The sequence below is a fragment of the Acomys minous genome, assembly GCF_964271855.1.
Source record: "Acomys minous genome assembly, chromosome: 14".
Taxonomy (NCBI): Eukaryota; Metazoa; Chordata; class Mammalia; order Rodentia; family Muridae; genus Acomys; species Acomys minous.
The window spans coordinates 81532680-81676858 of NC_140496.1; the positions used below are offsets into that span (position 1 = coordinate 81532680).

The window sequence follows — 144179 nt, forward strand, 5'->3', positions numbered from 1 at the left end:
GAGCCCTATTCCCATTTTTCTGAGAAAGCACCAGATAGATTTCCAAAGTAGCTGTACTAGTTTGCATCCCCACCAGCAACGAAGAAGTGTTCCTCTTTCTCCACATCCTTGCCAACATGTGGTGTCACTTGAGTTTTTGATTTTAGCCATTCTGATGGGTGTAAGATGGAATCTCAGTGTCGTTTTGAGTTGCATTTCTCTGATGACTAATGAGGCTGAGCATTTCTTTTCTTTCTCTTTTTCTTTCTTTCTTTCTTTCTTTCTTTCTTTTATATTAATTTTTATTTTTTTAATTAATTTATTCATATTACATCTCAGTTGTTAGCCCATCCCATATATCCTCCCATTCCTCCCTTCCTCCCACTTTCCCCCTATTCCCCTCCCCTCCCCTATGTCTGTGTCTGAGGGGGACCTCCTCCCCCTGTATATGCTCATAGGGTATCAAGTCTCTCCTTGGTGACCTATTATCTTTCCTCTGAGTGCCACCAGGCATCTCCATCCAAGGGACATGTTCAAATATGGGGCACCAGAGTTTGTGTGAAAGTTAGATCTCCTTCTCCACTCACCAGTGGAGAATGTCCTGTCCATCGGCTGGTCTGGGTAGGGGTTCGAGGTTTACTGCCTATTTTTTCCTTGGCTGTTGCCATAGTTTGCGGAGGACCCCAGGGCCCAGACTCGCCTGTAGTTTTCCAGGACCCGCTGGATCCTTCTATTTCCTCTTTCTCCCAGGCTTCTCACACCTAAAGTCTCAATAAGATGACCTCCCCTCTTACCCACTATCCTGGTTCTTTCTTTCTTTCTTTCTTTTTTTTAATTTAATTTTATTAATTTATTCTTATTACATCTCAATGGTTATCCCATCCCTTGTATCCTCCCATTCCTCCCTCCTTCCCATTTTCCCCTTACTCCCCTCCCCTATGACTGTGACTGAGGGGGACTTCCTCCCCCTTTATATGCTCATAGGGTATCAAGTCTCTTCTTGGTAGCCGGCTATTACTCCTCTGAGTGCTACCAGATCTCCCCATCCAGCATACTAGCCCAAGGGGCATGCCCCATGAAAATCTTCACTTATCAGGAAACTGGGACAGAGGCTGAGCATTTCTTTAAGTGTTTCTCGGCCATTTGATATTCCTCTGTTGAGAATTCTCTGTTTAGTTCTGAGCCCCATTTCTCAATTGGGTTATTTGGTTTGGTAGTGTTTAATTTCTTGAGCTATTTATATATTTTGGATATTAGACCTTTGTCAGATGAAGGGTTGATGAAGATCTTTTCCCAGTCTGTAGGTTGTTGCTTTGTTCTGTTGACAGAGTCTCCTGCCTTACAGAAGCTTCTCAGCCTCATGAGGTCCCATTTATTAATTATTGACCTTAAGGCCTGGGCTGTTGGCATTCTGTTCAGGAAGTTGTCTCCTGTGGCAATGTGTTCCAGGCTCTTCCCCACTTTTTCCTCTAACTGATTTAATGTCTTCTGGTTTTATGTTGAGGTCTTTAATCTACTTGGACTTGAGCTTTGTGCATGGTGACAAATATGGGTCTAATTGCATTTTTCTACATGTAGACATCCAGATAGACCAGCACCATTTGTTGAAGATGCTATCCTTTTTCCATTGAATAGATTTGGCTTCTTTGTCAAAATTCAAGTGACCAAATGTGTGTGGATTCATCTCTGGGTCTTCAATTCGATTCCATTGATCCCCCAGCCTATTGCTGTGCCAGTACTATGCTTTTAAAATTACTGTTGCTCTATAGTACAGCTTGAGATCAGGTATGGAGATTCCTCCGGAGGATATTTTATTGTATAGGATTATTTTTGCTATTCTGGGCTTTTTGTTTCTCCATATCATAATGAGTGAGTTCACCCAGAAGCAAAAAGAGTCAAATGGTATATACTCACTTACGTAGAGACACTAGCTCAAGAGGATTGTCCCATGAAAGTCTTCACTTACCAGGAATGTGGGTCAGAGGGGAGGACATCCTATTGGGACTTTAGGTGAGAGAAACATGGGAGAATAGGGAAATAGAAGGATCCAGAGGGTCCTGGAAACCCACAAGAAGAACATTATGACCGGTGGATCTGGGTCCTGGGGTCTTTCCTGCTCAAACTATGACACCAGCCAAGGAAAATGTAGGCAGTAAACTTTGAACCCCTACCAAGACCTAGCCAACGAACGGGACATTCTCCATCATTGAGTGGAGAGTGGGGTCTGACTTTCATATGAACTCTGGTGCCCCGTTTTTGACCATGTCCCCTTGATAGGGAGGCCTGGTGGCACTCAGAGGAAGGATAACAGGTCACCAAGAAGAGATTTGATACCCTATGAACATATACAAGGAGAGGAGGTCCCCCTCAGATATAGGGGAGGGGAGTAGGGGGAAAGCGGGAGGGAGGGAGGAATGGGAGGATACAAGGGATGGGCTAACAAGATGTAATATGAATAAATTAATAAAATATTAAAAAAGAAAAAACAGATGGATGATGTGGTAGTATTTTAATATATTGTCAGCTAATAACAACCAATCTATGTTTCTACATAGGGTGACATCACTTTCTCACGATGCTCATAGTTTCTCTCTTTGTATCAGCCCAATACAGTCCTATCCATTTGCACAGCAGCACATTCATGTGTGTATTGCTTTCTTGGTTTCTAACTAGAGACAGTAGAGACAGATATGATGTTCACCACACAGCACAAATGATGCTTCTGAGAAAAACCCTCCATTTTCATGACCTGAAGACTAAGAGAGTGCACAATTGGGGCAATCAGAGTTGTGAGAAAGCAGGGAGCCAGGGAAAAAGTTTGGTTCAATCCCAACTGCTCAGCTATATTGTCCAGAGTTTTGTCATCTAAGAAACACCTTGAAATACTTTAACATTCATTGAATGCTGCCAACTAACAAATCAAATATTAAAGTTATTCATCCAGGCCAAATCACATTTTCACAAGATTATATCCTAAACCTTACGTCTTTAAAATTAAAAATTCAATGTCAACTGTATGATTTAAAGTCCTTTGGCACAAATGATTAGAGAAAAAATATTTTTTTCTGAAGCCATGGGTTTATAACCCACCTTCCCACTTCTTCCCAGCTAGGTCTCCTGTTTTCATATTTTTATTGTGTAACTCAGTACCTTTTATTAGGGCTGCTTGTACTAACATGATTGGGTGATTAATTACTGGAAAATGATCAGCTTGTCACTGGCTACATCATTGAAAGAAACATCCCCCCTTCACTCAGCATCCATTAACTCCCAATTGAGTCTCAAAAGGAAATGAGACCTCTTGAGTCGCCTCCCATCCAAGATAGGATGTTAACTTCTGATCTAGGGGTTGGAGATTTAGCTCAGTGGTAGAGTGCTTGCCTAGCAAGAGCAAGGCCATGGGTTCAGTCCTCAGCTCTGAGAAAAAAAAGAGAGAACTTGTTATGAATGCGACTCTATAATGACACATATAACAACAGTGATAGAAGGATTTTAGAGGAAACTATGTTTTGTCTAGTGTCATAAGGGGAATGCAGGTTTAAGGTAAATTAAGAGATAGCAACCTGAATATAAACAGAGACCCATAGGCAAGAACCAAATAAAGACTTTACAAAGGAAAAATTATGAAAATGTTAAAAATGCCTTTAAAATAAACTGGAGTTGGCAGGGGGAATGTTCAACAAATTTGAAAATAGGCTAATTAAAGCCATTGTTTCAACAAAAAGATTTAAGTAGATTGAAAAAAAACAATTTTAAGAAAGCCTTGTGTTCAGGGGGAACAATATCAAAACATGAGGGAAGAAGAGAGCAAATAAATGGAGCAGAAAAAGCATAGAGAAATCAAAGTTAAAGCTCATAAACATATTGATCATTATTTTTTTACTGGAGTCCCAGAAGGTGATAGTGGCAAAAAAAAAATTATCTGAATGAAATAATAGCTGAAACAACCCATGGATCTTTGAAATACCAAATTTGCAAACTAAAGAGGTCAGTCAACTTCCAGCAGGATGACTATCCGAAAGAGAACAAAGAAACTGGCTTTAAATATATCTAACTACTGAATAAAATATAAAGAAAAAAAAAACCCTGCTATCAACTTGGAATAAAAACGTAGCATACCATGTAAGGAGAAATAATTACAATAATCATTGTAGTTTTCTGATTAGAAATTATAGCAGCAACAAATTGTTAGTGAAATACTGAAATGGGGTCAGGGATCTCAACACAGACTCTGATCTAACAAAAAAAATAATAATTAGATGTGTATTTGTTTGTGCGTGTGTGGTATGTGTGCACGTATGTTTTACTTCTGTGTGTATCCACGTATGTGAACTCCTATGGAGTGCTTCAAGGATTACTCCTTAGGAATACTGGCTACCTTATTTTTGGTGCAGGCTCTCTTATCAGGCTAGGTTGACTGATCAGCCGCAGGGATCTACCCATCTCACTTCCCAGTGCTGGGATTAGAAACACATGACCTGTGCCCAGCTTTTCTTGGGAGGGAACTCAAACCCTCATGCTTACAAGGCAAACACTTGACCCACTGAACTAATTCTTTAGCCCCAAATTACACACACACACACACACACACACACACACACACACACACACACACACACGAATTCACCGTCATACTCATAATACTAAAATAGTGGATTTAATATTTCAATCTGAAAAGACATGACCACTAACAGAAACATAACTTTGGAGAGAGAAAAAAAACCAGCACTATGAGTGGTAAATTCCTGGCAAAGTGTAAACATCATTCTCCTGTAATTTCCTTAGAATTTATAATATTTAAAAGTAAAATTCTTGGCATTTTCATATATTTATAAGATATGTAGGTGCTTACATATTGTGTATCAGGGACTACTTTTGCTTGGGACTAAAAATATCTGGAAGTTTCACTTTCATTTTAGGTATTGGGATAGTTATAAAACACATCTTGGGAATGAATCTCATGGTTCAACATGAAATTTATTTGCAACATATATGCCCCACACTTGGCTTTTAGGCACACCAGTGAATCAGTGTTCCCACTGAAACCATAGCACTAGGTCAAGTGTGGAATTTTCCACTGTGACTTGAAATCCATGCTCAATAAGTTTAGCATCTAGCGCATTTCTGATTTCAGGCTGATCAGTTTAGGAATGTTCACTGTGTATAAAACCTACAGCAAATAGATCACACAGAAAGGGCCAGAACACAGCCATACAGTTGCGTAGCTCATGTGACATGACATAGCTTTCAGGCAAGAGTGACTATTTCTAAAAAACAGCTTTGATAAATTATTTTTAAAAATGGTAAAGCATTAAATGAATGAATGAATAAATAAATAAATAAGCAGAGAAAGTAGAAAAACAAAAACAAATTCTAAAATGATAGCAACTAAATGCAACGAGGTTAATAGTCATATCAAATGTTATGGAAACATATATTCTAATGAAGCAAAAATTGATAGCTAGGTCTTTGTGTCTATAGATTTTGCATGGAAGGATTCAATCAACTGAGGATACCAAATGATGTTAATCTATAATGATTGTGTTTGTACTGAGGATGTACAATTTTTCCTATGATTACTTCCTAAATAATGCAACATGATCACCATTTGTAAGGCATTTATTGGTTATTATAAGTAATTCATAAGTGTCTTAAAAGATAAAGAACTATGTAGATTTCAAGCAAATACTTTGTATAAGGAACAAAGTATATGCTGGTTTCATGTCTAAAGCATACACCAGAACCAATCCCCTGCTAACTCAGGGGGAAATTTGATGACTAGAAGGAAAAAAGAAAGCTCACTTCTCTAAGATGTCCATAAAGATAGGCTGATTGAAGATTTATCTGCACCTATTCAAATTAAAGTCATAAGACTCCCAGAATAAAACATAGTATATACCTTTTCAACCTTGTGGTAGGCCCTTTTCTGGCTAGGACTCAGAGAACACTAAAAAGTAAAGGAAAAGCATAAATCAGACTTGAAAACTAGAGAATATTTTCAGTCAAAAGATACCGTTGAGGCGGGAGGTTTGAGTGTGGTGGTAAGATGCTTTTCTGGGTAAAGATACTCGATGCCAAACCTGAAGACATACGTTTGATTCCCAGGACCCATACAGTGGTAGGAGGGAGCTGACTTCCACAGGTTGTCTTCTGACCTCCACATGTGTCTAGCCTCACTCTCATAATTAAATTTTTTTTAGTTTCTTTTTCTTTTTTTGTGTGTATATAATCTAATGAGCTAGACATGTGGATATACATATATACAGATATATATATGTAACGCGATGAACTGGACATGCACATATATACCTATACAGATATACATATAATCCGATAAGCTGGATGCACAGATATACATATGCAGATGTACATATAATCTACACATCTGCATGTACTCATGATAAAAAAAATACTAGGGACCGATATTGGTTTTTGCTTTTTAAAGATGGTCTTCAGTTTTTTTTTTATTAATTTATTCTTGTTACATCTCAATGGTTATCCCATCCCTTGTATCCTCCCATTCTTCCCTCCCTCCCATTTTCCCCTTATTCCCCTCCCCTATGACTGTGCCTAAGGGTGATTAATTCCCCCTGTATATGCTCATAGGGTATCAAGTCTCTTCTTGGTAACCTGCTATCCTTCCTCTGAGTGCCACCAGGTCTCCCCCTCCAGGGGACATGGTCAAAGGCGAGGCACCAGAGTATGTGAGAAAGTAATATCCCACTCTCCACTCTACTGTGGAGAATGTTCTGTCCATTGGCTAGATCTGGGTAGGGGTTTAAGGTTTACCGCCTGTATTGTCCTTGGCTGGTGCCTTAGTTTGAGCGGGTCCCCTGGGCCCAAATCTGCCTATCATAATGTTCTACTTGTAGGTTTCTAGGACCCTCTGGATCCTTCTTCTTTGCCATTCTCCCATGCTTCTCTCATCTAGAGTCCCAATAGGATGTCCTCCCTTCTGTCCCAGTTTCCTGGTAAGTGAAGGCTTTCGTGGGACATGCCCCTTGGGCTAATATGCAGATATAAGTGAGTATATACCATTTGAGTCTTTTTGCTTCTGGGTTAACTCACTCATTATGATCATTTATTACAATGGTTAGGCATACGGTTTAAACTCTACAGTATAGATATACAATGAGAAAAAAGTGATATATATCTTTTTAGTTTAATGAGAGGCTAAATTACACAGTGTAATACAAGAGCTAAACTTTCTTAATGAACCTTGAGATTTAAAAAAAACATCAGAGAAATTTACAGTGGTTGTGCTCTTAGGGAGAAACCAGCTGCGGAGACAGTAAAACAAAACACAAAGAGAAACAGCAACATACCACAGAAGTGTTGGAATTAAAGGATAAAAGAGAAGATGCTAGGAGAATTACAAGCCAAGCCACATCAAGCAAAGTAGATTACAGAAAAATGCTAATTTTAAGGAAACCGTTTTAAAAAAAGGAGTTCAGTTTACTGGAAATATGTAACAATTTTAAAGTAGCAAACAGCTAGTGGGATGATTTCAATGTCTATGAAGCAAATCCGAACGGCTCAGTAATTGGCAAAATTATATTTTTATGGAGGCAACTTCACAGGTTTCTCTCAATTATTATCCTTTATTAAAGAATAGATAGGAAAAGCAGAACACAGCTGGGCATCAGATAGAGACTGCACAAGCTGTTCTCAGGCACACCCAGGGCATATAGAGGAAAAATAATACTTGAATAAACCTCAGATTTATTTGTGTTTGGTTGTTGTTGTTGTTGTTTGTTGTTGTTGTTGTTTGAATCAGGGTCTCATTTTGTAGCCCCAGCTAACCTAGAACTCACTATACAGACGAAGATGACCTTGAATTCACAGAGACTGTGGTTCCTCTGCATCTCTGGTGCTGGAATTAAAGGCGTGTATCATGCTGGTCCTTGTCTGAGACTTTAAAGACTACATTTCAAGAATACATTTTCTGGTCACAACAAAATTAAAGTTAGGGCTTAGTTAATAAATCAAACCTAATATATTTGTGCTTTAGTAAAACTCTTTAAATAACTCAGAGATTAAAAAAATTACAGGAGGGAGAAGGACACCCAGAGCCCTCTCTCCCTCCCTAGCCACACAGCACTGAGGAAGACACCCTGAGGTTCGTTAGGCACGTGGCCCACTGCTTGTAGGAGGAGACAATATAGTGTGCAAGTTTGTGGTGGACATATGAGAGAGAAGCTGAACAGTGTGAGAATTAGGAAGAGAGGTAGAAATGGAGACATGAGGGTAGAGGAAAATAGCCCGCACTTCTACCTGAAAGCGTGGTCAAGTCCCATTTCAAGCTGCAGCTAAGAGCTATGTCTGAATCCATGGCCACAGAGCGGTAGGGGTCTGCGTCAATGTCTGTGGATCACATTAGCACTGTAGACCATGTGGATGGCCCTGGCCTGGGCTGCAGCCTGGGACCACATTGACGACCAGGCACCACGCTGATGAGCTGACCCTGCCTCTAGTCAGCTGCAGTGCGCTGCAGAGCCTGCCCTGGAGTCATGAGAATGCGAGAGCTGCCCCTGTCCCCTCGTGAGCTGCAGCACTTAGGAAAAAAGAGTTCTCCACCTTGCCTGCGCAGCAGAGTAGAGCTGGCTCCGCTAACATGAGTGTGGGTGAGCTGGCCCTAATGGCATGAGAGGTGAGCTGACCCAGAGGGTCTTTCAGATCCAAAGCCGCTACTTCCATGGTGAGATATTTTCTGTGCTTCATTTTGTTTTTGTTTGTTGGTTGGTTTTTGTTTTTGTATTTTCTTTTGGTGGGGAGGTTGCAAGGGCCGAGAGTGGATATGAATGGACAGAAAAAAAAAAGAGTGGGATTGGATGCGTGATATGAAATTAAAGAAATCAATAAAAAATTTTTAACTGTTATTAACATTTATTTCATAGATTTCCATTCTTTTCACAAAAATTAAACTTAAGTTCACAACTGTAAAAAAAATTTCAGGAATTAAAAATACTAGAAATTAACAGTGTGCATCCTGACCAGCATAATCTGTGACATTCAGGTTGGATGCTCCTTACTCTCCATGAAAATTCTCCCATTTACATTATGGAGAAGGCCAGGCAGTTGCCACAGGACTGCCGTAGTCACCACTGCAGTTACCTGGCGTGCTCCAGCTTCTGCTGCTCCTCAGGGAGTCAGTACAGACAGCTGCCACACCATTCACAAGGCAGTGCTCATCTACAGGAGGAAGCTGTTGGCTGTTTCCAAAGCAGCCATACCATTAGTCCTAGTCAGGTTGGGCCTCTGTCCACCTGACTTGGTCTCAGAGCCCTGAGCTCCCACAGTCACTTGGCTCAACTCCAGACCCCGAGTCCCAGCTGTAACCTGAAGCAGCTGCTTAGTCTAAGAGACATACCCTGAAAACATCTTAACCCCTAAACAACTAAGCTTAATTGTAGAACTAAACTACCTGGTCTTCAACCCCATCAGACTTGAGAAGGAATAAAATTGATTACCTGAGTAAACAGGGAGTGCAGGTTAGTAGCTTACCAAATGAGAAGATGACAATGACAGTTTGCTACCTGAAGAGTCACGCACAAATCTCTATCCTGTTGGACCATCATCTTCAGCCTTCTAGCCCAATATATCTGACAGACACATTTGTGAGGCAGGAACCACTGAAGACTTGCTTACTCTGGCTTGGCAGAGTTTGGCTGTTGACTCTGCCTACATCCAAGCTTGCTTTTTTTTTTTTTTTTTTTTTTTTTTTTTGGGCAGAGTTCTGTCTGTGGTAGAAATGAGGACATTCTGCACAGTGGCTTGTTTGTTGCATTTGAAGCCATCTCCATAAGGAGGTTCTTTGATGCTCAGCATCCTTTTTGATGTAGGATGGGTATTGCCATGACTTAATCTGTCTCATTGTCAGTAAATCTTTAAAATAATAAAAAACATTTTTAAATGCCATGTTTTTTATGTCTTTGAAGTTTTTGAAGACCTTATCTAACTATCCTACCTTATCTTTCTATAGAATCATATCTATCTGTTGTACCTAAGATGTTTATTCTTCTTGTGATAAAAATAGACTAGTAATTGATATGATCATGATTTGATCAACAAACAAGTAAAGCTTAACATAGCTTAAAGGATCAGGTGTGGTCTCAGTCATACAAATACTGCAGTGTTACCCAATCTAAAGTACATGTGACATCTGCCCTAAGGATGGGTTCTATTGATTGAGAAAAAATGCTCAAGCTAAAGGTCTAGGGAGGAGGTGTGTAGGATAAGCATTCTGGAGGATGGAAAAGAGACCTAGCCCTACAGATAGCAAAGGTCACCAGGTTATTAGTTATTATCGCTCCCAGTCTTCTGAGTGCAAAACAGGTATAAATATTTCTTTCATTGCAGAGGCAAGAATGTGTTTATAACACTCCTGGATGACCTGGTGTTTTTCTGTGAGCACCAAGACCTTGTGCCTTCTGCATTCACTTTGGCCACATTCCAAAGTTATTGGGATTTAACCACAAATTGCTGTTATCCTAACTTCTGAGACTTGTGAATTACTGTTACTGTTATTCAAGAAATATGGTCCAGTTTCTGTTTTTACTGTGTTTCTTGTTTTACTGCTCTAAAAACTGGGTGTGTCTTATGGTCAGGTGCGTCTTATAATCTGATGAATACCATATGTGAAATTTAAAGAATGGACAAGCATTTTAGTATGAAGTTAGCCTCCAAAGCCTAAGTAAGTAAATGAATAAAGTAACTTTCCCATTATAAAACAAATAAAGAAACAAACAAAATCCCCAAACAAAAAAATACATTATGGAAAGATACAAATATGTTCCTCTATGTTTTGGAGGCTCCCATGCCATATTTATCTGCTGAGTACTCTTGACAGTACTAGATAATGTCATTATCTTAAAAACTAAAAAGAAAAAGATATTAAATAGTTTGACCATAAGATATAATTAAGGAGATAAATGTATTAACATGTTTGAAATTATATAGATCATGAATTCATTAGCATGTATGATTTTCTGTTTTTAGCTTACAAATAAAAATAAACAGGCTAAATTAAAAAATAGTAAATGACATTTACCATGAGAGAAGAGCACAAAAATTATAAGGAAATTAATCACTATTTACTATTTTTTTTTTTGACTCGTTAGGTCACTTAGAGTTGCTGGGTCATCAGTGATAGCTAAACCACATTTGGGACTTAAGAATTCTGTGATCTAAAGGTACCAGCCACTCTTAAATGCTGACTCCTCCAACAAATCTGTAATAGCAATTCACAGCTCTTTCTTCCTTATTATTTTCATTACATGGTGTGATAATCCAATCTTGTTTCCATCTGAATCATGGCCATCTGATCATAAAGCAATAAAATACTGTTAGTCCCCAGCCTAAAGGACAGTTAGCAGTATAGAGTGCAGACTCCAACCCTTGGATCACTATTTTTCATGTCATTTAGATTGAGTTCTAATGGCCAGATAAAAGGAGAGCACTTAATTACAAGGACACTTGCCATGACTGACACAGTGGAGTCCACACAGGGAAGTCTTGTCATATTCTTTTGGTTGTTTTTGTGTTCAGATTAAAAGTTAATGTAGTGAGAAATTACTTATAATTTCTACCACCTTATTATTGCCTAAAGCCATAATTTAAAGAAATTATTATTTTGCTGTTGAAGATGTGGTTCTATAAATGAATAGCAACTTATAGATAAGATTATTGAGTGTCCGGACAAAATGAGATAGAAAGCAACTCATTAAAATGCTACCATTTCACTGGGTCCCTTGCCACTCTACCACACTTCACTTTCTTTGAAAATAGAGATAAAAAACAAATGAGTCTTCTGAACATTTATAAATTAGAATTTTATTTTCAATACATTATGATCATTAAAAATGGTTCCAATTCTAGATAAAGTAGTAAACAAATAATGATGGAAAGTGTACCTCTCATGGTATCCTTCCCATTCATGGATGTTTTCATTACTTTTCTATAATCTGCAGCTACCTTAAAATTTTAAAAAAATTGTTACTAATGGCAAAAGTTAAAAATATTCTTAGGAGAGTGTCCTTTTAAGCAGAGGTCACTTAGTAGAGCACACAGGAGTCTAGGTTATACAATTCCAGTGCATTTCCCTCAAGGCCTGGGATCTATGCAGAGGAATGAAAAAGTTGTTGGAGCCAGAGGTAATAGAAATTTTAAGTAAACAGTCTTTACTTTTTTTTTTTGATGTTTTGTTGTTGTTTGTTTTGTTTTGTTTTGTTTTGCTTTTTTGGCCACAACAGGACAGATACACATATGAACTAACAGAGACTGTGACACCACTTAGAAGACTTGCACAAATTCAAACCAGACAAAATGCCAGCATGTCACAGAATACATGGGAACAAAATCCTACACCTAACCAAGGAGCTATCACTGACAGATAATAGCTGTCAAGAGAGGTCAAGTCAGTTTTCTTCAGTAGAATAATGCTGGGTGTACCAACCACACTTGTGCCTTGTGCTCTGGAGAAGTTGGTCAACACAAATTGGACTCCAAATTTTTTTTAATAGTTTCCCTCCCTTGATTTTTTTCTTTTTCTCTGCTTTTATTATTATTTTTTATTATAATCTATTCACATTATATCCCGATTGTAATCTCCTTGCTCTTATCTTCCCACTCTCCTTCCTTTTTCCTCCCTATTTCTCTCCCTTACACCCAAGAAGGAACATAAAGTTGAATATGTAAGAAGGGGCCGTGATCTGGATGGAGTTTTAGTTTATAAGAGTTGTAATGGTCACGTTATCTCTTCACAGCAATGAAAACCCTAACTAAGACAGCCACAATGGGTGAAGGTTTTGCTCTCTCCAGTGTTCCATTACTACCTGGTGTATATACTGTCCAGGTGCTACGGGGTTGAGTGATGTCAGCTAGCAGGTATCGTCTTCTTCAAAAAGATTTTCCTTAGATAAATGGAACGAGTTTAATGATCCCTTCCTAACATCCCGTTCCACTGTCTCAAGATATAAATTATAATCACAAAAGGTATTTCTGAGATCATCTCTGAGATCTGATTGAAAAATCTTCAACTGAGACCTAGTTCTTCCTGGGCTTTAACCGTGCCCATGACCCTCTCCCTGTGCTCTCCTGGAGGGTAGCTTTTTACTTACTTGAAAATAAATTATTGACTTAGACATTCTTGTTAGAAATGCTTCCAAATCACATGAGGTTATGTTTTAGCCTTCTAGGGTACGCTGAAACATGTCTGTTGTAGAACTTCAATTACCTCTTCTGCCTCATTTTATGAATCACACCTTCTTTCTTTATATTCAATTCATTCCACCAACAAGAATAAACAGACATGGGGAAGAGGCAATAATAAATATTTGAAACTCAAATGACTGATGTTTGAGTTGGACAGTGCTTATAAATGTCCACATGAGCTATCAGATTTAAGTTATTGAATGCTGTTTCCATTTGTGTAAAGAAAAAAAAATCCTCACTAGCACAAGAACTGGTTCACTGGCAAAGTGAAATGCTCTCAGAATCAGTTCCTTGGTCCCCTAGTGGGCAACGATGGATGTAAGCATCAGCGATTTTGAGTTTCACATGGATTCTTGTATTTAGATAAACTATGCCTCAGCATTTCTGGTGTATTTGTGCTATGGGGCTAAATTCTAAAGCACGAGGGTCAGTAGTGCACAATTTGTTTTTTTTTTTTTAAGATGACATTGATATTAAATTTGTATTTAGTTTACTTTCAATTACTGTAATAAAATACTGACCAAGAGCAACCTGGGAGGAAAGGTTTATGAAATCATCATACCCCTCCTAAGTAATTAGGGGGGAAGTCAGGACAGGAATTCAAGGCAGGAAGCTGTAGGTAAAAACTGAAGTAAAGACCATAGAAGAGTATTACGTAGTAGTGTGTTTCTCGTGCCTTACTCAGTCTTCTTTTTTATATAGTCTGGGGCCATCTGCTCACAGATAGCACTACTCATAGTGGGATGGGTAATCCTACATCAATCATTAATCAAAGAAATACCCAATCAGCTTGGCTACAGGCCAATCAAATAGGAGTATTTTCTCTACTGAGTTTCTCCTCTCCTAGATTATTCTAGCTTGTGTTGACACCCAACCAACCAGAGCACTGGACCACTTGTTTGTTTGACATACACATCACTATTAAGCCATAGCGTTTCCTTTCTTCTTTATCCCCATGGTCTCATTACTATCAAAATAAAACATAGTATGACTTTAAATTTTCCACGGTGTTTAAAAACCCAAACAACTTACAAGGTCAGTCTTGAGCTGGTGTTGCCAGGAGTTAACCTGTCTTGTTGTCAAAGAATCTTTAAAATATTAAAAGCATCTTTAAATGTCATATTCTGTAGGTATCTGAGGCTTTGAAGACCTTATGTAACTGTTTTACTTCATCTATAGGATTATATCCATCTTCCAAGCCTAGGATGTATATACCTGTGATAAAAACAGACCGGTAATTGACATTAAGTGAGATGTTTTCAAAACTCTCCAGAAATTTTTGATTTTGTAATTTTTTGCATGTTTTAAAATTTTTTTATTGTATATTTTTCTTTTTCTTTCTTTTTTTTTGAATGTGGTTTTTTTTAATCCAGATAATCTCCTGCAGCAAATCACAGTATAATTTTTTTCTTTTTAAAAAAAAATTTTTATTAATTTATTCTTGTTACATCTCAATGGTTATCCCATCCCTTGTATCCTCCCATTCCTCCCTCCCTCCCATTTTCCCCTTATTCCCCTCCCCTATGACTGTTCCTGAGGGGGATTTCCTCCCCCTGTATATGCTCATAGGGTATCAAGTCTCTTCTTGGTAGCCTGCTGTCCTTCCTCTGAGTGCCACCAGGTCTTCCCCTCCAGAGGACATGGTCAAATGTGAGGCACCAGAGTTCGTGTGAAAGTCATACCTCACTCTCCACTTAACTGTGGAGACTGTTCTGTCCATTGTACATGATTGAAGGTTATCATGTCCAGACTTCTACCTCACTTCAACAAATACTTCTCTTTTGTATTTTGGACAAACAAATGGCAAAAGGTTCAAAATGATTTGTACCCAGGTGCTTTCAACTGGCATGCCTTGATGTGGAAGCTGACTAATTTTACATATAATTTGTAGGGCTATCATTCAGGATAAAACTTTTGTTTTCTTCCAGAAGCAGTTTATCTACCTTTGATGTTCTAAAAGAATCCCAATCAAACAAATTAGACAGCCAAAGCAATTTGCACAGGTGACATCTGTTGTGAGTGGCACTGGAAGTAAAACCAAGCAGGTAAAATTCCAACACAGCATCATTTCAACTGTCTGTTTAGGGGATTAATTTCAAATATCATTCTCACAAAATGGCTTTAGGTGTGAAATCTTCACTGTATATGCTGTTTACATCTTGGAAGCAACTCAAACTGAAGTATATGAGCCAGGTACGGTGACACACCTCTGTAAGGTCAGCATTTGGGGAAGGAGAGACAGGTGGATCTCTGTGAGTTGGAAGCCAGCCTGGTCTACAAAGTGAGTCCAGGACAGCCAATACTACACAGAGAAATGCTTTCTCGTGTGTGTGTGCATGTGTGTGTGTGTGTGTGTGTGTGTGTGTGTGTGTGTGTGTGTGTGTGTATAAATGTTAAGGTACTTTTCATATAGGTACTTTTCTCTTCACAATTTAAGTTATATAAAAGAACATTATTTTTCTCAGAATTATGACTGTTTTGGCTTAAATATGTAGGGAACCATATTCAATAATATGGTTTGGGCAATATAATTTTCTTTCTGCCACTGTGAATTCTGACATTTTGTTTCTGTTGAGCAAAAAGGGGCATAAAAGTTGATAATTATATGAGCAAGTCAGCATGCAGAACAACTCTACAGACTGTCTAACACTGCACTTGTGTTTTATATCTGCAAGGAACAGAGTTACAAGTCATTAATGCCCATCTGAAATGCACATATAACATTGCAACATTAGTTTAAAATAAGATCATCCCTTATCATTTAAGATTATTATTGGGTAGAAAGAGCAGTGAGTTCTCTCTGCCCATGTATGTGCATGTGTGCATGCAAGCATGCATGTGTGTGTGCATGCCTGTGTGTGTATTAGAGAAAATTGGGTGGAAGTTCAAAAGACAAGTATGTGCTGTTAGGAAAAAGGATTGATGAAAAGGGCTTGTGAGTCTCTGCACTTTGGGTCTAAATTCAATAGATAAATTTTATAGCAGAGAAAATAATCGTCTTGAATATTTCCTACACACATTTAGTGCCAAGTAACTTTCCTACAGTGTTCAGCAGCAAATGGCAACCATTGTGCTCTGCTTTGCCTTGATGGGGGCTTTCTTACTACACTGGTGTTGCATGAAGAGTAATGGAAGTCCAGCCTTGGTCTGCTTCTGCAGAGCAGCCATTCTGTGTAAGTCTAAGAGTGGATGAGGCACTCCTGCTTATCTCATGCATTTCTCGTCTTTGGTTTACAGAAGATAGATCATTAAGAGAATAGCCAGACAGGCGAGGTTATAAAAAAAAGAAAGGCTATGCGTAAGAACAGAGTATGGATGTTATAGCATGACATACTCAACTCTAGTATCAGAATTCTTCGAATGAATTTAACAGAATAATTATGTTTCCCATTAATTTGTCATGAATTCATTTTTATCTTTTGACACCATTATCAAATCGACATATCACTTTGGGAATTATCTAGAATTGACTTAAGTAAGTAGAATAGAGAGGTGCATCCTTTAAACTGGAAGGAATCGAGAACAATAGGGAGTACTTGGCAGAGCCAAGTAGAGAGACCAAAAGATGCAGGCACATGCTGAGGCACCTCAGCACAATGTCAACAAGGGATGCAATTGTCATAAATGAAAGGAAAATGCTAAGTGGGAAGTGTATACAACTTAGGACAAGTAGCTCTTTTGGTCAGGCAAATCTTCTGAAGGCTTGTTTGCAGGGTCCATAAGAGTATATTAGAAAGAAAGAAAGGTGGGAGAGAGGGAGGGGAGGAGGGGAAGGAGGGAAAAAAAAGAAAGAAGAAAATTAAAAGATCTTTATTTGGGTTTATATTTATCTCCTATTTCTTTGTTGGGCATGCTAAAAACTAATGTCTCATGTTATTAGAAGTAAGATATTGAAGATTTGAGAATATCTTGCTTACCATTCTCTTGCCTATGTATAGAGTGATGTACAATACAAAAGCAGCATTTAATAGCTACTACTACAACTACAGCTTATATACTGCCATATTTAATGAAAAATAAATTAAAAGGAGAAGAAGGACATGACTGTTTCCAAGTTTTGGTACCAGATGAATGTAAACAAACAAAAAGGAAAGGAATATGGATATTTCTAGGTACAGTGGAGGAAAAAGCTTATTATTGAAATATTAGAGATCATAGGCAGAGGCAGGGACACCTGAGTGGACGTGACCCCGAGCCATCTGAGGAGAGGGTAGAGGGGAAGGAAGAAAGGAGAGAGGAGAATGAGATGCAGCAGTCAGGAGGCACAAAAGACAGTAGACTAAAAGGACCAGGTAATCAAAATGGTTGCATTACATAGAAAAGGGTAGCCCAGGCCCTGGGATGGAGGAGTTCTGGGTAGAGGGCAGGGTATGACAGCCAGGAGGACCTTATAACAGGTAGAACTGAGGGACACATGGAGAACCTAGTTACCAGGTCCCCTTTGATATGTTAAATCGGCACCTCATCCATTTCCACAGTACAGAAGTAAGGATACTGGGATGTACTGGGGATACGGGACCTGCATGAGGATCTAATCAGCAGAACAAAGGGCCTGCATCTATATGTCTTTTAAAAAAAAGCAGACAAAATGCTCTTTCACATTTTTGGAACTATGAAATACAAACACAAAATTCTGATGTTTTCCCTGATGCATTCCAATTTATACCCAACTTACTGTTCTTTAATAAGCCACATTTTCTTGTTGCTTATTTTGCTATGGATACATTTAAAATAAACATTTAAGGAGAAATGGGTAGCTCTTTTATACTAAATGAGACTCCCTAACCAATGATCTACAGGGTGAAAACCTCAGAAATGACTTTGGAAGTCCAGATTTGATCTGCGATAATTACTGATTGGCTGACAGGCTGTGGAAACCTCTGATGACTTTTTCTCCAGGCCACAGTGCTGAACATGAGCCTGGGGCTTTGTCTGTTTTAGACAGATGCTCCTTGACAGAAACACATCACCAGCTAGCTCTGATATTATCTTCTACTCACAGCTGGAACAAGTTACCTTTCTTTTAAAAATTCAAATTATGATATGGCTAAGTAAAACCTACTGCAATCTTTATATGAAAGTCATTGATTAGCAACACTAACTCCAATGGCCAAATTCCTTGTTACTTATAGTAATGTCATGATGGAAGTAGTTAATGCCAGAGAAAAAAGGTCAGAACCACTCTCTGCCTTCCACGGACCCTAAGTTGTCAGCTCTTCTGGCATTTACCAAGTTTCTGTCTCTCTTGGTAATCAGTTAATATCAATAGTTCTAAGATTCTTCATTTATGAAATGTCGTATAAGAAAAACGGACTGCCATGTCCTAGCTCTGTTGTCACCTGAGGTCAGTATTACTTGGCTGGTAACAAGGACATCAGAGAATTCTGTTCCCCTATCTTAATGAATTTTAAAACACATCGAGTTTCATTGTGACATCTCCCATATGTATCATTATAGTTTGTTCTTATCGTCCACACTGCCCTCTTCCATCCTACTCAAATATCTTCTTCCTCCTCTTCTTCCACTCCCTCCTTTCCTCCTTCTCTTTCTTCTTTGTTTTTTTTCTAGACAGGGTTTCTCTGTGTAGCCTTGGCTGTTCTGGACTCACTTTGTAGACAAAGGCTGGCCTCCAATTCACAGCAATCCACCTGCCCCTGCCTCCCTGAGTGTTGACATGACAGGCCTGTGCCACTGTGTCCAGCTTCAAATGATTTTCTTAATTCCCCAAAATATTCTATCATTTTCCTAAGCAATTTATTATGTGTGTGTGTTTACACATATGTATGTGCATGTATTATGGTGCATGTGTGGTATTCAGAGGAACGTTTACAGAGTTATCATTTCTTTCCACGACATGGGTCTCAGCAATCAAACTCAGGCTTTGACACTGTGGCACCCGCGCCACCACAGTACCGGGTCCAGGGCGAGGGACTGCGGATTTAATTCATACACACACACACACACACACACACACACACACACACACACTAACACAGCGGGTCCTTCGTGCTAAGAGAGCAGCGGTTTATTATTCTCCTTCCCAGAGTTCCAAAGAGCCTTCTTATAGGCAGCAAAACAGGAATCCTCCTCCCAGGTGAAATCCCTCAAGAGGTGATCGCACACAGGAGGACAAGTCTCGAGGAAGGGAGGAGTGCGTTCTCAGAGCAGTAAACACAACTAGCTAACCAAGATAAACAGAGACATGGAAGCTGCTAGAAACAGGACATGAAACAGCAAGACAGGCAGGCAGCCCAGTCGGGGCCTGGTTCCTACAGAGACAAGCGTCTTTATCTGTGGAGCTATCTTGACAGCTGGTCCCGCTTTTGTGTCGCAAACATTTCATTGCACTCTTTTGTGCGCCTCCCACCGCCACTTCTTTCTTTCTTTCTTTTTTTTTTTTAATACATTTTTATTAATTTATACATATTACATCTCAGTTGTTAGCCCATCCCATGTATCCTCCCATCCCTCCCTTCCTCCCACTTCCCCCCCCCTACTCCCCTCCCCTATGTCTGTGTCTGAGGGGGATCTCCTCCCCCTGAATATGCTCATACGGTATCAAGTCTCTCCTTGGTGACCTATTATCTTTCCTCTGAGTGCCACCAGGCATCTCCATCCAAGGGACATGATCAAATATGGGGCACCAGAGTTTGTGTGAGAGTTAGATCTTCTTCTCCACTCAACAGTGGAGAATGTCCATCTGCTAGTCCGGGTAGGGGTTCAAGGTTTTTACTGCCTATTTTTTCCTTGGCTGTTGCCACAGTTTGCGGAGGACCCCAGGTCCCAGACTCGCCTGTAGTTTTCCAGGACCCACTGGATCCTTCCATTTCCTCTTTCTCCCAGGCTTCTCACACCTAAAGTTTCAATAGGATGTCCTCCCCTCTTACCCATTATTCTGGTAGGTACAGTTTTTCATGGGGACGTACACCTTGGGCTAGTGTCTCGATATAAGTGAGTATATACCATTTAGCTCTTTTTGCTTCTGTGTGAACTCACTCATTATGACAATTTCTAGTTCAATCCATTTGTCCACAAATTTTGGAAATTCCTTGTTTTTAATAGCTGAGTAGTATTCCATAGTGTAAATGTACCACAGTTTCTTTAACCATTCTTCTGTTGAGGGACACGTAGGTTGTTTCCAAGTTCTGGCTATTATGAATAAGGCAGCTATGAACATGGTTGAGCATATGTCCCTGTTGTGTGGTAGTACATCCTCTGGGTATATTCCAAGGAGTGGAATAGCTGGGTCTTGAGGAAGCCCTATTCCCATTTTTCTGAGAAAGCACCAGATAGCTTTCCAAAGTGGTTGTACTAGTTTGCATTCCCACCAGCAATGCAGGAGTGTTCCTCTTTCTCCACACCCTCGCCAGCATGAGGTGTCAGTTGAGTTATTGATCTTAGCCATTCTGATGGGTGTAAGATGGAATCTCAGTGTCGTTTTGATTTGCATTTCTCTGATGACTAAGGAGGTCGAGCATTTCTTTAAGTGTTTCTCAGCCATTTGATATTCCTCTGTTGAGAATTCTCTGTTTAGCTCTGCGCCCCATTTCTCTATTGGGTTATTTGGTTTGGTGGTGTTTAATTTCTTAAGTTCTTTATATATTTTGGATATTAGACCTTTGTCAGATGAAGAGTCGGTGATGATCTTTTCCCAGTCTGTAGGCTGTCGCTTTGTTCTCTTGACAGTGTCACCAGCCTTACAGAAGCTTCTCAGCCTCATGAGGTCCCATTTATTAATTGTTGATGTTAAGGCCTGGGCTGTTGGTGTTCTGTTCAGGAAGTTGTCTCCTGTGCCTATGAGTTCCAGACTCTTCCCCACTTTTTCCTCTAACTGGGTTAATGTCTGTGGTTTTAAGTTGAGGTCTTTAATCCACTTGGACTTGAGTTTTGTGCATGGTGACAAATAGGGGTCTAATTGCATTTTTCTACATGTAGACATCCAGTTAGACCAGCACCATTTGTTGAAGATGCTGTCGTTTTTCCATTGAATGGATTTGGCTTCTTTGTCGAAAATCAGGTGAGCAAATGTGTGTGGATTCATCTCTGGGTCTTCAGTTCGATTCCATTGATCCACTAGCCTATTGCTGTGCCAGTACCATGCTGTTTTAATTACTGTTGCTCTATAGTACAACTTGAGATCAGGTATGGAGATTCCTCCAGCGGATCTTTTATTGTAAAGGATTGTTTTTGCTATTCTGGGCTTTTTGTTTCTCCATATGAAGTTGAGAATTGTTCTTTCAATGTCTTCAAAATATTTAGTAGGTATTCTGATAGGGATTGCATTGAATCTGTAAATTGCTTTTGGTAAGATGGCCATTTTTACTATGTTGATTCTTCCAATCCACGAACATGGTAGATCCCGCCATCTTCTGATGTCATTTTCAATCTCTTTCTTCAGAGGTTTAAAGTTTTTTTCAAATAAATCCTTCACTTGCTTGGTTAGGGTTATTCCTAGATATTTTATATTGCTTGTGGCTATCGTGAAGGGAGTAATTTTTCTAATTTCTTCCTCTGCCTGTTTGTCATTTGTATATAGGAAAGCTACTGACTTTTTTGAGTTTATTTTGTATCCTGCCAATTTGCTGAAGGTGTTTATCAGCTGTAGGAGTTCTCTGGTGGAATTTTGGGGGTCACTTATATACACTATCATATCATCTGCAAATAGGGATAATTTTACTTCTTCCTTTCCCATTTGGATCCCCTTGATCTCCTTTTGATGTCTTATTGCTCTGGCTAGAACTTCAAGAACTATATTAAAGAGGTATGGGGAAAGTGGGCAGCCTTGTCTGGTCCCTGATTTTAGAGGGATTTCCTTGAGTATCTCTCCATTTAATTTAATGTTGGCTATTGGTTTGCTATATATAGCCTTTATTGTGTTTAGAAAAGTGCCTTGTATTCCCGATCTCTCCAGAACTTTAAACATAAATGGGTGTTGGATTTTGTCAAATGCTTTTTCTGCATCTAAAGAGATGATCATATGGTTTTTCTCTTTCAGTTTGTTTATATGGTGGATTACATTGATGGATTTCCGTATGTTAAACCATCCCTGCATTCCTGGAATGAAGCCTACCTGGTCATGGTGAATGATGTCTTTGATATGCTGTTGTATTCGCTTTGCGAGTATTTTGTTGAGTATTTTTGCATCAATGTTCATAAGAGAAATTGGTCTGAAATTCTCTTTTTTTGTTGGGTCTTTGTGGGGTTTAGGTATCAATGTGACTGTGGCCTCATAAAAGGAGTTTGGTAATATTCCATCCATTTCTATCTTTCGGAATAGCTTGAATAGTATCGGTATTAGCTCCTCTTTGAAGGACTGGTAGAATTCTGCGCTGAAACCATCTGGCCCTGGGCTTTTTTTGGTTGGAAGACTATCAATGGTTGCTTCTATTTCTATAGGCGAAATAGGGCTATTTAATTTGTTTATCTGGTCTTGGTTCAATTTTGGTAAATGGAATCGGTCGAGAAATTTGTCCATTTCCCTTAAATTTTCAAATTTTGTGGCATAAATGTCTTTGAAGTAGGTCCTTACGATTCTTTGTATTTCTTCGGTATCTGTTGTTATGTCTCCCTTTTCATTTCTGATTTTGTTAATTTGGATAGCTTTTCTTTGTCTTTTAGTTAGATTGGCTAACGGTTTGTCTATCTTGTTAATTTTCTCAAAGAACCAGCTCTTGGTTTTGTTGATTCTTTGGATTGTTGTTTGTTTCTAATTTATTGATTTCAGCCCTGAGTTTGATTATTTCCAGGCGTCTACTCCTCTTGGGTGTTTCTGCTTCTTTTTTTTCTAGGGCTTCCAGATGTGTTGTTAGGTTGTTTATGTGGGATGACTCCATTTTCTTTTTAAAGGCACTTAGTGCTATGAATTTTCCTCTTAGCACTGCTTTCAATGTGTCCCACAAATTTGGGTATGTTGTTCCATCATTTTCATTGAATTTCAGGAAGTCTTTTATTTCTTCCCTTATTTCTTCCGTGACCCATGTGTCATTAAGTAGAAAGTTGTTTAGTTTCCACGTGTTGGTATGCTTTTTGTTATTTCTATTGTTGTTGAAGTCCAGCCTTAGACCATGGTGATCTGATAAGATACAAGGTATTATTTCAATCTTCTTGTATCTGTTGAGGTTTGCTTCGTGACCAACTATGTGATCAATTTTAGAGAACGTTCCATGGGGTGCTGAGAAAAAGGTATACTCCTTTGCGTTTGGGTGGAAAGTTCTGTAGATATCTGTTAGATCCATTTGATTCATGACATTGGTTAATGAAGTTATTTCCCGGCTTAGTTTTGAAATCAAAGTCCTATCCTTGAGTGAAAGTGGGGTGTTGAAGTCTCCCACTATTAATGTGTGGTTATCGATGAATGGGGCAAGCTTTGTTAATAACTCTTTTACAAATGTCGGAGCCCTTGTATTCGGAGCATAGATGTTCAAAATCGTGATGTTTTCCTGGTTGACTTTACCTTTGACAAGTATGAAGTGACCATCCTTGTCTCTTTTGACTAATTTTGGTTGAAAGTCTATTTTATTAGATATTAGAATAGCTACCCCAGCTTGTTTCTTGTGACCATTTGCTTGGAATATTTTTCCCCAACCTTTCACTCTGAGGCAATGTCTGTCCTTGTGGTTGAGATGTGTTTCTTGAATGCAGAAGAATGTTGGGTCGTGTTTATGCATCCACTCTGTTAGTCTGTGTCTTTTTATTGGAGAGTTGAGACCATTAATGTTGAGAGATATTAATGACCAGTGATTGGTAAGTCCCTTCATTTTTGGTATTTATAACAATCGAGTTTTTGTGAAGTTGTGATTTTGCAATGGTGTAGTTATTTATTTCTTATGTATTTTTGGTTGTAGTTTGACCGGTTGGGGTGGAGTTTTCCTTCTAGTAACTTCTGTAAAGCCGGATTTGTTGCTAGGTATTATGTGAATTTGTTTTTGTCATGGAATATCTTGTCTTCGCCTCCAATGGTTATTGATAATTTTGCTGGATATAGTAGTCTTGCCTGGTATCTGTGTTCTCTTAGCGTTTGCAGAACCTCTGTCCAGGCCCTTCTGGCTTTCATGGTCTCTGCTGAGAAGTCAGGAGTGATTCTGATAGGTTTGCCTTCATATGTTACTCGTCCTTTTTCTCTTGCCGCTTTTAATATTTTTTCCTTGTTCTGTATATTTTGTGTTGTTATTATTATGTGGCGGGAAGATTTTCTTTTTGGGTCTATTCTATTTGGTGTTCTGTAGGCCTCTTGTATGTTCGTATGCATCTCCTTCTTCAAATTGGGGAAATTTTCTTCTATTATTCGGTTAAAGATATTTTCTGGGCTGTGGAGTCGGTTACCTTCTCTTTCCTCTATCCCTATTATTCTCAAGTTTCGTCTTTTCATGTTGTCTTTTATTTCATGAACGCTTTGTGTCAGGAACTTTTCAGATTTAGCATTATCCTGGATGATTGTTTCCAATTGTGCAATTGTATCTTCAAGTCCTGATATTCGTTCTTCCATTTCTTGCAATCTGTTAGATAAGGCCACCTCTGAGATGTTTGCTTTCTTTTCTGATGCTTCTTGATCACGTTTTTCTTCCGTGCGTTCTTTTATGATTTCTTCCATTTTTATCTTCAGGTCTTGAACTGTTTTAATAATTTCCTTCATCTGGTTATTTGTGTTTTTCTGAAATTCTTCAAATGCCTCTTTATATGACTCTTTTAAGTCATCAGCCCTCTTGTTTGCTTCCTCCTGCATTTGTTTACAAAATTTATTTGATTCTTCCAATATCATCTTACTTACTAAGGATTTGAGGTGGTTTTCATGTATATTCATTGATGTTGGGTTCTCCAGGTTGTTTTCATTAGGATTGCTGGGATCTGGAGATGCCATCCTGTTTTGGTTTTTGTTAGCATTCTTTCGTTGTCCCCTTGTCATTTTGGTGAATCTAATGTTGGGAGGTGGTTTGTAGTGACCTTCCCTGTTTGGGAGTGGATAGTTGATGTCTGCTTATAGGTAGGGTGCCCTTACCTGTGGGGAACAGGGAGTACTTCCCTGGACCAGGCTGGTGATTCAGATTCTACTCCTGTAGATTTTTCTCAACACCTTAGGCTCCAGGCTGAGTCCCGCGAAGTAGGTTTCTGTTTGGGCCTTTTCCCCTTACTGCTGTATCTCAAGTCAGCAGTATTGGGATCTAGAGTAAGGTCAGCACACAAGCTCTCTGGTTGTGTAGGTTGATCCCAGCTGTCTGTCTTTCCTGTTGCTTTGTAGCCAAGACCCCAGGTGGATCAGATCTTCTGGGTTGTAGCTGTCTTAGGAGCGTTCAGCCTTTCCCATGAATTTGGGAGTTCTTGCTGGGTCTGCAGGAGCTGACACAGCTAGGATCTGCCTGTTGGAGATTACAGGATCTGTGCCTGTAACCATACGGTTTCAGGCCACTGGCAGTATCTGAGGAGGTAGCAGTTTCCACGCCCCTGTATGCCAGGCCACTCCCAGCTTGCTATAAATTAGCGGTTATACCCTGCACATATGAGCCTCAGCTCCCTATATTGTGGGATACAGCTAGGGAGAGCCCAGTCAGAGCCAGCAGTTCGTCCCCGTGGCTGGGGACAAAAGCAGGTTAGACCGCTCCCAGACGCTTTAAGGCAGCAGTTATTCCCTGCCAGCAAGGCCCACAGCTCCGGATAAAGTGGGCGGTCCTAACGAGGGCGCGCAAGAATGACCCCTGCTAGGTCTATTGTTCAGGTAGAGCCCAGTCAGAGCCAGCAGCTCGTCCCCTCGGCTGGCGACAAGTCTCCTGTATTTTCCCTTTCTGCTAGAGAAAGGTAGAGTGCGTCGCCTTAGGGCAGCAGTTATTCCCTGCCAGTAAGACCCACAGCTCCCGATAACCTGGGTGGATCTGTCGCGGGCCCACAAAGATGGGCCCAGTTAGTTCAGTTGTTTGGGGATTGCCGGCAGTCGGGCCACGCAGCTGGCGCCAAAGGCAGTTCAGACCGCTGGCGTGAATCTGCTGCCGGAGTACTGCCAGTTCCCTTTAGGGCAGTAGTTAGTCCCTGCAAGCGTGACCCTCGGCTCCCTATAACGTGGGCGGACCCACTGGGCTGTGGGAGCAGACCACGCCGGTTGCTAACTGCCCCAGTTTGCAGGGTCAAACCTTTGTGTCTGGCTTCAGCTTGAGCGCAGGACGCGGACGCGGTCCCCAGATCTAGTTGGTTTTGGTGAGACTCGCCACCTGTGTTTCCACCCGGGTTAGGCAGGTGCCGTCCGCAGTTCGGCGCGGTGTGGATGTAGAGGATCAATGGTAGTTTCACCCTATTCGCTGAGACTCCTCAGGCTTGGGGCTCCGGAAAATCTCCTCCCCAAATGGCGAATTTGGGTTTTTTGTGCTGGCTACAGCTTGATTGTGGATTCCTTTTCAGAGTTTGGGGAGTGCGTTTAGCCCTCGGGGCTGTCGCTTGTCCCGGGGTTGGACCCCCTGGTGGTCTGCGGAGTTTGGGGCCCCACTCACCTACAGTTCTCAAAATCCAGCAGTCTGTGGTTCCATTCAAGTCCCTGGTCTTCTCAGAGAAGATCAGCTATGGTGCCTACTGGTCGGCGCCATCTTGGAATCCCCCTCGTGATCCGCCACTTCTTTCATACCACTTTACAGCAGCACACTTGCTTCTGCCTTCTGGGTGCTGGGCTTAAAAATATTTGCCGTCATGCCCACTTAATATCCACATGCTATATTCTATTTTATTAATCTATATAGTATCAGTCTGCTCTTAAAAAGCTTTAAATGTTTTATGGTGGTGGTGGTGGTGTGTGGGTGTGTGTGTGTCTAGGGTAAAGGATTATTTATTTGTGGGAATCATTTGGATCCCATCTTGAAAAGGATGTTTTTTTAAACCAGAAACAGTATTTGCCCAGTTAAGATAGCAATTTTCATGTTCTTTTGCAGAGAGATGGCTTAGTAGTTAAGAGCGGTTAAGAGCACCTGCTGTTTCAGGGCAGTTCAAGTTCCCACATTCAGGTCAGAGTCACAACTGCCTATAACTCCAGCTCCAGAAGAGTATGATACCCTTTTCTGGTCACCATGGGAACCATCAGATGTGTGAGCACCTCCCACAAGCACATACACTTACAAGTAATTGTAAAGTGAAATAAATGTCTGAAATATTCATGTTTAAGTTGCGGTGGCTTCAGCGTCACTGAGTAGCCATCATGGCCGTTCTGCACTGCTCTTTCATATGCTATGACACAAGAGAGGCAGATAAGAAAGAAAGGCTAGTCTCAGAGGGGACAATGAAGAACCCAGTCTTGGTAGAAGCCAGCTGATTGTTCCAAGTTTGTTCATAACAACTCTAGAAGAAAAGCTCAAAGGTTTCTCTTAGGATCCTGTGAATTTTGACAATAAGTTACCCTTCTGTCTTAAACCTTCCGTTGTATTCAGACACAATGCTATTTGTATCATTAAACCATTCATTTTTGAGATTCTCTGTTTGGAAGAAAACTGAGCACTTTAGTTAGACTCACCTGATAAGTTTTAAGGGATTTCAGTATATAGTTCCTGGATGCTATAATTCATTATTCTGGAAAAACACTCCCTGCAGCAATGTTTTCCTTCTTATGATGGTCACCTAATGCCCTCTTCTGGTTATAGATCAAAGCAAAATCAGACTTAGTGCAATAGTGTTTCCCAAAATTTTGATTTTTTTTTAATCTTTTCAATGCATATATTTACTAGTATGTTTAATATATAATCTTCACATATTTTACAATGCATTTAATGTGCATTATTGATGCTATAGGAATTCAATTGTGTAACAAAAAACTTAATAAATGTAGCTTAAAATATTTTTGCAAGTTAGGAGGCTATTTATTGGGAATTATTATTTTTGACAAAATGAACTAGCTTATTGTTTTTTTCATTGTACATTTAAAAGGAATCTTGTATATAGAAGTTTAAAATATGATATTACTATAATTAATATCTGAGGATCTGTCCACACATATAAGTAATCAGACTGGACAATTAGTTGGACAAACACATGACATTTCAAATTTTTAAAATTTACTTAATGTGCATGGTGCTTATGGAGATCAGAAGAGGGTGTTGGATCTCATGAAACTGGAGTTACAAACAGCTGTGCATCATCATTTGGGTGCTGGGAGATCCTGGGAACTGAACCAGGGTTTCTAAAAGAGTAACAAGTTCTGAGCCATCTCTCTAGACCCTACAGAGTGATACGATTTTACCATTTCTGTTCTTAAATTTTTTTCATACAAGTGTTTCTATTCCTTATCACATCTATTATTGTAACAAGATTTAAAGACAGAGTATAAAGTTGTGACCCTCACAGTTCTATTCCCAACCCCAAGCAATTGTGACATAAGGCATGTGTTGATTTATGTAATGTCAATATTTACTGGAGTAATTATTAGTTACTATACCTATGTCAGAATCACTTGACAGAAGAATGCATTTCTGAAATTTTAAAAAGTGAAACTTTTCATTTTCATCCACATCTAGATGCTTTTGAAGAAGAAATGCCCACTGTTCACAGTTGTATCTAGTGCTAGCTTGACCATGGGGTCCTGTGGGGCAATCAAAAATGTAACACTGGGTTTGTTACAGAATGTAGCAGCAGAGTAGGGGAAAACAGAGGCAGCACTATAATTTATATTTTACTTCCATTTACAATGGACTTCAGTTCAAAATTATGATTTGTGATTTAACGACAAAGTGAATTATTTTGAGCCTTATCTTCTATTTCATGCCAAATGTCCTAGTTGTAAACCCTAACCATTGACTCCTTTGTTCCCATTTCCTTATCCTTTCTTTTCCCCCATTTCCTTATCTTTTAATATTTTCAGACTATAAAATTAATATTTGATGAGTATATATGTAGGTAGTATTTATATAATACCTTGATCATACTAAACTATATTGTTTATAATAAAATTATTATTTCTAAGTTTAAAAGATTTTAAGGTAAATTAATTTCAAGCTGTGGAATAACTCTAAGACAGTTCCAAAGAGCCCCCTTTTGGGGTGGGCCACACAAAGTTGCTCCTATCTATGGATGCAGAGATCAGGGAGAGTGATGCAATGTTCCTTTGGAAATTAAGTTACAAAATAACAGATTTACATCTTGTGCTTGCTCTTAGTCTTTCTCCCTCAGTCTGCTGAGTGTAAGCGCACCTCATCTGAGCAGCCACATGGAGACAGCCAGATGCCTGGGAATTGGTGCCTCTAGCCATAGGTCATTAAGGATCTGTAGCTAAGCAACACCACATCCGTTGACAAATGGAAACTTACAGATATTCAAAGAATCCAAATGTAAACAATAGGATTTCTTCCATTCTCACACACAAAAATCTGAAGTATCTGTTCATAAATGCAATGCTCAGAATTTCCATATAAAAGTAACTCAGGGAGGGCTCATAAATGAAGAAAAACTTGGTTACAATCTGAAATTTTATTTGACCTTGGGAAAAACTGTAGCATTAAAAAGTAAACAAGGAATTTGGGGACTAAAAAAATTTCCTTAGAGTTTCTTGTAGACTTTGCCACTTGATGGAGCTATAATGCCATTTAACATGGCTAGTTTCACCAATGAAGTCCTTTGGAGAATATGGAGAAAATACATTATCCTAGTCGCCAATTGGTTGTTCCAGTGACTACTGTCTTCCCCCACCGAGCACTGACTATAACACAACAAAGAGAACATTTGAGATTATCTTGAGCTAATAGTGGAGGAGATTTTGCATTATTTGGGATATGTGAATGTGCATGCAGTCACGTGTGTGTGGCCTTAGGTATGTACTGGTACACATGATTATGTATGTGCATGCCTATGGCTGCCTTAGGCGTTTTTATCAGCTGTTCCTCTTATTGAGAAAGTATTTCTCACTGAACCAGAAGCTAGCCACCACTGCTAGACTGGCTTTGCCAGCGAGGCCTGGGGAGTCACTTGCCTTTATGTATTACGACATATGCTGCCACAGTGAGCTTTTTTTGAGGGTCCTGGAACTATGAACTCAAGTCTTCACTTTGGATGGTAAATATATTTTGACAACTTATAATTGATAAAAACATGAAGGATGAATATCATATCTTTAATACGAGTGTGTAAAAAATATGAACAGAAGGGCAAACTTTCTTTTCTTTTCTTTCTTTCTTTCTTTCTTTTTTCAAACTTTCTTGAATAGTAAAGCCTGGGCAGGATTTCTGGGTCAATCATAGGTGAGAGAAAGGCTACCATTTTAAAGAAAGAGTGAATGCACACAGGTGTTGGTTATAGGCAACATTCATGTTCTTATCCTTATCAATTCTATTTACTTCATTTGATAAATGAAGGACCACAATCCTTTATCTAACAACTTTGGGTCTCAACACTCGTTGGAATCCAGAATTTCTCAGAATGTGCAAAGAAAATTCTATCTACTAGAATACAGCTTATTCCCAAGATAGCTGAAGTAGCATCCATTCAATAAGTACCTTGAAGGAGATATCCCACAAGTGTCAAACTTTCAGGTAGAGTATTAGGGAAGAATGCTAATTAGGATGTGCCAAGGAGCCAATGCCCAGAAAAGGGAGTTTCAGGAGACAGGACTAGGCAGAGGGTGTGGTCACATGCTTCAAGAGCTTCAGGCAGCTTCACTTGTCTACATTCACCACTATTATTGCCAAATTGGGTAAGGAAAAGTGAGCTTCTATATTTTTGTGTGATCAAATATAGGATATAAGCTACTGTTATAAAGAAGGATGGGCCTGAGTGTTGTGGTTTCCTGAGGCTTAGAGTGGTTGACAACAGGAAACCCTTCTAGTCATCTTTGCCAACCTGAAAGAATGAATTTTCTTCATTCCTAGTGTGCGACCTGTAACCCTTTCCCTGATGATTCCACTCTTCTAGGCTAGGTCATGAAGACCTTCCAAGAAAAAGGACAACACCCTTTTCCATTGAGCATCAGTATCAGCAATGGGTAAACTACGGTTCATAGAAGTTCTTTCTAGATATATGTTGAAATATTGTGGATGTTATTGAATTGGGGCTATGGGAAATTAGTTAGACCTTTTTTCTGTCTTCTGCCTTTGATTGGCTGCTACACAGCAAGAGTCACGACTGTGTAAGTAGTGACTGGGTCCCCACTAGATCTTGAAGCTCTGACACCTTGTTGTTGGGCTTCCCAGCTTCTGGAGAGTATAGGAAGAATTTCTAAGGTTTAGAAAATGCATAGTAGGTGATATTTTGTTACAGTACAACTGTGGAATAAGATAGGCTACCAGGAGGTGATCAAGTAGCTATGTTATATGTTCCTTCCTGCCCCCTTGCGTTATACTGTCCAGCAGAAAAGAGACACACCTGACAATATCCTAGCTTCACTTCTTGCCTTCTCTTCACATGTAGAGACAACATGGAGAACTTGAGAGATAATTGTTAGCTTTTAAAGTCAAAGGGGATTGTGATATGTATCCTAGTAACTCTCCTTTCAGAGGGAAGGGATCACGAAGTGGCAGAGATGAGAAAAAGAAACTCAATTAAGCCACTGGGAATGAAGGAAATTTGTGGAGAATCTTATTTTCACACATTGTTCCTAGAGGCATGCATGTCTGCTTACTTATTGGGATAAAGCATTGAATATAGACTTTCAAAGGATTTTGTGTCTTAGAAACTCTAGTGTAGAGATGTGAGCTAGAGCATGTAAAATCTCTCAAGCAATATGTGTTTATTCTTGTGAAAAAAACAAACAAACCAAAAACCAAATGAGTGTCCTAGTCAACGGAAGGCATTGACACAACACATTCATAAATCAGTAAATCAGTAAGTAACCAGTAAATTAATTCTTCCAAAATGGAAGGGATTGAGACAATGTATTCAGTAAATCAATAATGCTAACTTGTATATTTACTGGGTTGCCCAAGACAATTTTTCTTTGTCTGATGTGGCCCAGGGAAGTCCAGAGTGTAGATTGTAAAATGTGGAATGCTTTACAGAACACAAATTCCAGCTTCTTCTAGATGTCAAAGTTTCCACTGGGAAATCAGCTGTTATGGATTTTTTTCCTTTATATGTGACTTAGGCTTTTGGTTTGCGGAGCTTTCAATACTTCATTCTATATTCTTTAGTGTTTTAGTTATTATGTGCAATGGAGAACATGTTTTAATTTTTTCTACTATGCTCGTTTTGTTTCTTCTACCTGTATGGATATGTTTTTTTCTCAGTTCTGGGAAGTTTTCTTTTTGATCTTGTTTAAGATCTGATCTGTGCCACAGAGATAGACTTCTCCCTCATCAATTGTTGTGATTTGAAGGATGGGTCTTTCAGGCTGTCTCACACCACCTGCGTGTTCCTGTGTTCGGTCTAGTTACTCTACTTTATCTCTGAGTTCTCATTCTGCTTATCTGGCTTCTCCCTTCAGTTTCCTAGTCAGGTTGTTCTTTCCACTCTCAATTCAGTCCTCTTTAGTGTATTGTTGTGGAAGTTTTGGTTTATATGTAAACTTGTTTTTGTTTTAATCCCAGGTGTGGGATGTGGGGGCTGCGCCAGTTTGTCCACAGCTGATATTTGCCTCCTGAAAGGGCAGGTGATTTTTTTTTTCTGTGAACTACCTCACGTGGGGGCGTGGTCTTTGTCAGTGGGGATAAAAGCCAGACCCAAAGAGAGACTGGAAGCTCTCCTAGAGGGACGAAGGCTGCTGGAGTTTCACCGCGGCTGCTCCTGGCTGCTGTTGGGGCAGCTGGACAAGTTGGAGATATCCTAAAAGGAGGCTTGGATTTGACCCAAGGAGCCTGACACTCTGAACAGCAGGAGGCAGCTAAGGAAACATATGTCCCCTCTCCCCACTAACCTTCTTTCTCTCATACCTGGTGTTGGGGTGTTGGAAGGGATTCAGGTGGAGTAGGGAGAAAGAGATTTAAAGAACTCAAAATAAAAATGTCTGTTTAAAGGTATGCTAACAGTTTATACCTCTTTATTAAATTCAAATTTTCTGTTCTGGATTGCCTTCATCGTTTCAATCACCATATATGTTTGTGTTTTCATGTGTACTATTAGGATATTTGTTCTCTTTAGGTTCACTGAGATGCCTTTTGTCTTCTTTAAATTCCTCAAATTCTCTGATGAGGATTATAACTGTTCTTTTACAGTCTACATCCTGGTGTTCATCTAGCTAATTCTTATTGGAAAATATTTCTAAAGGACTGGTTGACCTGGTGCTGATGATGATTCTGCTTAGATCTTTCATGTTTAAATGTTTGCGAGGAGATCTGGGCATTTTGACTTCTTTTGTTTGTTCTCTATCTAATATGGACACAGAAGCTTCAATAGGGTTCAAGATATGAGGTCTGGGTTGCTGAAGACTTATTATGCCTTAGGTGCCATGAGGTCAGATGGACACAATTGGCTGGGCTGGTGCATAGCATGTGTATCCTGGTACCAGACTGAATTTGGCATAGATATGGGATTTGAGGATGGTGGTAGTGAGGAGGGCCAGGTAGACTCATATGGCTAGAGACAGGTTCAAGTTATGCAGGACCTGGCTGGCCGTCGTTGGCTGTGGTGCACCAAACTCCTATGGATTGTAATTCATTGGAGCAGAGCTGCCTAGACTAGGGTGGGGCACTGAGTATGGGTCCTAGGCTAGATCTGTGGGCTTAGGGAAGCTATGCAATGGGAAAAGTCAGGGAGATTCACCTGACTACATTCTGGTGCAATTGTAGAGTGTGTGGCTGGGCTTAGATATTAAATGTGGTATGCAAAGAGGCTAGCAGTGCCTTGAGGTATTTTTATCCCATTAAACAGCAACCCCATTTACCCAAGCTATCTGACATATCATCCCAAGCATATCTCTGATTCTTTATTTCCTTTAAGTATACCTACTAATCAAGAAATTCTAGCAATTATTTATCTAAAACTCCCCTACATCCCATCTATTTGTCTCCTCACTAATCGAGCAGTTGTCTTTACTCTGCCTTCTCCTACCTAAACCACAGTACGTCTCCTCGGCTTGCACATCAGACATTGGTAAAAGTAGCAAAATACAAGCTGCCTGTCACCTGCAAACCTTGTTACTGTGAGTAAAGCATGCCAATTACTTTCCCGTTGCCCATAAATAAAATCCAAAATCAATATGGAACTCACAGTACTTCTAGCTACTTAATGCTACCATTTCAGTCTGTCTCCCACAGCTTCTTCAGAAACCTGAGTTTCAAAAGCCACTGAAATATTAACTCCAGAAAGATAGTTTTGTCTCATTTTTTGGCTATATATGCAACATGAATGTGTGTATGTAATATATGCATACTATATACAACTGAGGACACATATATCTGTGTGGTTCCATAGTACATAGAACAAGAAAATTTGTCTTCTTCTTTCCCCTCTTTTAAAAATACAGTTCATACCAAACTCAGATTTTCCTCAAATGTAGTCTTCCTCAATATTTTAAAATAAGTCAAGCATTCAGTCATTTCACTCTTATTACTTCCCTAGTGTCAGTTTTATGGTAATATGTTTTCTATTTTCTCAATAGCACCTAGGCTATCTTACTTGCAATAGAAACTGTTGAAGTAGTTATTATATACAATAAAACTATTGGTAAATTTCAGCTCCTCATCCCTCAATACTTTTACTATTTCTTTATACATATACTCAGAGCAAACTGAATCAAGGAAAACACTTTCCAATGTAGGTTTGAAGTAATCCTTTTAGAGAACTACTAGGAATTCATGAAGATTAGGGCATCTTGATGGCAGCCTATATGCTACTGTAGTGTGTCTACCAGACGATAATTTCCAAGCTATCTGTCTATCAGGAGATTGAAGCCATATTCTACCTACTTCAATTATGAGACAAAAGTTGGAGTCAAAACAAATTATGAAGAACAGTCTTTGGATTAGGCAATAGCTCAAAACAACACTAAAATGCATTTGAGAATTTCAAATATTCTTTCAAATACACTTTCCCATTGAAAGTGAAATGAAAACAGAAAATTTTTCAGTTGAACAGACTGTGACCAGGAAAAGTCAGTAGCTTCCATGATGACTGGTCACTGGCAATATTCAGACACCGATGATCTGATTCCTAAAACACCAGAGAACTTCAGAGCTTAGGGTTTCTCTCTAGTTCAGGTAGGTCTACAGGCTTGAATGTGTGGATGCATGCAGTGTCTGGCTATAGTGTACATAAAGAGACTGAACTGTCTTCATAGGTTGTATAATTCTTATATAGCATGATGGTCTTCTTCTAGGTGACAGGTCACATATCAGATATCCTGCATTATTTACATGCAGTCATGACAACATTACAGTTAAAAGCAGCAACAAAATAATTTTATGGCTGGGAGTCATGACAACATGAGCAACTGTATTAAAGGGTCACACAGCATTAGGAAAGTTGAGAAACACTGCTCTAGGCTTTTCCATTTTGTAGCCGGAGTGGGACAGAGTACCTGAGCAAAGGGAGTTCATGTGACTCCTTTGATATAATAATGTATACACTTCTGAGTATGCTTCATTATAGCCAGGGCTCACAGAACATGCAAGGTGGTGGTATGGAAATCACCACTATCACCTGTCAACAGCTAGGGAGCAGCCGCCACCTCTATGTGGTTCACTTTTTAATGTTTCCTTTATTTTTGCTTGCTCTGCTGTTGTTCCATTTTAGCAAAACTGATTTTAAAACATTATACTCACTGCAGTCTGACAGTATTAATTTAAACTTTCATTTTTCTGGGGTAGATGAAGCACTGTAGAACATCTAAAATTCTGATTAACAAAGAATCCCTTTGGAAAAATAAATCTTAAAAGAAGAGGCAATGAGTTATTTTAGTTACAGTAGATTCACTTTATGACTAATGATTGTTTTATTAGTTGTACTTACAGCGTTTTTTGAGTTATGCAAAATTATTTCAGTTGTCTGAGTTTGATATAAAACTGCCATTTCTCCCCCCCCCCGACATACTCGTTTTAAGCACCAATATAGTTTAGAGTTTTGCAAGAACTAGAAAAAAATACAAAGAAAGAAAGAAAGAAAGAAAGAAAGAAAGAAAGAAAGAAAGAAAGAAAGAAAATCTGGGTGTCTCTGTAAAGTATCTGTTGCCTTTGAGCCATAGCTATTAACAACAGCAGCAGCAGCAGCAGGAACAACAACAACAACAACAACACACACACACACAATCACTCACACATACATAAATATGAAAAATCACACACAGGGACAGACAAATATAAATAAAGACATACATACATAACATAGGCACACATACAAAACTACACAGATGCAACCACACATACACACAAACACAGATGCATATAGGTTTCAAATACAAAGCCTCACATGTACAAACACAGACACACATAAAAGTATGACCATACACAGACACATACACAGACATATTCTAGAACTACAGCTGGGGTATAACTAGTAATTAGCTAAAATATATTGAAGGACTGTTTTGAAGTTACCCTAGTAGCATTTTGCTTGCTTCTGGAAATGAGAGAATACAGAGCTGGAAATTAGCACTAGTCTTCTCATATCTCTGAATATGAATCATTTTGAACTAAGGTTCTAGCCAGAGTGTTGCTTGCTAGGTTTTGTCTACAGCTGGGCCATGCACAAGGCAGTAGTTGTATGTGGTAATTTCAATATAAATGCAGTCAACTGTAATGCAATGAAATAAAACTGCTATCCCTGGGTGGCTGTATTTCAAGTGCTGACAGGCACGGGTGTCTTGTGGCCACTGCACTGGACAGGGTAGCTATGCCCATCACCTCGGGAAGTACATTTGACTTGTGCTATTGAATTACAAGGTTTTCTCATATGCTTGTTTTTTCTTCCCAACACAAGGGAAGTGTCCATTAAAATGTAAGCTATTCTTTTCATACCTGCGGACGTCATATGCCAACATCTGGCTGAATAAAATGAAAAGTCGCTTGTTGTGACAGGATCCAGTGCTGTTTCTCTTTAGCTACCATTTCTGGACCTAAGAAAACACTCCCATACACACCTAGTAGATATTTTACTGTAATTAATGTAAAAGTACTCTGCGGCACACATTCAGTGTGCACGTGACCAGGCATGACTCCGCTGCCAGGTCTCCATACAGAGTTTTGATTCTTTGGCTGCATTTAACTAGGGACTGGCCACGTTGTTGGTGGAAAGACTGAAGCTTTCTAAACTTCTTTGTTCCAGCTAGGACGGACTCATTCATGCTCACCTCATTCAGCTACTGGTGATCAGTGGAACAGCAGTTTCCTTATAATTCTTCATTAAAACAAACGGGATGAGAGTTTTCTCAGAGGCTCTCCTCACTGTACTCTTTTCTAAGGCTCTCTCCCCTTTCTCAGTGGTCTTTCATGCAAGAAAGTACCATACACAAGACCGTAAATGCTTGTATCTGGAGAGAGAATGCAATATGCACGTATAGTGCATTTGATGAGATGAAGTGTATGTTCTAGGGTCAGAGGCTTATGATAGGCCAGAGAAGAATAGGGGGCAAGGCAGAAGGGAAATAAATCATTGCACAATGCAGACAGAATAGTCAGCTTGGGTTTGCTCGTCTTCCCACAGATTCTAGAAACACGGGGAGTCCAGGCTCGCTCCCAGCACCAGACCTGGGCTGACATGAAGTCTCGCTCTTCTTCCTTGCTTTGCAGTTCTGCTCCATAGATCATTATCTGTACTAGGCTCCTGTGGTTATTTCTGAAGACCTTCTCCATACTGAAACTTACCAGAAGTATAAAGCCAAGGGTCAATAACCCAATCTTTATGACCTCATGGAACAATAGAGGGTCACACCTTCCACCTGATTGCTTGGCCACAATCTCCCCAGTCAACTGTAGCTAGGGAAGGCTGACACATCACAAAGCACAGCCTGTGATACATCTAGAAATGAAGGCTGGGGAAGGGATGCTGGAGAACCCAAAATGTGCCTTAGACATCAAGGTATCAGAAAGTACTACCATCCCACCGTGGAAATGGGGATATTCTGGGACTGAAAACAAAGCCTGGAAGATTTTATGAACATGGAAACATTTAGCTTTCTCATGCCTGATTAATTATGGCTGAACCAAGTACCACAAAATCATTGTCACAAGTAGAAAAACAGGGCTACTTCTGACAAAGGCCATATGGAACCGTGCAGGACCAGACAGATAATATAGGGTATTTGTTAAACGGTTCACATAGGTAAGCCACTTGATGTGGTACAGAACACACAAGGAGCCTCTCTGTACATCATGAGACTGAGTCCTGCCCATGGATTATGGGGTGACAAGGGGGAGCTCTAGGAAGCTGCCCGAGGTAAACTTGTAGCAGGAACCTGACTCTCCTGATATGTTGCTTCCATATCAATTGTGTCAACCAAGGCCAGAGATGTTCCTAAGCAGAATTTTGGGGCCAGAAAGCAAGTCAAATATTTATCAAGATTTTTTATAATAATACATCCACTCAGAATATAATATGATATAGTGATCTAAAGTTACTTCAAGTAGATGTTCACATTTGTTCACAGACACCTGTATTTCTTGTCATGTAATTTTGAATCCTTAAACTGTGGCTTGAACAAAGTTCTTGAACTAAGGCCTGCTTGACTGCACCATTAAACTGTGGCAACAATGGGACTATTGAGGGAGTGGAATTAGTTGAAACATAGTTCTTCCAATGGAGCATTTTATTTATTCTATTACAATGTAGGCACATTCCAGGGTAAAATGTGAAAGAGACCAGAAGCCCCTAGAGGAATGTTACCTGCATACCAGAATTAGCAGACCTGAACACATTGTAAGTTAACTAAGGGAGCAAGGACTAGCAGGGAATGTATTGTTTTCTTGAAAGCTAAATATTCTACATGTAAACAACTTAAAGCTGAACTTTTTTTAAAAGCAGGGTATTATTGGGAGAACATGGCCATCTTAGGCTTTCCAATATTCTGTGATTTAAATATGTGAAGTTATAAATTATAATAGCAAATTTGTAAATTAAATATTCTTTTGTAGACAAGCACATTTTAATTATTATGGAATGTAAAGTTTATGGGTCCACCTTGACCTAACTGTAAAAGCTTTTTATTTATTTATTTTCTCTGCACTGTGTTTCTTTCTTTTTTTAATTAATTTATTCAGATTACATCTCAATTGTTTTCCCCACACTTGTATCCATCCAAGCCTCCCTCCCTCCTGCTTTCACCCTATTCCCCTTCCCTAGGTCTATGACTGAGGGGGACCTCCTCCTACACTATATGGTCATAGTCTATCTATCAAGTCTCATCTTGGTAGCCTGCTTATCCTTTCTCTGAGTGCCACCAGGCCTCTCCACCATAGGGAAGTAGTCAAATATAGGGTACCAGAGTTCATGTCCAAGTGAGTCCCTACTTTCCACGTAACAGTGGAGAATGTCCTGTCCATTGGCTAGATCGGTGTAGGGGTTCAATGCTTAGTGCATGTAATTGTCCTTGGTTGATGCAGTAGTTTGAGCAGACCCACCTGTATGTTTCTAGGACCCTCTGGGTCCTTCTATTTTCCCATTCTCCCATACTTCTCTCACCTAGGGTCCCAATAGGATGTCCTCACATCTATCTGAATCTCCTGGTAAGTCAAGATTTTCACGGGACATCCCTTTTGGGCCAGAGTCCAATTATAAGTGAGTATATAACATGTGAGTCTTACTGCTTCTGGGTTAACTCAGTATGATCGTTTCTAGTTCCATTCTTTGTCCACAAATTTCAGGATTTCCTTGTTTTTAATAGCTGAGTAGTATTCCATAGTGTAAATGTACCAAAGTTTCTTTAACAATTCTTCAACTTAGGGACATTTAGGCTGTTTCCTGGTTCTGGCTATTATGAACAAGTCTTCTGTGAACATGGTTGAGCATATGTCCTTGTGTGGTGGCACATCTTCTTGATATATTCCAAGGAGTAGAATAGCTGAGTCTTGAGGAAGCCCTATTCCAAGTTTTCTGAGAAAGTACCAGATATACTTGTACAAAGTGGTAGTTCACGTTTGTGTTCTCACCAGCAATGAAGGACTGTTTCCCCTTTCTCCACATCCTCGCCAGCATGTGGTATCACTTGAGTTTTTCATTCTAGCCTTTCTGATGGGTGTGAGACAGAATCTCAGAGTTATTTTCATTTGTATTTCTCTGATGACTAAGGACGTTGAACATTTTTGTAAGTGTTGCTTAGCCATTTGATATTCCTCTGTTGAGAATTCTCTATTTAATTCTGAGCTTCATTTCTTAATTTGGTTGTTTGGTTTGGTGGTGCTTAATTTCATGAGTTCTTTATATATTTTGGATATTAGGTCTTTGTCAGATGTAGGGTTGGTGAAGGTATTTTCCCAGTCTGTAGGCTGTTGTTTTGTTCTATTGACAGTGTCTTCTGCCTTACAGAAGATTCTCAACCTCATGAGGTCCGATTTATTGATTTTTTTACCTTAAGGCCTGGGCTGCTGGAGTTCTGTTCAAGAAGTTGTCTCCTGTGCCAATGTATTCCAAGTCACCCCCTTTTTCTTCTACCCAATTTATTGTCTCTGGTTTTATGAATATACTTGGTCATGAGTTTTGTGCATGGTTATAAATATGGGTCTAATTGCATTTCTCTACATGTAAACATTCAGTTAGACCTGCACCATTTCTTGAAGATACTACCCTTTTTCTGTTGAGTAGATTTGGTTTCTTTGTCAAAAATCAAGTGACCATATATGTGTGGATTCATTTCTGGGTCTTCAATTCAATTCCATTGACCAACCTGCCTATTGCAGTGACAGTACCATGCTGTTTTAATTACTGTTGCTCTATGGTATAGCTTGAGATCAGGTATAGAGATTCATCCCGAGGATCTTTTATTGTACAGTATTGTTATAGATATTATGTTTTTTTCCATATGAAGTTGAGAATTAATCTTTTAATGTCTTTAAAAATTGTGTAGGCATTTTGATGGGAATTACATTGAATCTGTAAATTGCTTTTGGTAAGATGGCCATTTTTACTATGTTAATTCTCATGATCCATACACGATGGAGATCATTCCATCTTCTGGTATCATCTTTAATCTCCTAATTTAGAGATTTGAAGATTTTTTTTCAAACAAGTCCTTCACTTGCTTGGTTTGACTTACTCCTATATATTTTATGTTGTTTGTGGCTATTGTGAAGACTGTAGTTTCCCTAATTTCTTCCTCTGCATGATTTTCATTTGTATATAGGAAGGCTACTGACCTTTTTGAGCTAATTTTGTATCCAGCCATTTTGCTGAAGGTGTTTATCAGATGTACAAGTTCTCTGGTAGAATTTTGAAGGTCACTTATGTACACTATCATATCATCTGCAAATAGGGATAATTTGACTTCCTCCTTTCCCATTTGCTACCCCTGGATGTCCATTTGTTGTCCTATTTCTCTGGTTAGAATCTCAAGGGCTATATTGAATAGGTATGGAGAAAGTGGGCAGTCTTTCCTGGTCCCCGATTTTAAAGGAATTTCCTTGAATATTTCTCTATTTAATTTGATGTTGGCTATTGGTTTGCTGTATATAGCCTTTATTATGTTTAGATATGTGCCTTGTATCCCTGATATTTCCAAAACTTTATACATGAAAGGGTGTTGGATTTTGTCAAATGCTTTTTATGCATCTAACGAGATGATCATGTAGTTTTTTTCCCTTCAGTTTGCTTATATGGTAGATTACATTGATGGATTTCCATATATTAAACCATCCTTGCATGCCTAGAATGAGACCTACCTGGTCATGATGAATGGTATCTCTGATATGTTCTTGTATTTGGGTTGCAAGTATTTTATTGAGTATTTTTGCATCAATGTTCATCAGAGAAATTGGTCTGAAATTCTCTTTCTTTGTTGAGTCTTTGTGAGGTTTAGGTATCAATGTGACTGTGGCCTCATAGAATGAATTTGGTAATGTTCCATCCATTTCTATCTTTTGGAGTAGCTTGAAGAGTATCGGTTTTAGCTCACCCTTGAAGATCTGGTAGAATTCTGCACTGACTGAAACCATCTGGCCCTGGGCTTTTTCTGGTTGGGAGAATATCAATGATTGCTTCTATTTCTGTAGGGGAAATGGGACTATTTAGCTTGTTTATCTGTTCTTCACTCAACTTTGGGAAGTGAAATTGATCAAGAAAATCGTCCGTGATTGAGGGAGACCTCCTCCCCCTATATATGCTCTAAGAATGTCGATTCTCTTCTTGGTAACTTGTTATCCTTCCTCTAAGTGCCGCCAGGCCTCCCCATCCAGGGGAAGTGGTCAGAAAAGGGGCACCAGAGTTCGTGTGAGAGTCAGATCTCACTCTCCACTCAGTGGTGGAGAATATCATGTTCATCAGCCAGATCTTGGTAGGGGTTCAAAGTTTACTGCCTATATTCTCCTCAATCACAGACATAGGGGAGGGGAGAAGGGGGGAAGTGGGAGGGAGGGAAGAATGGGAGGAAACAGGGGAAGGACTAACAATCAAGATGTAATATGAACAAATTAATAAAAAAATATTAAAAGAAAGAAAGAAAGAAAAGAAAAAAAAGAAAAGCATCCATTTCCCTTAGATTTTCAAATTTTGTAGCATATATATGCCTTCAAAGTAGGATCTTATGATTCTTTGTATTTCTTCAGTGTCTGTTGTCATGTCTCCCTTTTCATTTCTGATTTTGTTGATTTCAATACTGTCTCTCTGTCTTTTAGTTAGTTTGGCTAATGGTCTGTCTATCTTGTTGGTTTTCTCAAAGAACCAGCTCTTGGTTTTGTTGATTCTTTGGACTGTTTTTTTAGTTTCTAATTTGTTAATTTCACCCCTGGGTTTGATTATTTCCAGACGTCTACTCCTTTTGGGTGTTTCTGCTTCTTTTTTTTCTAGGGCTTCCAGTTGTGTTGTTAAGATGCTTATGTGTGAAGTTTCCAATTTCTTTTTAAAGGCACTTAGTGCTATGAATTTTCTTCTAAACCCACTTTCAATGTGTGCAACAAACTTAGGTATGTTGTTCTTTCATTTTCATTGAATTTCAGGAAGTCCTTAAATTCTTTCTTTGTAGTTGTCATTAAGTAGAGAATTGTTTAGTTCTCATGCGTGTATAGGCTTTTTGTTATTTCTGTTGTTGTTAAAGTCCAGTTTTAGAACATGGTGATATGAAAGGATACAGGGCATTTCAATCTTCTTGAATCTGTTGAAGCTTTCTTTGTGACCTTCTATACGATCAATTTTGGAGAAGGTTCCATGGGGAGCTGAGAAGAAGATATAATCCTTTGTGTTTGGGTGAAAAGTTTCTGTAGATATCTGTTAGATGCATTTGATTCATGACATGGGTCAGTATTTTTATTTCTTAGTTTAGTTTCTGTTTCAATTACCTACCCTTCAGTGAAAGTGGGGTGTTGAAGTCTCCCACTATTAATGTGTGGGGATTGATGTGTTGTTTAAGCTTTGTTAACAGTTCTTTTACAAATGTGGGTGCCCTGGTACTGGGAGCATAAATGTTTATTTGAATTGGGATGTCATCTTGGTTGGCTTTACTGATGAATATGAAGTGACCATCTTCATCTCTTTTGATTAATTTTGGTTGGAAGTCTATTTTATTAGATATTAATATGGTTACACCAGCTTCCTTCTTGTGTTTATTTGCTTGGAATACCTTTTTCCAGCCTTTTACCCTGAGGTAATGTCTATCCTTATGGCTGAGATGTGTTTCTTGACTGTAGAGAAATGTTGGGTCTTATTTATGCATCCATTCAGTTATTCTGTGTCTTTTGATTGCAGAATTGAGACCATTGATGTTGAGAGATATTAATGACCAGTGACTGTTAAGTCACTTTTTTGATGTTTGATTTTGATGTTGATTGCACTAGAATGTTTGTGTGATTATGTTTTTGCGATGGTGTAGTTATTTACTTCCCATGTAATTTTGGTTGTAGCTTGCCATTTTGGGTTGGAGGTTTCTTTCTATTAACTTCTGTAAGGCTGGATTTGTGGAAAAGTACTGTTTGAATTTGTTTTTGTTGTGGAATACCTTGTTTTCTCCATCAATGGTTATTGATAGTTTCATTGGGTATAGTAGTCTGGCCTGGCATCTATGGCCTCTTCATTTTTGTAGGACCTCTGTCCAGGCTCTTCTGGCTTTTATGGCCTCTGCTGAAAAGTCAGGTGTAATTTTGATATATTTGCCATTATATGTTGCTTGGTATTTTTCTCTTTCTGCTTTTAATGTATATATTTTGTTTTGTATATTTTGTGTTTTGATTATTATGTACCGGAAGATTTTCTTTTCTGGTATATTGTATTTGGTGTTCTGTAGGCCTCTTGTATGTTTAAATTGGGGAAATTTTCTTCTATGATTTTGTTGAAGATATTTTCTGGGCCTTGGAGTCAGGATTCTTCTCTTTCCTCAATGCCTATTGTTCTCAGGTTTCTTCTTTTCATGATGTCCTTGATATTTGGATGATTTGTGTCAGGATTTTTCAGATTTAGCATTTTCTTTGATGGTTGTTTCAAGTTCTACGGTTGTATTTTCTAGTCCTGAGACCTGTTCCTCTATTTCTTTGATTCTATTTGAGAAGCTCACCTCTGTGTTGGCTTGCTTTCTTCTCTAGGGTCTCTCATTCCCGTCTTTCTTCTGTCTGTGCCTTTATCAGTGTTTCCATTTTCATCTTCAGATCTTTAACTATTTTGTTGACTTCCTTCATCTGATTGTTTGTATTTTCTTGAATTTCTTTCAGTTCCTCTCTATAGGCCTCTTTTATGTTTTCAACCTGTTTGGCTGTATCCTCCTGCATTTGATTACTGATTTTATACATTTCTTTCATTATCATCTTCATTAATAAGGATTTTCTTGTATTTCCACTGTGTCTGAGTTCTCAGGGTTGCTTTTTGGGGGGAATATCTGGGATCTGGAGATGAAGAATTGTTTTGGTTCTTGTTGTTTGTTTTCTTATGTTGTCCTTTAGTCATCTTGTTGTCTTTGATGTTGGGAGGTAGCTTCTGGTGTCCTTCCCTGGTCTAGGGCTCTCCAGTTCTTGCAGTCTGTGGCTCTTTGTCAGGTTACTGGTCTCTGGGCGGTAGATCAGATACAGTGCTTGATAGGCACCACCATCTTGGAATCCCCTTGCACTGTGTTTCTTTTGTGGTCTTCTGAGAGTCCACAGTGTGCCACCAGCTGGCTGTTGTATAAGCCTTTTAAAACCACAGGTGTTTTCTGATTAAGAGGGGGTCAGATTCAAATAACTCAAGGGATTAACTGCACAGTTTGAGGTGTCAAGATGGATGAGGCTACCGGACAAGCAATGGAGGTGTCTGTGGAGTGAAAGAATAACCCAGTAAAGAAATGGGACGTCAGTCCTGCAGCCATTACCAGTAGAATAAACTCAGTTCTCCAGATAAAAGTCCACCAACTTAGCAAACCAACTTGGTGCTCTGTGCTGAGAACTCAGCCAAATATTTCTATACAACTGTGCATTAACCTAGGAATATAGTTAAGTCATTGGTGTTTCCATGTTTGATGTGTAACAGAATAAATTAATATATCCATTTGAAATAATATAAAAAATACTGTTAGACAATGTGACCAATCACTCCTTTATAAATATGGATTAAACAGCATGTCATGGAGATACTAGAGCAATTGAGTTCAGAACATTCTGGCACTTGATTTTAATTACTGATAGCTGATAAAGATATCTTACAAAGACACATAAAACTTTACCCTATTAAATGAAGTTATTTCTCTTTTGCTCCTATCAATTTGCTGCTCAAATTCCAGATAATATGTTTTATACTTCCTCATGTCAATCAGTTATTTTGAACTTAATTAAGTCTTGTATCTTTGTACTAGCTATAAGTATGTTCAAAATTTACCAAACTTAACAATTTATAAATCCTTTAACACATTAGAGGGCCAGTTTGTTAGTTTGTTTAAATTTTATGATTTTTCAATAGCAAAATCATAAAAGCAATGTTCCACTTCCTAATATTCATATCCATTTATCATCTGTATGCCCTTGTTAGAACCATATTTATTTATTCATTCAGTTTTTATTTAAATTCAAATTGAAGGAAATGCACTGAGAAGACTTCTTGGCAAATGGTAAAGTTATTCTACTGATCTGGACCATTAGCTTTGCAGAATATCACCATCTTCTAGCATATCCTTTAAACATAAAAATTCTCTTTAGAGGGAATACCACTACTGACTTTCCTTGCTTCCTCCACCCTGAAATACTATATATATAAAGAAATAGTGACCAAGTGGCTAATACAGGTTCAGTGGAATATAGGTACTAAGCAGGCTGAATTCCTTCCTTGCTTTAACTCAAATACATATGCTAATTAATGGCATATGAATTTTGTCTTGTACCTGGGTATCATGCCTTATAATTACATGCCTGTAATTCTAGCATTCAGGAGGCTAAAATTACTGTGAGTCCCAGTCCAGCCTCTAAAAGCAAGAAGCTTTCAACAAAGAGATAAATAGAATTTCCCTTTTCCCATGAGTTGCAGCCTTGCTTGGATGTGCACACTCCACTGTAGAGATCTTTCACAAACAAGAAAGCAGTTGCGTGGAGAATGCTTTCCACATTATTGACCATGGCCTCTCCTCTTACCTCCTGGTTCATAAACAATGTTCCTCTGTGCTCCATCTCCACCATGACTACAGTGGAGGAAGCAGCTTTCAATATTCATGGAGTCAGCAGCTGTGGCAGCTACTGAGAAGAGCCTTATAACAAGAGCAGAGAATGCAGCATCTTGCTTTACATTGAATATCCTTGAAGGTTACTTTCATATACTATTATTGAGAATAGAGAAGCTCTACCTTATATCTGCCCTTAACTTTATTTGTCCTCCATGATTGCTTTGACTCTCTAATAATCTGCTCTGGTGACTTGGAACTCAAGCCAACAATGCAATACTGCAATTCAGTTTTCTGATGGGTTGCCAAGGCTTTAATAACTGGCTACAGAATTAAGATCATAAATGCATCCTTGTTTACAATGTTGAGAATGTTCCAAGCTCCCAACTGACTTACAGATAAACCTTCTGAACAGGACCAATTTGAAAGCCAGGCATTTCATACATAGTCACTTGGTAGAAAAGCAAAAGGTTGAACTATAACAGGAATGGCATGAGGAGTGGCCTTTGGAGAATAAGAGATAATAACACATTTATTTTATTTTATTTTATTATTTTTATTTTATTAATTTATTCTTATTACATCCCATCCCTTGTATCCTCCCATTCCGCCCTCCCTCCCATTTTCCTCTTACTCCCCTCCCCTAAGACTGTGACTGAGGGGGACTTCCTCCCCCTTTATATGCTCATAAGGTATCAAGTCTCTTCTTGGTAGTCTGCTATCCTTCCTCTGAGTGCCACCAGGTCTCCCCATCTAGGGGACATGGCCAAATATGTGGCACCAGACATTTTAATCTTAGATATAAAACTAAACAAATCCAGGAATATAAGGTGAATAAGTTTGACTATTTTTTCCCAAAAAAGCACAAAGTTAAATAAGAAATCATTCCTCATTATTATAATTGGAGAATCCTTTAATATTTAATGAAATAAAAAATAATGAAAATCATCCTTTTGTATAGTGTCATGGTACACATGAAATCTTCTCACATTTAGAAAGCAGAAGGAAGATCAAAAGTTTAAGGTTAGCATGGCCTCAAAATGTTTTGTAATATCTTGGGCTTTGTGAGACTCTGTCAAATAAGTAAATACATATATAATGTGGTAGTTTAAAATCAATGTCCGCTTTAGACTCATTTGAGTGCTTGGCTGTAGGGACTGGCAGTATTAGCAGGTGTGGGTTTGTTGAAAGAAGTGTTCTACTGTGGAAGCATTCTTGAAAGTCTTATATGCTCAACCTTTGCCCAGTGTGGCACACTGTCTGCTTCTGCTGCCTATGGATCAAGATGTAGAACTCTTAGCTCTTTCTCCAACACCATGTATGCCTGTACACCACCATGATTCCTGGCAAGCTGAAAATGGACTAAACTTTTGATGTAAGCCAGTCCCAATCAAACGTTTTTCTTTGTAAGATTTGTCATGGTCACGGTGGCTCTTCACATAAACAGAAAATTGAATTAAGACACACACATACACACACACACACACACACACACACACACACACACACACACTAAATATTCAACCCAGTTCAAAAGTATTATATCTTCTGAATGCTTTATTTTATCTAACTTAATAGGTTTCCTTAATAGCCAAAGATCTTTTCAGCTTTATTGAAAATTATTTGATACAGAGGTTGAACACAATGACTTTGAAATCTGATCTTTATTCAAATACAAGTCCTATTACTAGCCAAAGGTTGACTTTTAAGGATTCCCTTAAAAACAGGTTCTTTGCACATCTTTATATTTCTTTTTTTTTCTGTTGTAATTTGCTTTTGCTATAACAAGGAATATAAAAAATTAATGATAAATAATGTTATATTTATCCATATTTAAGTTATATTTGACTTTAAAGAAATAAGCACAAAATCATTTTATTCAAAGAACTGGGGCAAGCCAATGTTTTGTTGTATACTATAAAGATACTATAAAACTAAAATTAAGTTTTACTTTTCTTCCTACAGATAACATAGCTACAAACATGTACCCAGAGATATCACCTTGCTATTTTCCTGAAAGATATTATGCTGAGATTTATGGTGATGAATCTTTGGGAAGGCAATGAGTATACATAAAGGAGATAGAGGGGACCAAGAGAGAAATGGGCATTGGAAATTTCCCCCTAATTCTAAAAAACAGATGACATGTGGCTGAGCACAAGCCTAGAAAAATTTTAGCTCAGAAACACTGACTACTCTCTCAGAGATGCTAGTTATATTTCATACCTGAATACTTTCAGGCTTATTGCCATCAGGGCCAGGTCGTCCTCATGGCATGACATTAACCCATATTTCATCCTCTTCCAGGATTTTGCTTCTGTCCTTTGAGCAGCACAACACTGAACTGTTAGCTCTTCTGATGTTTCCTTAAGCTTCCCCTCAGCTAGCAGGGTGCTTGCTTGTCTCTTATGGGAACAGCAGCTACATAGGGGTTGTTTTGGTTTTTTAAATTTTTTATTTAAATAATTTATTCAGATTACATCTCAATTGTTGTCTCCTCACTTGTATCTTCCCTTTCACCCCTCCCTCCCTCTTTCATCCTTTTCCCTCACCTAGATCTATGACAGAAGGAGACCTCCTTCCCCTCTATATGATCACAGCGTACCAGCTGTCATCTGGCTAGTCTGCTTCCCCTTCTTCTGAGTGTCACCAGGCTTTTCCACCAAAGGAAATGGTCAAACAGGGGCACCAGAGTTCATGTCAGAGTCAGTCCCCACTCTCCATACAACTGTGGATAATGCACTGTCCATTGGCTAGATCTGAATAGAGGGTCTAGGTTTACTGCATTCATTGTCCTTGGTTGATACAGTAGGTTTTCTAAAAAATATTTTATTAATTTATTCATATTACATCTAAATTGTTAGCTACAGTAGTTCCTGTATGCCCTTTAGCCCAGATCTGCCAGCCTTGATGGTCTTCTTGTAGGGATCCAGGACCTGCTACATCCTTCTATATCCCAATTCTCCCATGCCACTCTCACATGGAGTCCTAATAGTAAGTCCCAGCATCTGTCCCAACACACTGCTGAGTGACTATTCTCAGAGACCATCCATGGTGGGCTAGTATCCACAATAGTATAAGTGAGAATATACCATGTGTATCTTTCTGAGTCTGGGTTACCTCATTCAGGATGGTCATTTCTAGTTCCATCCACTTGCCTGCAAATTTCAAGGTTTCCTTGTTTTTAATGGCTGAATAGTATTCCATAGTGTAAATGTACCACAGTTTCTTTATCCATTCTTTCACTGAGGGACAGCTAGATTGTTTCCAGATTCTGGCTATCATGAATAAAGCTGCTATGAACATACTTCCTTGTTTTGTGGTTGAGCACCTTTTGGGTATATTTTAAGTAGTAGACTATCTGGGTCTTGAAGTAGCCCTATTCCCAGTTTTCTGAGAATATGCCAGATTGATTTTCACAGTGGTTGTACAAGTTTGCACTCCCACGAGCAATGAATGAATGTTCCCCTTTCTCCACTTCCTCACGAGCAGGTGCTGTCACTTAAATTTTTTATCTTAGCCATTCTAATGGGTGTAAGATGGAATCTCAGTCAAAATCACTCTAAGATTCCATCTTACAGCCATGGGGGTTGTTTTATTTTCCATGTTAGAGACCTGCAGAGGCTACCAAGGTAAAGCAAGCAACAGAAAAGAACAAAATCTCAGGAAATCCTGTAATCTAGGGATGTCATGTACTCAGGGTGATTTCTTTACTTTCCCATGCTGTTGGTGAATTAAAGAGGAAGATTTCCCGCATGTGGCAAAATAAGACTCTCCTTTTCCACCTGCAATATGTTATTTAGAATAAAATCAGTATGCTTTTAAACCGAATAACCTAAACTTTTAAACCAAAAAATCCTCGGAGCTAAGTTAGTATTCCGTGATTCCTTGAAATAATTCTGAGCCATTTCAAACATCTGGATAAATGAACAGGCATTGGGGAATTTTGAATTCACAATTTTTGCTCACAATAGAAGTTTATTTAGAATGAAAGGGAGTAGAACATAGATATTTCCCTCTCTTTTGCTCCCTATCCATACTCCCTTTGAATTTTCACTGTCAAAATATCATGTGTTAAGGAAAAGCACCGTTTCATAATTAAAACTCTTTATGTATTTATTTTCATACAACGTATTTCATATATTCTTACCATGATTACCCCTCCCTGACTACTCCTGGACCCTGCCTACCTTCCAAGCCACCCAAATCTATGCCTTTTCTATCTCTCGTTTTAGAAAGCAAATGGAAAGGAAAAGATAGCCGAATTAAAATAAAGGAAAAGCACAAGAAATGCATACACACATAGATAAACAAACATTCAAAACCAAAGCTCATAAAAACATAAAATCAGAATCCATAATATACAACAAAAGGCCAGTTAGAAAACAAGAAGCCCAAACAAAGTCATATGAGAGTAACAGTCTACAAAAAAAAAAAATACCATTGCGTTCATTTCATGTTGACCATCTATTGCTGAGCATGAGGTTTGTCCGTAGTGTGCTTTCTATACCTAGTGAAACTTCATTGGATAAAACTAATTGTTCCTTTATAAGATGATGTCAATTGGAGATAGCTTCTTGGCGAGGGGTAGTGGCCTGTGTCCACTAAGCCTTTTCAGTGATGGAACTCCATGTGCCTCATACCTGTGGAGGCCCTGTGCATACTGCTACAGTTCTCTGAGTTCATATGTATGTCAGCCCTGTTGTGTCAGCCCATGTGCACATAATGTCCATCTGATTAGTAGGTCTATATGACAGAGTGGCACATGATGGCACTGATATAAGGTGAGTCCTAAGATGAGCCATGGAGGAACAGAGTTGGGATTTTTGCTTTTTTAAATGGAAGATGAGTTGCACATTTTGCTTCTATGTACAGATTTGTTTTTAGTTAGTGCTAACCTTCTCTCTGACTTTTTCTGGAGCTAAATTATGGCAGCTTGAAAATGAATTTTACATATGCAACTGTGAAAAGGAGGCATCCTAACAGGGATTATTCACGTTAGTATCTATAGCTACACAAGTGCTGCAAGTTGATTGGGCTACTTAGGGAGAAAATTCAGACCGAAGCTCAGAAATTATTCTTTTTTCTCTGTATTGATTTTAGTTGTTATGGGAACAAGGCTTACTTATAGCTTTACCAAGTAATTCATAATATTTGTTGTACTGGCCAAATAATTTTTTAAACTTTGTTCTTATTTTATTAAGTCTAGTTTATAACACTATCTCCAAATAACTCTCCATTAAAGGGAATTATATATAAGGCCTTTTCTGACTACTTGATTAGATGTATAAAGGTCCAGCAACTTGATATTTCTCTTAAATTTTTTCCTATTCATTAGCAAAATAATGTTAGGTATAACCATGCAATTATTTTACAATGTTTCTTTTCATGAGAATTTGGTGTGCCTTTTCTATAAATATTACTCATTACAACATTGGGCAAGGTTTCATGGTGGCTCTAACACTAGATTCTTTCAAGTTTATAAGGAAAATATTTTCCTTTAATTGCTCTCAGTTGGACTTTTCAGAGAGAACTTTCTGACTCTTGGGGAACTCTCAGGTAAATCCTGTGAGTGGCTAAAATAGGAGAACAATTTTGACATCATGATTTAATTTGCTTTCTGCACTATTAGCTGACAAAGCAGTATATTCATTTAAGCATGCTTAATTTACAAGGAACTATAAGAGCTAATGAAGTAATGGTTCCCATGTAAAGACATTTTTTCTGAAGTTTTACGGTATTAAGTATAACTTCCATAATTTATGGAGGTTAATTTTCACAATTTTAGAACACAAGTTTGTAATATAAACCATATCCCTCTTTTCATAAAAGTTAATTTATGTTCAAGTATTTTGAAAGTTCTTTAAAATTAAACAATTCAGTGGCTAATAACATTTAATATAATTAAGTGATTGAATTGTATTATTTTAAAAATTCTTTGCTTTGATTTCTATTTTTCTTTCTTACATCTCATATACTCTGTGATCATTCCAATGCCTTTACTGCTGCTGTTTGATTTCAATTCCCCTCCCGTTGTCTATTCCTGAATCCCTAGAGGGTACCTTAAAGTTGAGAATGAAATCAGACTCATTTTATGATCAGTTTAACCCTAAAATCCAAATCTTTTTAACTTACTAAAATGCTGTCTTTTCACCCAGTTTAGGGAAGAGAATGAAAATTCTCAGGCCCATCCTTTATATTTTCTGTCTTCATACATCATATTTAAACTATGGGTATATTTTCATTCAACCTCTCTGTTCTCTTCGATATGGTTCTACCTCTTTTCCTCCGCTGCTCTTCCTACACCTGGTGTCCACCCACACCTCATGAGCTTGTCGCCATCCTTGCTAAACAGCTTCAATAGTCTTCTCACTGGCTTTGTGCAACCCTAGCTTATTCTGAGGGCAGCAGCTAGGATGATGGACCACTCAGTTATCCTAGACAAGCATTGAATACTTAACATGTCTTGTACAATGCAAGCCAATATCCCTGAGAAGGGTGACACTTCCTCCTGACCTGCCCACCACTCCCCATTGCTCTAAATGACAATGTATATATTTCCTTTCTCGTCTTCATCAATTAACCTCTTCGTAGCTACTCCAGCATGCCAAACAACTTGAACTTCCTCTTACCCTCTATCTATAATATTTTACCTCCAGCCCCTTCTGGCTCACTTTCTCACATCTGCTGTGGCTCACCTAAAATGTCATCCACGAGAGCGTTCCTTACTGCACTCATAAAACAGCACTCTCCTTGGCTACCAGCTTCTAAGCACTTGATTTGCTTCATTCTGTTGTTGCTGCTGTTTATTGTATTCATTAAGATCTGACAGGATTATGTTTTCTTAAGATTTGTACCGGGTTTCTTTATCTCTGCTAGACTAAACAACTTGAAAAACAGACTTTTGTTTCATCGCTCTGTGCACCAAGACATGGCTGATATAAGGCTCACAGCAGTTAGGTGAAAGGGTCTGAGTAAATTGCACAGGCCTCATGCAAGTAAACCAGCTAGGCATTGTAACACATGTTTTGCACTCAAATTGGGCAAGGAGAAAAAATATTTGAAAAATTATCACTTACAGGTTTGTTTGTCTTTCTAACAGTCCAACTTTCATTGGCTACTTTATTGAAAACTGGGGAAATGAAAAGTCAGGTATGACATTCTTGCTCACATAGTTCTTTAATTTCTGAAAGAGCAAAGCTGTGTTTATCTTCAGTCTGTTCAAAGCTCTATTTAGGCTCCACATCTGTCCGACCAGTGCTGTTTTTCACTGTCTTCTGGTGGTTCAGTCTTAGATCTATAGTGTTATTACTCCAGCAGTTTGTCTTTGTAAAATCAGTAAACAAATAGATAAAGTAAATAAAAAATAAATAAAACAAACAAAAAGTTGGAGGACTACAGTATAAAGAGGATGCTTGTCATCGTGATCATGGTCAGCATTATTGCAAAATGCCGAAATTGATGCAATGTTTGTTCTACAGTACTTCTAGGATGCCATTATATAAATCTGTGTGCTTTTAGTGTTAATAATAGTCTACTGCTTTCTTGTGAGATTCTTGGTGGTAATATCAGGACGAGGGGACAGAGGCACAGCTCCAACACTGCCACACTCAGCAGCTTAAGGAGTTGCCCTGTGCTTTTAAGGTCCTTGATTCAGCTCAGAACATGACTTGTGGTTTTGACACTGGAAAGACTTTTCTGAAGCAGCCAACTTATGAAGCATATTTGGAATTTGTGATTAAGATACTAATGCAAGGCAGTTCCTAGTAGGTCCAATGCACTCCAGCATGTGCCTATGCACCAATAAGTATATAGGCCATCACTAATGCAGCTTGGTGGGTTCAAAGAACAACTGAGGATGAAAAGTTGGATAAAGGGTGTGGATCTGGGAGGAAATGGAGAAAGGAGAGGAAAGTGTTCAAATACAATGTATAAAGTTGTTGAAGAAGTAATGAAATATTTTAAAATACATTGGTTCAACATTTGATTATTTACCCACCTAACAAGAATGGAGGGCCCTACCACAAAAATGAACTGGTGAAAAAAAACCCTATATTTTAATATTCATAGTAAAATCACTATGTAACTGTTTGTGGTTTGTTGTTGCTCTTGTTTGTTTGGGTTGTTTTGTTTTGTTAGTTTGTATAAGAAGTGTATTCTAGCTTGTAGAATTTTACAGTTAGTCCATTAATCTCTTTGTCTTTTGATGACTCAATATTTAATTTTATGATAAAAACCTAAAATTGAAAGTTGTATGTGAATTTGTATTCACTTGTTTGTTTTTACTTCCTAGACTTCAGATTTTATGAATAAACCAAAATGGTATCCGAAATTGACACCGCTTCTAAAGTGACTAGTCCCCAGTTAATAAAAAACAACAAATATCTGTTTCAATCAAATATTTCCTGTTTTATTATTGAAGCTAAAGTAATTAGTCTAACATTATTAGCACTAGCCATCTAAGGTTTTCTAATATCATAACCAGTATGCTTATTTAACTTCCTCATTTTACAGTGCCTTTAAACTCAGTCTTCCATGTTTGTGCCTTAATGTGTTCAAAAATTAATTGTTTACAAGTCAAGAATAATAATTTCAGTCATCTGTAAACTTTAGGTTTCTGTACTATTTTTTTTAAAGTGTACTCACAAGTGAAGTCATCACAAGCAATATATTCTACTCTAAATACTAGCATTGTTGTTACTTGAGTAAGCAAAATTAAATGCCTACTTTTTGTAGTATAAGGATTCCCAAACTTGTGAGCATAACCCCAATTTTCAAATACAAGGGACGATTTTATATATTCTATTTCATATGTAAATTTAAACTAACATTGTAACTTGGCATGATAACAAGCAGACAGTTTAATCAAGGACAGTTTAATTACATCTATAACTATTAACTATAACTATAACTATTAATTTACAGATGAGATTTTTACATATTTTCTTACCATTATTTCTTATATTATCAGTTCCAAATCTAGTTTCAAAGCACATATATTCATTATGTGCTTCAGAGTATAAAGAGATATTAAACAGTGATTAATTAATTAATTAATATTTTCCAATACTACTGTCTAAAATTATTATCCTACTCTTCCATACTCTACATATCATTTCATGTTGGTATTTTCAATCTTCTGACTCAGTTATACATGGGCTTATCAAAGGATTAATAACTTCTTTGAACAGCCGTTTGATATCAGTCTGGGCTAGAGAGGAATAGTTCACTAAATTGTCTCTGTGATCTTCAGTTCTTGAAGGGCACAAAGAACATATTCCTGCCAAAGAAATTTCCAGATTGAGAAAACTAAGGCTACATGTGAATTTTAAACAAGTCAGGGACATTGAGTTATGGTCAGTTTCATTACAGTACAGAATGACCACTTTCTCTTAACTGACACCCAGTTAGAATTTGAAATTAAATAAGTGTGTTATGGGTACCAATTCAGCTGTGGTAAACACCTAGATAATTTAAATTAATGTAACAAGGGATCTATAGTCTACTGGGGAGCATTATATGAATACGTAAATATAAAATGGGTTTACACACCTGTAATGATTGATCTAACAATGCTGTTGTGGTGGTTCCATGACGTTCAACTTATTTGCTGAATGTCTATCTAGATGCTGTCCCGTGGTAAAAACAAAAACACAAACAAAAAAACTACTCTCTTGCACAATTACTTCTAATACTTCAAATCAATAAAACAGCCATCAGTGTTTTCCTTCCTGCCCAACATCTGTAGTTTCATCTCTGGTGTTTGGAGGTTTATAAATGGGAACATCGCGGCGGTAGTTTAGAGAAAAATATGTGTGAAGGTTCTGATTTTTAGACTGAATGAACTAATAGCCTAATTTTTCAAGACTCAGCTCTCAGGCGTTTCTCCCCGTGCCTGCTTTATCTCTTAGCTCACAGAAGTTTATGCTTCATTGATGGAATATACACTAAACAGAGTTAGGAATGCACAAACTCTGCCTTCCCAAGCACTCCTTAATCCCAGGTTAAGGAAGAAGCTCACATCCATAAAAGCACCTGCCAGAAATGCTAACTCCAACAAAAACACACATAGAGCACTGGAACTCAGCAGAAACTGGCCATTCAGGCTATCTAGATGAGACCTGATAGGCTGTGATCACATGGTGGGGGAGGAGGTCCCCTTCTGTCACAGGTATAGGGCAGAGGAATAGGGTGAAAGAGGGAGGGGGAACAGAAAGATACAAGTGGGGGATAACAATAGGGATATAATCTGAATAAACTATTTTTTAGAAAACAAACCCCACTGTGCTGCAAATCTCATGGACCTAAGTGAGCAAGTCATTTATAGCCTCCAGAGCAGAAAAGGTCGCTATCTAAAACCCTGGGTAACTAAAGAACCTTCCCTGTCAGGAATCCTAGTACTCTTTCCTGAAAAAGCATTTTGTAATAGCTTCTGGCAAAGGGATAAGGCAGTCAGTGGTAAAAGTAGATGTCTTTCATTTAATGCTGCCATCTTCCAGCATGAAGATTTCTCAATTAGTTTTCCTTTTGATTAATTGATGCCTCCATCCCAAACTCTCTCTTCTATACTTTGTTTCATATATGTCTTTCTAGATAACAAATGGGACAGAGGGTAGGGGATTTAGGCTACTTGGATGACTTCTCATGTAAAATTCAATTTTTCCTTAATGAAATTCTTCAATGTGTTCGTGGTCTGTGGATCTAATATTGTCATACAACCCATAAGTTTACCTCCATACAGCAAACCTCTGTATTAGTGTGTGTGTGTGTGTGTGTGTGTGTGTGTGTGTGTGTAAAAAGAAACACATACTCCCTCCCACCTACCAGTCTCACACTGTGTATCAGTGACCCACATTCATGTGGGATCTGGAGAGGTCCTAGTCCTGTATGGTATCTTGCCTTGTGAATTCTCAGGTAAGACACTTAAAGGTTCAACCTTGAGAAACACTTTATTTCTGCTATCAGAAAGGAATCCCCAGGGAATTTTGTTTCTCTGTTCTCTCCAAGTGCAGAGCTCAGAGACCAATGGGCAAAACACAATGTAGACTTCATTTTTTCAGCCACGCAGCCTCACAGGTATCTAAGAGTCTTTGGCTTTTACATTTGTTTACAGAAAGGAAAACACTTTACCTGTCCAGATCTAAGATAGGTATTGTTTTCATACAAATTCCCACATGCCCCTAACACGATGGTCTCCTCAAAGAGGGAATATCTAATTTCAGGAGCTACATAAAGTTGTAAAGAACACTAAAGCTATGACTGTTTCTCTTGTGCATGTGATTGTGATTTAGTCTTCGCGTTTCCCCAAGGCTGACTGCTATTGCATAGATAGTCTTTCTCCCAAGACTTTGAGTTTTTCCTCATTGTTAATTCCACTTTACACTGGCTTTTCCTTTTTCATATTTCTCTCCCTTTTTCTAATTTGGGTACAGCACTGTATATGGGAAGAGCATCCTAGATCCCTTTTAGAAATGGTCTTTTTCATTTATAATGGATGATATTTTCACTTTTGAGGAAAGTAAGTCAACCGTTGTAATTTTTCTTACTAAGCACCAGGACCGTGGCAGGATGACAGCAATGACCCGAGAGAGTGAACAGACTGTGAACAGTGTGGCCAGCTGCACCCTCACGGTTGAAGACGCACTGTGTCAGGAATACAGACCAACATGTTTGTCTCTACATTCTGTCAGAATTCATCAAGTGACAATTACTCCACAACATGTTACATCTTTGTTGGCAGCTTTTTAGCAACCTTCCTTCCTTTTCCTGACTGAAGCCTGAACTGCCCATTGGCTACATCCGTGTAAGGAGTCAAAGTCCAGTCCAGCCATGATCATTGGTTGGTGGCTCAGTCTCAGCAAGACCCTCTGGTCCCTGGTTAGTTGGCTCTGTTGGTCTTCTTGTGGAGCTCCTGTCACCTCCACATCTATTTTTCCTTCAGCCCACTTTTCCACAAGACACCCTTTGCATCGCCCAATGTTTGGCTGTGAGTCTCAGCATCTGTTTCGAACTGCTGCTGGGTAGACCCTCTCAGAGGACAACTCTGCTAGGCTCCTGTCTGCAAGTATAGTAAAGTATGGTTAATAGTGTCAGGGGTTGTATCTCTCCTATGGGCGGGTCTTTGGTTGGGCTAGGCATTGGTTGGAGGGTCTCTCACTCTCTCAATCTCTGCTGTATCTTTATCTTTAGCCCCGCACTTCTTGTAGGCAGGGTAAAATTTTGGTCCATGTTTTTGTGGGTGGGCTGGTGTTCCTCTCCCTCTTCTTGGAGTCTTGTCTTTTTAGAGGGTATCTTCTTCAGTCTCCCTGACCCCTGCAACTAGGAGTCTCTGCTAGAGTTGCCCTCATATCCTCCCAGAAGCCTACTCTGACTTAGGTCTCCAGCTTTTCACAGAGATGTCCCTGCTCACAATTTCTCTTTTCTCTGTTGATCCTCTGTCCTCCTCCTTCCCTCCTGGGGTCAGATCTCTACTCTCACTTCTCTCTGCACTCCATAATATGAAAACAACTTGCATGTCCCTCAACTGAAAAATGGATAAAGAAACTGTGGCATATTTTCACAGTGGAACATTAGTCAGCTATTAAAAACAAAGAATACATGAGATTTGCAGGCACATGGATGAAACTAGAGAAGATCATCTTGAGTCAGGTAACCCAGACCCAGAAAGACACACGTGGTAAGTAATCACTTAAAGTGGATTTTAGCCATATACCACAGGATGAACATACTACAACGCACAGACCCAAAGAAGATAAGTAGCAAGGAGGACCCAAGGTAAGATGCTTATATCTCACTCAGAAGGGGAAATAGAGTAGACAGCGGCTGAACAGAGGGAACAAAGTAGGAGAAGGAGTGTAACTCTCTCTTCTTTAAATTGCCTTTGATCATGGCATTTTATCATGGACAGCAGCAGTGAAGTAACTAACAATGCAAAGAGAATCTCTGCAGGAATAAGATAATGAGCCTTCTGTTGCTATTGCTGTCATACAGCCAGACAGCAGAATCAAAGTGCATGAGTGAGGCAGGATGCAGGATGGAGAAATGAAGGGCTGGGAGGAGGTGCCCTAGGCAAACTAATAGGCAGGTGGGTATTAGGTCCCGATGGACAAACACGTATGTACATGGATGGCAGTTTGAGCGGAACAGGTCAATAGCAGGGACCAAGCTGAGATGAAGTCCTTGGGATTACTATAAGTGCTATGCCTGTTGGTCCCATGGGAAGTAAGTCAGCTAGGCCGACCACAGGTTGATGGGAGTGGCATTATGGCAGTGTCAGTCATCCCCTTTTCCCTGGATCCCACGTGCGGCTTTTGCTGATGTGTCTGATAAGTTCCCAGGCATGTTTTTCTGATATCATTTTAATCCACTCATAGGTTCCAATAGTCTTGATTTACTTTGGTAGATTTACAGGGTAGAATACTTTCATATTTTTTTAAGGCAGGAAATTATTTATCAGCCTATGCAGTCTGGGTGATGTCAGTCAGATGCTGGTGTTTACATGTCCACCAAGGTGCGGAGTTACCCTTCATCCTCAAAATGGCCTTAAATGTGGCTTGTAAAATGAAGTCTCTTATGGCAAGGAATAGTCTAAAATATCCACTCTTTTTATATTTTAAGACATGGAATACCCTAATGGCAACATCTACAAGAATAATCACAATCTGTCAATACAATCTAATAATACAAATGAGAGGTTTTATTAGAGAGGCAAACATGCTTGGGGATGCAAGCCTGCTAAGTTATCAGTATACTTTAAGGTACCTTCCTTAAAAAGTGTCTTTACCTGAAATCAACCAACCTTAAGCTTCAATGGAGGTCCATGAACACCTGAAATGGTGTGCTCTGTTTTTATATGAGTTTGTATATGGAGCAGGCATGAAAACACAAGTAATTCCCATTAGAAACCTGTCCAACAAAAACAAAGCAGAACAAAATCCATAAAAACATTTCTTTCACCGTCTTACATGAACGTCCTATGAGAAATATAGTTCTATATTTTATTAAAGCAAGTAGCATATAAGGCCATTTTGAGGATGAAGGGTAACTCTTCACCTTGGTGAACATGTAAACACCAGCATCTGTTGTCTGGCATCACCCATATGGCACAGGCTGATAAACAAAATATAGAACTATAAAATAAAATACAAAGTTATTATTTTTCTTACCCTGATATAGATGTTGTGTAATAATAACTGACAGTGGGGACTCTGGAAAATACTTAGCAAATAACTCTTTTTATGTTATGAATTCAAAACAAACCTTTGCAGCTACACAGTAAACAGACTGAGGCTTACTGAGGGAACTGTACTTCCCAGAAGGTCATTTCAACCTCAGCTGAAGCAAATGCAATCAGCAAAGCCAGTCTGTAGGAAAAATTTAATGACAGGAATTGACATCATTTCTAAAAACAACATACACACTAAATTGGTCATTATCTGCTATTACAAAATTGAAGGTAGAGATCCAAGGTTCAAGGCCAAAAGCTTTCCTTAAAATAGCTTGCAAAATGAGCCCAATTACATAGAAAATGATAATAAAAATATTCTAATAACTATTCATCGTGATTTCAAGGTCACTTATAATAATAATACATGTAAACATTTGATATCTTTACCTTATTAAAGTTACACTTTCATGTACCTTAAAAGCTGACAGTATTATGAATAGAAAAAGCTTTATATATGCATGATTTCAAAAATATCTATTAAAGATTATCATTGTACTTGTTGTTTTTTATCATTTAAGTTTGAAATTCTTTTTAGACACCATATACTGTAGCAGACAAATTTTCTTTTTAATTTATTATTCAGAGCTTTAAACTTAGTATTTATAGTTGTTATCAAAACAAACACAAACACAAAACTCAGCATGGTATTTTTAGCCTCACTCTTAATCTTAGGATGACATTCATTTCTCAAGAAAGGCAGTTAAAGGTCTTCAGATTAAAAACTTAAGAAATGGATTTTGCACCAAAAATACCAGCTGTATAAAAATTCTTTTAAAGCTGGTGTTTCTTTTGATCATTTTTTTTCTTTGTGCTTTCAACTATAAGCTATATTGTGCTGTAGTTTTAGGCAGCAGTCAGCTCTGCAAATCACCTCTAGTAAAAAATGTATTGAAAATTAGATTCTGTTGAAATTTTAAATCTTGAAAAACATGGAAAAACTTTCAATTTATCAGAGGTAGACAAATAACTCAGAATTAATAATTGGAAGCTGAGTTTATTTTTGAAGTCAATATATTCACTAATCATAACTTAGACATATGTGGTTAATATACTGTTTCTGACATGTTATAGCAAAATATGAAACAACTTTTAAAAGTTGTTCTAAATTATAATGCTTTTCCTGCTAAGGTTGAAAATTATTCCAATAATCAAATGAGAAAAAATGTATGGAAGTGCTTTCACATATAGAATGTTTTTTTGTGGATTATGGGACACGTGAAGCACGATGTGTGTTTTGCACAACATGTGATTTGCATGAGCAGACAATTTAAAGAATATTTAAAGGGATATTCTCTGATATGTGCTGTGGCACTTTGGGAAAAATATCAGTGTTTCTATTGTTTGGGCCCTGGAGTCACTCAGAGACTCACCATGACCACAATTAAATTTTAATAAGTGGCTTTTTAATTAGCGACTATCTTCCAATGTGGAGTGAGGACAGTACCTGAGAGCTTTCCCACGATGCAGCACATAGTCACTTCAGCTCAGGGCTTATCAAGGCAAAATCCACAAGGTTGCAGGTATTCTGTCTACATGTAGGCAGGGTCTAATTTTAACATATATGTATTGAAGTTGTCTGAGTCATCTTTTGAGCAAAGAAAACAAGTCTGATTTTTAAATACAGAAACTACAGTTAGCCTTATGACCTACTATCTTACAGGAACAGAGATACAGAGATTGCTACAAGAGCAATCAATTTAAAAGTAGTCTTCAAGCACAGTAAGTTTAAGGTTTAAATGTAATGTTGACCATCATGGTACCTAGTCCATTCTGTTGGTTTGAATAATAAAGTCTCCCATGAGCACATACATTTGAATGCTTCGTCATCTGAGAATGCCACTGCTTGGAAGGGATTAGGAAGTGTGGCCTTGTTGGAGTAGATGTGGTCTTTTAGGAGGATGTGCGCCACTGGATGTGGGATGTGAGGGTCAAAGAACCAAGCCAGACTCAATGATTCTCCTTCTCTTTCTGCTGCTTGTGAGCACAGAACTCTCAACTTCTCCAGCGCCATGTCTGCCTGTGTGCTGCCATGCTCCATACCATGATGATGATGGACTAAACCTCTGAAACTGTAAGAAAGCCCTCACTTACATGCCCTCTTCTATAAGAGTTACTGTGGTTACGGTGTCTCTTCACAGCCATAGAGGACTGACTAAGACCTCTGCCATGTTGGTATATCTGGTTTCTCTCAGCATGACCACTACATTAGGAAGGCTCAAGAAGATAGCCTCTGGCAAGACAAGAAAGAAATGTTGAATTCTTTTTTTTACTTTAGGATATTTAGTAGAAGAGAGATTTAGAATGATCTTTTTTTCCATTGTCGTTCTACAATCCTGAAGGCCTGTAAACTATTTTTCTAGATTATTTTTCATCAACTTGATAACTGTGTTTATGATTAAGAATTCACACACAATATTTGGCTGCAGGCAGGCAAGTACACACAAGAGACAGAAAAGAGGACTCTAAAGTGGTTTCAAGTTATCGGAGTCAACTACTTATTTGTGGAAAGAAACTGACATATTGTCAGTGGTTTCCTAGAATTCACATACTTTTCTCTGTTTTGTGTTCACCTCCCATATTTCTTGAAAAGTAACAATGTACACATAACTTATCTATCAAGTTCCTGTTTTCTTCATTTTTGTTTGTTTTTTACTTTTTTAATTAATTTATTCATATTACATCCTAATTGGTATCCCATCCCTTGTTTCCTCCCGTTCCTCCCAGATGTATACAGTCTTTATTATTTACCCAATTGCTATATAATATAACCAAATCATAATAAAATCAAATTGAACTAGATATACATTTGAGGTTATCAAGAAAACTATCAACATCTGAAAACTAAATAACAGATGTCTAAATATTCCAAGGATCAAGACAAAACTTAAAATAAAAATTAGAAATCACATTTTATCTAAGTGGAAATAAAAACAGCATATGTGGGCAGTAGAATTAGAGGTCAGTATTAGAAAACAGAGATTTTTCAATGGGTAATTTAGCTAAAAGTAAAGGAAAAGAAAGGAAATTGAATCCAAATTAAGCTGGAAAGTAAATAACAAAGGAACGAGAGGTAATCAATAAAATAAAACACACAGAAATAGGAAAAAATTAATGTAACAGAATGATATGAGATCAATAGATGAATGGGTATGACCAAAAATAAAATAAAATAAAATAAAAGAAGGCACAAATGACCAACAGGAAGGTTAGAAGTGAGATTTTATAGATGCTGAAAGCGTAACAAAGATCTGGGTACAACTAATGAAAATGAACTTGACAATTTATATAATCTGCAGTGAGAGATAAGTTGGCAAAGCTTGGCAGAAAGAGCTAGTCCACCGAAATGGTCTCATACTAAGTTTCTGAGTTTGTAGTTTAAAAATTCTTTCCATAAAGGACCCTCAAGTTGATTGGCTTCAGTGGTGAACTATAGTGACTATTTAAGGAAGAATTAAATGTACCTCACTTAGTTTTTGAAAACTTTAAAAAGAGAGAATACTTCATTGTCCATGAAATGAACTCATCATGATAATGCTGGGAAAGAAGATTTCTGTACCTTACAGATAAGATGCTAACTTTCTTACCGTTTTAATAAATCCACTACAGTGGCTTATGGAAAGGACAGGACATGATTCAGTGGGACATGCTATGAGAATATCCTTTTACTATTCCAGAATCATTCCCTGGAATCCACTGTGTTAAGAAGCATCAAATCTGTCCTACCCTCTCATTGTCTGGAGGTCATATTACCAACTGCCTGTACCCAAACAAACCAGAAGATACAAAACAGAAAACAGTTTCATTCAAGTTTCATTCAAGTCTGAACTTGGGAAAATGATGGGCAAGCAGTCCACGCCCTCATTTTAGAAGGCCACGGAAATCTATTTTGTTTTCTGTTTGCTTGTTTCTATTCTTTTTTTATTTTAATTTATTAGCTTTTATTCAGATTGCACCCTGATTGTTATAATAGTTATCCTTTCATTTGTATCTTCCCATCCCATCCTCTCCACCCCAACCTCTGACAGAAGAGGACCTCCTCCCCTACCCTATCTGGTCTAATCCTGATAGCCTCCTCCCCCTTCCTCTTTGTTACCCACAGGGCCTCCCCACTAAGCAGAGGTGATCAAATCTTGGGTACCAGAGTTCATGTTAGAGACAGCCCCGATGCCCCCCACAGCCATGGAGAATGAGCCATCTGTTGGTTATTCTGAACAAAGGGGTCTAGGTTACTGCACACATTGTCCTTGGTCAGTGCGACAGTTTGTGGAAGCACCCCCTAGGTTCAGATGCACAGGCCTTGTTCTCCTTGTGGGGCTCCTGAACCCTCTGGGTTCTTCCATCCCCCATTCTATAGCCCAAGAAAGCAATCAAAAATCTACCCAACCCCTTTTAAGGAAATGGGGCATCATTCTTATAAGGTTTCTTCCTGCTAATTAAGGATGAATAATGACTAGTAGGGGCCCAAATAAAATGGGGAAAATGGCTAAACAAGCTATGAATAGCATTTGTGGTCTAGTTTCTAAATGTTGAGAAATTCCAGGCTTAATTAGAGTCCTGTGTGGGATAGTCTGTAATGCTGGACCAATTGGAACTGGAAGCTTTCTTTGAAAGTGTCCTGGGAGCTGTCTTGTTCTGATGAGGAACAGCAATTGAAGCACTTGGTGCTGGAACATGAAGGATACACAATGTCAGTGTCCAGCATGCTGAGAAGAATGCATCCTGTCAGGTGTGATCCAATGTCAGTGTCTAGTTCTCTTGTTCTGAAAGCATATAATTTCTCACAAGCATTATACTATCCTAAAATTATAAGTGTATAAGGTATAGGTGGTGCACAGAAAAATTAAGGCTGGTTTTCTGCTCTTTGTATGAACAGAAAAAAGAGATATCTGTAAATCTTCATTCATGTGAAATGAAGAATGGCATCTAACAGTAATTCATAGGGGTTCTATAGCCAACAAGATGCATTGTCTACGCCTAGACATTCCTGTCTCAGCCAGTCTCAGAGCTACTCCTCCCATAGAGTGGGATTAGCAATATAAGTTACCTGCTTTTTCTGCAGTTTAAATTCTTCACATCCTGATTGTATCCCCTTCCCTCATTCCCTCCCAATCTCCCCTCCTTCCCTCTTCCCCTCCCCCTTCCTCCCTCAGTACTCAGGAAGGGGAGCCTTCTTCACCTAACATCTGACCTCAGCCTATCAGGTCTCATCTGTACTACCTGTAACCTCTTCCTCTGTAGCCTTGGCAAGGCCATCTTGCCAGGGGTAAGTGATCTAAGTTTGATGACCAGAGTGCGTGTCTGAAGTAGTCCCTACTCTTCTTCACACATGGGGTCCACAAGGAGACTGTGCTATTACATCTGAGCAGTGATTCTAAGTCTACATCATAAGGGGTTCATGGTTGATGTTTCAGTCTCTGTGTTGTAGTGTAGTTCTCCTGTTTTCTTGTGGATAATATCCACTTATGAGTAAGTATATACCATGCATGTCTTTCTAGGCCTGGGTTACTTCACTCAGGATGATATTTTCCAGTTCCATCCATTTGCCTGCAAATTTCAAATTTTCATTATTTTTAGTAGCTGAATAGCATTCCATTGTGTAAATGTACCCCAGTTTCTTTATCCTTTCTTTGGTTGAGGGACACCTAGGTTGTTTCCAGGTACTGCCTATTACAAATAAAGCTGCTATGAACATAGTTGAGCAAATGTCCTTGCTGTGTGGTAGAGCATCTTTTGGTATATGCCCAGTAGTGGTATAGCTGGTTCTTGAAGTAGCACTATTCCCACTTTTTTTGTAAAACACAAGTTTGGTTGCCAAAGTGGTTGTACAAGTTTGCACTTCCACCAGCAACGGCAGCATGTGCTGTCACTTGAGTTTTTTGTTTGTTTGTTTGTTTGTTTGTTTTAATCTTAGCCATTCTGATGAGTGTAAGGAGGAACCTCGGAGTTGTTTTGATTTGCATCCAGATAACTAAGGAAGTTGAACATTGCTTTTTTAAAAATTTATTATACTTCTTTGTTTAACATATCCATTTATATTATTACATGTAAATAAAGTAAAACTACATATAGCAGGAAGAACTATGAAACAGGAATTATATAAATGTTACATTCGTAGTGATTTGACTATTTGTATTTGGCAAAATTGAAGAAAGCACATTTCCTATGTTGGTGAGTCTAAAATTCTGAATGAAAATCAATATCTATCATATCTCATCATTATCAACTTAAAACATCTACCTAAACCTAAAAACATCTTAACCCCTAAACAATTATGCTTAACTGTAAAACTAAGCTATCCAGTCATCAGAGACTTGAGAAGGAATAAAACTTAATTACCTGAGTGAACAGGAAGTGCAGGTTAGCAGCTTCCAAAATGAGAAGAGGCCAGAGACAATTTGCTGCCTGAATAGCCACCCAAAACTCTCTGTAATGCTGGAGCATCGTCTTCGGCATTATGGCCCAATATATCTGACAGACATATTCATGAGGCAGGAATTATTGAGGACTTGTTTACCCTGTCTTGGCAGAGTTTGGCTGTCGACTCTGCCAGCATTCAAGCATGGCCATTTTTAGGTAGAATTCTGTCTGTGGCAGAAGCAAGGACATTTTGCCCAGTGGCTTGTTTGCCACATTTGAAGCCATCTCCATAAGAAGGTTCTTGGATGCTCATAATCTTCTTGAGGTAGGCTTGGTGTTGTCAGGAGTTAATCTCTCTTGTAAAAAAAAATCTTTAGAATAATAAGAGCATCTTTAAATGCCATATTCTGTAGGTCTCTGAGGCTTTTAAAGACCTTATCTAATTATTTTGCCTTATATATCTATAGAACTCTATCTGTTAAACCTAGGATATATATTCTTGTGATAAAAATAATAATTGACATGACCATGATTTGATCAACTAACAATTAGCTTGTATTACTTAATCATCCTAAACAGACTGGTATTGGAAGTAAACCTTGTATTATAATTGAGCTGTATGGGTACAATACCTCATATTAGAGTAGAAATATATATAATGGGTATGAAGAATAATCTTAAATTTGAATTCTATACCAATGTATCAAAATTAAACTTATTTTGCATCAATATACAAATTCTATACAATGAATTAAAAGTAATGTTATTTGTGGGTAACAATTAAGGTCTTAAGTTGAGGAGTAGAGTCACTAATTTACTTTTTGTTCTATCATCCACATATTTTTCTGTATCCTCCTCCCTTTCTTTTCAACCCCTATCTCCATATCTATGAGAGAAAGATAAAGGAAAAGAGAGACATCCTTGAATCCAACTTAGTTTTCTCTCAGTATATGACCAATAATAACTTATAACCAACTCCCTATGAAAATAAGCATCTGTATGCCAAGAGAGAAAACAAAAACTACCCAACTCCCCCTTAGGTGAAATGGGGCATCATTATCTTAAAGTTTCTTCTGGCTGGTATGGGGCCAATAATACTTTTGTAGGGGCCCAAACAAAACTGGGGAAAATAAATTTCCCTCAAGAGCCAGCAACACCACGCCTGGGCATATACCTTAAAGTTGTTCCACCATACAACAAGGACATTTGCTCAACTATGTTCATAGCAGGTTTATTCATAATAACCATAATCTGGAAACAACCTAGATGTCCCTCAACTGAAGAATGGATAAAGAAACAGTGGTTCATTTACACAGTGGAATATTATTTAGCTACCGAAAAGAATGAAATCTTGAAATTTGCAGACAAATGGATGGAACTAGAGACAATCATCCTGAGTGAAGTAACCCAGACCCAGAAAGACAGACATGGCACATACTCACTCATAAGTGGATCTTAGCCACTTAATTCAAGATAAACATATTACAATACAGAGACTGATGTGCCAACCAAGGAATGATGTGCACCTAGACCCTCTGCTCAGATGTAGTAGATAGGCAGCACAGCACTGTCTCCTTGTGGGTCCTACAATGTGGAGAGTAGGGACCACTTCTGACACCTACCCCCCTCCCCCACACACACAAATCACTTCCAACCTGGCAGGGTGGCCTTGCCAGGCCACAGAAGAAAGGACCCAGGTAGTACAGATGGCACTGGATAGGCTGAGGTTAGATGTTAGGGGAGGAGGGCTCCCCTTTTTGAAGACTAGTGGGTGCAGAAAGAGGGGACAAGGAAGGTAAGACAGGGAGGTGATGAGGGAGGGGGCCATAATCAGGATGTAAAGAATTCAATCTGCAGATCAAGTAAGTAACTTATATTGCTAATGTCACTACATGGGAAGAACTCTGAGACTGGCTGAAACAGGAATGTCTGTGCACAGACAAGGCTTCGCGTTGGCCACAGTTTCCCTGTGACTTATTATTAGATGTCATTCTTTGTATGACATCAATGAAGATCTGCAGATGTCGTTCTTCTGCTCATACAAAACCCAGAGAACCAGCCTTAATTGTTCTGTGCACTCCGCACACCTCATACAATTAGAATTTTAGGACTGTATAATGTGTATCTGTTACTGTTACCCATCAGACCAGGACAGCTTCCAGGACAACTTCAAAGAAAGCTTCTGATCCCAATTGTTCCAGCATTTCAGACTGTCCTACACAGGTCTCCTATTAAGGCTGGAATTCCTCAGCATTTAGGAACTGGACCACAAATCTTATTCCTGGCTTGTTTAAACATTTCCCCCAATTTTATTTGGGCCCCTACAAAGTTGAACATTTCTTTAGGTGTTTCTTGTCCACTCACTCTTTCTCTGTTGAGAATTCTCTGTTTAGCTCTGTACCCCATTTTTAATTAGATTATTTAAGTTGGTGGTGTTTAATTTCCTGACTTCTTTATATATTTTGGATATTAGCCCTTTGTGGAGGTAAGGTGGGTGACGATCTTCTCCCAGTCCGTAGGAGTTTGTTTTGTTCTGTTGACAGTGCCCTTTGCTGTACAAAAGCTTTTCAGTTTAATGAGTTCTCATTTAGTAACTGTTGATCTTAGAGCTTTACCTGTTTGTGTTCTAGTCAGGAAGTTGTCTCCTGTGCCAGTGATCTCAAGGTTCTTCGCCACTTTTCTTGTAACAGATTTAGTGTGTCTGGTTTTTTCCTTAAGGTCTTTAATCCACTTGGGGTTTAATTTTGTGCAGGGTGGTAAATATGAATCTATTTGCATTTTTCTACATGTACACATCTAGTTATACCAGCGCCATTTGTTGAAGATGCTACCTTTTTCCCCACTGTATGGATTAGGCTTTTTTTTTTTTTTGGTCAAAAATCAAGCATCTATAGGTGTGTAGGTTTATTTCTGGGTCCTCAATTCAATTCCATTTATCAACCAGCCTATTTATATGCCAGTTGCATGCTGTTTTTATTACTGTTGCTCTATAGTACAGCTGGAGATCATGAATGGAGATTCCTCTGGAAGATCTTTTATTGTACAGGATCGTTTTAGCTATTCTTGTTTTTTTCACATGAAGGTGAGAATTAATCTTTCAAGTTTTATAAAGAATTATGTAGGTATTTTGGTAGGATTGCATAGATTGCTTTTGATAAGATGACCACTTTTACTATGTTGATCCTCCTGATCCATAATATGGGAGATCTTTCCATCTTCTAATATCTTTTTCAATTTCTGTCTTCAGAGACTTGAAAATTTCTTCAGACAAGTCTTTCACTTGCTTGGTTAGATTTACACCAAGCTACTTTATATTATTTGTGGCTATTGTGATGGGTGTAGTGTTTCTAATTTCTTTCTCAGCCCATTTGTCATTGTGTACAAGAAGGCTATGCTTGTTTGTTTTACGAGGAGGTGGATGGAAAGTTTCCAGGCTTGGGAAAATAGTTTATTCTCCCTTGTAAGACTGCTGAAGAATGGGGACATTCTCTGTCAGATCCTAAGTCATCCTACATCTCTATTGACATAGTAAGAGGTAAAGGAAATATACTTCTGGGAGATCAAGCACCAGATTGCAGATTGGTTGCTGATGAATAATAGCAGTATATGAATCACTGGCTAAAGCTGGTGGGGCTGTGTTTTCTTTACACAGCAATGTTCAGCTAAGGAAAGCTCTCACTTCCTGGTGATGCTCTTCTTTCTCTCTCTCTCTCTTTTTTTAATTTATGAGAGAGAGAGAGAGAGAGAGAGAGAGAGAGAGAGAGAGAGAGAGAGAGAGAGTTTTACTATGTAGACCCGACTGGCCTCGAACTCACAGCGATCCACCTGCCTCTGCCTCCCGAGTGCTGGGATTAGTGGCATGCGCCACCACACCCAGCTGCTCTTCTCTTTTATATAAATTTACTTTTATTTTCTTTATAATTTTAGTCTGCTCTGTTATAATATGAACATCTCACTAGCCCCTGAAAACATTAGACAAATCTTTCAACAAACAAGAAACCAAATGAGGAGTCGGACCCCAGTGAGGAACACCTGAGTTCATCAGGAAAAACCAAAATGTCCAGTCCTTTCCATTTCAATTCATACTAGAGAATCTACTCTATAGAACTGACGAGCTGAGCTGGGTTGTACGACAGGATTTGTACAGACGAATCTGCTGGCTTTCTATACATTAATAACAAGCAATCTGGGATTGAAATCGAATATATTATTTACAAGAGCATACAATCCTGACAATCCCCACCCATGATAAACACCGATTAAAAAGTTCAAACTCATACCACACGAAGAATTCTTCACAAAGATCAGAAAGCACGGCAGGTATATAGCTTGGCCAGGTAGACATGGTACAACAAGCTACCAAAGACAAGTAGTTCAGAAAGAAAAAGTATTTATAAAAGTTCTGGCAAGTGAGTACCCTGAGGCCAACCTGCATGGTGGTTCTGTTCCTAGTTTTATAGTTCACTTTAGGGTTTGCTTACGTGTTGTATTCTCATGTGATGACGGCAAAGAGGGCTTCGGTGTCTTTCTTTGTTTATGAAGGTGTTGATCTCATCCTAAGTAGCCACTTTCAAACATCATCTGGTGCCCGTTCCTCCTCCTCCTCCCCCCCAACCGGGAAGATATTAACAAATTCATATTCAACAATGAGAAATGAAGGAAACGATCCCACACAAATTTAGCTTGGTGAATCACTGGGATTAAACAGAAATGGTTACATCAGTGTAGATAAGAGTTCCCTTCTAGGATAAAGGGGGATTTGCCAGCAGCCACACTGCTGCTGCTGCTGTTTGTAGTTAACAGTTTCGACATCTGTAGGGACACACAAGACCTTGTACTTCTCATGGACTTGGTGTGCTGCCTCCTGAGAAACCCCTCCAGCTTCTATCTCTGCTATAAGGCAGTGTTCACTGTCTAACCTTTTGGGCACTCACAGCTATTCCGATTTTCTTACAGCAAGTGTCATGTCACTCCTAGAGGCAATTTCTGATAATATCAGCATGCTGAGGGGTAGGGCTTCAACCTGTGAGTGGAGGATACAGAAATATTCAGTTCAGTGCAAGAGTGAAAACAAAGCATCAGAGCCTGGGTCGGTCCAGTTTACTCACTGTCTTTAACAAGTTGTGTCTTGGAAAGCATGCACTGTGTGTGTCATTTGGTTCTTATCAGTGGCATCTGAAGCCACCTGGCTTCCTCAACAATAAAAGTGATCAGATCTGCAGAGCAGAACTTCCTGTCTCTTTCAAAGTTTCCGCCCATGTCACGGTAATTCCCGGTCTTTGTATTCTTACTCAAGTCCATTCGTGAGTAAACACAGAACCAATCTGGGGTACATCCATGTGACAAAGTAAGGCTCAGCAATACAATGAAGTGAGTTACGACACAACGCAGAAAAAAAATTGAAAATAACTAAGATACATAGAGAAGTCACCCATCATTCCAAAACAGACATACTCTATGATTTTACTTATAAAACTACAGGAAAAATAGTCACTAATGTGTAATACCAGAAAGTACTCAGTTGTTTTCTCTGGATGATGATGATTTCATGGGAAAGGTTAGGGAGGAGAGATGACAAAGGACAGAAAGAAACACCAGGAGATGATGGATATGCCTATCCTTCTGAGATACCACATTTACATGCACAGACTTGATCCTTTCCAGAAATGAACATTACCATGTGTTCCTTACACTCCCTTATTCCTCCATCTTGATCCTGCCAAGGCCTCTGCCTCCCCCCTCCACTGCTGGCTGGCTCACGCTGGCACAGGCAGTCAGTTTGGGTCTTCACTAGGCTAGATGTTCTAAGATCTCTCCCTTACGTGTCTAGTGCCTCATCTGCGATGGTTAAAGTCACCTTTCATTTCCTAGATTCTCTTTCACCCTCATAAGACCCGCCCAGATTCACTTTGCTGAAGTTGCAAACAGTAAAAGAGTAAAAGTGGGTAAGATGTAAGTCTTTAACTTACAAACTCTGTCTATTCTCCAGAGCAAGCTATGTGACTGCTCAACCCAGAGTGAATTGAAGAGGAAAGAAAGGTATTATTAATTTACAACTGTTTTGTAATAGTTGATTGCAATGCCAATAAGTTAGAAGCTGGTGATTTTGGCTTCTGCATATAGTAGTACAGAAGTGACTTAATACATGTAGACAAAGTTTAACATTAAATATGTGTTTACTGTTCATTATCTGCACTCTACTGAGTTCTTGACATATAAACATTTCCCCTTCAGAATGCCAGAAAACAAGATAGTTGTTTGGCCTTATTTCTGTATTTTATATTACAGAACATTTATTGGATGTTTTTTTCCAGTCTTAAATGGCTCACAGATCATATCCTCTTTTCAAGTTTCCATAGATTTTATTTTTCCCCTTGCCTGGTTTCTTGATTTAGTTTGCTTTCTCTTGTTGCTATAAACACCATGACCAAAAACTCTTTGAAAAGGAAAGGATTTATTTCATTATGTAGCTTACAGTCCATCATGAAAGAAAGCCAGAACAGGAAGTCAAGTAGGACAGGAACCAACAGGAGGAACAGAAGCAAAGACAATGGAGAAATGGTGCTTACTGGCTTGCATTTGCTCAGCCTACTTTATTCTCCTCTGTCATGCAGTCTTAGTATATCTGATTATCTACCATTTATTGTATAAACATGTTGATAAAGATATTTAGCTCCCTTGAACTTCTATTTTCTCATTTATTAAATATAAAGTACACACTGAGTTGCATAAAGGTATGATAAAAATTAATAAGGTAAGTTTTATATTCTTTTGTTGTGTCATATATAAGAGTCCATAAGGTCCTATAAGCATTGTTATTGTGGAGAAAGCCTGCTGTTCCTCTTCTCATTTTTTGGTCTTTGTTTCTGTATCCCTATTAAGTTTGGAGATAGTGACTCAAGGCTGAATACAAGGTGTAAATTATCTGTTCTTTCATTTGGAGTATGAGTACTGGATATAAAAGATTGTGTAAAGGCCACCCTGGTGCGGGAAGAAGGTAGCTACAAACACACATCAGGATTAGCTGAGAGGGCTTGGAATTCAGACACTATCACAATATAAGCAGACACTTTCCCAGGTAACAACAGAAAATAACACTTTAGGAACCTAACACAGGATTCACAATGAAATTTAGACACAATAGTTACATGGTCATGAACACTCTTTTTTCTTTTTTCTTATTCTTTTTTATTATTCATTTGATCAGATTACAACTCAATTGTTGTCCCATCACTCATATCCACCTGTTCCTCCTACCCTCCCACCCCCACTTTACTACCCTTCCTTAGGTCCATGTCCGAGGGGGAATCTCCTCCCCCACTTTATGGTCGTAGGCTAAGAACTCTCATCTTGGTAGTCTGCCTGTTCTTTCTTTGAGTGCCACCAGGGCTCCCCACCAAGGGGAGGTCATCAAATATGGGGTCCCAGAGCTCATGTCAGAGTTAGTCCCTGCTCTCCACATAACTGTAAGCCATGAACTTTCTTGATTGACTTATCCCATGAGGACCTCAGGTGCACTAAGTAATGACTTGCACGTGTTGGAGAATCTAGCCCTAAAAAGATGGAAATGTATGAACTGCCAAGACATGTTGGGTTTCCTAACCAGTATGTTCTCTTCCTGTTTGTTGCTAAACATAGAATTCTATATGCTTTCCATGTGCCTCAGAGTAAGATGATCTATCCCTAGATTCAAGACAAGGAATTAACTGCTGTGGTCTCCCCCCTTTCTACATGACTTACTGAAAAAGAGGTAAACAGAATAGTTCTGGGGCTTCAGTGTCTGACTCAGGAGCTGACTTAAAGCTATGTACGCTGCTAAGAGACAAACAAGGACATATTGGGACTTTTGAGAAAGGTGTTTCCTCATTCTTCCATCATTGTCAGACTGTACCGTTGTCTGGATGCTTCTACTCTCACTGTGCTAGAGCCATTTTCCCTTTCTTCTAAAAAGTCTCAAAAGCAGAAATGGTGTGGAGAAATCATTCTCTGGTTCCTTCTGGGGCTGTAAGATATCTTCTATACCACATTGTACTGTTCAACTTTCTGGCACTTAAAACAATTTATAAAAACCATCAATTTACTTGGCTCACTGTTGGCGATTGGGAAATCCAAGATTGGTGGGCTGCCCCTGGTGAGTGCTTTCTGATTATGGCATAATGTGACACAATAAATCCCATGGCAAGACAGTACAAAAGGAGACTGAGAACATAGAGGGCAGGTAATAAAAGAAAGAAGCACGAGAAAGAAGGAAAGAGAAGAGGAATGAGGGCACCATAAAGGTAGATCTCCCCTTTTGTAATCAAAGGAGTCCTGTGATAATGGCCTAAGTCTGCTCCTTAGTGATCCCTGAGAGATTCTCTCCTTGTCTCAACACTTGGAATTGAGAAAGAAATTAAATTTGAACATGAGTTTTGGAAAGGACATCCAGCCAATAGCACTTGTGTACTCAGAGATAGTGTACCCCCATATGAATGAGCTCAGGCATTTACAGGATACTCTAAACTGTGGTGCTGATTCTGAGAGGAGTAGGGAAGAGCCACCTCCCTAAGCTGCAATGCAGCTGTGTAGAGAGTTCATGCTGAGGACTTAGAAGTTTGAGGAACTGTATCCCTGACTGATGGTATGAAGACCTTTCTTGGCCAGATGATGAAGTGAGTAGGATGTTAATTTTCATTGTGCAAATGCATGAATAATACATGATTTATGTGCTGTGGCAGCTCACTACTAGATCACTTCCCTCATAATGAAGCTGACACATTAAAGACGGGGTGGGGATGAGAATGCAACTATAGTCCCAGTGATAGCATTGTGTGACAATATTAAACCATCCCTGAAATACAAATACCCTAAGTCATTCAGTAATGGGAAAAGTAAGTCATCATTACTCTTTAGTGGTGTGTTTTTGGTTTTGGATAAAGTAGTTTCATGACTCAAGACAAAAAACAACAACAACAACAACAACAACAACAACAACAACATAAAAAAAAAACCATCATGACACAAGTTATGAGGCCAACCTTATGCACACAGAGAAAAAAAAGTGATGTATTGAACAGAACTAAGGCACAAGATGCCCTCTGATGCCTGAATTTCATGACTATTATGGGATTAACCAAGCACTTTCTTATTGGACCTGGAGCCTGCTCCATGAGATGAAACCATGACTCTCCCATTACAATAGCGTAGAAAACCTGTGCCTAGGCAGGTTATAGACCTTACTGGAGAACTCTATATAATCATTCTGTTGAATGGACATAGTATAAAAAGAACTCCTAACCACTGACTGCTTGTTCTGTGCTAGGTTCATTTGCTCAGATCAGTTCATTGCTCAGTCCTCATCAGAGAAGCTGCTTCTTGCAGTCCAGGGCCAGTAACACAGATGTTCTCTGACTAGTCAATGTGTAAAGAATATGAGACTATGGTGCACTAATCCCCATGTGAAACATGCATGTCACACTTCTCCCCCAAGACTCAGGAATCATCATAGGATATGAAGCAGAAAAGTTGTTAGAGCAAAAGGTGATCAATAATAGCAAAGAAAGAGTGTTTTGCAGAGACAACAGGGAAGAATCACAGCAGTTGTGACAGGACCAACAAACCAGAACCAGCTCCAGCCAGACAAAAGCCTTTAAAAAATGATATGCTGGGGGCCTGGGTGGTGGCTCAGCAGTTAAGAAACAGCTGCTCTTCTAGAGGGCCAGGGTTCGTTCCTCCAGTACACACAGGAAAATAACCAAAACAAGCTGTACGCAGCAGATCACTACAAGTGGGCTTCTCTGTGTAGCCCTGGCTGGCCTGGAACCCATGCTGGCCAGCCATGCTAACTGTAAACTCATGTGAGGCTGGGAGAAGAATCTCCCAAACAAGCTGGCTCCCAAACCCACAGAATCAGAGATAATAAAGTAACGTCATTCAGGAGGAATATATTTTACATTTACATGCAGTCATGTGTGCAAAATTTTGACACTCCAATAGGATGTTGTTGCTTACAAAGTTCACATTTAAGAGACATACTAAGAAAGTTTTAAAATGCAACAAAAATAAAAAGACACTACATTTCATTATGTTTCAAGTATGGGTACAATTTTGTGTTGAGCCACTTTCATACTCAACAGATCATTGGTGAAACAAAAAATGATAAAGATGACACCATTTGTATGTGGAGTGAATAAGTATTCTAATTTCAATATCTCCACTGTGAATTATGAACTATAGTGACTTGAAATAAAGTGATAACAAAAGTACTCTCAGATCAGTAAAACATCTAATGTGCAACAAGGCAGAATTTGCCAGCCATCTAAATTTAATGAATGCAAGTATGAAGGTAGAGTTTTAGAAAGAGCCCAGACCACCTCTAATTAAATCAAATAATATTTTGAAGATTTGCCAGCGAACAGCTCTGTTCTAGGCCCTAGAGTAAACTAGCAGACATCAGATATAATCTCTTCCTTGGAACTTGAAATCAATACTTTTATTAAGGGTTTAGTGATCTTGGTGAAAAAAAAAACCCCACAACTTTACATCTTCAAGTGAAAACTTGTACAAAGCATAAAAAGAATGAATTTTTTCAAAAAATTAATATCATTTCAGAACACAAAAGGCTGATTGTTCTTGTAAGAATTATGCTTTTCTTTGTAGGTTTTGGGATCTGAGTCTGACAGGCTACCACATGCAGAGGTGAAGCACAATACAAGAAAATAAGAGCTGACACATTGAAATAATTTTGAGAGTCATTATGATTACTGAAACCTATATTTTAATGACTAATCATCTCAGAACGCACTTTTATTACTACTGTTTAGTGACAAGTATTTCATTCATATGAAATTTTAGATTAGAAGATTAAATTAACCCACTGGACGTCTAAGTCCATTTTCTGCAAAGAAACACGTTCTGGTTAACTGCAAGGTATCTGAGTTAGCTTGAATGTGAGTCTGATTAGGCCTTTTATTTAAACAAAGGGGCCTTAGCAGAGAAAGTCTTTTTTTTTTTAAAGCAGAAATCAAATATACTTAGAAAATAACTTAAATGCCAGCCTGATAAATGGGATTGTGACTGGAAGAAACTAATAGTTAAGCTAAATAAAAAACTGTGATCTACAAGAGACACCAACTTGTTCTGAACTAACACTGGCACAGAATGTCCTCTGATTCACATTGTGCTGTGGAGAATTCACTGCACTGTTGGCAGCCTCTCAACAATCTTGTAAGTAGGAGACATAGAGATTTATGAAGAAAACATGGAAAGGTTCTTGTAAACTCTCATACTCCACTGCTGAGTTCACAGTTCCTAAGCAAGATGGTGTGTTTTATGTTTTGCCCAAAGCTTCTTTTGTGCTAGATAGGATATTTTTATTCTCTTAAATTCATAAAGGAGGACAGAAAATAGAAGTGTGTATGTGTGTGTGTACATATACATACATACATACATACATACATACATACATACATATGTATACATGCACACTTACAAGTAGACCATTCCCCGCAAAATAGTCAGTATTATGCATTATCCTTACAGAAAGCAGGGAAGGTGAAGTTATCCACATGGTTATAGCTGTCATCTCCCCTATACCTACTCGATTTTAAGACCTTTATGGGGATGAGATCCTGCTCGGTACCAAGCTAATTCAGTTCTCATCCTCTTCTATCCACTCCTCTAATTTAAACAGCGGCTGAGCCTTTACCTTCCTAGGGGAAGGAAGAGGAGAATCTTGCCTGGGAAATGCATCTAAACAGATATTATCTAGAATTGCCCAAAGTTGCAGCATCAGTAGCTAGAAAGCCATTCCCTATCTGTCAAGACCTAGGAAGTATGCCTTGTCACATTAGTGCACATCCACAGGAGATGTTTCTAAATACATAACGACTGAGCTCACCTGTGATGGCAATGAAAGGAAAGGCATCCAAATAGGAGCCTTTGTCCTCTTCCTACAGTTCAGTAAAATTTAAATTTATTTCCCTTTCAGATTAAAGTAAAAGAAGTTAAATTCTAAAGTTACCATCTCTTTAATTTTTCTTTAATTTTTGGTTGTGAGCCTAGTCCTTAATAGCTGAGCCATCCCTCCAGCTCCTCTTCAGTTTTCTTATTCTCAGTGAATAGTTTCTTGTTCAAGGGACTGAGTAATTCTTCACTCTTTTTCACTCCACTTTTATCTACAGTCATCAGGCAAAATTTGTCATATTTTCAAGGTTGTATTAATTCAATTCCAAATCTCATATTGTCCCATTTTCAACATGTGAATTTGTTACAAAGGAATGAGAAAACTTTTGCAGAACCAAGTCTCCACATGGAAACACAAACTTCTTACAAGAAAACATCTGAAACAAAATGGTATCAACCAGGACTTCAACTGTGGCTTAGGAAAAATATAAACCATCCTCTAACTAGATAGGACTCCTAGTGGAGGGAGGGGAACACCAACCCACCCACAAAATCTTTGGTCCAAAATTTACCCTACCTATAAAATGTTCAGGGATAAAGATAGAGGAGAGATGTAGGGAATCTTTAACAAATGCCTGCTCCAACCTGAGATCCACCCCATGGGAAAGAAACAAATCTTGACACTGTTAAAGCCATTCTGCTATGCTCACAGATAGGATACTAGCATGGCTGTTTTCTGAAAGGCTACACCTAGCAGCAGATCTAAAGAGATGCTGAAACTCACAGCCAAATACTGGGCAAAGAGTAGGGAGTCTTGTGGAAAAATGGAGGGAAGTTTGAAGGACCTGGAGGTGACAGGTGCTCCACAAGAAGACCAATAGAGCAAACTAATCAAGATGCAGAGGGGCTTGTGGAGACTGAAGCACCAAGGACTATGCAAAGACTGGACCTGGGCCCCCTCCACAGATGTAGCTAATGGGCAGCTGGGTCTACATGTGTGTCCCCTATTAAGGGGAACAGGGGCTGTCTCTGCCAAGTACTCTCTTGCCTGTTTTTGATCACTTCTCTCTGACGGGGCTGCCTTTTCAGGCCACTACCAAAGAGGAAATGCTCAGTCCTGATGCGACTTGGTGTGCTGGGGTTGGTCGGTAGGGAGAATCCCATTTTTCTGAGGAGTAAGGGAAGGGTAAGGGGGCAGAGGCATGGATGGAGAGAGAGAGAGAGAGAGAGAGAGAGAGAGAGAGAGAGAGAGAGAGAGAGAGAGAGAGAGAGAGAGAGAGAGAGAATGGACTATCCATGTGACAGAGAAGTTTATAACTCACCTGGATCTAGGGTCTTAAACTGTGCTGTCAGAATTCTCTGAGTCCGTCTTCTTTCCTCCACCTTTGCCCGGATTTCTCCTTCTTCTTTGAATGTTTTATTATTGCTATATTTTCAATCTCTGGTTCCTAGAGGATTTAAATTTGTATAATTATTCCAGGTAACATTTTCAATATAAAGAGAAAGTTTTCTGCTTACAATTTGGAATAAAAATCCTGAGATTTGGCTTTAGTTGGACTGCCACATCACAATATTGCATGTATATCAAACGTTAGAAGGAAAACCTGATGTGTTATGGCAAAATGAAAAGACATAGAGAGGATAAGTAGCAAAATCTCCCTGGACTGATAATGTATATGTAGCCCTTGATGCATACTAGCTGCCTGAGACTATAGCTAAACTCGATTTAGGAAGGAAACTGTCAAGCAATTAACTTTCCTATCACGATTTTTAAACCATACTCCATAAAGCCCAAACCTTCTTTTTTCATCCAGTTGCATGTGTGTAAATTATATTTAGGCAAAATTCCTGATTTACGAGCTTGCATTTTGCCTGTCCCTTCCTTCCTACAATGGTTTTTCCAACGGTAGACCATATCACATACAAGTGCTCATTTACTGGTTATGTAGCAAAATGAACAAACATACATACAGAAACATACAGGACAAGAAAGAAAACCTACTTTAGTCAGTAAGCTATGACTGCCCAGAGGTTCATAATGATGATGCCCATTTGAATCCAGCCCACAAATTCTATAAAGCCATCTTCACTTATACACCCTCTCTTGGGGCTACAAAGACCAGCACATGAATCTGATGAAAGAGGGAACTAGAGGCTCCATGTCCTTTCACTTGTTTTGGATCTCTGTTGAACTGTCATAAGCTTTACCTCCAGCAGCCTACTAAGAATCAATATGAGATACATCATCTGCCCTTTCCCAAAGTCTCTTGATAGTTTAAGCACTTGGCTCGGACCTGCCATGCCAGTGCTACCATTTGGCTTCTCTTGGGTGCCTAGACTACAAGCCAACTTGGGAGTGAAAACTTCTGTCAGAAGTGAACCCTTGACTATTTTTTTTCATCTTTTCAGAAATTTCATTTTTGGAGTCATCATAGCTTGTTTGCTTTCTCTTCATTTAGAGGTACAGTATGTTCTGGATTCCAGTAAAGGATGAGATCACTTGACTCACCCCATCTAGAAAGGGGAAGCCTAGGGGGAAAATACGCAATGAATAACAAGCTGCAGTCTCTGAGACTTCCATTTCACGCCACATGCCATTCCAGAACGAATCTCAGACTTGCCAAAAGCTCTGTTTATGCAGTTAATCCATTAGAATCTGGACCTGACAACCTCTTCTTGCTTTAAACATATAAATAAAGAAAAATAATTAAGTAGAGAAAAGAGTTAAGCTGTGTGTAACTACTCATTAGCAAAAGTCAATAATTCACAGGTCCCAGAAAAGCATGAAAACAAATGCTTATTGTTGGCCGCAATGTGAGCTTTATTACCTTACATTCAGGATGGAACTAAACTTTTTTTCATAGCCAAATGACTACTTCTTGTCAACAATGAACTCCCAATTTTTTGCCATATTCCTTCTTACGTTTTACAATAGCTTACTTCCAGATGCTGCCCTTTGGGTAGCTTCATACTTGAGGCTGAGAGGGTGTGCTGTTATTTCAGTGGTATGGGGATGGTCAGATGACAGAGTGTGGACAAATAGCCACTGACTGTTCCTCTAGAGAGTCTGCCTGCAGTCTAGGGAGTGTATGGATGCTTCACCTAAAGAGCTATGACAAAACTCTGCTTCCTTAGCTATCGCACCTACACTACCTGTGCTTGTACACCGATTTTTCACACGAGTTTGACTCTGTAGAAAAGAAAGATCTTCACATGGTCAAGCATGACATGCTTAAACTAACTCAATATTACATAGAAATAAATCAACTTTTAGTGAGACAGCTGTGTTTCCTATTTATATCGCATTCAGTTTAAAAGAGAATACCAGTAATTGAAACACACAAGTTCACAGTTAGTGTTGGGTATTGAATTCCTACACTAATTGGAATTGAAAGGCTGTCCTCATTAGAGCCACCATGTCATTTTTATGAAATTATCTCAATACCTTACTAGGAAAGCACTGAGAATGTGACTCGGTGTCTAATTAATGCCTAAGAAAGTGTTAGACTTTTGCTAGTCTTCAAACAATTAAACTCTGCAAGAAAAGCCAGTGAACAAAACAGTCGGATTGATATTTCTACAGTCCAGATGTACCATGTCATTTTTGAAATGGCACTGCATTCCTGGTTCTCTGAGGTCATCTTGCGAAATATATTATGAATTATGTATTAACTTCCTGTTAGTAAAAGAAATACATTTAAATAAAGAGACTGTAGATGGATAGTGGGAGAAGGGAAAACCAAACCTCCTTGTAGAAAGCCCCAAATTGTGACGGAACAAACTCGCGGTGGTCTCTCCTTTCATCTGCCTGGGGTAGCATTCTTTTTCTCTTTCTCTTTTTTATCATATGATTGGCACAAAGCAGGCTGGAATTGCCAACATTTGCATGGCTTCTAATGGCCTGTGTGGCTACCAATCCACATTCCTTGAATGCCTTATTTCAAATTCTTTTGGAAGACGTTTGGACTGGCCTCTCACTGCTTTGTTACACTTGGCATGTCCTCCCTCCTGGTCTCATACTACGAGGCAGGTCACTCAGATAGTAAATGGCTCAGAAACTGGGGTTGGAGTTACTAGTAAAGCAAAGAGCCAGATAGAGTACATCAGAGTGGTGGGTGATGTATTTCTCAGTAAGTGACAGCTGAAGAGAAAAGCTGTCCCTGCTCCTTAACTTCGCTGTAACCTACTGCAAACCTGATCCTGAGGTTGTGAAGACAACCTCACTTTTGGCGTTTTCCTCTTTAGTTTCAAATTCAAATGTGTAGAATAAAGTGAGAGGATGAGATTCATTTTTTAAAAAAAACTATCAACTTAAGAGTCCTAATCAGTTTTAATCTGGAGCTACATTTTATTTCATGAGACAACTAGAATTTGAAGATTTTTAAAAATGTAACAGGACCAATTTATGAAGAGGTGATAGCTAATAAAAAAATTAATAGTCTCCTTACTGTAACCAGATTTTTTACATGTATTAATAATAATTCTAGAATAACAAACTATGTAGTGAAAATTTATTTGTATTTGAAATAAGACATTGTAAGGACACAAAAAATAATATTCAGAGAGGTATTGTTTTCTCTCCTATTTTTCTATTCATCTGTGAAAAAATAATATAACTTAAGATAATTGAAGACAGAGACACATGACAGTTGTAACAAGGTATAAGATAAGATTCTATTTACTCGGTTGCCTGCTGTTGCTTTTTCACTAAGGCCCAAGAATGGAAAGTGTAAACCAAAATTTCCTCAAATGCTATATACTAATATGAAGATGCTACAACTCTTATTGATTAGAATTTTGCAGAGAGTTGGAATGTTACAGGTACAGAGAGATAAAACACCCTGGGATGGCTTTTGTACCCTTAGGCATCCATTGCCTACTTACCATCCTTTTTTACTGTCAGGTAAAACCTTTAAAATAGTTTCTTAGAAGACCATTAGCTTTCACCATGCCAAAAGACAAAAGTGCTGCAGATGTCATTGAAAACGTATGGCTTAGATTAATCAATTAATGCTTACAGATTCTCCCTCAATAACCAATGGACATGCTAAAGTGGACTGGGTGAAGACCCACAAGAACTCACCCCTAGGTAAAGAACTGTAGGCAACTGAGTAAAAGTGAGGGCAGAGAGGTCGTCCTGCCCAGGGCAAAGCACACCAGTTGGTTGTCTGCTGCCAAACATTCAGCCCTGAAAACATTTATGTAGGTAATATAATATGAACCCAACAGGTTATATTAAGAATGTATCATTTGGGAAGCTGCTAACCTGTACTTCCCGTATAATCAGGTAACTAATTTTATTCCTTCTCAAGTCACTGATGGGGTTGAAGACCAGATAGCTTAGTTTTAAAATTAAGCTTAGTTGTTTAGGGGGTTAAGATGTTTTTAGGTCTACATAGATGTTTTAAGTTGATAATGACAAGATATGAGAGATATTGATTTACATTCAGAATTTTAGACTCATTAAGATAGGAAAGATGTTTTCTTCAAAGCTGCTAAGTAAAAATAGCCAAAACACTAAGAGTATAACATTTATATATTTCTTGATTGTTTCATGGATCTTCTTTCTTTCTTTGGGTAGTTTATTGTATATATGTGTCATAATATATATGTATATTTTAAAAATAGTTACACACATACATACATATATCCATGCAGTAACAATGAAAAAGAGGCCATTAATTTGGAGGAGAATGGGTAGTGGTACCATCTAATATTACACACGCTTTTGATGACTTCTTGAATGAAATGCAGTGGTGGAAGGTGAGGCAGATATAAGAGAATATTTGGAAAATCTCAGGCCCACCTAGTCTGGCACACTTACTTGCACATGATGAGAGACACTTTCTCAAACCAGATGGAAAGCAAGCACCAACATCTTAGGTCTTCCTCTGACTTCTACCCTGCATGTCTATAGTTACCCACACACATGTACTTGCACACACACACACACACACACACACACACACACAGAGAGAGAGAGAGAGAGAGAAAGAGAGAGAGAGAGAGAGAGAGAGAGAGAGAGAGAGAGAGAGAGAGAGAGAGAGAGAGAAGAGACTTAAAATGGGTCGACACTGACTGTGGTGCTTCATTTACTTTTGAGAAGCCAAGGATAAAGATTGAAAAGACTGTTTAATGAAATATGTGCTATCAAGGTGTTTATGTTATCAGATCCAAAATCTTTGTCAGAACTTACCATGAGAACTGGCTTACAAATCTCATATTTTCCAGGGACTTAACAGCTCATTTAAATGAGTTAAATATGTATCTTCAAAGTGAAACCCAACTTAATGACTTAGTGCTTCAAATCATAACTGTGGTGCCAATGAAGCAGAAATGATGACAAACTCAGTTTGAGGAAAATATGTTTATGCATTTCAACTCAGTTAATCATAGATGTGTGAACAGTGAAAATATGTAGCCTTGCTATTTGGTTGGGTATAACAATTATAGGTTTTAAGATTTCTCAGGAAGTAGTATCTTGGTAGATCTGTGACATCATTTTGGGTCATATAAATATGTTTCACTTTTCAAACGGAATGCATGAAGCTGTGCTTTAACACACAATGTAAAGAAACATTAGACCATAATGCCTCACTAAGTCCTGTCTTTCCAGAGATAAAGGCCTCCACTTCACAGTCACACTCACTCACACCCTTGTTTCTTGGCAGCTCCAATCCTTGTGGGCAGCTTTTTTCCATAACAAACCACACTGAGAGGAAAATTAAAACCAAAATATCTGATGAACAAGATGAAAATTTGCTGAGCATCTCAGCTTCTCCAAGGGAAGCAGATACTGATGCCCTTCCTTAGTTTCTTAGCATCCCTCTGGGTTTATGTTACCTCTTCCTTTTCCCAAAGATTTCCTTATTTTATTTTGTGTACATGAGTGTTCTGCCTTCATGTTTGTATCTATATCCTGTGCATGCCTGGTGCCAGCAGAGGTCAGAAGAAGGTGTGAGATTCTCTGGAACTGGTGTTAGAGACAGTTGTGGGTGGTATGGGAACTGAAAATCAAACCTAGATCCTCTAAAAGAATACATGGTGTTAACTGTTTTCACTTTTATAGTAAGGTATTAGCATGCACAGTTGGGGGTGTTATATGAGGACTCGTTTGTTAGTTCTCTATGGTGTAGTTAACTGTGTAGTTAATGGGTGACACAAGATAATTCATCCAAAGTGGCACAGAGAAATCAAAGTATTGTACACTCCCGCTCTAGGGCAACATGGTAAATATTTTACTTACAAAACCATAATTTGTCTTGATACTAGTGAAGTTATACTATTAAATTTACCAAAGAATATAAAGGCTTCTGGTGATTTATTTAATAGCTGAAAGAGTAGCAAGAAAACTCCATGGATACTGGATAGAGACAGTTCTAAAAGCAACTGTGTCGTGGAGAGAATAAATCTTTAGCTGGACCGGCCATTTATAGAAAAAGAATATGTTTAGACCGCAAATTAGCACATTTTTTGTGTATCTATCCTGTGTGGACTTTGTTGTCTTTCTTGAGTCTGTAGGTAGCCACCGCTTTTCAGTATTAGGTACAGTCTGGAGAAAAGGTAGGAAAAGCTATGGAGGAGGACATAATGTGAGGCTTGCTCTGCTGCAATGGGGCTCCTCTACACCTTCTGACTTCTGCATAACTCACTGGACTCAAACTGAGAGAAGGTCCTCTGATGAGCTAGGAGATCTCTGAGAAGGGTGGATGTCTTCAGGGTGAAGTAAACAGTCTATCCCACATGCCAGGAAGTAGCACTGTCACTGAGGTTAACGCATGTAGCATTTATTTCTGTGGTTGTTTTGTCTCCATTTCTCTGCAGGAAGTGGAAAGGATAGGAAAACTCCATGTGTGTAGGTGACATACATCTGACCAATGCAGACTTAGGGAAGACATTGCTGGAGATTAACTCGGTGCTGGGCAGGTATTGAGAGAGCCACAGATAAGCTACCAGAACCACATAACGCCCTTGACATGGCTTTGACTCTTAGATGTTTCTCTCTATCAAACACTGGAAATGGGAAAGTTAGATCTAGGAAGAGGCAGGAACAGGGTGAAAAGAAGACCACACCAATGGGTAAATACTGGACCTGATAGGATATGAGCTTTCATGCACAATTTATTCTGTTTAAAATGTAACAAACACAGCAAATGGATATGGAAGTCATCGTCAAAGTTAAAGATATAAAGCAGTGATGTGTTTTATTGTTACCAACAAACAGCTAAGCCACTAAAGGGCAGATGAAGTTTCTCCAGTTAAGACACTGGCTTAGCATGCATAAGACCTGAGGTTCAAACTCCAGTACTGAAAAACAAAAAGTATAAACATCAGTAAAATGTCTCCATCTTCCACTTATTCCTGATCCCATCTTATTTATTCCAGAGACAGGAGAACCCATCATACAAACTTCCTTTGAGTCAATCCATGTTTAATTCTTAAGATAATCATGTCTAGGCAAACATGCATTTATTCTGTGGAACATATAATCTTTTGCAAATGAGTAAGAGCCATGAGTTCTGAAAGTACAAGTTCCCATGATGCTGGGTCAGGAAGTCTCTGTAAGACCGTGCAGTTTGGATTTGGATGCTGTGTTTACTTGTGCAGCTGGAATCAGATGTTTCCTGATTACTCTGTGTTTACTTTGCTCAGCTTGGTTTCATGCTTGTTACATAAACATATTTTAGAATCAATACTTTATAAAGCCTGGAAGAGCAATTCTAATGACTGGTTTGGCCCTGTACAGATTTGTATAACTTCCAGTGTATTTTCTGCCCAAATCGTATAAATAAACATGTAGTTGAGAATGAAACCATATTCTCACACCTCATGCTACAAAGCACACTTTTCTCCTCAGGGAGAATTTTATCTCAGTGATGGAGCGACCATCCCCAGAAGCAGCACTGACCATCTGATCCAGGGACACATCTTCCAATAGGGAGATGTAAGTCTACCCAAATGCCAAAACCTCCAGGTCCAAATCTTGCTTACATTTGCCATATTTGTCCTTGTATTTTCAGAAGGCCCCCAATTACAACTTAATATTGACTTTGGAATTTCATAACTCCATTCTATTTATGTTTTGAAACCAAGTAGTCATAAGTAGTTACAGAGAAGCATAATTTACAAGCAGTCCTTTTTTATTTCACTTCCCTGGGGACAATAACAAAACCTAGAACTTTAGACAACGCCTTCATTTTTATGAAAAGTATACAAAGGTTTCTTACAGAAACATGGACATGCTAATACATTTATTCATTTAAGTGATACATAATGTATACACCACAAAAGTTCTTGTCCTAGGTTTACAACTTAATTATTTTTCTTCAATTTTATAAAGTTATACAGTGTTTTTCTCTAATAGCACATTTCTTCTCTGTCTATTTGTTCTGTTATTGACATAGTTTTTATACTATCAAGCAAACAGTGAAGTTTATTCATTGTTACTATCTAAACTTGTCTTTTAAATTACTTAGGAGGAAATATGTGTGTGACTATGTATGTACACACATACATAGACATATATTCACATACATGTGTAAAATACATATTTTTGCTTGCTTGCTTCTTTGTCTGTCTTTAACAGTGCCTCATGTAAGCCAGCCTGTATGTGAATCTATGATTCTCCAGGCTCACCCTCCAGTGCCAAGACATAGACAGCAGGAGTGGGCAAAGCTACCTGGCCCTCTGTTTTTATCTGACTTTTACTGAGAATGCTGTTTCTTTACTGGTATTTGAGCTGCCATTTGGTATCATGTTCCTAAGAATGAGAGGCTTCTTTTTCTACTGGTCATACACTACCTTTGCTAGCTATAACTTCTCTGCATTTGTCTGGGAATGTTTTCATTTCACTTTCATTTGTGAAACATAGCTTTATTGAGTATACAGTTAACATTTAGCATTTTTCCAATAATTTAAGTATGTTAACTACTAACACCTGACCTTTGTGTTTCTGTAGCATTCCAAGTTTCATTGCCATTCTCTCTCTCTCTCTCTCTCTCTCTCTCTCTCTCTCTCTCTCTCTCTCTCTCTCTCTCTCTCTCTCTCTCCCCCTCTCTCTCTCTCTCTGTCACACACACACACACACACACACACACACACACACACACACACACGCTCACACACACATGCACACACACACATCTTTTAAAAAATGTTTTATTCTCATGGTTTTCAAGATCTTTCTGCATTTTTGTTGTTTGTTTATTTGTTTGTTTTGCCTTTAGCAACTTGGCATGTTTCTGGACTTGCAGGTCTTTGAGTGCATCCTACTGATGTTCTTTCGGCTTCCTGGACATTTTTGACATAATTTTCTTGAATCTCTTTGATACCCCTTTCTCACTTTCTTGTTGGACATCGATCGACACATACATATTGAGCTGTTGAGTGATGATAGGTTCACTTCCTTCACTCTAAAAATTGCCTAATATTAGCAATAGGCTTTAAATGAATTCTATCCCTTTCATTTTGTTACCTGTTTATTTGATAAGTATTTGATATGTTTACCTTTAAGTACTTAAACATAGTTCCATTTGATTTTAAACTGAAATTTGATCACCATTTGGATATTTTTGTCTGCTCAATATAATATCTGGTTCTCTTCAACAACAGTTTTTACTGATTGCCTTTTTTCCTGTATACACAGTCTATTTGTTTTGAATTTTGATAATTTTTGCTGAAATTTTGTTTTCATAATTGGGGATTTGACCCAAGATTTCACACAGGCTAGTGTTCTATTGCTGAACTAACTATGAGCCACCTAAATTGCATATTTTTGATAAAATATATCTTTGGTTGCTATACATTTTTGAGTTGATCCCTAGAATTTTTTCCTTTTGTGTATATATGTCTTTAATCATGTCCTTTGGTTAGAGCATACCCATGAACACAAAGCCTTTTACTACCAGGGCACGGTGATGTTTTAAGCATATAGTAAGAATGAACAGAGTTTTACAAACTAAATAAAGTTTTTAAAATATATTTTATTAGTTTATTCATATTACATCTCAATTGTTATCCCATCCCTTGTATTCTCCCATTCCTCCCTAATAAAAGTTTAACCAGTTGGTCTTGAGTTAAAAACCTATAGCTTGGGTTCTATGGACCATGAGAAAGGCATTTAAAACATCTGAGGATAATGCTGAATATTCATTCCCTCTCATGAAGCAGCTGTCATGAATCTTATATCTTCTTCATCTATAAAGAAATTAATTCAGTAAACAGTCATGTGATCATGGAAGAGAGTATTTGTTGAGGTTTAAATATGAAAAATCTCCCATTTTCATGTGTTTGGACACTTGATCTTTAGTCGATGACACTGTTTTGGGAAGCGATGGAACCCTTAGGGTGGGAATAACGCCTTGTAGGCTGATAAGTCATTGGAAGCTTCATATTTGAGAGGCCTAGCCCAGCAAGCTTATAACCCTAGTCTGTCACCGCTACGTCATCAACTGCCTCACACTCTGCCACTGTGGATTGTGCTGCTCTAGTCTGCATGAGTCTCCCATAAGCATGAGGTCAACTGTACTCTCTAAACTGTGAGCTGGAATAACCTACTTTCCCTTACGTCGCTTCTGTAAGCTAGCTGTCACAGTAATGAGAAAATATCTCCCACAGCATCAGATGGTACCGAAACCCCAGGGCACTGTGTAAAGATTCAAATGCTGATTTCTATGCCCATATACCTTCTGCTATCCTTTTTCTGAGAATCTCCTATCTAAACATTGCTCCTCAGTTGTCCCTGACATGTCAATAAAGTAGCTTAACAGCTAGTCACCGATCAGGAAAGAGAATAGGGCTGGACTTCCTGCCAGCCACAGGAGAAAGAGAGGGAAGAAGTAGGAGATTCAGCCATGTTCAGGCAATATGAAGAGAGAGTAACTAGAGCAGAGAAAGCCACAAAATGCGTGTATCTCCAGAATTTTGGCAAAGAGAATAGACAGACTAGTTGGAAGGTTAATATAAACTTACATTGCTCGGTTGTTGTGCCGTATGGCTTTTGATATAAATAACATAGTCCACTCTCAATTATTTGGGTGCTAGCTTCATTAAGAGAGAAACTTTAACACACACACACACACACACACACACACACACACACACACACACACAACACAACACACACTTTTAAAATAGTCACTAACAATACAAAGGCTTCATTCATGAATGTCCAAATCACCTATTTGAAATACTTCAAAACTGGAAATGACTTTAGTGCCTCCCAACAGATAAAAGGATAGAAATCATTTAGTATTAAAAAGCAGTGAACATGTTATATATAACATGATAATAATTGTGCTGTGTGACAGAAATCAATAAAATAGAACACACATTATATTACTGGCTATTTAAAGTTATAGAAAATGAAAGCTAACAATTGGCAATAGAGTTAGTTGCTACCTGGTATCTTAGAGGAGCCTGGATCAGAAGTAGGAGAAAGGATAGACCAGAAAGTGTCAAGAGTGTATTTTGAGGATGGTGGATGTGTTTGCTATTTTAGTTGTTTCTCAGTTCCATAGATTTAAAGTAGATACGCATGCGTGGTAAATTCAATAGAGTGGTAACTACAGGCACAAAGGTTTTGTGGGTACAGATGGAGAAGGCCAATTGATCAAGGCACATGGTATCTTGGATGCAATAATCTATATATGAAAATTTATGTTGGAACATGAACAAAATATGACTATTTAAATAATGAAATCTAATGCTTATAAGACAGTATTTACTGTTTGCACTAGTCTAATATATGGTTCTAGCAAAAACATATTTATGTATATGGATGACCCACAGGCTGGTGTTTTGTAACTCAAAATATATACAGTATATTAAAATCTGGATAACTATTTTTGTGGTCCTTCTGAATACACCCAAGATGAATGACTCCTTCTTTGTTCTTGATGCAGCCTGTATGAGTTAGGATTAGAGTTCTTTATGAGTGACAGAAGACAACCATGTTAGGGAAAGCAATTTCTGCTTTATATCAACACAGGTCGAGCCTAGCTCTCCTAGACAGGTCTGATAGTCATGTCCCCAAATTTGGACAAAAGCCATATGGCTCCTGCAGTCTTGGTCTGCTGACTTCTAAGTTCCAGGCAGGAAGGGAGGAAAAAATTAAAAGGAACATTCTAACTGATCAGTTGGGAAAACCTCTGGAATCAAGCCCAAGAGACAAACACCTTCATCCTTCCTGTGATATTAGTCATGTTGACTCAGGCCACAAGGAGACTATGCATAGAGCCTTTGCTCCACGTGGCCAAATATACTTGGAAATGTTTTCTCATTATGGGATTGGTACATCACTCCTAACATAATGCTACCTCATACATTGATGTTTGTCTCTGCTCAATAGTGTGGGCATTAATTCAATTAGAAACAAAACTGGGCCTAGCTGGGATGGGGGGGGAGGGGAACAGAGGGAAGCAAAGAAGCATAGTGATAGGGCTTGTGAAGCTGTGAGTTTCACATTAGATTTTACACTTTTTCTATCAACTCTACCTTTATGTACTTACGTACCACCAAAACAGACAAATAAAAAAATCTACAACAGAGCTAAAACCAGAAAAACAATTCGTTTTATGTTATCTGTCATAATAATCATCTTGAAAATATTATAGTTCATCAAACCCAGCTTCACATGATCATACATTTGCAGATATACATAGACAACTCCTCTCATGTCTTTTTTGGATAATATTTTCACTATTCTCTGTATTGCATGTTCTCAAAACAGCCATGTCATCTCACAAAAGTACACATGAACATAGTGTTCTATATTAAATTTTTTTAAATGTGTTTTTCTTAATGGAAAATATTTGTTATTTAAGATTTCCTTGGAGTAAGTAGATATTTTGCTGTGGATAGAATAGCTTGTAGCAGTGAAATCAAGTAAGTTTGAAATTGAAGTAATTTCAAACAAGCATAGAGACTTGTTTGGCCTCCAGGAGTAAACACAGAAAATCTATTCAGTAGAGTGCTGGCTTCCAGAGACTAGGGCCCTGGTGATGGGAAGATATTAGTTACAGGGCACAAAGTTGCAACTGGGAGAAATATATGATATCCCTGTAAGGTGGGTAAACATGTAATGACTTCTTGTGAGCCCAACAATATTTGATTTACACAGTTTGGTTTAGAATGTTGTAGCTTCTTAGTTTTCTCCAATGGTACAATGATATCCACTTAGGCACTTCGTAGGGAATGGAGTTCTTCATGGCTTTGCCATTTGCAAGCCCAGATTAAATGCTCAAAGGTTTGCACATAATGTTTTCTGTATTCAGGTAGAATTCTACAGGTTGAGCCCGGGTATAGTTTTCCCTTGATCTTCATCCTTCTCAAGTCTATCATTTAGAAAAACATAATGGCTCCCTTTGGTCTGTTCAGATGGAGAAGCAGAATAAACAGAAAGGGCTCTCTTACTCATTGCCTCCTTGAGTTCTTGAGCATCTGAAGACAACATTGTCATCATTGTAAACACTTACTTTATTTCTTATGTACAAAATGATTATAGTGATCAGCACTCAAAACATGTTTACTCATTTCCTCTTTCATGTTTAATGTATTTTAGCAGAAGTGGCCATTAGCATTGTATATTGTTAATTACCATATTTTACCATTCATTTACTGCATTACACATAAAGACCTCAGTTTACGAACCCAAACTTTTCTTCCAGCCTTCTCATAACCTCTTCTCATAATACATTGAATGGTATTGAATACATTGAAAATATTCTAAAACCATCATCATTAATATCTATAAATTGTTTTCATATTATAACACTCGATATAAAATCTTCCTTCTATTCTTATATCGCTGGATTCAAGTGAACCACCATTATACTTTGTATCTATGAGTGTGTTCTTACTGTTTTGTCTTCAGGATGCAGGTTGGCCTAAACCTAGTCTTTGCTGCCCCAGTGCTGGGTTTACAGGTATGTAATGTCATACACATCTGTCTCTGTGACTTTTATTAGTGGGACCAGATACTGCTTGTCACTTTGTTGGTAGCTTATTTCATTAGCATCATGTCTTCAAGATTCTTCCATGCTATGACATGTCAAATATTCCTTTCTTTTAACAGAGTAATATATCATTGCATGTATGTATGTGATATGTGTGTGTGTGTGTGTGTGTGAGAGAGAGAGAGAGAGAGAGAGAGAGAGAGAGAGAGAGAGAGAGAGAGAAGAGAAGAGAAGAAGAAGGAGGAGTGGGGGGAGGAGAAGGAGGAAGAAGAAAGGAGAGAGGAGAGAGATATTTTTTCATGGCCCTAGAAGTTTTGAAAAAATCTCTGAACCCCTTCTAACAACTGAGACTTGGTTCTTTACAGTTTCTTGCATTTAATAGTCTTAGCTCCTCACCATCTCCACTTCATATTTTCCCAATCTGTGCTCCCAGTCCTTCCTTGGAATTTTTCCATCTAACTAGATGTTGTGTGAGCTGAGAATTCACAGCCCTGGGAATCCTGGAGGCATCAACCTTGGGATTCCCTTTCTAGCTTGCCACCTTCCACTTGCTGTTGTTGCTAGACCTCAAATTGGAAATTCTGGATTTCAGCAAGTTTTAATGTTATCTGTTTCGCTTGATCTACACATGAAAAAGACCTCCACTAAACAATAAAAAAGCTCTTAAGAGAAGTGATTATTGGGCTCAATGTTGCTACACCAAAGAGGAAATACACAATACAAACTTCCTAGATTAGTGCACCATGCTTGACAAATAGCCTGCTTTACAGCTGGAAAAGGGGGCCTAACACACAATGCTAGGATGAGAACTCCACTCATCACTGCCTTACAAAACAGGCATAACTTGCCGCATTCCCAGTTACCAACCTAACACAAATAAGCCTCTCTTATGAACAGCCTTAATTTGCATCAATTGCAGGTCTTCTGCTAAGTCACTGAGGAAGGTGTCCCTTCCTATCCTGGGTAAGAACAGCTACCTACTGTGAATTCTCTAGAGTTCATTGAGCATGAATTCTTTCAAACTCTTTCAAATGTCTTGCATGACGGCAGTAGCTGTGATGATGGGACCAAGGCCTCTGAAGCAGAAGTCTTTGTTGAACATTAACCATTACATCAGTAGTTGTTGCAACAAGAGTAGAGTTTCTTCAAAGAACATGTAGTATTCCAAATAGTCTGACGTTAGTCCATTGCCAAAGATGGTGCTGTTTGGCTGGTGATTCCAGGCTCAAGACAATCAAGAAAGACAGAGAGTCTAATCATTTTGTTGCTCATTAATTCACAGAACTGGTTATGAGAAGGCAGGAAGAAAAGCTTGGGTTCATATACCTAGATGTTTGGGTGTAATGCAGTAAATGAATGGTAAAATATAGTAATTAATAATATAGTATGCTAATGGTCACTTTTACTAAAATACATTAAACATAATACATGAAAGAGGAAATGAGTAAACATGTTTTGGATGCTAATCACTACATTAATTTTATATGTAAGAAATAAAGCTGTGTTTATAACCATGACAAATGGCAAATTAATATGCTGGAATGGTAAACTGAGTGAGCACGATTCTCAACCTTCAGACTTGTCAATTTATTCTGCTTTCTTTACTATTGTGTCTTTAATGAAATGTTCAAACATAGTGAAAGCTAATGGTATGATATATCCTGGGTGAACTTGAGAATGGGAAAGCCTTGAGATAACCTTGGCAAAGTCCAAAAACAAAACAACAAAACAAAACAAACAAAAGAAAAGGAAAGAAATTTAGAAATATCTACCACAAATCCTACATTCTTTAAGTTTTATTGTATATATTTGGCCATGGTAAGAGCATGCATGTGTGGGAAAGAAAGGTATTTTAATGCCTGTAGTATCAATACTGAGCTGGCTGACTTAGGTTTTATCTAGAATATGTTGAGATGAGGGAAATAAAGTATTCCTGAATAGGGACACAGGCTACCTTTTATTTGGTTTTATAAAGTAATTTGACAGTTTCAGTTAAGGTGAATCCAGTAACTGTGTTTTCAGTTATTCTCTATAGCAAGAATAACGTGTAGAACTTGTGTATCTGTCTCTCACAAAGCAAAAGGGATTCTGTAGGTATGAATGTAGGTAAAGACCTTCCAGTGAGTAAGTTGTTTTAGAATGCCTAGTTGAGCCTACTCTAATAATTAGTTCCTACTGTGTTAGAAAAGTTCAGCAGCAGAAGGTTTGTCATCGTTGCTTTGATGAGGGAACATGGGTCAGAACCAAGGAATTCAAGTGGGTAAATAAATTAGAAAAAAATTTAGCATAAAATTTCTCTAAGTCCCTAGAATGAAATCAGTCCTGCCAACACTTTGATTTAAACCAGTGAGATAATTGTTGAGCTTGCACCCTACGTAAATGCATATAATAAGTTTTTTATTTAAGCAATTAAATTTACAATTGTCTGTTAAATTAACCAAAAAACACCCATAAAATATAAGATACAGATAGATTAAATATAAGAAATAGAAATTATTCGTTTCTATTTCTATTGACTATACATCTCACATGTTTTGTAACTCCAAACGGCTATAAAATATAACTTTTAAACAATAGGTTGTCTTGTTAAAATGAATATAGGTTCTAACCATGTAACAATTAGAAGATAATGTAAGCAAAGTAAAGAATTTTAACTGTGCTGAATTATACGAGAATGACAAGAGGATGCGTTTGAATTTGCAGTGTATGATAAAGCTCCTTCCTGAAAAGGAAGGTGTTACAGAATAGATAGAAAGCTTTCTTTGTTAGCACTAACTAGGAAAATCAGATACCATTAAAAATAAAGTATTACATTTTCACTTACTTATTACTCTTTCAGATCACCAGTGAACTGATTTTTTTTTTTTACTTCCTCAAACTAAATACAGTAACCCCCTGAGGCTGATTTGTGTTAGAATCCAACACCTAGTTTACATTCAACCAAAAATGTGGCCATGATCAGTGAGAGACAGACAATAGGATCACAAGGAGAGGGCTTTTTGAACTCTTTTGGTGCTGTTTAGCTGATTTCCAGCCAATGTCAACAAGTTAACAAAATGTAAAACTGTACTGAACCATGTGAGCTTTTCGTGCTCATATCACACAGTTCCATGTCTTCCCTGTGCCTCTTTAGGATCTTGGTCACCTGGCTTCTGTAACCCAACTCTAGTCCAGCAGGTGGAGCACCAACATGTCATGCAATGGGTTGTTTTAGTTTTACATATTTCCAATGCTATTCTGAATGTTAGAGTGAATAAAAGTAGAATGATGAGCTAAGTGAATATACCTGCACAGTGTACTTACATGTGGCAAAGTGAATATACATTGTGTGTTTCTAGATACAATTCATTTGGAATCAAGCAGAGAAGTAACTGCACTAAATCTGTGTCTCAGGAAAACCCTGTTAGCAACAAGCTCTTTGCACAAGTACTTTCTAACTAGCTTAGCAAAACCCTCACAAAAGCATCGGGTAATGGCGGGCACATGCTATTGAGCTTTCTAGGCCAGACACGCATTTCTGCTGTTCTTTGTAGAAATTCCAAAAATGGCATTATTCATCTCCACATCCATGGAAGAATGGAATTTCTTTCTGGTTCCACCATATGCCATAAGAATCCATAATCACTTTATAGATACATTAGTTTTATCCTTGTCACTATATGCAAGACAGGTCATCAACATGTGGCAGAGGAGTAGGAGTTTCGAAGTATCTCTTAGGAGAATTTCAAAAACATTTTTATCTGCAGTGATGATGGGATTACAAAGACAATTACATTTTTAAAGTACAGTATATTGGGTGACCTACAGCTGCTACTTGCACCTACGCGCTTATCTATGAGGTCATTGTGGACTTACTGAACTATTCTAAATGACATTTTCTCTAGAAAGTGGATAGGTGGCTAGAAATCCATTGCAGTATGGCTGGATTTTACGTCATCCAATCCTTTGCAAGGTTTGCTCATTCCATATGCAAACTAAGGCTTCACCTAAATTTCACACTCCATGTGACCCCTAAGAGAAATCTGGGCTACAAGCTTTGGAATAAGGCCAGTACCTAAAACAAATCTTTATCAATTCTGTGGAAACACTCATGAACACATGGAAAATGAGAACAATTCAAGATTTCACTATTTAAGAATTAATAGTATGTCAGTTGCCCTGTTAATTAACCTAGAATTCGATTTTCCCTACCAAAGTAAAGTATTTTGGAGCTAGAAAAGATGGTAAAACTTAAACTGTAAATGTAAAAATGGAGAAAACATAAAATTTAAACTATAGGCGCCATATGTGTGTGTGTATAATTAAAAATTTTGATGCTATAACTAGCTATTTAGAGATTAACTTGTATCCAATTAGTTGTATGTATACATATTTTATTATGAGACAGAGCTTCATGTGTACAGAGGCATCACTAATGTTTTTTATTTGGGGACAGGATTTGTTATGTAGACCTGAACTTGTGTAGACTCTGCTTTTGCCTTCTAAATTCTTGGATTACAAGCATGCACCATCATGCCTGGTTGTTAACTCATTTTTGACTTATAAAAAATTTTCTGCAAGAATTTAGTAAAATAAACACTCAACTTATTTTCAAGTATATTGTGTTGAACGCCATTATGAAAGCTTTGTGATACAAATTCTTTGGAGCTTGTGTGCTGCTTAGATGGTGCCCTGGTTTACACGGTTCATGTGGAGAAGTTCCATTGAGTTTATCAGGTTTGAGTTGATGTTTTTCTTTTGGTGAACTCAAGTAAACTAAAATGTGTCTTCAGAGGCATTGTTGCCTTTTTATCCTTTGTTATGGTGGTGTTATTTATAACTTTATGATTGATAGATAAACATCTGAAACTTTTCCTTCTGGCACTCTAATTTCCCCTAGCTTTAAAGAAACTATATTCTTTGTATTGGATGTTGCTAATTAGTGTTTGATTTTTAAGCTGACTTATGGCTTAGATAGGCAACTAAGGAATCCTGAACGTGGAGGAAATAATCTTCCTCAGGGAAGAGCATACCAATTCCTTATCCAATTCCATACCTTCAGCCCTGAAAACACACATACAAGTAACCTACAGGGTGAGTAGGTTGTTTTTAGGAATATATATGTGCATACATATATGCATGTAGCACCAATTAATGAAACAGGAGGACATGAATTTGATAAATAACAAGGCAGGGGTATATGGGAGGGTTTGGAGGCAACAAAGGAAAGGGGGAAATTATGTAATTTTATTATCTCAAAAAAATAAATAATTGAGAAAAAAAGCACTGAACCTGAAAATGGGAAAGACGGCTTAAATCTTATCAAGCATCTCTTGAAGTCTAAAGATCTCCTGTGTACCACATGCCAACTGTGTGTATAAAGTGTGCTTTTATGTGGAACAGAAGACATCAGGAACCATTTACAGCAAGGAAAAGTGTATTTGGTTATCATTTGCTGTTCTTTCTCATCAGGTCGGTCTTGGCATCATAGAACCCTCATGTTTAGGGAGACAAATGAAAACACTGAGAGCAAAAGCAATGAACAACATCGTTAATCAGCGGTAGGGATGGGATTAGAGCCTGTTTTAGAGTCCCCACTGTTTACTTCACAATCTGCTCTTTTAAACATTTTTTGCTTAGACTTCCTTTTACACATTTTTGTGACTTTCCACTTCCTCCTTCTTATGCCAAGTTTGAGGAACAATGTGAAATTATTTTCTCCACCCCAATAGTAATCATGGCAGTACGCATTAAGGTAATGTATTTGATGTCACAGTTAGCAGCTAGCAACAAATTCTGTATTTTATTGATTTTGAAGAATGTAGATTGAATACGTATTCTTTCTCCTTCAATTCTTATATCAGTTGTTAAATGCTACCCAGAATGACTTAATCAGGGCTGACATGCAACCTTTTATAAAGTGATTGAGTGTTGATTACTCATCTGCTTTCCAATTAGACGTAATCATTTGAGATAAGAATTCATGCTGAGTGCTTCGACAAAATGTGCTGAAAACTTTGCTAGTGGCACACCTAGGGGGAAATGAAATAACATTATTGAAATAATGGAGAGTAGCAAAGACGTGAAAAAGAACAAAGGAGTAAGATTCAGGATATAAAGATGCTGACATAGTACCAGTGCAGCCTTGCTCCTTTGAGTCCTTGGCTATTGTTTTCTTCTGTATATATCGATAGCTTAAGGAAGTTCTCAAATTTATAGAAATTCAGAATCATGTGGAGGGGGTTCTAAGGTTCATACTGCTGAGTCACATTCTCAGTGTTTCTGATGCAGTAGGTCAGAATAGTGGTGAGGATCTGACTTCCTAACTGGTACCAGATCAGGCTGAGGCTGCTGGCAGAAAAGCACACCATGGAGATGCTTGGCGGTTGTTTAATTGCCTGTCTTATAAAAGGCAAATTTTCTGAAACCTGCTATTTTTATGTCTAAAAATTATTTTTATTGTGGCGTTAATTCAAGATTCAGTTTTCTTTAAATTGTTTTGATTTAAAAAAAAAATGAAGCTGTGAGAAACTGTTTATAAAATATAGATAATTCACAAATTTCTCTAACATTAGTGTCTGAAATCTATTAAGACTGTATGTAGAAATGGATCTTAATGGTACCTTCATAAACATAAAAACCTCCTAGTTTCCTGAGAAGTATTTGTTGTGTGACAAGACTTTTCCGGTGGAGAGACAACATACAAACATGTCTACCCACCAGAGATAAAGGGCCCAGGACAGAATAAAGTACACATGCCACCAAAGTCCATCAGAGTGAAGCAGTGAGTTGTATTAGGGTATCTTACAGGAATATGGGTAAGAGGTTACTAATAGAAGTAGAAATTACTCAGACAGGTCCATCATCAAAGACCCCCCCCCCAACATGGGTTACAACTCTCCCATAGAGCGTACTGCACAACCTGCAGGCAGCTCAGCAGCTTGGAGAGTGTCCTTTCCAAGTTACTCTCGGTAAGTCTAAACCTCTTCCAAGCAGCATGGCTTATCTCTGCTTCTTCTAGTCAACTGGTTTGGTCTCAGAGCATTTTCTTCAGCTTGTCATATTTGAAAGTTCTTGAAGCTTGGCTCTTCTGAGAAGGACTTTTAGCACTTTTTCTTGCCTCCTCTGCTATGGAGGGGCCTTCTGAGTCCAGTCAGTTTCGGGGACCTTCTGAGGTTATTTTGAGTTGTTTTACCTTCCTGCGTAAGGAGCTGTCTTGAAAGATGAAATGTTTCAACTGGGGAGGAAACTTCCACACAATAGCAGCATGCCATAGAATCACATCACAAGCACACACATACACGCCTGTCACAACATTTCCTGTGTTAAAACATTATTGAATATACTCCTATAGTTTAAAAGTAAACAAAAAATTGCCATACTGTAGAGGTAGCATCTTGCAGGTGACTGAACTGTTGAAGCAAAATGGCCAAGTCTATTACTGAGAATTAAAGCTTATCATTCTTTAGTTTTAAAATTATTATTAACAGTTCCACTCTATTAATAATAATTTTAAAACTAAAGAATGAGAAGCTCTAATTAGACCTGGTGGCACTCAGAAGAAGGACAGCAGGTTATCAAGAAGAGACTTGACACCCTATGAACATATACAGGGGGAGGTAATCCCCCTCAGGAACAGTCATAGGGGAGGGGAATAAGGGGAAAATGGGAGGGAGGAAAGAATGGGAGGATACAAGGGATGGGATAACCATTGAGATGTAACAAGAATAAATTAATAAAGGAGAAAAAAATTTAAAAAATCAAAATGTTAGATTAGAAAAATAAGTAAATAAAATAAAATTATTATTAATTTATTTATTTGTTCATATTATATCCTGGCGGGAGCCCCCTTCCTCCTCGGCTCCCAGGCCTATCTTTCCTCCCTCCCCACTATTTCCCAGAAAAGGGAGCCTCCCTACCCACCCACCTAAACTCATCAAACATTGCTTTAGTTTTTATGTCTTGAAAAAGCAATGAAATCCCAGAGTCTGAGAGTAATCTCATATGTAACACAACAGAACATTACAAGGGAAGTTAATCAAATAAAGAACTAGCTGTGTAAAATACTTTTAGAAGAATGAATGTTGAGGGAGGGAGAATCAGCTTTCCCTGGAAATGAGCCCTTAATTTGTTATCTAGTTCCAAGTGGTCAGCCCTATAAACATAAAAATATGACAACACTAAATAGACTGAGAAGGTTATAATTATATATTTAGGTGTGTGTATGTGTGTGTATGTGTGTATGTGTGTGTGTTTGTGTGTGTGTGTATTAGTAATAACTAAAAAAAGAGGCCATGAATCTGAGGGGGCACATGAGGCACAAGAGGAGCTGGATAAAGAAGAGAAATGATGTTAACTCAGTACACATAAATGAAAAATTTTAAAAAACAGCATACACACAATATTTAGATTTTCATTTATTCTACTTTAATATTTAAAATTTCCAAATAGAAGGAATTATCCATTAACTGGTTTTAGTTTTGAATTTATTTATAAGTAATCTCCCTATTTATCAGATTTTAAAAATTATTTTAGTGAAAACAAAGTTAGTTTACTGCTATTTGCTTATGGTTTTGATTTGCTGTAATGTATTAATGGTTGGCAAAGCTAAGAGAAAGGTGTCCTCTGTAGGCTCGAAAAGCTACACACTACCTCATAGTGTGGCTTGAGTTGACATTCTGCATAGTGTATGGGTTGCTGGTATCAGACGTTACATGTGCAAAGACACCAGTAGCAACCGTATAGCCATAAAACATTCTCACAAGAACGGGTGGAAATGCAAAACAAACTATTTGTCCCTGGGAGACAGCATGGCATATTAGACCAGGAATGTCTAGATTGATCTTGAATTCCTGTGATTAAAGGCATGACATGAAATCAGCCGGAGACATGACATTTGTTTAACCTCAGCATCTGTGTAAGTAGTCTATGGGCTTTAGTTTCTAATAGTCTCTGTAGACTGAGCTTGAATCAGGTTGAATCTTGCCAAAGCATCTCTTCTAGGTGTTTACGCGTGGAACAAAGTTGGTTAGCCCTTGAAAAGTGATAGTTCTGTATATACAGAAAGGATGCTATTTGCCAGGTCACACTAGAATGAATACTTGGTTCCAATATTCAATTGCAAATGTAATCTTATATAGTTATAGTCATGTTTATTATGGATTACAATGACACTTTCAAAAATATTAAGAATGTAGACAGATGACAATTGTTTAAATTAATAGTCTTTCCCTCATTACATTCCTTAATAAATCTGCAACCTTAAAATTACATCAGAGAGCAAAGGCTTTTGTTCACCAGCATATATGTGAGAGGTTCTTGGTAAACTTCAGCTATTCTGTAACATTTTCCAAAGCCAATTAAGTGTTTACACCCACTTTATTCCTACCGCCACATCCAGGGAAACATTTAGGAGAGAGAAATGCATCACACAATAAGGGGCTTCTAATAAAACAAGAAGAGTCTCCTAGGAAACACAATGTACCAGACAAGTTCTTTTTGTCTGAGCTTAAAGAAAAGTGCAAATTCCTCCTACTTAAGAACCTCATGAGTCATTTGCTAATAATTTGCAGTTAGGAACATATAGGACACAGACACTCACAGAGAGAGAGAAGAAGAGGGGAAGAGAGAGAGAGAGAGAGAGAGAGAGAGAGAGAGAGAGAGAGAGAGAGAGAGAGAGAGACTTTAATTTTTACTTTTGTTAGGGTAACATGTTTGCAACAGGTGAATTAAGAGTCTTAAATATTTTTAGAAGAGGGTACAAATGTACCAAAGATAGTGTAGTAAGAAAGAGGTAAAGGTGGACACTCCTTTTTCTTTGAACTGAAAACTTTGAATGAAAACTTCATTGTTCATACTAAGTTAAATCTTGAATACTATAGTCGGGAATGCTGGACTGGACAAGCTTTGCTCAAGCGAACACTATGAGGACCAGATTCCTGGTGCAAGAAGAGAGTCCAGAGGAAGGCCCAGGTATGCTATTGACACTACACAAGATAAAGGAATACTACAGCTTACAAGTCAGTACTGCCTTGACTTCTCCTTGGGCCATCACTCTAAAGGTGGTAAAGCAGAAGATCTCAACTTGTGCCTTGTAACCCAGACATCCTGCACATCAGATATTGGCATCATGACTCATAACAGTAGCAAAGTTACAGGTATGAAGAAGCTATAGAATACTTTTTGTGGTTGGGGATCACCACAACGCAAGGAAATGTATTAAAGGATTGTAGCATTAGCAAGGTTGAAAACCAGTAATGCAGAGTCTTCAGTAATAGGGTCTTATTGACTACCAAGGTCTAGAAAGCAATTCAAAAGAATGGCAAACAACAGTTTTTGAAGCTCTGTCTGAGCTCAGTATCCAACAACTCAAAGAGAAGTAACCCTTCCTGACACTGGAAATTTTATTTGTGATATCTAGCGTAGGCACTGTTGTCCCACTAAAGAGTAGTCCCATTTAATATTTGTATATGTATATGCTTGTATTTTATTTTGTGTGGCATATTTGTTTTTATTTTATGTGCATCTGGTGTTATGCTTGCAAGCACGTCTGTGTGAGGGTATCGGGTTCCCCAGAACTGGAGTTCCAGACAGTTGTGGGTGGCCATCAGGGAAGTTGAAGGTGGGTCCTCTTGATGAGCAGCAGCTACTGCTCTAACCAGTAAGCCTCTCTCCAGCCCTACATGCATTTACTAAAAGAGTTCTGCACAGCAGTTTTTCATGACTTTTTCAGAAGCTCTGTTAGCTGTCCGTCCCTATGTCATTTCCTTTGCCCTGCCCACCAATTCTCCGCCACCATTAACTCTTCCTGTTCCATTATTCTTCTTTCCCCTTACATTGCTGTACTATATCGCCCCTCCCTGGAAAGCCGTGCAACACGGCTTCTTAGTGATTTCTTGAACTCGGTGAGTATTCCAAATCAAGCATACGTACTCGAAGATTTAAAGCTAGCATCTACAAATTAAAAAAAAAGAAGACATTTGATGTTTGTCTTTCCAGGTCTGTGCTCCCTCACTCAAAATAATCATATCCTGTACCATTCATTTACTTGTACATTTCGTAATTTTGTTTTTATTAACAAATGAATAATATTCCATTACGTAAATTATGACATTATTATTGCCGAATTCATCCATCGATAGACTTCTATGTTATTTCCATATCATGGCTATTGTGAATAGAAAAGCACTGAGCATGTATGGGCAGATATCTCTGATAGGATATAGAGCCTTTGGGGTATTTTCCCAAGAGAAGCATAGCTAGTTGTATGGTGAATCTATCAACAGCATTTGGAGGAACTGCCACACTGATTTTTATACTTGCTGCACCACTTTCCACTGGAAGTGATTAACTGTTCCCCTTCCCCTACACTATGCCTTCATTTTTAAAAAATCTTGACCATTTTGACTGGGGTAAGATGGAATCTCAAAGTAATTTAATTTGTATTTTGCCAAAAGCTAATAATGTTTAATCTGCTGTAAACATTAGGCAGACATATGAATTTCATTTAACAATTTTCTGTTTAGTTCCATGACTCTATTTTTGTATTGCACTATTTGTTTTCTTGGTTTTTCGTTCTATATATTTATGTATTTATTTTATGAAAATAGATATTTTTATTCTGATTACCATTTCCCCTCCTTCCAACTCCTCCCATATCGTCCCTACTTTCCCACCCACCCAAACTACACTTTCTTTCTCACTTCCATTGAAATACACACAAGACATTAAAAAACAATAATGATAAAACAAAATAAGGCAGAATAAAAACAAAGCAGAATAGAACAAAACAACTGCAAAAAGACAAAATAAAAACACAAGAAGCATATGAGGATGGTGATACACACAGAAAAATCTATGAAAACAAAATTGAAAAGCATAATATATAACCAAAAGGTCTCTAAGTATTAAAAAAAAAAGCCAGACACAGCCTTGTGAGAGAAATATTCTAGAAAACCATCACTGACTTAGTTTTGTATCAACCATCTGCTGCTGGGCATGGGGCCTGCCTGGCCTTAAATGTAATTTGTGAACTCAGTGAAACTTCATTGTGGAAAACTAATTTTTCTTTTACAAGCAGTTATCAACTGGAGATTGCTTCTTGGTTAAGGATGGGTACTTTGTCTACTTCCCCTTTCAGCAATGGGACCCCGTCTGACTTAGCTATGTACAGACCTTGTGCCTGCTGCCTCTGTCTCTGTTAGTTCATATGTGTATCAGTCCTGTTGTTTCTAGAAAGACTTGTATCCTTGGTGACTTTCATCCCCACTGGATCTTATAATTATTCTACCTCTGTTTTTGCAGAATTCCCTGAGCCCTGAAGGCAGGGATTTGATGGAGACATCCTATTTTGGATTGATGTTTTTTAGTGTCTTTCACCCTCTGGACATTATCAAGTTGTGAGTCTCTGTATTTGTTCCCACCTGCTGCAGGAGAGGGGATTAGCTGAGCAAGACACTAATCTATGAGTACAGCGAAATATTCTTAGAGGGCATTTTTGTTACTGTGCTCCTTTATCAAAACAGTGGCATTTGATTTTGCCCCCTAGTCCATGATCTATCAAGTCTCTTTTTCTTGGACTCCTGGGAACTGTCTAGCATGGGTTCCATTTCAAGGAAAGGGCCTTAATTCCAATCAGATGATGGTTAGTATTCCCAAACAACTATTTTGTGCCACTATTACACTAGCATATTTTTCAGGCAGATCACCATTATAGATTGCGTTTATATCTGGGTTGATGCTTTCCTTTTACTTCTATTACTGTACATATTGTATTCCAACACCATGAACTCTATTTAGTGTGGGTGAAGGCTCTGGGTAGGAACCACCTCAACTTCTCTTTGTTCAATGAGTTACATAGGTGTTATCTTCAGCAGCAGGACCTGTTCTGAGCACCACCGACAATGTTGGCAATAGCTTTGGTTGTTTGAAAGTTTCCATAGAGCTCTTTTGGCCAACAATAGCCCTAACCCTAACCCTAACCCTAACCCTAACCCTAACCCTACCCCTAACCCCAACCCCAACTCCAACCCCAACCCCAACCATAACCATAACCATAACCAATCACAGCCACAACTCAATTTTTGTGTTCAAACTTTCATTTGGTGATGAGAGATGTCCAGTTTGGATTTTTCTCCTCCACCATTTGATGATTGAAATTTAAATTTGTTTCAGATATGTTTATATTTTAAGAATCATCTACTATATTTCAAATGATCTTTAGTTTTTGCTGTCTTTCTCCAAATTCCCTCCCTTAATTCCCTTTTATCTCTCCTTCTTCATTTGGTCTTCAAATTCTAGTTGCCTCCCCTCACCCACATACCAATCCATCTATAACTACTCATTCTATTTCTCCTTCTTGGGAAGAGTCTTTCCTCCCCTGCAGTCCCTTACTCTATACCTGACATCTGTGATTGTATAGACTGTAGCCTGTTTAGAAGACTTAACAGCAAGCACTGACATATAAGCAAGTGCAAAAAAATATTTTGTCTTTTTTGGATCTGGTTTACCTCATTGAGGATGATTTTTTTCTACCTCTGTGAATTTCATATTTTACCAGCTGAGTAATAGTCCATTGTGTAAATATTGTAAATATACCACATTTTACTTATCCATTTTCCCATTGACAGATAGTTAGGCTGTTTCCCATTTCTGACTATTATGAATACAGTAATATTGAATATGGTTGAGCAAATGTTTCTGTAGTCATATGTAGAGTCCCTCAGAGAGATAAAGGGTATGTTACTCAGGCATTCCATCACTGTGACAAAATATCTAACAAGCAATCTAAAAGAAGAGTGGTTTCTATTGTTGTTGGGTTACAGAGGGTGATCACCTGGCTTCTTCTTGCTTCATTTTGTATTCTGTTCACAGTGCTTGCGCAATTTGAATGGTGTGTCAAATATGCAGAGTCACTGGTCCTACCCTTAAATGTTATTTTTGCTTGTATGAAATTCCCAGGTGCTTCTGAATCTAATCAAGTTACAGTCAAGATTAATCCACAGAAGGCCACCCACTTGAAACCAAGCACACATCCCCTGCCCTGTGTTTAATCTCAAATAATTATATAACAAGTTGTAGTTCTGCATAGCTAACATGACATAACAGTAGCAGCAACAACAACAACAACAACAAAATACTAATTCTTCCTGGTGCAGACTTGTGTAGGCCCTGTGCTTGTTTCTTCAGTATCTTTGAGCTCATATATGGCTCAGAAGGCCTTGATCTCCCTGTTTCTTTTATTCCCTCTAGCTCTTAAAGTCTTCTCACCTCCTTTTCCATAAGATTCCCTGAGCTCCGAGAAGAGGGATTTGATGAAGACCTCCCATGGATACCCTTTGCACGTAACGTCTGGATGTATAGCTCTGCATTTGTTCCCATCTGCTGCCAGAGGAACCCTTTCTGGTGACAACTAGATAAGGCAGTGATCTATGAGTATAGCAGAATATCATTAGGAGTCATTTTTCTGATACTTTTTTTTTGTGCCAGTAGTGCTTGTTTTTATTTTAGGTCTCTTCCTCATAAGGACTCATATTAGTGGGGATAGATAAAGAGCCCCAGCTGGCCATTTCTTGTAGCCAGACAAAGCTTCCGGTGGCAGTACAAGGTTCCATTCGAATGAGTTGTTGGCCAAGGGAAATACCCAAACAACCCAAGCTCTTGCTAAGACAAGTTTGCTTTCTCCAACATGGCATTGGGGAGGACAATACCCACACAACTCATCAAACATGAAGAAGTCAAGCTGGTGCCTACATGGAACCTTCACCTCTATGTTCTAGCCTCCTGGATGGAGGAAAGTACTCTTCAGGCTACTGAAAGAGAAATGTGGACACCAACATAGCCACAAAACTGATTTACAATATGTCTGCTTGCAAAATAGGGCAATAGTGGCACAGAATATGTGGAAGTAACCAATGCTTGATTTGATGTAAGGCCCTGTCCACAAGAAGGAACCCATCTCTGGCCATGCTTGGGTGACTAGGAACCAGAAACTTGATCGTTTTAGGCGTGCTCATTTTGTAGTAAAGCTGGAAGTTTTTGATTTTTTTTTTTCTGCTCTGCATTTTTGCTCCTGATTCTCATTGTAAATCTAAGGGCTGTTAGCAGTATCTATTATGGATCTTAAACACCATGCTTTATCAGAATCTCCTTTGCCAGATTAGCCCTTAGCCTTTAACTTCAGCCTCCCACCATGCCTCAAGATAGGAACAAAACGTGGGCACATTCTTTGACATGATGCAGCATTAGCACAGTGTGCAGTTCTAGCACAATCTATTGAGTTTTAGCACAATCTATTGTCTGCATTGCCTAGAATCAGTCTGGTCTCACAGAGGATCATCTGGTGCACTACACCCAGCACATTTCTGAAGTCCATATCTCTAAACTTACTGAAGTTCCCAAGTGTTCAGAGCTATTTCAGCAGGTTTCTCACATCAATAATCTTAGTCTCTTCCCCCTAGCGGGACTGCCTGGCCAGGCTACTGGGGAAGAGGACATCCTCAGCCTGATGTTACTTGATGAGCTGGGGTGGGATGGGGGAATTCCCTTTTCTGAGGAAGAGGGGAGGGAGGGAGGGAGGGAGGGAGGGAGTGTGGGATTGGGAGGAGAGGAGGGGGAGGAGAGGATGTAAAGTGAATAAAAAATGAAAATAAGTAAATCCTACTCTTAGTACCTGTCATCTCCGTTAGATTGTTCAGTGCTGTGGAAAGAAATCTCACACAAACAACATTAAAGAAGGGAAGATATGTTTTGGCCCATAGTTTTTGGTACATACTCAATTGAAGCATTTTCTCCAGGCCTGGTTTGAGGGAGAAAGTCATGGTCAGGGCACATGGCAGAACGAGGTCATTCATCCAATGACAACCAAGAGACAAGGAGAATTATGGCCGCACTGGTGAGATTCCCTACCTGTTATTCCACCTGGACATTCAACCTATGCTTCCAGATTGAGCCACTCATTCCAGAGTGCACCACCCTCTCCACTTAGTTACTTCTGGAAATGTTCTTGTACCCATACGAAGTGTGAAGCTAACCTTCTAGATGTTTGTCAACTCAGTTAGGTTGGCAACCAAGACTAACGCTCCCTAAGCTAAAATGATGTGCTATATACTGAAGCAAAGCCAAGGTGATAAACGTTATTAGATGCTTCCTGGTAGATAATGGAAAGTAGGCATCAATGGTGGTCAGAAGTTAATGAAGGTGGGTGCTCCATGACTTAATAAGACTTTGCTCTTTTGATTAAGATGGATTAAAGGGCTCTATCAACTCAAAAGAAAAGACTTTGTTAAAACCGAATTTATAAAGAAGTACAAATAGGACACTAATTTTAAACAAATAATTTATATAAAAATTTCTGTTATATAATGATATTAAATATACTTAAAAATTTATTACTTCCTTTCTTTAAAATACAAATGGCAGATCCCATTGCTTTTACTAGGGAGGCCACATGAGGACTCAGCTACTCATCAGTAACATCAATTCCATGCATTCATGGTCCTTGGTTAGTTTCAGTTTCCACAGCACCCTGCCTCCTGCCCACCCTGGTTAGTTGGCTCTGTTGGTCTTCTTATACGGATCCTGTATTCCCTGAGTCTTTCTAGCCTTTCCCCCAACTCTTCCACAAGATGCCCTGTGCTCCACCCAATGTTTGGCTGTGAGTCTCTGCAACTATTAGAAGAGAAAGTGGTGAAGAGCCTTAAACTCATTGGCACAGGTGCACACTTTTATTCCCAACACTTGTGAGGCAGAAGCAGGTAGAGCTCTGTGAATTCAAGGCCAGACTGGTCTAGAGAGTTCCAGGTCTGCCAGGACTACATAGAGAAGTCATACTTTAAAAAAAAAATCAAAATAAATAAATAACTACAAATGGAGTTTTATAATTTCTGATATCTCCTTCACAAAGTCTCACCTTGCCGAGAATATTAAAAGTTATGTAAAAATATTTGACTTTCAATACATAAAATTATTAGGCAGAATATTGGCAAGAAAATAAAATATGAATTTTTCAAAATGTTAATCTAAATATAAAATTGAGAGGCATAAAACTATTTTCATGACTTTAGTGACAACAAACACAACTATATGTGAAAATATCCATTTCTGGTAATATGAATTAAACTGATTCAACCACTGACTTAAAATATATTTCTGTTCAAAAACATATTGGACAAGTACTAAGTGTCTAGTTTTTAAGCATTTTTTTTTCCTGTATTTAGAAACAGATAATGACAATGTTTTCATTACGGTCAGAGTCATTTACCATAATAGAATGCACAATTTAAAAGACCACAAAAAAGAGGCATTAGAATTAATAAAGAAATTCAGTAGAGTTGAAAGACTCAAACTCATACCTTAAATTAGTGGCATTTAAAAGAAATTTTCCTTCATTTATTTAATCACTTTACAGCCTGACCCCAGACCCCTCCCTCCTCTCCTCCCAGTCCCATGCTTATGCCCCCTCCCCACACTCCCCTCTCGCCTTCTCAGAGATGGGGAGGCCCCAAAGGGGTGCCAACCTACCCTGGCATCTCAAGTCACAATAGGACTAAACTCATTCTCTCTCTCCCTCTCTGAGGCCAGAAAAGGCAGCCCAGCTACGGGAAAGGGATCCAAAGGTAGGCATCTGAGTCAGAGACAGTCCCTACTCCATCTGTTAGGGGACCCACATGAAGACAAAGCTGCACATCTGCTGCGTATGCATGCTCTTTGGTTGGTGGCTCAGTCTCTTTGAGACATTTTTGGTCTCTTTGTAGTGTCCTTGATTCCTCTGGCTCCCTCAATCCTTCCTCCCACTCTTCCACAAAACTCTCTGAGCTCCACCTATTCTCTGGCTGTGGGTCCCTGTATCGGTTTCCATCAGCTGCTGGACGAAGCCTCTCAGAGGATCGTGGTGGTAAGTTTCAGTCTGCTAGCATAGCAGAGTATCATTAATAGTGTCAGGAGCTGACTCTCTCCCATGAGGTGGGTTTCAAGTTGGGCTCTTTAACCACCATTGCATTACACAACACTAAAAGCAAACTGTTTGAAAAGAAAAATTGGTGGTGGTGGGGAATCTAATTTGCAATATATCAAAATGAACAAAATTCTTCAGAACAAATATAACTTACAAAAATCAGTACACTGAAAAACATGAAGCACCCACGAAAAAAAATTGCCTATACAAATAAAAAGTATGGCATCTCACGTTCATGGATTAAAAGAATTAGTATTATTTAGAAATTCCACAATGATCAGAGTAAACTACAAATTCATATAACCTCCTTAATCTCTCAAGGGCATTTTCATATAAATATAAGCAAAATATTCACTGCATTTTACTTAAAGCTTTTGATGGAGCTACTCATTATGTCGTTGTGTAATAGCTGTTGGAAACAGTGTTCAGTTTTTTAGCTTTGGAGTAACAAAAGCATCATGAGATTTCAGGGTTTAACACCCCAGTTCATGTCATGCACGGCACATACTGAAGACTAAGAGTCCTCCCAGTCTCTTTAGCACAACAGACCAGTTCAGTGGTGATTAATCCTTAGTGCCCCATATTCACAAGAAGGCAAATGAGGAAATTAATCTAGTCTGTGGTGGACGTTGTTATGGCAACAGTAACTCCTAAAGACTTTAGCAAAGACAGAAGACACAGGTGTTAACAGGATCACTCTGTAATCAGAAACAATATTAGACATAAAAAATGACCCTTGGAAGTGTTATTGAGAAAGCTTATGATGTGAAGACAGAGCAAGAGAACACCAAGATGGAGAAAAAGGCAGGAGTTAGATGCTCAGGTACAGTGTACTACATTCTAGTCCAGAATTGTGAGTTCTCCATCTTAAAGGCTGAGAATATAAACAATGCAACATCATTCATTTCTAGACCTGTAAAACTTCAGATGTTGCTTAAATAAAAATAAAGCTAATACAAGCTTAGCAGATACTAGGAATTCAAAGACGCTAATAACTATCACATTTACTGCAAGGAGTCCTGGGCTGTAGCCTTTCTTGGGGATCATATGTTCTGCACTGATGCTACCACTAGCTCTCTTCTCTTTTTATTGATCATGGTACTGAGTTGTTCTCTGGCTTCCCTTTTACCATGAGCACTGCACTTACAGAATTTTTGAGATCTACATGCTAAGCTACAGCACTCTTTAAAAGAGAACATGAATGCTTTACTCTTTTCATGTTAAACACTATTGAAAATTTTGTATTTTTTCATTTGAAAAATATTCCTATGATCAGATGATCATAATGTATCATTGTTTATATAACATGCTGCTTTATCCATTACATGAATATCCATATGTATTTGAGCTTTATGTAATTTTATAATCCTCTAAATTTCTAGGGCTCTCTGTCTGGTTCAGAGAAAACAAAAAGTAATGCATCCTATGGGTTCTCTCTACATTAAAGAACAGTTAGGGCTAGGAGTGTAGCTCAGTGTTGAAGCACATTCCAACCATGTAAAATTCTCTTGATTCAGGCCCCAAAACTACAAAAAATTATTATCTGTCTTTCTCTCTAGCATCTCTCATCTATCTATCTATCTATCTATCTATCTATCTATCTATCTATCATCTGTGATATTTTGTAGAATTGAACATCTATTTTCAGCCTATTGTCTTCTTTTCTATCTCTCCCAGAGAGACTAGTGATGCTTATGAAAAAAAAGTTGTTATGACATATTTCCTTTACTTGAATCTCTTAGATGATTGTACCAAATTCACCTACAGGTCTACATTTACTATATATTATATTTCAGACATATGCTACATGTCTCATTAGTACTAGTGGAAAAGAAAAAAAATGAATGAAAAACTGAACAGTCAAGAAAAAAGTGCTGATCAACATCATACCATTTCAACTAACCCTTCACTCAATACTTTGACATTCAATAACAATTAAATACAAAGGAATACATACATTTTAAATGAACATGTATTCTAATATAAATACAAAGTTTATCCTTTAAAATGTACTATTTTTAAAATGTAAATTATTCTGAGATTAAGTAGCTTAGGAATGTTAGGTCGATTTTTGAGCCATTGCAGTTCAATTCTAATTCAGTTGAGTCATGTCTGACAGAGCAAGAAGATGAATGAAATGCAAGAGTAAATATGCAGATTTTAAAATGTAAACTATTTTATGAACATTACCTATATTGTAGTGATACACAATATAGATAGAGGAGGATAAATTAGAATACTTTCTTGAGCAATACACACAGAATATATGTAAGGTGCTCAAGTTTTCTGCCTTAATTTCTTTATTTTTAACAGAGAACTCACTTACCTTGGCACAAATACTCCCATTCTCTGCTCTTCTCAGACATGAATTTGAAGTCTGAAAATTAAATAGCTTCTTTCCTACTACAAACTTTCCAATAAGATTATAAATTACCTTTACTCAGAAAATGACAAAATAACTGTTCTATGGTTCAGCTGAGATTGACAACATAGCACAAAAAGTAAGAGATAAAGTCTTTAAACTCTTGATTTATGGAAGTACATGAATGTACTTTTCCCAGTGTCCCATAATAATGCATTATGTAGCTGGTCTTTTGCTGTAGATGATAGAAAAATACATTGGGCCATACATCAGGCTGAGCACAGCAACAAGCTTTTACTAAATATAGAATCATGATCCAATGTCCATAATAAAAACCAGTTCAATAATTCCATTCCCTAGCAATACTTCATGCTTTTGAAAGGTAGGTGACTCAGAAGATTGGTTATAACAGAATTAGCCAATGCTAGACTGCTAATATGCTTATGTTTATAAATAAAATATTCTAAACAGATTAACTAAATATACATTAAAAATCAAGATAACTGACTACAAAAATAAGTATTTGAAGATGCAATCCAACCTAGTGTGGGAAACTGTCATTCTAAGACCCCCGAACTCATAGTAAGAGCTACTCCTTTCTGGCTATAAACTAGCTTTTCCAGTAAGAACACTGCTAAAATCAGATTAATGGCCAGCTGCCCACGAGTAGCAGTTCCAGAAATTTTTTCCTGACTAATCAGATCTTTTATAACTTCTCTGTCTCTGTCTCTGTCTCTGTCTCCATCTCCGTCTCCCTCTCCCTCTCCCCCTCCCTGTGCCCCTCCCCGTGCCCCTCCCCTCCTCCCCCTCTCTGGAATTTCTCCCCTTCTGTGGTTATAGCAGTCATAAAGTTAGACACCTGCTGGAGTATTTCACAATTGGGCATCCATAGCAACCCTCGCTTAAGCAAATACCCATGCCCCCGTGCCTATAAAAACCCTGTGAAATTTTTCAATAAACAGGGCTTGATCAGAATCCAGACCTGCCCTCATTTCTTCATGTCTCCTGTACCCTCACTCATCTGCCCCATCCACAGGTACCCATTGAAGACCCCGCAGGCCAGAACAATTGGCATCCAACATGGTCTTCTGGAATGGGGGCAGTGGTGCCTAACAATTGGCGATGGCTGGTCACCCAGGATCACCACAGACTTCGTGCCCGTGAGACAGATCGACATGGATTACCACGGAATACCCGCCGGCCCATGAGACAATGTATATAGTTTGTTGGCTTTAGTTAAAGATAGTTTAGACCCTAGATATGCTGTTTATTGTTAAGGCTTCAAAACTGCTTCTTTTTGTCTTGCCTATCAGATTGTTCGTTTGCTTTATAATCGTCATGTCAAATTTTATGTCTATGTCTATAAATTTGTTTAATTTTAAAAATATTGTTTCATTTTTCTATATCTTGAGAGAAGGCCAAGCTTTACTCGCTGGTCATTTTTCTAAAAGAGTACAGCCCAACATGGCATGCATAACCCATGAGGCAGTAAGAGTATTGCCTCGTGGGGCGCCAATTGTCTAGGCCTGCGGGGTCTTCAATGGGTACCTGTGGAGGGCGAAGATGAGTGGGGGTACAGGAGACACAAAGAAATGAGGTCAAGTCTGGATTCTGATCAAGCCCAGTTTATTGACATTTTTCACAGGGTTTTTATAGGCACAGGGGCATAGGTATTTGCATACGTGAGGGTTGCTATGGATACTTAACGGTGAGATGCTCCAGCAGGTGTCTACCTTTATGGCTGCTATAACCACAGAAGGGGGAGAAAATCGAGAGAGAGAGAGAGAGAGAGAGAAAGAGAGAGAGAGAGAGAGAGAGAGAGAGAGAGAGAGAGAGAGAGAGAGAGAGAGAGAGAGAGAGAGGTTGTAAAAGATCTGGTTAGTCGGGAAAAAGTTTCTGAAACTGCTGCTCGTGGGCAGCAGGCCTTTAATCTGATTTTATTAGTAGTCTTACTGGAAAAGCTAAGAAAAGAGTAGCTCTTACTATGAGCTTGGGGGTCTTAGAATGGTCGTTCCCCACAACCTAGAAGGCCTATAAAATAACATGTCTCTAAAGAGAGAATGTTTAAAGAAAAGAAGTAGAAGATATACACTATTTTCATGAGACTGGTGTGCTTCCTGCTGCAATGGTGCTGACACTAAATGCTGTTCTTAAAATCTCTACTACCTATGGTCTAACTAATGGCTTCCTAATGTTGAATTATTTCTTAAAACGAGATGACAGAATATTTGTATTCTAACTGTACTATCAATAATTGCCTTGTTCGTTCCATTTCACTCTATATCATAGTAAGAACAAAAACAAAACAAAAGTGCAGGTGAGACTATATTTCAGACTAATATAGCTACTGCTTTCCCATCATTTTAAAAGATTTTCTTTTTTTACATATACATTTATATTATTACACATTTATACTATAAACTATTACACACACACACACACACACACACACACACACACACACACACACACAAACTACCTACAGAAAGAAAAACCATGAAACAATCAGGAATTATATAAATGTTACATTCATAGTGTTTTGGCTATTTGTATCTGGAAACCTTGAAGAAAACATAGTTTTTATCTTGGTGAATCTAAAATTCTGAATGTAAATCAATATCATATCTCCTTATTATCAACTTAAAACATCTATCAAGACCTAAAAACATTTTAACCCCTAAACAACTAAGCTTCACTGTAAAACTAAACTATCTGATCTTTCTTCAATTTCACCAGAGACTTGAGAAGGAATAAAATTAATTACCTGAGTATACAGGAGTATGGGTTAGCAGCTTCCCAAATGAGACGACGATAGAGATGGTTTGCTACCTGAACAGTCACCCAAAACTCTATATTGTTGGAGCATCATCTTCAGCCTTCAAGCCCAACATAACTGACAGACATTTTTGTGAGGCAGGAACTATTGAGGACTTGCTTACCTTGTCTTGGCAGAGTTTGGCTGTCAACTCTGCTTGTATTCAAACTTGCCCATTTTTAGACAGAATTCTGTCTGTGGTTGAAAAGAGGACATTTTACCCAGTACCTTGTTTGCCACATTTGAAGCCATCTCCATAAAGAAGGTTTTTGATGCTCACTTCTTCTTTGAGGTAGGCGGGGTGTTGCCAGGAGTTAATCTGTCTCATTGTCAAAGAACCTTTAAAATAATAATAAAAAAAAATCTTTAAATGTCCTATTCTGTATTTCTGAGGTTTTTGAAGACCTTATCTTACTATTCCACCTTATCTTTCTATAGAATCATGTCTACTGTTACATGTGGGATGTATGTTCTTGTGATAAGATTTTTAAAATTTTTGTTTTATGTGTTTGTATGTTTTGCTTTTAAGTATATGTGCACCATATGCATGTGTTGCCTGTGGAGGCCCAAAGAGGGAACTGGGTCCCCTGGATTCAGAGTTACAGATGGTTGGTAGCTACCATGAAGTTCCTGGGAACTGAATCCATGCCTGCTGCAAGAGGAGAAAATGACATTAAAATCGTCATGATTGTTATTTTAAAAGTTATTTAGATTTATTTACTCTTATTTTATGTGTATAATTATTTTACCTTTATGTACCACATGCATAATCGGTGCTCATGGAGTTCAAAATTGGGCATCGGATCCCCCGGTCTGGAGTTACAGATGGTTGTGAACCACAGTGGGGATGCTGGCAATTGAACCTGGGTCCTCCACAAGATCAACAAATCTCCTGACTGCTGATCCATCTCTCCAGACTATTTTTGAATAGTATTTATACATATGTGTATGCATATAATAAAAAAAATATGCAATACTAAGCTGAAAACTGATTTTCAGTCCTCAATCTCAGGGAGCCCAGTGATGCTTACGAAAACGAAATTTGTTGTAGTATGCTTCCATACATTATAATCTTGTAAGCGGTACACACGTTTTAAAGTCCTCATAGCAGCATAACTCATCTGGCTAGAAATAACAAAATGGCCATGGTGTTCATCATTAAATATACCTGCATTATTCAAAATATCAAAATATTCCATGTTCTACATTATTGAGTAAATTAAAATATATATAAAATCTTCAGACTATTGGAATTGCATTAGGCCCTCAAAATGCTTTATTTTTATAATACATCTCTTTAACTTCATTAGTCATCAAAATTAATGCAACAAAACTAGTGAAATCTCTGCTAAATGAATTAGAAAGTTATCATAAAAGTAGGTGCCCAATTGTATTAGGTGTGTATGTATTTGTATTTTAATGTCTTGCAGGCTGTGAGACTAAGAACCCCATTTCTGTCTGTTTGCTAAATAATATCCATACTTAGCCACTTGCTATGTGTCAGGAAGAAGCCTGTTTCTTCAATGCTATCAAAGAGGAATGTGTGAAGAAAATGTAATACTGCCTTAGTCTGGGCCCAAGGTGAAAATAGTCTTGGGATGCTTGACCCCACTGAGACTTTGTCTCTCCAGACCGATAGATAAGCTTTTTAGTATATCCTCAGAGGAAGGAAGTATTAGCCTCAGACAAAAGACAGGGGCCAGTGATTCCAGCCGGGTTATTGTATTGCAAAAACGACCATTGATTTGGAGGAGGAGGTGAGAAGATTGGGGAGCTGGAGAGGGCGATGGGAGGGAGTCCGGAGTTTCACTGTTTGCAGTGGTGATCTTGGTGGATCCCTCCAAGTTTGGTTGAGGATGGATGTTGTGGCTTCTTCTGTCAGATAGATGATCTGCTAGACTCCTGAGAATTACTCCCCGGGAATTGCCCCATGGGACTGATACCCAGAAGGTTTCACTCTTCTTCCCCTTAATCTCCTTTCCCTCCTATGTAGGGTAGTCAGGTTGTAAAGGAGATACATACCTTTAATGAATCCCTAATAAAATAGAATGGTTAAAGAACTGGAGCTCATCTTAAGATGAGCATTGCAGTTATGTATAAAATCTACTGTTTTTGCCACCTTCTCTTCCCCAGAAACAACCCACAGTGTTTATAGTTTCAAGAAATCAGAAACTTCAAGTCTGCATAATCAAGTCTTCCTAAATTGGCTATTAACATATTTGAGGAAAACTCAGTCACAGTGTCTTAAAGCTAAAATGCTTTTTTTCTTAATTGTACCAAAATCTGTCTCAGATGAATAAATGGTTTTAATCAGAGATGTAAAATATTTGACAGTTACAAGATATGAGATGCATCTTTAATTAAAAAATAAAGCTGTGAAAACTAACATTCACATAATACTTATTATTCTTGAATAATATTATTAAAAATAAAATCTAATGAATATTAATCCTCACTGTGTTTATAATGAATTACTTGAGAAATGACTTGAATGAACTTGGCTGTTACATAAAATGAGTCAACTACGTCACAGACATTAGCATTTAGACAATCAAAATTAAGACAGCTATGAACTTTTCTTGAAAATTTTACTCATTTACTTTGATCTTATGAGTGTTTTTCTGCATGCGTGTAAGTACTCTGTGTTTCCTTAGCACTTCCTTAGCACTGGCTAGGAAAGCCAGAAGAGGATGCATATTTGCAGAACGGGAGTTATAGACAGTTGTGAGCTGTCATGTGCTAGAAACCCAGACCATCTGCAAAAGAATCAAGTGGTTTTCACTGCTGAGCCATCTATCCAGAACTATTCCTGGAGATTTTCATGGAAATGGTATAGAAAGTGGGAATGTAGTTCAAGAGGTAATTGTGGTTTTACTCATTACTCCCATCCATGAAGTGGGGTAAGCAAGTAAGCCATGACAGAGTTCCTTGATAATAAATACTGTAGCTACATAACTTTAAGCATAGCATAATTAGACTAGGCTTCTGGAAAAATAAAAAAAATGCTTTCTTAAAAATACATGATGAGTACTTTCCTTCAATGTGAAACAATTTCGCTGTCAAATACCTAATAGTCCAAATTAGTGCATCCTCATATTTCTAAGGGATAACTTCTCTTTGGGCACCTTATCAACAAAATTTCCTATCACTAAATAAAATTATGTAATAAGCTATTATAAAACTTTGTCACAATGTGGCTTATGTAAATTTCTATAGAAAAATCACTGAAAATAGAATCTAATGCAATGTATCTGTTTGTATTAATTATACAGTCTATGCTTGATTGCTTGTTGCTAATGTTCCTGCTTCGTGAATTATCGCAGCTCTAATTTTGACTTGACTAAAGTAATTGAGGTCCACAACCTAGCTCTCATGACAATGCCATGAGATGATTAAACTTAAAGTCCAGTTAAAAATAAAACATTTTGGTCTCAGTGGCATATGGATAAATCCATATGCTTATATGATTAGAATGAGACAAAGATTCTTGAGAAGAAATTAGAGGTTATACAAATAGTAATATGCAGCAAAGACCATAATAAGAAGGATACTCAAAGGTTGCTTACATAAATGTATGCCTGCAGAGACATAGAAATCTTCAGCTACTGTGTTGTATGGTAGTTCTCAAAGCGTGGTCTGTAAACACAAGCATCTCTGACACATTCACTTAAGGCTTCCCCACATCATTACTCTGGGGTCTCCCTTGCAACTTACACTTCACCTTCCAAGTTCCACAACAGTGGCATCTTGGGGCTTATTTTTCAAGGACTCTCATCCTGCCACTCATCACTGGGCCCCAGATGCTCTCTGAAACTGTGGAGTAAGACTATATGACTCCCTCATGCCTCAATAACCACCTCACATAGATGATACGGCAGAATCCTGCTTCTGCCTCATGTACGGAGGGCTTTGTCCATAGAGCAGCTTACTGTCATCCTAGTTCAGTGCTGCAGATTTCTCTTCAGCAGTGTTGAGATCCTTAAAAATTACAACTGCCTTGTCGAAACCAATCTCAATGACCTCCTCTTGTATTTAAAAATTGAGGCAATGATAGATAGTAGATACAAGGTACCAGGCAGCAGATATTATGTTATACAGAGTTTATTAAATGAGCACTGGGGGAGAGGAAAAGAGGGAAGCGGTGCCCCAGGGAGAGATGGGTAGAGGGGTAGAGAGGAGAGTGAGCCAAGTGGAGGTTTCTTCTTTTATATGGCCCTGGCTTGGGCCACATCCACATGTCAGGTAAGCAGTGACATCACATGTAGGCAGACTGAAGCAGAATACTATCATCTTCTGTTACAAAATTTGTCCAAAAAATTAATCTGTTATACATAGATGTTGTAAATGGGAAAAGGAGCAGCACAGGTTTTGGGCCACGAAAGGAACTGGTACATAATTGCCTTTCAGGGATGAGGTTTGTTAGGAAGAAAGGGCCTTGACCATGATTGGCCCTTCAGGTGGTAAAGGACCAGAAATAGAACAAGTCAGTGATTTAGAAAGAGAATAACAGGCCTCAAAGTAAAAGAAAGAGTGTCTTTTACAACCTGGGGAAGAACTTCACTAAAGGGGACATCTTACAGAAGAGGTGTTAAAGGATTCCTATGGACAAGATGATGTAGAGAGTCCCAGAGAAGAGATTTCTCAGAGAACTACCATGAAAGAGAAAAAGGAAATACCTGAATTTGGAGTGGGGGGGCGGGGCTGATGGGAAGTTCTATATCACATTATTTAGTTTGGACCATGCATGACCATACACTATAGGCTGTAAAATCCTAAGCATAGTTGAGCATGTAAACTCTCTGTCCTAGAGAGAAACATCCAGGGACATGACTGAATTTCAACAGGTTATAGAATCCAGTAATTTAAAGAGAGTAACTCATGATTTAACATTTATATTTAAATTCAACTTCACACAAGCTTCAGCTCACGGGCTGAAAGAAGCAAGCACCACAAGGAAGGCCACAAGCCTAGACTCTGACACAATCTTTGCTCTCCTCTAGGAACTCAGGAAATGAGGTTCTGCTTTTGCCATTTCTCTCAGCATTCTTTTTCTTTTTGTCCTTTTCCTTTTTTATTTATTATTTTTCTTTTTTATATATACATTTATGTTATCACACACATATATACAATAATCTACCTATAGAAAGAAGAACTATGAAACAATCAGGAATTATATAGATGTTACATTCATAAGCTCTTGGCTATTTGTATTTACAACCTTGAAGAAAACATCTTTCCTATCTTGGTGCATTTAAAATTCTGAATGTAAATCAATATCTATCATATCTCCTTATTATCAACTTAAAACATCTATCTAGACCTAAAAACATCTTAACCCCTAAACAACTAAGCTTAATTGTAAAACTAAACTATCTGGTCTTTACCAGAGATGTGAGAAAGAATAAAATTATCTGAGTAAACACGAAGTGCAGGTTAGCAGCTTCCAAAATGAAAAAAAAAAATGACATACAGCTTGCTGCCTGAAGCCACCCATACCTCCTTATAACAATAGAGCATCATCTTCAGCCTTCTGGCCCAGTATATCTGACAGATGTATTTGTGAGGCAGGAACTACTGAGGACTTGCTTTCCCTGTCTTGGCAGAGTTTGGCCATCCACTCTGCCTGTATCCAAGCTTGTACATTTTTAGGCAGAATTCTATTTGTGGTTGAAACATCTCTCAGCATTCTTGATTTACCACCATCATGGTCCGTAAAGCTCAGGTGATAGTATTACAGGACCAAAGTTCAAAATGCTTTTATTGTTCTGCCACACACTAGTTGCAAAGGCCGAAGAATCATATGTTCAGTATTATCAAACCAACAGTCACTTCTCTGAACCAATTTCTGTCATAGTTTTTCTCGTGTTGTTCTGACAAATTTACTAGCCAAAAAGTCAACTTAGGGATGAAAGAGTTTGTTTTAACTCACAGCTAGAGATATATGTGATCATGGTTGGACAATTAGGACAGTAGGAGCGACTCAGCTGGCCCCACTGCCATCTACAGTAAGAGAGAATGGAATGCATCCTTTGTTTTCAGTGCTAATCAATCAATATGCCCTGTCCAAGAAATGATCCCACCTACAATAAAGGTAAGCTTCTCCCATGTTAAATAACACAATCAGGATAATCTGCACAGGCATGCTCAGAGACCCATCTCTCACAGGTAATTTTAGATTCATTCAATGTGACAATTAACTCTAACCATGATGCCTTTTTGTTTGCTTGCTTAATTATAATTTCGCTTGTATTACTAATGTTTAGACAGCATTGACTCTAACATTTCCAGGCTTCCCTTTTCTATTAACTTCACAGTCTTCATTTTTCTTTGTTGGTCTAGTACAAATCCCTAGTCTTATTCAGCATATTTCCTTTCAATTATCATTACTAGACATAGTTTAATAGAATGCACCATACAGTCCTGGTTTCATTATTCTCCCAAAGTTATTACAAGAGTTGAGGAAACAATTCATTTTTAATTGGCTACCATTGTATCTTTTAAATTTATTATAATTTATTCAGATTACATCCAGAATGTTATCCTCTCACTGGTATCCTCACATTCCCACCCTCTCTCCCTCTTCTGCCCTATTCCCTTTTCCTATACCTTGGACAGAAGGGAACCTCCTCCCCCACCATGTGGCCACAACCTATCAGGTCTCATCTGGATAGCTTGCTCCCCTTTCCTCTGTGTGCCCACCAAGCCTCTACACCAAGGGGAAGTGATCAAATGAGAAGCACCGAAGTTCATGTTAGATGCAATTCCAGCTCTCTCCACAGTCATAGAGAATGAGTTGTCCATTGGCTAGATTTGAACAGGGGGTGTAGGTTTACTGCATGCATTGTGCTTGGCTGGTGTAAGAGTTTGTGCAGGCCCCCTGGGTCCAGATCTTATGGCCTTCATGGTCTCCTTGTGGGGCTCCTGAACCCTCCGGGTCCTACCATCCCATTCTTCCATACCACTCTCAGTGCTCCACCCAGAGCAGAAGATTGAAAGATCTCCTATGTTCATGGATTGGGAGAATCAACATATTTAAAAATAGCCATCTTACCAAAAGCAATCTGTAGAGTCAATGCAATCCCTATTAAAATACCTCCACAATTCTTTACAGACCTTGAAAGATCAATTCTCAACTTCGTATGGAAAAACAAAAAAACTTAAACAGCTAAAACAGTCCTGTACAATAAATGATATTCCGGAGGAATCTCCATACCTGATCTGAAAACAGCATGGTACTAGCATAGTAATAGGCTGGTTGATCAATGGAGTTGAATTGAAGACCTAGAAAAAAGCCCCACATACCTTTGGACACTTGATTTTTGAAAAAAAATGCCAAATATACACAATGGAAAAGAATTAGCATCTTCAACAAATGGTGTTGGTCTAACTGGTATTGTTGTATTTGTTTCTTTGTTCGCTGTTGTTGCTTTGTTTTTGCTTTTGTTTCATTTTCTTTTGTTTTGTTTTGATTGAGACAGGGTTTCTCTATGTAGCCTTGACTGTCCTGGACTCGCTTTGTAGATCAGGCTGGCCCTGAACTCATAGTGATCCACTTGCCTCTGCCTCCTGGGATTAAAGGTATGTATCACCACACCCAGCCCTATATCATTGTATTTTTATAGAAGATCTATCCATCTATTTTGGTGTTTCTGTAGTATTTTACTCTCAGTGTGAAGATTCCTCAAGAAACTAAGAACAAAATAGCCATTTGACACTACTGTACCAATCCTGAAATACACCCAATGAACTATATATCCTGAGACAAAAATACCTGTATTTCCATGTTCATTTCTACTCAATTCACAATGGGTAGGAAATGGAATCATACTAGATGGTCAACAACTGATAAATGGAAAAAATGTATATATGAACAGAGAAATTTTATTCAGCAACACAGAAAAAAAAGATGAAATTTCAAGGAAAATAGAAATAGCTAAAGAATATTATACTGAGGTAGATAACTGCTATATGTTCTCCTGTGTGCAGATTTTAGCTTTGAGTTTTTGTATTTGTGTAGAATGAATGCCTGTAGAAGTCAGGGAGCAAGAAGGAAGCTGTGTGTGTGTGTGTGTGTGTGTGTGTGTGTGTGTATGTGTGTGTGTGTGTGTGTTAAGCATTCATGTGGGAAGATATAATGAAACACTATGAATTAAAAGTAGAGAAGGGATACTACGCATTGGAAGGACTAAAACTTAAGTAGAGAAGAGGTGGAGGAAAGAAGTAGTTGAATAAAGGGTTAACTAAGACTAAGGATTACGCAAAGGGCATTATTTTAGAAGCTAGCAAAACCATGTCATTAAAAACAAAACCAAGCTTGAGTGGAGAGAACCACATAGGTGGACAATGTAGTTCTTAGAACCTGTGGATTTTTAAGTGTAAATCTCAGGCCCAAATCCAATATGCCCCGCTTTGTTGTGGGACCTAGAGGCCTAAAAGGTTGACAAAATAAAGCAAGTTATTGCCATTTCTTTTGGTTGCTCGTCAGAACTAGATGGTAAGACCCTGTTACTGAAGACAACACATGGCATAGTAAAGTTAACCTGAACCTAAGCTGGAAACTCTCTCTCTCTCTCTCTCTCTCTCTCTCTCTCTCTCTCTCTCTCTCTCTCTCTCTCTCTCTCCCCCTCCAGGCCAGTGCTCAGGGTCCCAGAATGTGCTATGCCAGCTTCAGGAAAAGGAGAATCACCAACAGTCTTATTCAGGTTTATGTCTTGGGTACTACAATAATGACCTTCCAGACAAGATATACCCACTAGTGAAATAGTGCTATGGCTGTCGTGGGGTAACTAAGCACTCTCTGACTTGGTCTTAGGCCCTATCCATAGGAGTAACACATGCCTTGTACCATAAACCGTTTCAAAAACTCATGGCCTTGGGGAGTTGGGGGGGGAGTTATAAACTGTAGGAGTAGATCTATTGTTTTGATAATTGGACATAAAGCTAAACTGTCTTCTAAGCTTTTCTTATTTACACCCTCAGACTACTGCTGTTTTCATCCTTGGTCAGAAATACTTCTTCGTTCAGTGGGCGTTAATTAACAGAGACTTCTAAGTGGTTCTAGTTCTGAGGATGAGTTACTGTTGAATGCTCAATCCTATGCAGACATCTGCATCAAGTTTTCTAAAGCACAGGGAATATTGGGCAAAAAGAGATGGGCAGAAAGAATGCAAGAGTTAGGGGCTGGAGGATGGACAGAATTGTTATGAAACTGTCTTCTTCAGATCACATTGGTAATGCAATCATGAATACACCACAATATTGGGTACATATAACATTTATAATGGGCCCTTCAACATTCCCATTATGGGTCTGAGAGGGTTCCATGAGTCTCTACCTCTCTCCAAGGAGCTATTTGCAGTTCATAGCTGCTTTGGGGCTCAGGTGTCATTTTCTTTAGTGTTGTAGCTACTGGTAAGGTGCCTAGATTCTAAATAAAGAACTCCCATGCTCATACAACCAACACTAAAAAAAGAACAAAAAATAGAAGGGGGACTAACGGGAAAGTAGAGTAGAGTCGGCAGGAGGGGGTGGGAGATAAGAAAGCACAGCATGGGTGAATATGTGTGAAATTGTACAAGCAAGTATCTTTCAGTAACAATATCATTAGCTTTGAATTGATATTCTAATCTGGATCTGGCATCAAGATTATGATCCTTCTCAATATTCCATGTAAAGAACAAATTGCCGGGCGTGGTGGCGCACGCCATTCATCCCAGCACTTGGGAAGCAGAGTCAGGCAGATCACTGAGAGTTCGAGGCCAGCCTGGTCCAGGACTGCCAGGGCTACACAGAGAAACTCTGTCTCAAAAAACCAAAAACAAACAAACAACAACCACAACAAAAAACATACAAACAAAACAAAAAAACTATTCCAAAGGACAAACCTACATGGATCGTGATTATATGAATGCATAGAATCCTTTCTGCCTTTCCAGAAAACAATCTCTGTCTAATTTTGATTTAGATGTACATTAATGAGTCAATTCTGACAGGTTTGTTTTTTCTGTTGGTGGTGGTGGTGTTTTTTTTTTGTTTTTTGTTTTTGTTTTTGTTTTTTTAGACAGGGTCTCTCTGTGTAGCCCTAGCTGTCCTAGACTCAGTTTGTAGACCAGGCTGGCCTCAAACTCACAGTGATCCAGCTGCCTCTGCCTCCCTAGTGCTGGGATTAAAGACATGCACCACCACACCCGGTCTCTAACAGTCTTTTTACTTTGAATTTTTTTAAATCCTTTTACAGTGCCATGGGGAGAGTTAATTTTAACATTTTTCTGAAGATCAATATTTTTTAAAATGTAAAAAAAAACCTAAAGCATAAGAAGCTGTCAGCTGCTCTGGTTCTCGAGCTCTTCTTCACTGAGCAAGAATGGAGAGGATTGGGGAAAGCTTCCTGACAATTCAGTTTCTACATATCTGGACAATGAATTCCAAAATCAGCTCACACTTTCTTTTTTAATTCTATTTTATATCAAAGAGAACATAAAATACATAGAAAAATGTTGTTTTCTTTGTTACTTTCTGGATTTTGGCAGCACTGACAGAAAGGTATGTTTTCTAACAAAAATGGAATTTTAAAACCTTAGGTACTGAATATTTTGAGATGACACAATGATTAACCCGGGTTTACAGAGCACTAACTGTCAGTAAAGGAAATGATTTTGATGTGGAAAATAAGATTTCACTTTACCTATTTAAATTTATGTAGAGGTTCTTTCTTCCAAAGTCTATACTGTATTTATTGTTTTTGCTGAAAGTAATTTAATTCATGCCATTCCAAAAGGATCGTAATTTTCTTTCTATGCTGTTCCATTGTACACATTAAATGCAATGATACAGAGCTGTAGTTAGAAAAACAAAACAAAATAAAACAAAGACAACACAAAATCTGCCCTCAAAGGCTGTTAAACACACAAAAGGAGCCAGCCCTAAGAAAAAATAAGTAAAATATGGAATATGTTGTGAAATTATAAATTTTAAAACCTGTAAAATGGGAAAAACTAGAAAAGATAGCTAGGAAGTTTGAGAATGCAGCCATTTAAAAGACAAAGGGAGATAATGTATGACATTCTCAAAGAATTAATTAAAAAGTTGTATTTTTAAAATATATTAGCTATTTTATGTTAATGCGATAAAACACCATTTCCAAAGGAAACAAAGAAAGAGAGTTTACTTGGCTTATAGTTTTAGAAGGATAGAAGTCCATCATGGTGTGAAAGCATGGACAGTTGGAGTAGGAAATGTTAAACCTAAAACATGAAGCAGGCAGAATGAACTGGAAACGGTTCAAGGGCTTTAATCTCAAATCCAGTTCCCAGTGACATACTTTTGTAGCAAAGGTATAACATCTAAACACCTACACCACACACACACACCTACACACACCCACCCACACACACACACACACACAGAGAGAGAGAGAGAGAGAGAGAGAGAGAGAGAGAGAGAGACAGAGACAGAGACAGACAGAGAGAGACAGAGACAGAGACAAAGAGACAGAGAGAGACAGAGAAAGAGGCAGAGAGACAGAGAGAGAGAGAGACAGGCAGAGAGAGAGAGAGAGAGAGAGACAGAGAGAGAGAGAGAGACAGAGAGAGAGAGAGAGAGAGACAGAGACAGAGACAGAGACAGAGACAAACAGAGAGAGACAGAGACAGAGACAAAGAGACAGAGAGAGACAGAGAAAGAGGCAGAGAGACAGAGAGAGAGAGAGAGAGACAGGCAGAGAGAGAGAGAGAGAGAGAGAGACAGAGACAGAGACAGAGAGACAGAGACAGAGACAGAGACAGAGACAGAGACAGAGAGACAGAGAGAGAACCACTAACTGGGACCAATGTTTTCAAATGTCTAAGACTCTGGAGACCATTTCCTATTCAAATAACCACAAAAAGAAAGGGAAAACATAGATATTCGCAAGAAAAATGTGACATAATTGCAAGTGGAAATATAAAGAATCCTAGCATGTAAGCAATGGAGGATATTGGTAAGTTTATTCAAAAGACCTGAAATTATAGGTGAGATGATGTTACATGTCCCTCTAAACCCCCATTACAAATATCATAGCCTAGTTTCCATTTTGCCAATTAGATACATTTTGACACCACTTTAAGGAAAATTTACCAGAAGTCTAATACAACATTTAAAGAAATCAAGAGAAACTGGTCTACAGAAAATGACAATATAGAAAAAACAAACAAATGGCATAGGTATCCATTATAAACCACTAACCATCGTTTGGAGAAAAGGTATCTGGAACAAACCCATTCATGACTCATTGCTTTCAGCTAGACATAATGTATGAAGCAGTCTCAATTTGCTTAGCTTGCCTTATTTTCCTGCCTTCACGTCTCTGAGCTGCTGTCTTTTGGTCTCCAGCATAACAGAATATAATTATAGTTATGATCAAAACATCTGTATCTGAGCCACCTTTTACCCTCACACCAGCTGTATTTTGGGCACATTGCTTGACTGCCATAGCCCTGTTCATTTAATAACTAGCATGTCCCCTATCAGTAACATTCGGTGATGTTTAACAAATCTAGAGAGATAACTGATTTTGTTCCATTTGGGTGATCATTCTTAAAGAGGAGCTCATTCAGTGAAAACATTTTGAGATAATTAAAGAAGGACTGAGATATTATGTTAATATAAAGGAGGGTGGGATAAAGGGTATCAAATGAGTAGAAAAGAACTCACAAGAGCAAAATACAGACTTCAATGAAAGAAGAAGATGGATACAGCAATGGGATGAAGATGTAAGCAACAATGGGATAAGCCAGTGTCTTCTTTCGAATGTGTATCAGTGGCAGTCACTGAGTAGACACAGTTAAAACTGGCAACACAGTTCTGTAATAACCACTAAGGAACCCAGGTGTGAAAGGGAAGCAGGGATGAAGGTAGGGATGCTGGGGTGGATAGCCAAAATATAAGCCTTAAAGGGGCAAAATGCAGAGCAGAAATAGCATCCATTATTTCTGTGAAATTTTGGGTTAATTTAACTTAATTGTAATGCTGGTCTAAACTCTTTATTCTTATAAATATAACACAGCATAGTATCAACCAATGCAAGTTATGGACATATGCTACATAGCTTAAACAACGCCATGCCAACAAAGGTGAAGTCGTCATGGGTGCCATGACTACAAATGAATTTCTAACGAGAAACCAGGTCATCTTTCACTTTACCAAGCAGTAGAGAAGATTCATTTAAATGACTTCCTTCCAGTTGTGTTCACACTGGTGGTTGTTTTCTCTGACCAGAATCCACTTACCCTGTTACTGTCCCCAAGATGTCATTATATTAAAAAAAAAAAAATGGGGACTCAAACCGCAGTAAGTTCATTGTTTCCTCTGAAAATTTACATTTCTGCATCATCAGAAGTTGTGGCATTTTCAGTTATTGGTTTAATATACCACAGAAAACACATATCTAGTGACTGGGTAGCTGAGCTTTAAAAGGCAGCTGTACACAAATTTCAATGCCACTAGTAATGGAACAGAGGGGAACCTTACCTTTTCTTTTTCTTTTCTTTCTTTCTTATTTTTTAATTTTTTAAAAATAATTTGTTCAGATTACATCTCACTTGTATCTTCCCTGTTCCCCCTCCCTCCTTCTTTCACCCAATTCCCCTCTCCTAGACCTCTGACAGAAGGGGACCTCCACCCCAACCATATGACCTCGGCCTATCAGATCCCATCCTGATAGTCTGCTTCCCCTTCCTCTGAGTACCATTGGCCTCTTACCTTTTTCTTTGTACAAACTAAAGACATCCATAGATTCACATGAGCAAATAGCAAACATGTTTTGCTTTTTGGCTCTAGAGTAGAACAGAGCAGAGCAGATCTCCCAAGCACAGCTGAAATTAACTGAGGGAAGTTGAACATGGAGCAGACTGGGCTTGCACCGATGATAAGTGAAGGGTCCCAGGCATAGAGAACTGCTAGTGCAATGGACCCATCAATGTCAAGTCTTTGCTTTGATAATGAGCACACTGAATTGATTCTGTCATCTTTCTTATTTTGATATAAAAGTATAGGTTTAGACCTTTTATATATATTTTTTGATTATCATTCTTGGAAGTACAATTTAATTTAAGGCACATCTTTTGTCATTTCAAGATACTTTAAGCTCTGTGTCAGTTTATAACTCATCAAGTTGGACGGAGTCATGATTTTAAAGCTATAAGATAATCTTACTTTCATGGGACATGCCCCTCGGAAGGACAGCAGGCTACCAAGAAGAGGCTTGATACCCTATGAGCATATACAGGGGGAGGAGGTCCCCCTCAGGCACAGTCGTAGGGGAGGGGAGTAGGGGGAAAGCAGGAGGGAGGGAGGAATGGGAGGATACAAGGGATGGGATAACCACTGAGATGTAGCAAGAACAAATTAATTTTAAAAAAGAAAAAGAAAAAAAAGATAATCTTACAATTACCACTTGAGATTCATATCAGTTTTATAAGATATTTGAATACATACATTGTGTTTGCTAGTTTTATAAAATGTATATAAACAGAAAATACATGATTTTTTTGTAGTTACTAGATCCTAAAATAAGAATTCTTGGCCTAAGAGTTCTTGTACTATTACTTAGTTATGTATAAATAAACTCACAAGATCTTTTGGGGAAACACTGGGCTCATAGGTGATCTGTGAATTTTTATTTAAAAAGTTTAAAAAATTTTTTATTCTTTGAAAGTTTCATACATGTTTTGATTATATTCAACCTTTTATCTGTCTCTTTCTGGATCATCTCTTCACTATCCTCGTAATTTTTGGTTCAATTTTTTTAATTCTTCAAGACCAACTTTTCCTTCCTAAATATTCTTGACTATGTGGTCTTCCACCGGAGAGTAGTTGTTTTACTTTTAGAGAAAACTGTCTCTACCTTTCCCAGTAGCTAATAGTTGCTGATAGTCTCATTACTAGGGTTTGGATTGTATACCCAATTCCCCTCTCCCTGTTCAGATTTAATCTAGCGTGAGCTAGCTCCCTGTGGGTTTGGTTATGCAGCTGCCCTACTGAGCCCAGAAGACAATTATTTCCTTGTATTCGCCCACAGCTCTGGGTCTTATAGCTTTTGTGCCCCCTATTTCACAACTATGCCTGATCCTTGAAAGGTATATGGTATATGCACACCAATGAGTACTAAACATTCTGGAGTCTCTTATTCTCTACCCAGTGGCAGTGGTATGTCTCTGGGTTAGTCATCATCTACTACAAATAGAAGTTTCTAAGATGATGGTGGAAACATGCGTTGATCCGTGGGTGTAATTGTAAACCACTAGGACATGATCTGTGAACTTTTAGCAACACAAACTTCCAAATCTGCCGTTAGCAAGCACTTTGCTAATGTTGTCTTCCCATCAATGTTTACTGCGTCCCATATATGACATTAAAAACACCTATAATATTTTAAGTTCCTTAGATGAGAACATAAGAATAAACCTGTGTATTTCTTTGAAAATAGTAACTCAGTGCTCAGTCACCAGGTGAATATTGCCATTGCTGAGGGTGTGGCAAGACAAACAACTCAGTACAAGCTCAAAACTCCTGCTCTTTCTATTATGAATATGAAATATTAAGCTCCACCAATTAAAGCTGTATGCATAAAAATGTATAACTCAAATATTAGTATTTAAAGCCATCTTTTAAAAAAATCTGATGCCATGTGCAGACTAAAAATATCACATACAGGAGGATGTTACAAGGTCCACTCCTTCCATCCTTTATCCTTTTCTAGGACAAGCAGAGCAACTTTACAACTATGTCAGAAATCATGAGATCACGCCTGTCTCTGCATTGCTTGAGGAGTGAAGGGTCCCATTACAGACAGCGGCTATGTTGATGGAACCAATAATTCCAGAGGATGCAGCTCCCAGGTGCTGAGCTGCATGCCCTAAACTGAAGCCCAAAGGGAAGAAGCAAGTTGGACTTGCACGCTCTGAGCAGGCAGACACCACAAAAGAAGGGATTCAAGTTTCCATGGCATAGAGGATGGTAAAGCATTGTCAAAAAATGCAGCTGAAGGCTCAGCTATTCTCTGTAGGGAGTTGCAGTATCCATAAAGCATGAAACACATCCTCTGCAAGCCTGCTGCCCAGCTTAGACCATCCCCCACTGCCAAGCACACATTAGTCTCCTAGGGAGAATAGGTCTTTTCTTTGCTCTTTTTTCCCAGGCTCTGCTCTTGTACATGCTTTAATTATATTTCTCCAGAAACTAGCCATTCCCCACCTTCCTGTCTTATAATCAAGGCAGAAGAAATCACTTTCCCCCAGAAAAATCACAAGGCATACCGCACAGAGCTTCTGTAGCTCAGAGGAGACTAGTATGCTTGCTGCAGAGGGGACAAGAAGATAATTTGTCCATACTCTACACACTTGGAATGAAACATTTAGTTTATGAACTGACAAAAGCCCTTCCAAGTATATATGTACTTCTTAAGGTACTAAGCACATTTTCCTCCTGAAGATATTGAAACAGAATATGCAGGCTGCACACTAAACAGACATCAGTAGTGGATGACATGGCCGGCCACTGTCCACTGTAATCCTAAGGTTCCCTTCTGAGAACACCACAACCTTCTAGGAACCAAACTCGTGTGAACTCAGCATCATGTTAGTGCTGTAGCCAGAAGTGGAATCAAAATAAATTGTTTAAATTAACTAACAAAACTTTTTCCCTATGAATTGGGACCAAAAAAAATCTTGGTGGTTTTTATCGTGTTTAACTAATGAGCTTTTGCAAAGCAGGGTTAGAGTCTAATTCATTTCAAATGCTTTTTGAAAGGCTTCTTATATGTGCAACCTGCCAATCACCTTAATTAAAGTCAACGGTTGCCTGCAGAAAATGATCCAAGGTTTGAAGCAGCAAATTAATGTTATGCGGAAACTTTCTTTTGAGAAGAGGTGCTGAGTGCACATGGAAAGGCGTGGTTGGTTTCAGATCCAGCAAGATTTACATGCTGTTTATTACTGAATATGTGAATCAGAATTCAGACAGAGTTGCAACCCCACAAAGAATGGAAAACTCTTTTTGGTATTCTGGGTAAGAAAGTTATTACCAAGAAACCACCTGGTTCTCCTTGCCTTAAAATTACTTTTCATTGGAGTAGACCATTCCCTGTTTATTTTATATAGAACATATTTTCATTTCAGTTAATTTGAAAATAAAAACTGAAAAAACACATGGAGGAAAACTCATAAAGCATTAATTCTGAGATAAATAGTAGCTCTAAAATGTATGTTTATAACTATTCCCATGCATAGCTATATAAATACATTTACACATATATAATGTCTATTTCAGAATTAGGTAATCATATGTTATGTTTTCATCTATATTCAATATGTGCATCTACCTGTGCAGCCACAAAACTTGCCAGTTTGGGATGATGCAGTATGTGAGTTTTGCGTAGAGTGGATCCTTAGATATTTGCATTCCATAATCCTGTTCATTCATAGAGCTAAAATCTTTAAAAAACACCTGGAAGCTTTATAAGAACCGAGATATAACGCTGCCTTTGTTTTTCTAAGGTTTGCTACTCCTAAAGACATCACTGATGCATATACCCAGATGAAACTTTCGTTCATTTATTTTTAAACAATGTTCATAAGATTTTTGTCAGACACAATTCTAAGCACTAAGCAAGTAAGTTACCCTTTAAGGAATGGATATCCTAGTTTGCAGAAGACAATTAGAACACTATAAAGTATATGGCACATCAAGTAGTGTCAGACATCCCAACAGGGAGACCATCACATTGAACAGAGTATCTGAGAGCATTTGAGCACAGACACATCAAGCTCTTGCCACTTGGGAAAACAGGACTCTAAGCAGAGGGAACCATGAATGCAAAGCCTCAAGACCGCGGCCCATCTAGTACCCGCTCTACGGAAGCTTGCAAGTTTCGCATTTTGGAGTGTTTGAGCTACCGTAGGATAAATTTTCTGCAGGACTTATCATTTTTAATGTATTAAAAACTCATTTAAATTCCATGCATCAAATATAGCACATAAAAAAATTGAACTTGTAAAAGTATGGTGGTTTTTTTTTTTTTAGAGTATCCCAGGAAGAACACGTGTGGTTGCAGTGCTGCTCCAGGGGCCTCACTCGAGTAAGAGGATGGATTCTTTGAAGAAATAAAAGAATTCAATGAAAACTATTCCTTGACAGGAAACTGTCCAATAACATGGGGTGTATCCATCTTGTTTGATTGAAGTAGAATGACATGGTCTTTGGGGTCTTCAGGAAATGCTGGCTAAGGGTATTTCCATAGTTACTTTTCTCGCAAGAATCTGCTTACCTGTATAGCTCAGCTTTCACTTTGAGAGACTCCTCTGTGGAAAACTGTAGACTCCCAGCACTCTTGAAGGTTCCATTTCAGGGGGAAAAGTGACAGTCTATGCAGTAGCATTAGTGTGCCCCTACTTACTATTCAACAAGAGCCCTGAGGTAAACAGACCTGTGAGATGTTTTATCTACCAGGAGACATCTAAGCAAAGACTTGTAACATCATCATAGGGACTAGAGCACCTCAGTTTAGAATAGCAGCTTTGGATTTTTGTTGTTTGTTTGTTTGTTTTTTACATTTTTATTAAATATTTTACATATATATTTACATTATAACACACATATATATATACAATAAACTACCCACGACAAGAAGAACCATGAAACAATTAGAAACTATATAAATGTTACATCTTTCCTATCTTCGTGGGTCTAAAATTCTGAATGTAAATCAATATCTATTATTATCTAATTTTTAATTTGTTTACTTTACATTCCAATGGTAGCACCCTTCCTCGTCGCCTCTCAATCACACTCCCCTTCCTTCAGATGCTCTCCCTCTATCTGCTAGTCCTGAGAAAGCAGAGCCCTCTTCCCCTAACATCTGATCTCAGCCTATCAAGTCTCATCTGGACTGCCTGCATCCTCTTCCTCTCTTGCCTTGCAAGGCAGCCCTGCCAGAGGGAAGTGACTATGGACGTGGGGGCCATGTCTGAAGGAGTCCCTACTTCCCATATTATGGGACCCACGAGGAGACTGTGCTGTCTATCTACTACATCTGAGCAGAGGGTCTAGGTCCTCACCATGCATGGTCCTTGCTTGGTGCATTGGTCTCTGCAGCACCCCCCTCCTCCACTGGGATTTGTTGGCTCAATTGGTCTCCTTGTGGAGCTCCTGACCCCTCCAGGTCTCTCTATTTCCTAACTCTTCCATAAGATTCCCTGTGCTCCACCCAGGAGTCTGGTTGTGTCTCAGCATCTGCTTCTATCTCCTGCTGAGTAGAGTCTTTCAGAGGACCTCTATGGTAGGCTCCCTTCCTGTTCCCTCTCTCCAACTGCATCCAGTGTCTATTCTATTCGTCCTTCTGAATGAGAATTATGCATTATCCTAGGGTCCTCTTTGTTACTTAGCTTCTTTAGGTCCATGTATTGTAGTGAGTGCAAAGATAAATGGCCCCAGTCAGAGTACAGTATACTTCCTGATCAGAGAAAGTAATGCTATGACAACGGCAAATTGGGATGCCTGAGGGAAAAGATGGGGTAATTAAATATTGACAGTATGAAAGTATCATGTGAACATTACAACATACATAGGCTTTCTAATACTTAATTTAGTTTTTTTTTAAGGTTTTTAACTGTGTATCAGTGTGTAGAATGTGTATTTGAGTGTGTATAAAGGTTAGTGCATGTGGCTTAGAGACCAGAGGCACCCAATCACCTGAAACTGGAGTTACACGTGATTGTATGCTTTCTGATATGGGTTCTAGAGCAAATTTAAATCCTCTTCGAGTGTGGTGATGTTTTGATTCTCTTTCTGCCACACATAATTTATTCTTATTGTAGGCCCACCCAATTTCCCCACTATCTGCCATTATGAAAACTCTCTACTTATATTGTTCTTCTTGCAAACCAATATCTGTTACTCACAGAATCTTCTTCTACTGCATTTGGTATCTGCCATGAGATCCTTTTGCCTCTTTAAGAAAGCATGACCAACTCCTAATATCAGCTTCTAACCTGTCTTCTAGTATGGCTTCTGTCTTTCATTTGAGGTTTCAAAGAAATAATGTTTTACAGAAACTTAAATTTCTTTATTGAGATACTGAACTAGGAACTCACACTTTCTATGTCCTGAAACTGTCTATTTTGCAGTTCACTGACTGAACCATCGTGGTACACTATAAAACATTACAAATTTAAAATTGTCTTCTAGCCCTTTTCCTGATGGACAATATTGATTGATACACATTGTTAAATCAAGAATGTTCTCCATCGACTTTGCCTCGACCAATGTGACAACCTCGTTTCCCATTCTCCAGGGAGCTCATCTAAAAATGGCTGCTGGCTCACCCAATCTTTCCTATAAAGGCATGTGAAGCAAATGCCTGATCTGTGCTTAGCCGAGGCAGCGCAAGCACCCTTTTTCGATTATCCAAGAAACATACACCATGTCTCTGTTTCTTCTGCCATGACTTAGTACTTTTCCATCCCTAGCCATGCCATTCCCCTGCCCCTTCCTTCATGAGCATAGACTAGTAAAATATCAAGAGCCATTAGCCATGGCTGCTTTAATGATGAGACAATGTCTCCGTTATCCACTGTGGATTATCTGACTCTCCTCACTCAGTGTCATTTCAGGGTAAAAAGACAAAGACGTAAATAGCCAGGACATGTTTACTTTGCTTCTTACTTTACACTATTGAAACATGTGTAGCCATTTTTTTTCTGGCATTGAAACATTTCATTCTGTAAGGAAGTCTGTTAAGGCAGAAAGTAAGTAATTCAAAATATATTCAGAAAGTCCTTGAAACTGACCAGATTCACTAAGACTCCTCCCCACCCAGAGTAAACAGTAAAGACTGCTGAGAGCCACATTCAGTCAAACTAAGATGTAAAAAGTCTCTGTTAGAAGAGTCAAGCTGCAGAGAAGCTTCTCAGATATGACAAGATGCAGAGAAGAGTCTGAGGCCAAACTAGTTGCCTATAAGAAGAAACCAGCCAGCCACCTCTAAAACATGTAGACTAACTGAGGCACCTGGAAAGGACACTCTCCAACCCATTGACTTGCCCACAGTTGGAATATCTGCCACTGCTTACTCCTAAATCTTTGGTTCTCACCCTCTCTGAGGAGTTATCCATGCTGCGGTAGCCTTGGTCATGCAGCTGCCTTTGAGTTATTCCTGCCCCTGTAAGTAACCCCTCACCCATAGTCCAGTAAGTAACCCCAATAGAACTCATTGGTTCACCAGGTGGACTTTGGGGGGTATCCATACATTGGTCTATCATAAGCTTTCTGTCTGGAGTGAGCCGATTGTGTGTGTGTGTGTGTGTGTGTGTGTGTGTGTGTGTGTGTGTGTGTGTGTGTGTATCTCCAGGAAACACAATATAGCTGGTGCCAAAACAGGAGCAGAAGAGAACCAAAGATGAGTTGGGAAGAAGTGAGTGCATGAGATGAGCAGCCTGAGGGGAAAGCACCACAGAGGAAATTCCAATTGTATTTTCCCGTGTGGTGTGTGTTAATGTGCCTTTGTGCTGTGGAAGTGCCTATGTGGTTCTTGCTGTGGGTAGTGAGCTAGACAATTAAGGCTGAGCCATCAGGATTAGGAATGTCTATGAGAGGAATCCCAGCATGATAGTCTACATCCACGTGGTATGAGATGGCATGCCTGCTTTATATGTGGGGTTCACTATGTTAATATGGTGATGCCCTGAAAACAGCACAAGGGTTATAGGGAAAATTTCGGTCTTTGAGCTTAGTGCATAAGGCTCAAAATTGTTGGTCAGCCATGGCAGAGGTCATCTGGCCTCTGTTGCATGGTCTAAAAAAAGGTGTTTGTGCTAAGATGGTGGCTAAGCAAGACTTTTTTTTTTTTGTATAAAGGAGGAATTGCAACCAGATAGAGAGAGGGAGAGAGAGAGAGAGAGAAATGAGGCTAACATCCCTCATGATAACTTCTGATTTGGCATATAAACTAGATAAATGAAATTGTGAAAAAGAAATGGTAAAAGCAATAGAAGATACCCCTCAGGTCCGAAGTTTAATAGAGAGAAAATCCATAATCAGCATGCAGATGGGGACATTAACAATGGTGCAATGAAAGAAACTAGCCTAATCTGGGACTATTCAGCTCTGTAAGCTAGAATTGGGGAGGAGCTTTAAACAACAATGAAACAGCCCATAGCAGTCTGACTTACAAGACTATGGGGCATGAAAGTAGATGGGATCAGTCTAACTGCTCTCATGGCAGAAAACCGGAGTAAGGCATTCCGCCTTAAGGCAAAGGTGGTACAACTTGAGATAGTAATAGAGAAACCAGTCCCTGGTGGGCTGGCTTACCAAAGCCATTAGACCACTTGATTAGCTCCATCTGAGCCCTGCATAAGCATGTGCGATTTGAAAACAATAGAGGAGGAGCAAACACTACTGAGGAATAACAGAAGTTCTATATGAACTCCAGTTCATTGAACCAGAAAGAGCTATGTTTACAGAGCAATTAAAACAATGGTTGATCCATCAGGGACCTCAAGGCTGGTATGGAGTTTTAGCAGCTTTGCTGAGCCCTTTGGCAGATCTCAGCCAAGAGTGTCTATAAAGTGGAAAATAAGAAAATGGTAAATCAGAAAAAGAGGTCTGCCTGGGTTACTTGTAGACAGAGTTCCTAAGGAAAAAAATTGACAGAGAGTCAATTGTGGCTAAAAAGCTTCTGGGATGCATACATAATAGAACAACACAGTTGATGATGATCAACCTTGTCCCAGAGGTAATTATCCCCCTGAGAGTAAGAAGAGCACATTTCTCTCCAGCTAAAGGTCATGTTAATAGTGAAGATGGTTTGCTCTGCCAGGAACTGCACCAACAGCAAGTATGGTGAATGGGAAAGCAGCACATATAGTGCCTCTCAGACCCAGAGTACCAGTAATTGAAGCAGGTGAGAGCAGAATCATGTTTCTCTTTGACCCTGTGTAAGGATGAACAAATTAAGTCAGGCCCACCGAATTCACTAGGGTTGGAGAAATGTAGAGAGACTCTGAGGAAGAGCTCCAGAATATGGGAATGTAATGGTTCAAAAAGAATCAGTGAATGGGGTTAGGTATTCATCTTAAGTTTTAGTGTTTCTTTTATGAATGTGGGTACCTTTGCATTTGGGGCATAGATGTTCAGAACTGAGTTGTCATATCAGTGAATTTTTTCTTTGATTAGAATGATGTCTTTCCTCATCTCTTTTAGTTAATTTTGGTTGAAAATCTATTTCATTAGATATTAGAATGGCTACTCCAGCTTGCTTCCTAAGTCCATTTGCTTAGAAAACCTTTTTCCAATTCTTTAATGTGAGGTAATGACTATCATTGTTGCTGAGGTATGTTACTTGTATACAACACAATCAAGAATCCTGTTTTGCATCTATTTTGATACCCTATGCCTTTTTCTTGGAAAATTGAGCCAAATAAAACGTTGAGATATATCAATAACCAATTAATGTTTATTCCTCTTACTTTGGTGTTGGCAGTGTGTGTGGGGAGACAGAGAGAGAGAGAGAGAGAGAGAGAGAGAGAGAGAGAGAGAGAGAGAGAGAGAGAACATGATATGACTCCCTTTTGCAGTGTGGAGTTACTTATTTTCTATGTTTCCTTGGGTGCAGTTAGCCTCCTTGGATTGAAGTTTGACTTCTAGTATCTTTGATCCAAAATTATGCTGCCTACAGGATACATACGCAGGGATAGAGATGGAGCAGAGATTGAGAGAATGTCTAACCAATGACTGGCCATACCTGAGACTCACTCCATAGGAGAAAGCCAACCCCTGAAACTATTAATGATGTTCTTCTATGCTTGCAGACATGAGCTGAACATGACTGTCCTCTGAGAGGCTCCACCCAGCAGTGAAACAAAACAGATGTTGGTGCTCATAGTCAAACATTAGGTGGAGCTTGGGGAGTCTTATGGAAGACTAGGGGGAAGGACAGAGTGCCCCACAGAGGACAAGAATTCATCAAGAAGACCAACAGTGTCAACTAACCTAAACCCACAGGGGCTTACAGAGGCTGAAACACCAACCAAAGAGGATTCATGGACTGGACCTATGCTCATGACACATACGTAACTAATGGACAGTTTGGTGATCTTCATGTGGGTTCCCTATAAAGTGAAGCAGGGATCATCTTTAACATAGACCCTGTTGCCTGGCTTTGAATAGCTTAGGAAGGAGTAGGTTCAGGAGATATGGAGCATTGTTCAGGAGTTTTCGTGTATTGAGAAGTTGTCTGATTTGACCAGGTACACGCGCTCATGTCACTTTTGGAACAACCGTGGAAAGCAAATGGTCATTGGCATATGAATTCCATCAAGCAACTAACCACTATCACCAAAGGGTGTTAGAGAAACTTTAGTTTACTAGCAGTGATCACACTAAAATAATTACATCATACCAAGTCCTCACACAGGGATCTGATAAATAAGATTATACCTCCATGCTTGAGGGTAGAGAAATTTGGATGGGGATCAGAGAGACAAAAAACAAAAACAAAAACAAAAACAAACCAGCAAACGAAAGAAACAAAAAACAAAAACAAAAAAGTCACCAGTCACTCTTATGAGTCTCACTCACACCCTAACTCTTGGCACCCTATGGCTATTTCTGCAGATTAAGAAGCCACAACCCTGCTCTCTATCCAAATCTCTGCCTCCCTCAGTCAGGAAAATTGCCTAGCTGGCTGACCTTGAGGTTAAGTTGCAAACCAAATGATGTATCACTTTGAGGCTAGCAGTTTTAATACATTATCATTGGTTTTGAGTTTCTGCCGAGTTTTGTTTTAGTTGATGCTTGACGCAGCTGTGAAAAAGATGTCATCAAAAAGCCACTAAGGTGTTAAATAAGTGAGAAATAATAGGATGACACAAATAGATAATGAAGTATTTTTAAAGGAAATGCATCTCTTTAAAGAAAAAAAAGAAAAGAAAGGACATTTGGAAACCAAAATAAGAAAAGGTGCAATTGTAAGGAGAGATAGATCCCATAAGAGAAAAAAACAAAATAAGACAAACAAACAAACAAACAAAAACTAAGGCAAGAGTCAGAAAGAGTAGGAAAACTAGGAAAAATGGGAAAACAAGTAAAATAATGGATAAGATTTAAACTTGCTAATTATACAATTTTAACTGCTTCATTTCATACATCCTTAAGCTAATATTTCCAGCTTCATTAATCATCAGTGTTGGTGTTATTTTTGTCATTTTCTTCTTGGCTAGAACATACAGGCTTGCTGGGTGCAAGCAACAGACTCTGCCTTTTGGACAACGCTATGCTATCATTTCAAAGTTTAAAATATCATCCATTACAGATTCTCTGTTAGTCAAGCAAAACTACAGGCAAATGATGTAATTAATTTTGTATTAGCCTGAATGTTAAATATACCAGAAGAAATTCTTTTGAAAAAGTTACTCTGGGTATATTAACTGCCTTTCCTCTGACCAATTTTGGCTAAAGGATGGATTTTAACCATTTCAGAATGAAAAGCATAAAAGTAGTAATGAAATATGGATAGAATGTGCTTAAGACCAGAGATTCTCAACTCTTTTATAGGGGGTAGCATATCAGATGTTACATTATGATTTATATAACACTAGTAAAATTACAGTTATGAGGTAGCAACAAAAATAAATTTATGACTTGGGGTCACAACAACATGAAGAACTATATTAAAGAGTCACAGCATTAAGAACATTGAGAACCACTGTTTAAGACTCATCCATAAATAAAATCATGAATTTTGGCCATAAACTCTCTGAGAATTCTGTTGGGATTTTAAAGGATTTTCTTACAAAGTTTTGAGAACAACTCAGCTTATGTACTTTCTAGATTCAGAACTCTCTGGATTTGTGAAGTGACAATTAACTACTCTCAAAATCCTCCTGTCAATTAATAAATTCATAACAAAACAAAACAACACCAAAACAACAACAACAACAAAAAACCCCAAAACCCTCCTGTCAACATGTCAACAAATCTTGGATCTCTGAATTTCCCACCAATGAGAAAGTGAGACACAAAACTGAACATATAAAGCAACACTATAGAACAGATAGGCAGAGATAGAGCACAGCTGACAAGGAACAGTAAGGACAGAAACTCCAGAACCTAAAATCAGGCTCAGATTTGTAATTTCTGAATTCAGGAGGCAGAGAGTCATGAACTCATAATAAAATCTTACCTCAAAAATTAAAATAGACAATTAAAAAATAAAAATATAGTACTCTTGGATCAGTGAGACATAGTTAAGAGATGATAGTAGATAGATAATAGATAGATAGATGATAGATAGATGATAGATAAATGATAGATAAAATATATAAATAGATGCAAGAAAGAAGATGGATAACACAAATAGATGATAGAAAGCTTAAACAAATGAGAGACCAAAATGACAGGAAAAAGACAGACAGACAGACAGACAGATTCAGTATACAGATTCCCATGTACTCTGGGACTCCCTGTCTATATCAGTGTAGTGAGGAAGTTGACTCTTAAAGTTCATGTCTATAGTAATAAGCATATTAACCACAACTCTCTGCTCCTGCGTTCCCTAAACTGTTACCTACAGCTTTAACGCTTCCAATGTCTATGCCAGCTAATCTGATGCACCTGAAACTTGCATAATGATAAGATCCAGGTTTACTCAATCTACTCCTACCTGTTGTTGGGGATTAAGGCCGAGGCTGTATCTTGGTTAATAGCCCAGCCCAATGCTTAATACTCTGGGATCTCAGAGTTCCTGCTCCTCTTTCTTTAGCATTTTTCTGGTTAAACCCTTCTCCTGTATGGCACAGCCTCATGTAGCTGGCTCAGAACGTCCTACAAAGTAAGCTTCGAGTGACTTCTCTATTATCCC

At 38.5% G+C, this 144179-nt stretch overlaps 3 long non-coding RNA genes across 3 annotated transcripts in view; 1 reads left to right on the top strand and 2 right to left on the bottom strand.

Annotated features, from left to right (window-relative positions):
* Window positions 1-9716: 9716 nt before the first annotated feature.
* LOC311582595 lies at window positions 9717-13742 on the bottom strand. The gene is made up of 3 exons (XR_014774155.1): window positions 13098-13742; window positions 10750-10855; window positions 9717-9864 (listed from the first exon to the last, which is right to left on the bottom strand). It is a non-coding gene; the product is annotated as an uncharacterized lncRNA (long non-coding RNA).
* A 24282-nt stretch (window positions 13743-38024) lies between these two features.
* On the top strand, window positions 38025-73380 carry LOC311583770. Its single transcript, XR_014774662.1, has 3 exons — window positions 38025-38085; window positions 39689-39728; window positions 73330-73380. It is a non-coding gene; the product is annotated as an uncharacterized lncRNA (long non-coding RNA).
* Window positions 73381-94110: 20730 nt separating this feature from the next.
* LOC311583772 overlaps window positions 94111-144179 on the bottom strand; it is a 671074-nt gene continuing 621005 nt past the window's right edge. Inside the window, exon 3 of the long non-coding RNA XR_014774664.1 lies at window positions 94111-94124. This is a non-coding gene — a long non-coding RNA (uncharacterized lncRNA). The remainder of the gene's footprint in view (window positions 94125-144179) is intronic.